Source organism: Neofelis nebulosa, chromosome 11 (assembly GCF_028018385.1).
Source record: "Neofelis nebulosa isolate mNeoNeb1 chromosome 11, mNeoNeb1.pri, whole genome shotgun sequence".
Lineage (NCBI taxonomy): Eukaryota > Metazoa > Chordata > Mammalia > Carnivora > Felidae > Neofelis > Neofelis nebulosa.
Genome location: NC_080792.1, coordinates 40,816,759 through 40,924,407, shown reverse-complemented (window position 1 = coordinate 40,924,407; position 107,649 = coordinate 40,816,759). Strand labels below are relative to the sequence as shown.

Below are 107,649 nucleotides of genomic sequence, written 5' to 3'. Positions count from 1 at the left end.
GTAGATTTGAAAAGTACCTGGACTAATGCTATTTGGTGTCTCTCCTGTCAACACCTGTTTGGTGTTTCTCCTCCCAGGAAATCTGAAGCTAAAATTAGCTTTCCTGCTCTGCTTCCACTGTTCCTGCTAGGGAGGAAAATGTTGTAGTTTGGTAAAGGGAATTAGCTGTTCATTGGACAATTCAGTAAATATTATTCTATGAATTGTCATTTTAAGATGCATAGTGAGACTCACTTCCTCCATAAGGTTTTCTCTAAGTCCATATACATCCAGTCATCCCACTTCCTATCCTCATTATAGTCACTGTTTATGAAAAACAATACTTCGGCAAATACCATTTTTTTTTGTCCTTTTATTTCATCAGACACCCAAGAGTGTAAACTAGTCAAGAGCAAAGTTCAAGACACCAGCATAATAACATCTAACAGTTCCAAGGACAATGGCTTCAGTTTATGATTCACTTAGACTGTAGTGGAGAGCCTTAACAAAGCATGGTAAGGATAATTTTCTTTTCTTTTCTGAAACTAATTGAGGATGCTCTATAATGTTCCAGATTTTCCTTAGCTCCTTTCATGCGGTTGTGATCCCATCCAGATGTATCTGGCCCGTAAACAAAAATATAAACATTTAAACTAGTGAATAATGATGAAATGTTTAGATCCATGTTTCTACCTCACTTTTCTTCAAAGCCATCAGAAAACAAGGTGTTGGGTGGTGGAAGAATGCATCTGCGAGAGTAACCCGTCAGGCTGTGTTAAGGGGGAAAGTTCAAACCCTCTCAGGGGAGCTTATTATTTAATTTTTCCTCCTCAAAGGATCGAAATTGCAGAACGGATATTTACTTGTTTCATAACACATCTCGACATGATCAAAACATTTTGTCAGGGACAAATAGTAAGGTCCATACCTTTAACATTAGGGAATATTTTTTGAGGAAAAATTCCTGGAAAGCCCAATATATTTGATAGAAGCGGCGAGAAATGGTGTCCCCGCTAGGGGGAGACGGGGGGGGGGCAGTGTACAGGTGGGCACCCAGCTGTTTATGTCACAACCACCTGCGGGCGCGACGCGCTGGTTGCTATGGAGGCCGCTCTACCCACCCCGCCCTCTCCCCACTCCTCGGTCAGGTGTTCGCCGCCCCCTGGTGTTCGGCAACCCGCCAGGCTGGCTGCAGGCAGAGCAACGCCACGGGAGGGCTGCTGGAGGGGGCGGTGGGATCCCGGTGCACCATGAGCCTCGGGCCCGGCCCCCTTTCCGGCCGATAAATGCTAAGCACGCTTCTCGCCAGTCCCCTCCCGGCCTCGGCTGCCAAGGCAGCAGCGGCCGGACTAGAAGACCGAGGACGGCGCAGGGCCACTTCTCCACCGACCCGCGCGGGGAAAGCAACTCCAGTCACCGCGCGTCTCCCGGGCTCCTAAGTGAGCGGCTACGCAAGCAGAGTGGAGGGGCGGAGCGGAGCGGGGCGGGGGCGGTGTGGGCGGGGCAGGCAGCCTTGGAACTGGCTAGGTAGCGGCGCGCAGCTAGACGGCTGTGCGGGCGGGGCCAGGGGGTGGGGGTGGGGGGGAAAGGAGTCAGGAGGCGGAGAAGAGGGCGGGGGCGGAACCGCGGCCGCCTCGTGGAGCCAGGTAAGGGAGCGGCCTCGGGCGGGAGGCAGCTGCCTGGGTGCGGCCTTCGTTCTCGCGCGGAGGGGCGGCGTCCCGCGTACTCCGAGCCAGGGTGGAAGCGAAAGTGAAGCCGCTGACCGGTTTCTCCACTGTGGCCTCCAGCCAAGCACCTCGCCTCACCATTCCGCCGGGAGGAGCAGCCCTAAAGGCCGGCCCTCGCCCGGCGCGTGCGGCCGTAGCGTCTTAGCGTTCGGCCCCGCCCGGTCCCGCCCTGCCCCGCCCCCTTCCTGGCGCGAGCCGCTTCCTGACGCGATTCCCCTCCCCCTTCGGGTTCGCGTAGGGAGTCGGGCCCCGGGCCGCCACCGCCAGCTCGGCCGCTGTCGCCGCCGCTGCCGCCATCGCCTTGATTCCCCCATCCCCCGCCATGGCCGATGAGCTCTCTGCGGCCACGTCCTACACCGAAGATGATTTCTACTGCCCTGTCTGTCAGGAGGTGCTCAAAACGCCCGTGAGGACCGCGGCCTGTCAGCACGTGTGAGTAGACGCCTCCTCCCCCACGGGGAGCCGGGTGGTCGTTTAGGCCCGGCATCCAGCCCCGGACCCTCGGCTGCGGCCTGGCAGGAGCGGAGCCCACTGCGACCTGGCCGAGCTCCCCTCGGCGCGGAGGGCCTGTTGCCTCCCGCCCTCCTCCCGAGCTCCGGGCCAGCTTCCTGCGCCGGTCCCGGTGCCCGAGCCCCCGGCCCCCTGGTATCCATCCCTTGCTTTCGCACCCCCGGGGTAGTGGCCAAGCTTGTCTCTGTCGTGTCTTCAGGCCCCGGAGGCCCCCTCTCCTCCAGGCCCGGGAGGAATTGCAGGGAATGTGGAGCCTTTTTGTTTCCTAGCAACCCGAGTGAGGGCTGGGGTGTCGAGTGTCAAAACCGGCCGAAGGTGCCCGCACCAGCGCGCTCGCCTTCCTTGCCCCCACTACCCCCCACTGTATGACCTGCCTTGCTTTAAAGTTTCTCCTTCTTTCGGAACCTTGGTCCATTCTTTCCAGATCCAAGAACGCTTATCTAACTTAACCTTTCAACCCGGCTTCACAGACCACTCTTGAAAATGTTCCCTCTCCTTTAAAATACAGTACATGTTAGAATGATCTAGAACGGGTTTTCTTCTCTCACGTTAGAACTGACAGGATTTCCGGGTATTGAAGTGATAGTTTCCTTTTGTTTTACCCTTCTGCTTATTACTTGGTTACTGTGAAGGTGGAGATAGGAAAGGAAGATTGCTGTTTCGTGGAATGAACTGAAGATAAGGCAGTAACTCCAGGAGTGAGGGAGAACACAAAGGGATTAGATGAGGTGGCATGGTGCTGTTCGATTTGGCATACTTACAGGAAGAACTTCGATCATCCTACAGATAATTTTGGTAGAGTGTCAGTAAGAGTTGGAAGAAGCCCTTCTTGTAAAGATATGTAGCACATCTGACAAACCTGGCTGCTGATCAGAGTCCTTGAGGAACTTTGTAAGTAAACATACCAATACCTAGGCTCCATTCCAAATTCGCAAAAGAATTTCTGGCAGGTGAAGCTTGGAAATCTTTATTTGAAGAAAGACACTCAGATTTGAAAGTTCTGTGTGCTTGCAAATAGCTGAAAAGAATGGGACACATTTATTTATAAATATATTTCTTTTCCCTTCAACCTTTTTTTTTTTTTTAATTTTGAGAGACAGGTTTTGTAATTTCATAAAGAATGGAATGAATTTTGGGTTCTTAATCAGAGATTTTATTACAGTTATTTGATACCCATTTTTCTCACTCTGATCCTCAACCTTGACTGCACTGTCTACCTTACTCCTATTATGCGGTCATTGTGTGAGCCAGGAGTATATGACTTTATAGGAGTTGTGCCAGTTAAGTTTTGTTGTTATGGGACATGAATGACCGTCTGAAATTGCTTTATTTGGTGCAACAAATGCAGATTGTTGGAGAAATATTTTGAGATGTTATGTTAAGGGCACAATGTATGCTTTATTGCCTTTAATCTGTCAGTGTTCATTATTATAATTTGATGCCTTTCCTGTGCTTGTGCTGGCAGTGGGTGGGCAAAAGGGAAGGAAGGAGGTCAAAGAGGAAGTGTTTCTGGACAGAATCCTTACCCTTTGGGTCATTGACCTCATAGAACTCATTGTAATCTGCAGCTCTCCTCAAAATTCCATGCAGTTTGCTCTAGTTCGCTTCCCTTGTGGGACATTTAAAAAAATATTTTTTAATGTTTATTTAGTTTTGACAGAGACAGAGACGGAGCGTGAGTGGGGGGGGGGGGCGGTCAGAGAGAGAGGGAGACACAGAATCTGAAACAGGCTCCAGGCTCTGAGCTGTCAGCACAGAGCCCCACGCGGGGCTCGAACTCAGGAACCGTGAGATCATGACCTGAGCTGAAGTCGGACGCCCAACGGATTGAGACACCCAGGCGCCCCTCCTTGTGGGACATTTTAAATCAGACTAATTTGGCTTGACATCTAGGGTATGGAAAAGAGAGCGGAGATGGTTGTTGAGGATCTTTTTCTAATCATCTCATTGAACTTGGAGATGACTAAATGTTACATTCACTAGACTAAATGTAAAAATGAAATGTAGGGTAGATTTTATTGGTAAGAAGAATGAACATTTACTGCTTTATCACCCCATCTCCTCCCTCCCCGCCCACAGACACACATGCTCTAAGGTTCTGCCTGAACAATGAATTAAAGTAGCTGGTGGTGGGGGGGGGGGGTGTTTTATTTGGAAAGGATGGTAATGGTGGAACAGGGCCTTGATTGACTAGGAGTTTGGTGGGGAAATGCAATTGTTTTAAATAATCTAGTTTACCATGTCATTTGCTCTTTCCTTTTCACAAAAGGCAAACCTATGCCTTTAAAAGTGCTTATTATATTTAGCTACAAAATCAGTTTTTGATTCATTGATAGTAAGAAATGAGTGATAAGAATTTTGGATCACTGTGGATCTGTTAGAAAGTAAAAAATTGTCACTGCCATTTCAATGACAGCAAAGGATTTGCACACTGCCTATTCTAATCAAAGGAGCAGGTTCATTATCATTAGAATAATTGCACCAAAATATAAATTCCTGTATAATCCTCTTTAGTTCCTTCAAACAGGAGATGTTGAATGTTTTCTGTATGTCAGATAGAAAGAATACAAAGTGCTCTTTTCCTGGGGACTGTCAATAGACTAGTGGAGAAGATCTAAGCATGAATATGATCTGGAAGCGATTTAAGAGGAAAATTTTTTGTGAGCATTGAGAGCAGGTGTCAAAATCAGCCTATGACTAAATGAGAGATTTCCTTGATGATGCAGTATTTTAGGTCAGAATTGATTATTCAGGGCTTATTGGGGAATACCCTGATTAGGTTTATGGTATATTCAGAGGCAAGGAGGAGTTCTAGAGAATGACTATTTCCAGACTACAAATTTTGGCTGGAGCCAAAGGATGAGTGTAGTAGAGAGAGAGTTTAGAGGTATTGGCAGGAACTTTCTGTATAAGCCAATTTGAACTTTTTCCTGAAAGCCAAAGAGATCTGTTCAATAATTTTTGGCAGAGGAACAGCATGATCACATTTCATATGATTACTTTAAGTAGCAGGATCCAGCTTTGGTGTGGTGGTGAGACTAGTGAAGAGGTCAATCACTGATGTGTCAGAGAAAAAAAATGGTTAGAACCTGAACCAAGGTAATGATAGTAGGAATGGACAGAAGAGATTCCTGACATTTTAAGGAAACCCATGTAAGATTTCATGATGTCCCATAGTTAAGTGTATGTATGTGGATGTGGAATACATGGAACTAAAGCTATGAGTATGGATGGTAGCCACTGAGGGAGGTCTGTAAGTTGGAAGATAGCAGAGGACCTAGATACAACAAAGTGCTAGAGAATATGTATTTACATCTGGAGTAGAGAAAAGTGCAGCTTGAGAAGGAATGGACAGGATAGGAAGAAAACCAGGATAGAGTGTGACATGGAAACTGAGAAGAAATACAAGGAGACAGTAGTCAGCAGTGTTAGTTGCCTTAGAGTGGTCAGATGTAATATTTTAAAAAGCAAGTAAACATAAATTAAGAATATTAAAGTTGAGCAGGTATTCAGAGTAAGGTTTAAGAAGAAGGTACCGTGCTCGCTTTGGCCGCACATATACTAAAATTAAGAAGGCACAGACTGGCATAGTAGTAAGGTATTGCTTTTGGTGTTTTCATTTGTAGTCTTCAAAGGCTCTTTGAACCAAACCTCTCTTCTTTCCTGTTTTGAACGGTCAAGGGAATAACGTTTGTGCATGGTTAGAAAGTAAGCTTCATTGTGGTGAAAATTACATATAATACGTTGATGCCTTGCCATACTCTTGAAGTTGGAAATCTAATGTTTGTTTTTGTGCATCTCTGTAAGGAGGCATCTCTAAAACTGAGATAAGGGGAGCTTAGATGGCTCAGTTGGTTAAGCATTTGACTTTGGCTCAGGTCATGATCTTGCAGTTTGTGGGTTTGAGCCATGCATCAGAGAGGCTCTCTCTCAAAATAAATAAACTTATAAAAAATGATAATATAGGGGCACCTGGTGGTTTAGTGGGTTAAGTGTCTGACTCTTGATTTTGGCTCAGGTCACTGTCTCATGGTTCGTGGGCTCCAGTCCGCGCTGGGCTCTGTGCTGACAGTGAGGAGCCTGCTTGGGATTCTCTCTCCCACTCCCTGCCGCTCCCCTGCTCTCTTTCCCTCAAAATAAACTTTTAAAAAATGAGTTAATGTAAATCAGCTTTTACTTCTCATTAAACACATACTTGTATGATTCCTTATTGACCTGCTTTGTATTGTCCAGTTCCTGAATTTTTAGTTTATATTTCTCATAATTTTAACAACTTTATTTTGTTTGAGCAGTCATACTCTAAATATATACTTTAAACTTTTCTTCTTTCCTACAGATTTATTATAATTCTGAAAGGTAGACTTGTATAGGTTTTTGCTGACTTAATGAATGCTGCTGTAAACCATCTTTTTTCTTTATTTTTTTAAAGATTTTATTTTTAGGTAATCTCTCTACCCAGCATGGGGCTTGAATTTACAACCCCCAAGATCAATAGTCACATGCTCTACCAACTGTATTTATAAAATGACATAATTAGAAAACAACTATGCTATTTAATTATGTAACAGAAGGTTGACTTAATTTAAAGTCCTGAAGACTAACTTAAAATGTCTGATGTTTTTTTTTAGTTAAAGTTGTTATGGGGAATGATTTTGACTATAGACTAGGAAGATACAGGGTACTAGATTTTTAAATAAGATGTGGTATATATATGCATAGATACTAGAATGTGTGTGTATATGTATGTATATATATATATATATGTATATGAAAAGTACACATACATACATGGAATACTACTCAGTATTTATGTATATATGTATATGAAAAGTACACACACATACACACATACATGGAATACTACTCAGCCATAAAAAAGGATGAGATCTTGCCATTTGCTACAACATGGATGGATCTAGAGGGTATTATGCTAAGTGAAATAAGTCAGAGAAAGACAAATACCATATGATTTTACTTAACATGTACAATCTAAAAAATGAAACAAATGAACAAATAAATGATGAACAAATACAAAACAACTCATAAATACAGAGAATAAACTCCTTGTTGCCAGAGGGGAAGGGTTAGGGGATGGGCTAAAAAGCGAAGAGGGATTTAAGAGGAATAAACTTCCGGTTACAATATAAGTCATGAGGATGAAAAGTACAGCATAGGGAAGTCAATAATATTGTAATAACATCCCATGGTGACTGATGGTGACTCTTCTTACTGAGGTAGGCATTGACTAATGTATAGAATTGTCCAGTCATGATATTGTACACCTTAAATTAATATAGCGTTGTACGTCAGCTATACTTCAGTAGTAAAAATAAAAAATCCATTCTCAAGAATACCGAAAACTTACTTTGACAATTGCAGCTTTATTTCTTTTGAAAATTAAAATAGTTTTATTTTTCTGTTTATAAAAGTGACATAATTTATAGTGCAAAAAGATACAAGGAATGAAGTGAAACTCACAGTGCCATCACCCTGATTGTAGTTGAGAACAGTATGCTGTATCTGTTGCAAAGGGTGGCTGGCTAACTGATGGCTTTAACTGATTTATGTATCTTTATCTTTCTATCATCTATCTATTAATAGTTGATTGACTAAATAGGATTTAGTGATTTAGTAATTTAGATTTGCATCTTTTTCCCTCCCCCTTCTACTTTGTTTTGAAACCAGTTCTATTTAGCAAATTCAAATAGTCCAGCCAAAGGGAGATGAGGAATAAGCAAACAAGTTCTATTAACTTATTTAGTTAGTTTATTTATTTATTTTGAGAGAGAGAGAGAGAGAGAGAGAGAGAGAGAAAGAAAAGAACAGATAGTCCCAAGCAGCCTCCTCACTGTCAATGCTGAGCTGGATGCGGGGCTGGAACTCACAGACCCCAAGATCGTGACCTGAGCTGAAGTTAGACGCTTAACTGACTGAGCCACCCGGGTGCCCCAAGAATAAGGAAGTTTTGTATCTAAGGAAGCTTGTTGCTTGGTGGTACAGAAGAAGGAACAGTAGAATTGGATATAAAAGACTTGAATAACTTTGTACTTAAAACATTTTTGGAATCAGCTGATTTGACTAATGTCCTCACTGTAAGCTCTGTTTTAAAGGCAGCTACCTAAGTCTCCTTTTACTTACTGAAGCCTACTATACACATTCAGTATTGAGTAAAGGAACGAATGGGCTCCAGGCTCTGAGCTGTCAGCACAGATCCCAATATGGGGCTTGAACTCACAAACGGTCCTATCAGACCTGAGCCAAAGTCAGACGCCCAATGGATTGAGCCACCCAGGCACCCCTAATTCACAATTCTAAAGGTACGAAAGGAAATATGTCTTCCCAAATCACTATTACCTTATACATTCTTTCAGAGATATGTATATAAACAAGGTTACAAATATTATTTTTTGTTGTTCACAGAGCATTCTATATGCAATCTTTTGTGTCGTACTATTTTCATGTTACTATTTTGAGGATCTTTCTTTTCTTCTCTTCTCTTCTCTTCTCTTCTCTTCTCTTCTCTTCTCTTCTCTTCTCTTCTGAGAGAGAGAGAGAGAGAGAGAGAGAGAGCGCGCACATGAGCAGGGAGGAAGGGCACAGAGGATCCGAAGTAGGCTCTGCCCTGATAGCAGCAAGCCCCATGTAGGGCTCGAACTCACAAACCATAAGATTGTGACCTGTGCTAAAGTCGGACTGAGCCACCCAGGCACCCCTGGAGATCATTTTATATCAGTACATGTGTACATATTATGGTTGTAGAGTTTTCTTCATTTATTCAACCAACATTAAGTATCCATTATGTGCTAGTAGTATTATAGATACTAGGTCTGTAATATGCAACAAACCAGATAAAAATCCCTGACCTCATGGAACATATTTAGTGTTCTAGTATTCCATTGTTTGATGTATCATTATTTAACCAATTTCATATTGATGAACATTTAGGTTGTTTCTAATCTTTTACTGTTTTAAATAATGCTGCAGTGATTAAATTTGTATAAATGCCATTTCACATGTGAAAGTTTTTTCTGTAAGATCAATTCTCACAAATGAAATTGCTGGGTCAAAGTGTAAATACAAGGGAATTTGTCAGCTCAGTGACTCACGGAAGATGGCCACTCTAGAGTCTTTTGCATAGCAAATGTTTTATAATTTTTATGAAGTCCACTATATCATTTTTTTCTATTTAGAATGTGCTTTTAACATCAAATCTGTGTAGCTCTGTATTGTGAATATTTTCTCCTCTTTTTTTCCCTAAGAGTTTTGTAGTTTACTATTTTACATTTACTTCTGTATATTAGTTTCCTAGGGCTGCTGTAACACATTCCACAACCTTGGTGGCTTATAATAACATTTATTTTCACGTAGTTTTGGAGGCTAGAAGTCTGAAACCAATTTCTGTGGACCACAATCAAGGTGCTGGCTAAGGCCTGAGGCCCTTCAGAGACACTGCTCCAGTCTCTGCTCATCTGAACTCTGTATGTATGTCTGTGCCAGATCTCTCTTTGCCTCTCTTACAGAGATGCTTGTAATGGCATTTAGGACCCACCTGGATAAGCCCAGCTAATTTCCCCATCCCCAAATCCTTAACTTTAATCAGGTCTGTTGTAATATAAGGTAATATTCACTTGTTCTGGGCATTAGAAAGTGAATATATCCTTAAAAGTTTCTTTTTTCTTAATGTTTTATTTATTTTTAAGAGAGAAACAGAGAGAGAGACAGATTGTGAGTGGGTGAGGGGCAGAGAAGGAGACACAGAATCCGAAGCAGGCTCCAGGCCTGTCAGCACAGAGCCTCTGAGCTATCAGCACAGAGCCTAACACGGGGTCAAACCCACGAGCTGTGAGATCATGACCTGAGCCGAAGTTGGACGTTTAGCCGACTGAGCCACCCAGGCACCTCTAAAGTGAATATATCTTTATATGGCAATTTCCCAGTTTACTACAATCCAGGATCTGTTTTAATTTTTGTATAAGGTGGCAGACTTAGATTGGGGTTCATTTCTGTGCCTATGGATGTCCAGTTGCTCTAACATCATTGACTTGTTGCACCTTTGTTAAAACACTTTTGCTTTTTTTTTTTTTTTTAAATTTTAAATAAACTCTATGCCACCCACACACACATGGGCCTTGTACTCACAACCCCGAGATCAAGAGACACATGGTCTGCCTACTGAGCCAGCCAGGAGCCCCAGTCAGTTTTGCTTTTTAAGATCTATTTTTGCCAGTCTTTAAGAAGTTTCAGTATTTATTTAATAAAACTCTGTTTTGCCTTTATTACTTTATAATGTGCATTTCTACTAAAAATCTTTATTTATGTCTGTATTTTGAATAAAGTTCTAAGTTAATTTTAAACCTGATTACTTTGTTTAGTTTTTTATATGAATATTTTTCACTGTTTTTGACACTATCAGTAATCTTTAGTAATGTTCTTACTATTTGGAGAGTTTATATTGTACAGTTGCTATGTGTTGTAATTTTGGAGGTTAATCGAAGATTTTCTAACCAAACATTTTGTCATCCAAAGTGATTTTTATTTCTTGCTTTTCTGTATTTTATGCCTTTAAATCTTGTATTTGTAGCCATGTCCATATTTTTGAAAGTAGTAATTACTGTATTTGTTTCTACTTTTTAGTAAAACTTCATTCAGCATTGAAACATGTTTTATACTTTATAAAAATAGAATCATGCAGTTGTACTCTCTTGCATCTGGCTTCTTGAGCTGAACATTATGTTCATCCATATTCATTCTTATTACAGTATCCTATAGTTTTAATTTTGTGAATATGCTATAATTTGTTTATTCATTCTTCTGTTGATGGACATTTGTGTAATTTTCAGCTTTTGGTTATTACCAGTAGTGTGGCTATGAACTTTCTAGGAAATTTCTTCAGATCGTATTTGCAGTTCTGTTGCGGATAAACTTTGGAATGGAATTACTAGTGGGTACCGTCAGTTTTCCAAATGGTTGTATTCTATCAGTTTACACTCTTACAGATTGAATGGGAGTTTAGGTTGGCTCACATCTTCCCCAACACTTGGTATCTTTCATCTTCTCCTAAAATTTTAGTTATTCTGTTATGTATATAATGTTATCACATTTTTTTTTTTTTAATGTTTTTTTTTTTTTAATTTTTTTTATTTTTGGGACAGAGAGAGACAGAGCATGAACGGGGGAGGGGCAGAGAGAGAGGGAGACACAGAATCGGAAACAGGCTCCAGGCTCCGAGCCATCAGCCCAGAGCCTGACGCGGGGCTCGAACTCATGGACCGCGAGATCGTGACCTGGCTGAAGTCGGACGCTTAACCGACTGCGCCACCCAGGCGCCCCTGTTATCACATTTTTATTATTTTAGTTATTTAGTTAATAAGTGGGCTTTGAAATTTTATTTTATCCCCTCCCTCTAAATATAGCATTTTTGCATCTTGGTTAAAATCTTGTAATGTTCTGTGTTTATATTTTATTTATAATTGTTAAATTAGCATATTGACTAATTTACCTTTAATTGTTAACTGTTCTACTTGATTTCTTTCACTCAAGCATCATCATTCAATGATGATACATGATTATCTCTTGTAATGAATTTTGCTGGTATGAACTTTGACAGTTTTCAATTCTTTATTTAGAAAGTTAGCTTAATAGTTTGGTGACAGTTTTGCTTTCATCTTTTTATTATTTCTCTTTGGTAGCTTATTAGACTTGGCTTCTCTAATATTACTTATCAATCTCTTCTTTTTCTCTCTTTTTCTCTGAACACTCCTTTAAATGTTTATATTTCTCTAGATTGTTTCTTTAGTGCTCTTTTGCACTTTATCTGCTCTCCATATTTTTCTCCCTAATTTCCAGATCCTTATTTCCAGGTCTTTACTGGATATCATGCATTGAGATTTTTGTAGGCACTTTGTACCTTTCCTCTGTCAAACCAACTCTTACAATATTTTTTAACTTGGTTAATATAGTCACCTTTTACTCAAGTCTTCTGGTTATAAATACTTATTTTTCTCATTCTCCCACAAGTTATTCTCAAAAAATTCTGTTGATTTTATTTGTTAACATAGGAAGCTCCCTGATAACTGTGTCTTTAAAATAGAAATCCCATTTCTCCTATTCCTGCCTTAGTGCAGACCTTATCATGGTCTAGACTATGGCTCCAGTTAGTCTTGTTTTTTTGTTTTGTTTTGTTTTTTGTTTTTTTAGTCTTGCTTTTTTGGTTTGTTTCTGATTCATCCCCCCTTCTTTTTTTTCTCTTTTATGGTCCCTTTGATTAAAGAGTGCAAACACTGAAACAAAGAATTTAAGTTAAAAGTTTATTAAAAATTTACAAAATATATAGACGATTAAATTTTAGTTTTTAAACAATTGAACTTACAAATGATGGTTTTGTAACTTTGTAGTTTTTATGCTTTCTGAAACTACTAAAGCTTGAAACAGCACTCAGGCTTTTGGGATGCCCTTTCTTTAAAAATGATTTTGGTAAGTATTGACAAATTGTTACCCAGAAATGTAGAGCACTCATTTCCTTTTATCTTCTAACACTGGTTATTATTTCTAAAACTAGTTTTTAGTTTGACGGCTGAAAGATGGTATCTTGGTCGTGTTTACTTTGCATTTTTTGACTCCAGGTTATAATGAATATTTTTAATAATTTATGGTCTTAATTGGTAATCATATCAAATGCTATGTTAGTGACATTAGCTACTATTTATGGAGTACTTTCATAACTGTCAAAAATACTGTGATAAGCATTTTATTGTATTATCTATTTTAATCCTCTGAATAACTGTATCAACTGTAGATACTTTTCATTTTGTGGGTGAGGGAGAAAAGTGACTTGTTCAATGCTGCGTAGTTAGGAAACTTATTTCCTATGATCTGTTACACTAGTCGCTCTCAACTTTAGTTAGATGAGGAAGATTGAATATTTGTACTTATAGGGGATTGGATTAAATGTATATGGACTTTGGACCCCATATATGATGGCTATGATTTATCTAGTTTTTTTAAAAGCAAAATGATCAGGTCGGGTATTTGGCTAGGTTAGGAGAGGAGAAATAAAAATTTTAGTGAGTTTGGTTCTAATTAGAATGTTGAGAGATGGTTAGAGCTGGATGGGTCCTTAAATATTTCTCAAACTAAGTTTCATTGCTCACTACTGTGGGAAGTTTTCCTATTTCCTGACAACACAAGTTTGGGTAATACGTTTTCCCAAGCAGAGAAACTTTAACTTTGTTTATCCTAGAATTTCCCAAATTTGTGCACTGTTTTCTGGTAGACCTATTCATATTCATGTCTTATGGAATATCTTGAAATACATCAACTTGAGATAAAAGTTGATGTAGTCTATTCTTTCATTTTATTAGGGGAGGAAATGGAAATCCATTGTGGCCAAACATGTTGCTTGAGATCACACTGCTAGTAAATGACACAGTTAGGATAAGCCAGTCATTCCTTTGTACCATGCTTCCTTTAATAATTAATATAATGTTAATACTTATTTTTCATATATTATGTTAAAAAGTTTAAAGCATAATTGAGTGTAGTTTCTTTTATATTTCCATCTAGTTCAGTTGTTAGCCTTATACTCTGAGAAATACATGTACAGTTTTTAAAATTCTGCAGTTTATGTACATATGAATAACCTAACTCATTTAGCATGAATATATATCCATAACCACTTGCTTGTGTTTAATCATAGAAATGGGAAGAGTCTTTTTTCTGTAGTTAACATGTCACAAATGTTTGGTTTAGTTTCTGTAGAAAATGTTTCCTGACTGCAATGAGAGAAAGCGGAATACATTGTCCCCTCTGTCGTGGAAATGTGACTAGAAGAGAGAGAGCATGTCCTGAACGGGCCTTAGACCTTGAAAATATCATGAGGAAGTTTTCTGGTAGCTGCAGATGCTGTGCAAAACAGGTAGAGTAACTGTGACATAGCTCTTTGAAAATGAAGGTTCTACTCTACTTCGAAAATGAAATTCCTGTTTGAGTTTTCTTGGTAGGTGCTGGTTTGAAGAGAAAGAAGTTACTTAAATTAGGTAGAAAGGTGAAAAAACCACCTGATTATAGATTTTACTAGATTATAAATGTATTGAGAACAGAGACTGAGAGATACAATCTGTGAATTTGTCATAATTTTTAGCATGGCATCTTTCTCAAATTAATTGCTTAATGATTATCTACTAAGTAAACTAAATGAACAAACTGGCATTTAACTCATTTAAACCCCATTCTGGTACAAATTGTGATGGTAGCATCGTTATTGCAATTTTGTACACAGAAATGGGCCAAATAGAGGAAGTCTCTGGTTGCCCACTTTACTTGTGTATTTATGTGTGTAAGAAATTACAAAATATTTTGCAAAGACTAATTAATTTTTAAGGAACAGGTGAGAACATCAGGTGTTGGCAAATAACTGGCATGAATTCCCCAGTCTGGATTTTATTCTATCACTTGGAGAGGGAGTGAAATAGGGGTGGTTAGGCTTTGAGTATATCCATGTGTCTATGGATTTATTGCAGCCACTTTTTCAAACAGCTAATAAAGTCAGTGAGCAAAACCAGTTGCTATTTCATGCATTCACACAAGTCAGATCTGCTTTTCCATCTCTTTGAGGGAGGTGTTAACTGACAGGGCAATGAAGCGAAGCCGGAAAATACACTTGAGAGATTCTGGCTCTACTCCTCAGTGAGAAACTGAAAAATGTTCCAAGTGTTAACCTGGGAACCCAATTTTTTTTTTAAAGCACTTTCTAACTCTGCCAAGTTGCAGTGAATAAAGATATGCCCAATACTTTCAGGCAGTGTATTACTGCTTTTAATGTATTTTTTTGGTCTATTATTAGTAGTAGAGTTTCAAATGTAAATTTATTTGCTAACATTTTTTGCAGTAAGTTCACATCTGCATCTAACAAACTTATTACTTATTTTCAGCTTCTACTTAAGAATTAAATCATTGACTAAAAAAATCTTGTTTAAATGGAATACTAAGTTGGTAATGTTATATTTTGGTTTTTGGCTATTGATAATATCTCAAATGTATGACTTCTATTTAAAATTAAAAGTCACATTACATTTTGATCAATAATTTACAGATTAAATTCTATCGCATGAGACATCATTACAAATCTTGTAAGAAGTATCAAGATGAATATGGTGTTTCCTCTGTCATTCCAAACTTTCAGATCTCTCAAGATTCAGTAGGGAACAGGTAAGCAATATGTATTCTTAAAAAGAGAATTTTTATAGTTAAAATGGGATTGTTTGGGGTAACTGTGTGATGAGGTGTTTTTTGTTTTGGGGGGTGTGTGTGTTTAAATTCCCAAGTAACAGAAATATATTTGTCTTCAAGCTTAACTTCTCTAAGCTTGCAACGGGGAGAGTGACTTCATGTCTAAGATTGCATCGGGGAGAGTGACTTCATGGTATATTTAAGCTTATGTTATTCAAAAATAATTCTTAAAAAAAAAAATCTACATTTCTTTGAATAAAAAACAAACATGAGGGTTGAAGGCTGTTTTCTTTTGCAATTGAAATTACTTGAAAACTAAAAATCCCTTTCAACTAAAATCTTTTTTATTTGCAATTGAGCAATAGAGTTGTTGGAAATTTTAATTTTCATAGTAAAATGTCATATAAAAGTGAAACTTGGTACTATTAAATTCTTAGCCCTGTTTTAGTTCCCCTCTTTTTTTAAAGTAGATTTTGTTTTTATGTTTTATTGTCTCTGATGTGTGTATATTAAACATTTTTATGAAATGTATTTTACACAGAATAATGGCTGAAATGTACATGTGTGATTTTAATAGCATTAAGACAAATATCCAGTTACTCCTAACACAAATTAAAAAATAGAACATTCTTCAGAGTCTTAGAATCTTCTTGGGACCCCATGTCCTTTTGAACTGCATATTCCCCGACGTAACCACTCTCCTCTTTTTTAGGTTATTTATTCCCTTGCTTTTCTTTATAATATTACCATCTATGCATATCCTTGTGTAAGGAAAGGCAGTATTGGCAGTAGTCTAGAAAGGCTCCCAGGAGACAATGTGTTAAGCAGTCTCTCTCAAGATTTTATTTGAGTAGCATTTTATTTGAGTAGCATTTCATTTCATGTGTTGCTAATTTTCAGTGATTAACTACTCTTAAGCACTCATACTGTATGTAGCCTTCTCTACTCCTTATTTGAAACTGTTCTAGTGTTTAGTAATTTTCTGATTGCCCGTCGACAATTTTTTTAATTTTTTTTTTTAAGTTTACTTATTTATTTTGAGAGAGAGCAAGCGGAGGAGGGGCAGAGAAAGAGAGGGTGAGAGAGAATACCAAGCAGACTCCACACCTCCCCACTGTCAGTGCAGACAGAGCCTGACATGGGACTCAATCCCATGAACTGTGAGATCATGACCTGAGCCCAAATCGGGAGTCAGATGCTTAAAAGACTAAGCCACCCAGGCGGCACCCCCCCACACCCGTTTTTTAAGTAGGCTCTGTGCCCAATGTGGGCCTTGAACTCTTGACCCTGAGATCAAGAGTCACATGCTCAAAGCTCCACTGACTGAGCCAGCCAGGCGCCCTTGCAAGATTCTTTTTAGAGTCTCATTTTACTTGACTTAGTGTCATTAGATGAGATGGGTCACTCCTATTTTACAATTTTTTAAAAAAAATCTCAGGTTCCTTCATCCCTGTGCTTTCTTTGTTATTGTACCTCCGCTATATTGAAATTACTCAACAGTTTGTTATTAACCTAATAGATTATTCTTAAGTGTGAGGTGGTTTGTCTTGTTTAACATTGTCTCTCCAGTGCTTAGCAAAGTTCCTAGTATGTATGATTTTTGCAGTCACTGCTTGTTAAAGAACCAAAGTTTCTTCTCAGGAGTCTTGCCTTCTTCTGTCTTACTTCTCAGATCCAGTTTGATTCCTGATAGCAGTGTTCCTCTTCTGTGCCTTTCTTCTAAAAGTAGTGTCACTTCCCTAGCTCAAGCCCTCATCATCTCTCACTTGAACTATTGCAATAGTCTTTTTGTGGGTGATCCTCCTCGAATGTGTTTTACATTGCTAAATTGTTATTTCAGAAGTGCAATTCTGATCTCTTTCTCCCTGTCCTTAAACCTGCCTCCTTGTACCTTGTCAGTAACTTAACCATGCATGACCTGATAGCATTGTTTCTCATCCTGGGTTCCCAGGGCCACCAAGGACTCTGTGAACTACCTAAACTACCAAATGTTTTGTGTATGTGCATTGTTCTGGAGAAAGGATGTTGAGATTCTCAAGAAGTTCCATGATCTAAAATCCAACAACTGGTTTATAAGACAGAATTCTTTATTCTAAAGCCCTTTTTGATCTGGCACTTGCCTTGCCCTTTTTGGCCTTTCTCTTTCTTGGTTACCCATCATTGCATCATATGCTTTAGCCATGTTGAATTATTCATACCATATCCTTGTCATCCTTGAGAAGCAGTATAAGTTAGTGATTTAAAAAAAATGAACCCTTGGAGAGACTGCCTGGGCCCCAGGCTCTGTCACTTAGTAATTGTATGATTTTGGCAGGAAACTATACTTCAGTTTTCTCATCTGTTTTAAAAAAGTGGATGGTAATGATACTATTAGTACCTCATTGGGTTGGAAGCCAATAAATAGGTCAATAAAAGCAAAGCATATTGAATAGTAGTACCTTGTTTGGTAAATGTTAGTTTTTAAATATCACCCTCATTATTCCCTCATCTACATAGTTTTACCAGTAGTAGTCCCTTTTCCCACCACTCCAACTCACACTTTGCCAGTCAATGGACTTTTTCTTCTCTTTGAAGATTTAGACCAAGTGTTAGATCTGTAGAATCTTTCTGACCTCTAGAATTTCTTCCTTTCTTTGTTCTCCAACTAGACCCTCTAACACTTTATTTATTTGTTTATTCTGTCTTTTTAAAATCTAGAATGGGCTTCTTGGTATTATTCATTTTTATATCCTGTGCAAATTCTAATTGCAATGCAAAAATTGGGTTTGTGTATGGATTGTTAGTAAGGAAAGTGGTGATGGAAGGAAAATAAGGTTTTTTTTGTTTTGGGTTTTTTTTTTGTTTTTAATGGCAGGGAATAGAAGATATGATGCCAGGATATAGTAAAGGTCTTGGGAGGAAAGAAACAGTATGTTCAAATTAGGTAGTCTGAGGATAATTTAGTAAAGGGACTGTTTTCAAAGAGTAGGGTGTTGGGTGAGCAGCTAAATCACAAGGAGTGGTGAGTGATGTACTCTGGGTCAGGGGAGGGGAGGAAGTAAATACCAGAACTTGGAGACAGAAAACTATAAAGCTATATGGAGAGGACAGTTAGTGAGGGATGCAGCCAGCTGAGGCAGTTTTGCTGGGAAGGAGTCTGGGAAATAAGTGTCCTAGCTCTCCTGTTTTACCTTCCCAGTTGCCTGCTGGGCTGAACCCAACTGGGAAGCAGAGAGGGGAGCCTGTTGATACAGGTTAGTCTCTCAGTACACAAAGCATGGTGCACAATGGAGAGAAGATCTGGAGGGGCAAAAGATACCCAGTATATAAGGATTTCAGTTGGTAGCCAAATATATTGTAATATCCTATACACTATATTTCTCAGCTTCCAAGTAGCTAGGACAAAGAAGAAAACATCCATTAAGTTATTGACATTATCAATGATATTGTAAACAAAGTAGTTTCTAATAAGAAACACAGCTATTTCTGATACTAAAAAAGTGATACTGAAATGATTTTGCCCATAGCATCCTCAAAAGAAGAAACTATGCAGTTAAATACCATCTTTCCTGTGGCAAATACAAAACACGTTACATAGGACTCTAATTTAAAGACCTTCATTGTAGCATATGATAATGCCTTATTGCAGTGTATTAAAACTTTCCTTCCAGGGGCTTTTCTCTGAATTTCTGATATTCTGGCTTAATCTAGGGGTGGTGGTCGAATGGACAGGATCTATATATTCATGCAGTTCTCCATGAAGATTATTTGCTAGCTGCTAAGTTTTTAATAAACATCTCAGTTTGGAGAATTTAAGGTCTTACTCTCTGTCAAGTAAGTACTCTCTGTCTGGAGAGAGGATACATTTTATATTGCTGATAAAGAGCAGAGCCATGTAATTAATAGCTGAGGATTTGGTGGCATTTTATGAAAATTCATTGCCTTTTTTTTTTTTTTTTTTTTTTAAGTTTATTTGAGAGAGAGAAAATGCACCTGTGGGAGAGAGCAGGGAGGGACACAGAAAGAGAGAGAGAATCCCAAGCAGGCTCTGAGCTCAGCACAGAGCTCAATGCAGGGCTCCATCTCACAAACCATGACATCATTACCTGAGCCAAAATCAAGAGTCGGATGCGTGGGGTGCCTGGGTGACTCACTTGGTTAAGCATCCTACTCTTGATTTTGGCTCAGGCCATGATCTCATGGTTTGTGAGTTTGAGCCCTACGTCTGGCTCTGTGCTGATAGCTTGGAACCTGCTTGGAATTCTCTCTCTCCCTCTCTCTCTCTGCCCTTCCCCCACGTGTGTGTGTGTGTGTGTGTGTGTGTGTGTGCGTGCGTGCATGTGCACGCTCTCTCTCTCTCTCTCTCACTCAAAATAAATAAGTAAACATTAAAAAAAAAAAAGAGTCAGACATTTAACCGACTGGGCCACCAGGCACCCTGAAAATTCATTACTTTATTAATAAAGACCTCTCCATGGCAAAGTCAAGGGACTCCCTAAGAGTAGAGCACATATGTTTTCTCAGGGTACAGTTCACAGTATTCCTTCATAAGTACAAATGGATGATTTAAACTCTGACTTCATGACTGTGGAAATTCTTTTTTTTTTTTAATTTTAATATTTTTTTTGCATTTATTCATTTTTCAAAAGACAAAGTGCAAGTGGGGGAGGGGCAGAGAGAGAGGGAGACATAGAATCCGATGCAAGCTCCAGGCTCTGAACTGACAGCACAGAGCCCGACGTGGGGCTCGAACTCATAGACAGTGAGATCATGACCTGAGCTGAAGTCGGACGCTTAACTGACTGAGCCACCCAGGTGCCCCTTGACTGTGGAAATTCTTAAAGTGGTGTTTGCATGTACCTATCTCAGTAGTAACGAAATTTCAAAATAAATCCATAGATCATTTTATTAATTCAACATAGATTTATTATACTTTCTGAACTACTGGGCACACTCTACATGTTATAGAATGTACAGGGATGAGCAAAACAGACACAGTCCCCTTTTCTGTGTATGTAGTAGTATAACTTCCAGTTGAGTAATCCGAAATAAACTAGCCCACTAGTTTCAGTCAAATCATTCAGGGTAGAACTATGTACTATGGAGTAATAAATATTGGAGGATGTTTAACAAAATTATTGCATTAGTATGGGGTAGTTCATCATAATAACTATATAGCACTGCTAGTTAAGGCCATTTGTAGCTCACAACAATAAAATTCTCATTTTAGTGTATAAGACTGCATGCTTTCTGTTTTCTTTAGCCTCTAGAAGTGAGGATGAGGAGGAGTGGGAAGGAAGATGAATGTAATCATTAAGATACCAGACACATTTTATCTTCCTTGGAAATTGTTTGGTCTGTTTGTAGGCTTTTCCTACTAATTTTGACTCCTTGTAAACATTAATAAGTAGGTATCAGTGGATTCATACAGTTTAGTCCAAATATAGCTCTTCACAAAGACTGTATTAAAGTTGAAGGCAATCTTACATTGTCATCTTTTCTCCAAGATGTTGAACATTTTTAGTGGCTAAATCTTTATTAAAGAATCTGGTACAAGTATTATATAAAATGGGTTTTCATTATTCATAAGCCTTCTTTATATAATATGGATGATAATCCTTTATTATATGCATTACAAATATTTATATATATATATATATATTTTTTTTTTACTCAGAACTAAATATTTTTTTGCCATTTTGTAAAACACATAAAACATAGAACTTGAGGTTTTTCTTTATATTTTTAAAAGACTAGAGGGGCGCCTGGGTGGCGCAGTCGGTTAAGCGTCCGACTTCAGCCAGGTCACGATCTCGCGGTCCGTGAGTTCGAGCCCCGCGTCAGGCTCTGGGCTGATGGCTCGGAGCCTGGAGCCTGTTTCCGATTCTGTGTCTCCCTCTCTCTCTGCCCCTCCCCCGTTCATGCTCTGTCTCTCTCTGTCCCAAAAATAAATAAAAAAACGTTGAAAAAAAATTTTTTTAAAAAATAAAAGACTAGAAATGGGATACTGTAGTATTTTGAAAACTTTGCTTTAAGGACTATCACAGTTTAATTCAGCATTAAATGGCATAGTTATACATAATTTTAATTCTTTTTTTTCCTTTTTAAAAAAAGTTTTATTTAAGTAATCTCTACTCCCAACATGGGGCTCAAACTCACAACCCTGAGATCAATAATTGCACGCTCTTCTTACTGAACCAGTCAGGCACCCCCTTACCTTTTTTTAAAATTTGGAAAACAAACTTAATATGAGCTAGCTAGCTATCCTCTTAACTGATTTTTAAGTGTATAAAATAGTATTGTTATCTGTAGGCACAGTGTTGTACCCCAAATCTCTAGAACCTGCCTTGCGTAACTTATGTTTTATACATGTTGATTAGTAACTCCCTATTTCATCCTCTTGTAGCCTCTGGCAACCACCATTCTATTCTTTGCTTTTATGAGTTTGGCTAGTCTACTTAACTTCATGTAACTGAAATCATGCAACTGAAATTGTACTGTGACTGGCCTTATTTAACTTAGCATAACATGAGGTTCATTCATGTTGTCATCTGCAGGATTCATTCATTTGCAGGATTTCCTTTTAAGGGTGAATAATCCATTGTATGTATATACCACATTTTCTTTATCCATTCACATCTTTGTTTCTTTACGCATTCACAAGATTGTTTCTGCCTTTTGGCTATTATGAATAGCACTACAGTGAACATGGGAATGCTAATATTTCTTTACTGTCCTGATTTCAGTTGTTTTGGATAAAGACCCACAGGTGAGATTGCTGAATCATATGGTAGTTTTGCTTGTTTTTTTTTGTGGGGGAACCTCCGTACTGTTTTCTATAGTGGCTGCACCATTTTTGCATTCCCACCTACAATATACAGTTTCTCCACACTCTCACTAACACTTGTCTTTTGTTCTTTTGATAATGGCTATCATAACAGGTATGAAGTGATAGCTCATTGTGGTTTTGATTTGCATTTCCCTGATGATTAGTGACCTTGAGCATCTTTCCATATACCTGTTGGCCATTTGTAGATTATCTTTGGAGAATTATTTATTCAAGTTTTTAGCCCATTTTGTAATTGGGTTGGTAGTGTCTGCTGTTGAGTTGTAGGAGTTTCTTATATATTTTGTAAATTCACTGTTTATCAGGTACATGGTTTACAGATATTTTCTTCCATTCTGTAGGTCATGTTTTCACTTCTCGTTTCCTTTGCTGTGCAGAAGCTTTTTAATTTGAGACAGTCCTGCTTGTCTGTTTTTGCTTTTGTTTCCTGATTGCAAATGCGTTTTTCAGTTTTTGGCTAGTCTTGTTATGGTGTCTTTTGACATACTACAATATATATTATATTTCTGTATGTATATATAGAAATATAATTATTTTCTTTATGATTTTTGCTTTTTGTGTCATGCTTGAGAAATCTTTTCCTACATCAGGTTATAAGATATTTTTTTCTTTAACATTTTAAAGTTATGCTTTTCACATTTATTTTGGATGTATAATGTGACAGGAAAACTTTTCCCCACGTGATTAGTCATTTGTCCCAGTACCATTCATTGGGTCCATTTTTTTCTCACTGATTTACAATGCCATTTCAGTCCTACACATCTCTATTCTGTTCTATTGGTCTATTTGTTTATTGTCTAGTATCAGGCTATCTTAATTACTATGACTTTAACAGTGAGTCTTAATGTCAGGTAAGGAAAGTTTCCCACCTTGTTTTACTTACAAAACACTCTCTGCTGTTACTGATCCTTTGCTATTCCATATGAATTTTAGGATCAGACTTTTGAGTCTCCTGAAAATCTCTGTATAGATTTTGATCAGAGGCGATATAGAGGTTGAATTTACTGAAAATACATTAATTTGGAGAGATTGACATCATATGGTACTGATTTTTCCCACCTCTCTCTCCCATTTTTAAAAAAATATGCTGGAAGAGGGGCGCCTGAGTGGCTCAGTTGGTTGTGCGTCCGACTTTGGCTCAGGTCATGATGTCACAGTTCTTGGGTTCGAGCCCTGGGTTGGGCTTTGAGCCCATAGCTCTAAGCCTGGAGCCTGCTGCACATTGTGTCTCTCTTTCTGCACCTCCCCGCATTGTGTATGCGCTCTCTCAAAAATAAATAAACATTTAAAAAATATGCTAAAAGAAATCCGTTTAGAGCATGTGTAAATATGTTTTATTGTATCTTTTCTGAAAAGTGTATAGTTTTTGTTAATATACAAATGGAGTTTTTTCCTGTTTCATAATCTAAGTGGTTATTCCTAGTGATGAGGATTAGTACAGATTTATACATTAAGCTTGTATTTTGCAACTGTTGATTTATTAGTTCTAAGAGTTCCAAATAATGGTAGATTTTTTTAGATTTATTAAATGGAAAATTATTTTGTTTTTTATACAGTTTTGTCTCTTAGTGCTTCATGTCATAATTTATTGCATTAACTAAGATCTCTATCTGATATTAAATAGGAGGCACCTTTTTCTTGTTCTTCATTTTAAGTGGGAATGCATCTAGAATTTTCTATTATGTTTACAGTGTTTTTTTTTTTTAACCTAACATAGTTATTCTTTATCTGTGTCACGATGCTATCACTCTCAACTTAAGATTTCCTCCTTAAATGGTTCTATTCAAATCAGAATCTTTAATGGAATTAAAAAAAAAAATATATATATATATATATATATACATCTGGCTCCATTCCCAGATATTGTGATATCTAGAGTCTAGGCATTTGTATTTATTTTTTAATGTTTATTTATTTTGAGAGAGAGAGAGAGAGTGCAAGCAGGGGAAAGGACAGAGAGAGTATGAGGGGAAAGAGGGAGAGAGAGAGGAATCCCAAGTAGGCTCCAGGCTGCCAGGGCCGAGGCCTGCGTGGGGTTCCAACCCACGAACCATGAAATCATGAACTGAGCTGAAATCAGGAGTTGGATGCTTAACTGATTGAGCCACCCAGGTTCCCCTAGGCGTTTGTACTTTTAAAAGCTTTGTGAATGATCAGAGGGTTTTTTTGTTTTTGTTTTTGTTTACATTATAGAGATTGAATTTTATTGGATGATATTTTTCTGCATCAAATGAAATTATCTTTTTTAATTTTAATTGTTAATATGCTGTCAGTGATAGATTTTCTGTTATTGAACCCATTGATGCATTTCTGGAGTAAATGAGTAGGCTACCAGTAATAGACATGATACAAATGACTAGAAAGGGCTGGAATGATGAGAGTTGTAATGGAAAACAGAACTATATGGGCAATGGAAGAGAGAGAAAGCATTTTAAAAGAGCATTAAATTTGATATTAAAATGTTTTAAATCACTTTTATGATTTCATATCTCATCAGTGAAAAAAATCAGGCATGTATTCCTACTGTGTGTATGTTTATTTAAAAACTACGCATGTATTTTTACAGTACTGATACTTTATGTTATAAAGCATGCAAAATTTAAGTGAGATAAAGACGAAATTGTTACTTTAAAATAAGTTTTGCTTTATTTAATGGTATAAAATATTTTATTGTTAAAGTTTTATTAATACTTTCACTAAAACCAGTGTTGTTGACTGTACTTCCTAAAATTTTTTTTAATCTTAAACACTGTGACATAATCAGAGATTTGGAACTATGTTCACTTTATGTTGATACTTGATTTTGATGACTGTCATAGCTGAAAAATATACCTACCATACAAAAAAGATACAGATCTGAATGGAAGGAGTATGTCATAGGTTGAGATTACTAAAATTTTCATTTTCACTCACTAAATGTCAAAAGAGCTTTTGTTGAAATTTTCATCTTCCTTAATGATGTTATAGTTGTTATTACAAAGCAATCAGAAGTTGTAACAATGCTTTTATTTTTTTTTAAGTTTATTTATTTATTTCGAAAGAAATAGAGACAATACGAGTAGGGGAGGGGAAGAGAGAGGAGAGAAAGAGGATCCCAAGCAGGCTCTGTGCTGCCAGCACAGAACCCGAGACAGGGCTTGAACTCACAAAACTGTGAGATCGTGACCTGAGCTGAAACCAAGAGTTGGACACTTAACTGACTGAGCCACCCAGGCGCCCCTGTTAAACTGTTTTTAAAGGGCACCTTCAAAACCCAGTGATTGTGTTGATTTGGAAGATATTTTTAATGTTCTTATTTTATTTTTTAATTTTATGTGAGAGAGAGCCCAAGTTGGGGAGGGACAGAGAGAGGAGGGAAACAGAGGATCTGAAGTGGGCTCTGTGCTGACAGGCTGACAGCAGTGAGCCCCATGTGGAGTTTGAACTCATGAACCGTGAAATCATGATCTGAGCTGAAGTCAGATGCACATCTGACTGAGCCACGCAGGAGCCCCTTTATTTGGAAGATTTTGTTTACTTTTTAATTTTTAAATTTTTAAAAAAGTAAACTCAGTGCCCACTGTGGGGCTTGAACTCATAACCCTGAGATCAAGATGTATGCTGTACTGACTGAGCCAGCTAGGTGCCCTTATTTGGAAGATTTTTAAAGCAATTAGAAAAATCTGTTACAAAGTTTAAAAATATTGATATGGTATTTTTTAAAATAAGTGATACATACTGTTTTTGGTGACAAAATCATAACATCTCTTTAATAAATGCAGTCTCTGACTGAGTTATTTTAAAAAGGTGTTTAGTCTCCATCCACATTGTTAAAATACCACCTTTACCTGAAGAGACAGAGGAGATCTGCTGGAAAGGTGCAGAAAATAGTGGTTTAATAGTCTCTTTGGGTGTAGAAACTGGGAAGCTTGCTTGCTCGCTCAGCATAAGATCTGTGTGGAGAGCTAACATGGTTATCTTCATAGAAGGAGCTGTCGTTGGAAGGGTGCCTACAGTATATACACAACTTTCTTGTATATAGCTTTATTATGAAAAACAAATTTTAAAAAATCAAAAAGAAAATAACATCTGTTATTGAGATGGTATAGTAGTACTGCTTGTTTCTTATTTCTGTTTTTGTAAAAATATGAATAACCAGTTTTCTAAGTTTAACAACTCTCTTAACTCTGGTGTTGAGATATAAGAGAAAATCTCTGTAGGGTACAGTTTTCTTGCCCACTTCTTGTTTCATTTCTGTTTTAATGTTTCTGCTATTGAAAGGCCTTGTTTCTATAAAATTGACCACACTGATGAAGTTCTGTAATGCCTAAGTGACAGTTCCCATTTAGAATATACCCACTCTTTCCTCTGGATTTCTCTAATGCTGCATATGACATTTGGCTCTGGCACAGGGTCCAAGTGAGGATGTCAAATGGTTCTGTATATTAAATGTTGGAAAGCCTAGTTCCTTTTTGGAAAATAGGAACATAATGATTTTCTTAAATATTTTCAAAAATATTTTCTTACGCCTACTCCACGTTGGAGGCCATAGCTTTAAACCATATCCTAGTTACAAGTCAGAAAGTTCACAAATTCTTGCCTCAGCCCCAGCATTCAGTAACTTAGTAGATTAGGTAGAAGAGTCTCTTACTGTGAAAGCCTGAAGGACCTGGGGAAATATTACCATGCTATGGATTTAAGATAATCCTGAAAAATTCTATATTATTTATTTGCAATTGCATAAATTAATTTTAAAGGACATAAGGACTTAATAAACAGTCGTCTTACTCAAACTTATTTAAAAAGTAAATGATGCCATAATTGTTTCATAGTTCAGGACTATTTGAAGTTCAGGCTTTAAAACAAATTCAGACTAGTCATTTTCATTAGCAATTCAAGTTAATGAATCTGTAATGTGCTTTATTACTTGAAGTATTAACTATTCCCCCTCTATGTTTCTTAAGTAATAGGAGTGAAACATCTACGTCTGATAACACAGAAACTTATCAAGAGAATACAAGGTAAGCTTTTGAAAATTCTGCTACTTTAGTAAATTATATCTATCACTTTATAAAAATAGATTTTTTTAATTAAATTTTCTTAGTGAATTCATCAGACAATGCTAGAAGTTGGGAATTTAGAAATAAATGCTGCAGATGCTTTTACAGATCACATTAAATTAGAATAGCTCTCCTTTTTAGCTCTCCTTTTTCACTGTGGTCAGGTTTCTTCCATGCATAATTTAGGTAGAGTTGTCAATATTGAACTGTCTCTTGTTGAAATTCTGGGGTATTAAACATCATTGATGTGTGATCCTCAAAATGTTTTGAAATGTTGATCATTCTGATGATTGATGCTTTTGTTTTTCACTTTTCTTATGAATTTTGTATGTTTGATTGCTAGAGACTGGGATAAGCTAAAGATATGATCTTGATGGGAGTCTTTTAAAAGTTTTGAGTTCTTAGATAACGGGGGTGTCCAAACTGGGACACCACAGGATATGTACAACTTTCAGGGGAGTTACAGTGACATCTGTTGGCCTTACACAAACGATTACATTTAAGTTGTTTGGACCTAACTGTTTCATAAGTGGGACAGCTACATTTGTTTTGTTTTAGGCCTTGAGGCACCATGAAAAAAATGTACTGAGACATTTTAAGGGTTAAGGGTACGTAAACTGAGATTGTTTGGGAACATCTGTTGTAGATGATTTATTGAAGATAGTTTTTTCAAAATTTTAAATAGTCTAATAAGTATAACTTTTTTAAAAAGAAACTTACAGTAATTGGTCAGAATAGGAAAGCATCATTTTTATGTTACAATTTCAAATTAAGTACAATTCATTTAAAATTGTTTTATAGCTCTTCTGGGCATCCTACCTTTAAGTGTCCCTTGTGTCAAGAATCAAATTTTACCAGGCAGCGTTTACTGGATCACTGTAACAGTAATCACTTATTTCAGATAGTTCCTGTGGTAAGTACCTATGTTTAAGATGTTCTTCTGCATTTTTAAATACACTGTTTCATTTATTTCATTTCATGTGTACAAGGGAAAGGAGTTGATTTAAATTTGGATGGGGCATTATCATTAAGGTAGGTTTAGGTCAACAAAAAATTGATGACTGTGAAGCAAAACGAGATATTTAAAATTCCAGTAACTCACTTATAAAAAGGGAGATGCTTATTGTAAGGGTAATGTAGGAGAATAGCCCGGAGGAGAGTGAAATAATGAAAGGTGAGCTGGGGATTCATTTGAGGAGTGGCAGAACCAAACTTTATTGGGGCTTCTCGGTTTCTTAGTCTAGAGAATGCAAACGACTGGGTCTGATCTGGTGGATCTGCTGCAGGTGAAAACGCTTATAAATAAGTATAAAGTCAGTAGGTATTTTTAATTGTATCCTTGCAGAATCTAGTGTATGAATGCATAAAGTAAGGAAGGAAAAGAATTGTACTTTCTTTTTGATGCATACATATCTTTTTGATGCCATTTTGAGGCTGTGTAAGAAAGGGGTGAGACCTTTTTGATGAATGAGGGAGACAGAGTGGAGTGCGGGATTCCAAGATTGTGGTAATGGTCCTACAAGTCCTCTTTTGGAACATGAGTTACATAGGTAAGTGATTTCACCTGTGGATGGAACAGGAGAAACTGAACTGGAAGAGATACTTCCTTTTCAGCTGTACATTTTGATACATAAATATTTTCTTCAGAAATAAGAGTAGAAGGAAAATTTTATAAATTAAGGATTATAGATATTTCTAAGCAGTTTTAGTGGATGTACTAGAAAAAAGCGTGAAAGAATACACCTCAGTAACTGTTGAGGCCGCCCTTAAACTCTCACATAGCACTAAGGGAGATACCACCTACTTTGCTCATTAGGAGAGGGTCAGTTACTGTTAAATAAACATACAATTGCCAAAGATATCTCCAGGAAAAATCTCACATTTAAGAGATTTCATTTGTTTTATATCACACTAGCAGATTTTTGTTTCTGCATTGTATTTAACACAGCACAGACTTTGGCTAGAGTCCAATTACCAAAAGTTTCTTCTTATTTCATTTCAGTACATTCACTTTTTAGTATGTCCTCATTAAAACCTTAAGGATACAATTTAAAGTTTACTTCATTTTCATTTTACTTATAAAAAAGTCATAATAATTATAGTTCTTTGTGGCTCAAATGAGATTACGTACTTGTTAATGATAGCAACTATGATTGGTATTATTAATTAGCAATTAAGATTGTGTTGTTTCTATTCAAACAGTTGTGTAATCAGAGTTTAAAGTAATAGAATGTATAAGATCTTTTTATTGTGTTGAATTATATTACTATAATTTATCTGAGGTAATTTGGTCCAGAAGTGATCTTTTCCTAAAATTTGGATCTTAGAAATGGTTTTCATGTAAATGTTTTCGGTAACATAAGCCTATGTTATTTTAATACTTTCAATAATTTGTATGTTTGGTTATTTTCATTATTTTTTATTTAAAACATTCTGTTTCTTATAGACGTGTCCTATTTGTGTGTCTCTTCCTTGGGGAGATCCTAGCCAGATTACTAGAAATTTCGTTAGTCATCTAAATCAGAGACATCAGTTTGATTATGGAGAATTTGTGGTAAGTGAAATTCTTTAAGCTTAAGAAAATACTGCTTAGTGCTCGCTTCGGCAGCACATATACTAAAGAAAATACTGCTTAAATATTCAAGTTAAATTAACTTTTTCAATCTAGACTTGAGTTTTGAGACCAGCTGTTGTATCATACTGGATGGTTATAGAGCAGGTTCTGTTGTTTTTGTAATCTAGGTGAACTTTGGTTTGTGGGAGTGATAAAAGGTGAATTTACTATTCACATCCTATACTAGAGAGATAATATAAGAAGAGCAGACTCCCAGATTGTCCAGATGATGACTTATATGAAAACTGTCTAGATTTAAGGGATAACTGTACCTGCTTAGAGAAGTAAAAATGGTTCAACAGATGGAGAGTGTATTTCTCAACTTATACTAAGTTGCTTATTATAATAGATTTCTTGTATCCACATGAGGTACAGTCTTTTTTAAAAGTGAGGGAGCTTAATTATTAAGTGGAGCCAGGTTGAGTAGATTCTGGTCTTAGTTGATGGCTTTTAACAGGGTGCACAAGGGAAGTTACATAATGTAAAAATGCATCCCTAAAGCAAAACATGTGGTTACTTTCTACCTTCTAAATGTGTCATAATTTTTTTAAAAAATTAGATGATTTGTTGTATTGTGAAATTACATTTTATTCAACTTCAGTGAATTAAAACCTTACCTAATTCAATATTGATCCTGACAAAGAATGGCTGATACTTGTTTTCCAGTTTAGGAAATAAGCACAGGTATGTGCAGTTCTGACAATGGAATGAACAGAATTTACACTTTGCTCTCCAATGTTGCAGTTATATCATTCTTGATAAATGTTTCTTTATTTTGTGGAATTTGCATATTTAGTCATATTGTTTTAAAATAACTCAAATGTATGTAAAATTCAGATGTACTTATAATTTTAGCATTTTAATAAAATAATTATAGATTCTTAAATTCTCATTTTAAATAAATGTTTACTGTGGAGAACTATGATTTGAAAAAACAAAAATCTATCTTGTGAACCACTTTTGATCTAATTGTCAGATTGGGGTTTTTTTTGCCACAGAAGAGTATGTAATTTTAATTATTAGGACTGTCAAGTGGAAGCCTATTAAAGCAAACCGATAGGACATAATTGATAGTAAGCAGAATTGTTTAAGTGAAAGTAGCGATATAACTAAGATTGAGCAATAGTTTTTAGCTTTGTGTTATTATTAAGAAGCTGCTATTCGGGGTGCCTGGGTGGCTCAGTCAGTTAAACATCTGACTGAATTCAGCTCAGGTCATGATCTCACGGTTTGTGGGTTCATGCCTCGTGTCAGGCTCTGTGCTGACAGTGCAGAGCCTGCTTGGGATTCTCTCTGGCTCTCGCTCTCTATCTCTCTCTCTGCCCCTCCCGGACTCACACTTTGTCTCTCTCTCAAAATAAATAAACTTAAAACAAACAAACAAACAAAAAAAAACTGCCATTCAGTGCTCTTAATTCAGTAAATGCTCATTTTCTTTAAAATGAATTTATTTTTAGACATTTGGCATTCTTTTCTAGAGATGACAGAATTTATCACTTATGATTGTGGGTTACCTTTAACTGTACTTTTAATTAATGGCCTTATCATAAGGTCATTATAACTTTGAAATTTCATTCTCTGCTGATCCTATGTATTTACCAATTATTCTTAAATAATTACAACTGAAATTAATTACTTATTAAAGTTCAGGTATTTAAATCTTATATTTTAAAGGAGAGTATATATTATAGTATAAACATAAACCATTTCAAGTATGTGTAATGTATTGGGCAAAGTATTGAGTAGTGAGTATGTTTTTCCTTTTGACATGTTAATGTCATTGTTTTTAGAATCTTCAGCTAGATGAGGAAACCCAATATCAAACTGCTGTTGAGGAATCTTTTCAAGTAAACATCTGAAGGCTGTAGACATCTCTGCATCTTTGTGCCTGCAAGTGCCATCTTTAAGGGGAAAACTACATGAAGTCACCGTTTCAATAACTTGATGTGTGTATTAATAAAAGTAATTCAGTCTTTTGATTTAGTTTTTCAATTAAAAAATAAACGTGAACCATCTAAACAGTGAAAGTTAGGACATATTCTTTAAAAATATTGAAAGGATTATATTTCATTAATGGAAAAAAGGGATTCCCTGTTGTACTTAACTTTTTTATATTATACATTGACTTTTTCCTTATGTTGCTTTTGGAATTTGGTGCAGTTCTCCCATTGATGTTCTTGTACACAGGTAACACCCAGTAGCACATCCTGAAAGATGTGATTGATATAAACCTACCAAATCTGAGCCAGTTATCAGAGTTGCAGAATGGAGACTTGAAGTGCTAAATGAAACAATCCAAAGGAAACTTTTTTAATACAGATTCTAGCTGAAGAATTCAACTATAAGAAAATTGTATTTATATAATGTTTAGTATTTTTGAAGACTAGTGAGATTTCTTTAATAATTATAACTCTTTAAAAAGTGAAAGTTCATTGTAAAGATATTTCCTTTTTGCTCTAGAAGGAAATATTAAGAGAAAAATTTCTTTGGTGGGCAGTTGGTCATTTCAAATCCTGTTTGGCTGACTAATTTGTAAACCTAAAGTATATTAAGCTGAAGTACAGCTCTTTGGCCTCAGAGTTTTCAATTGCCAGTATTTCTCTTTAGCTAAGATGAAACTTTCATGAGAAACTTTCAGTTGGTGATACCATATTCTACGTCTATGAGGTTTGGCTTCATCTCAGTTTAGAAATTCATTCAAAGCTAAAGATGTATATGTATATATGCATACGCTTTTGTATGTATATATACACACATATGCATGCAGTTTGTCAGGTTATCTACAGAATTTCTATTAAGGTTTTTTAAATATACAAGCAATATGGGATTGACGTATTTATCTGATTTGATTAAAATTTTGTATATCACCCAACTTTTAAAAGGTAACAGTCAAATGCTAAGTGGTCTAGTTGGCTACTATTACACCTTAAAATTGAATTTACACACGTACATAATTACCTTGTTTATATGGTGCTCATTTGTTATTCTCAAAGATAATGCATGACTATGAAGTAATGAGATGGATGCTACCAGCTATTCTGTTTCACTACTTTTTAGTCAAAACTGGGTTTGTTCTTCATATTTATTAATGAGAATCATAAAATAACTTGTACTAGAAGGCCTAAATCACAGAATGAAAGATAAAGAGTGTTATTAGTTGACATTCCATACTAACATGCATTGTTTATGCTCTCTTTAAAATAACTAAAAGAACATAAAAGAAAATCTCAGAAGTAGTTTGCTGCTAATATATACATATATTGTATGAAAGGGTATATTTTGGTTTTGTTAAAACCCTTGTTGACTTTTCTACAGTGAACATTTTTTTTAAACTTGATTTAATAAAAATGTTAATTTTGGAAGTGGAGTTTTGTAAAAACCTTTTTCAGTCAAACAGTAATGACTATGGGTAGTAATAACAATCACCAAAAAAAGCCATACATCTTAATAACATATGCCTTTGTTCTGTCATTCGAAAGAGTGATGTTTACTATGTGCTTGAACATTTTCTCTGCAGTTACAAGAGTGTAATTGGAAGAATAGCTGTTTAATGAACTCTTTTAAAAAGATTTTTGACCATAGGTTTTTCCAGTTTAAAGCAATAACTTTAGTACTTTCTTTCAAAGTTAATACTTCCAGTATATCAAGTTAAACCGTTCTGAGATTTGAGAACTTCTTTAAAGGAAAATTGTAATAGAGATCACCTTGATGAAATTGTGTTTTGAAGTTTGTGGATTAGTTAAAATATCAATAATAGTCTTGTGTGTCTTTCCTATAAGCATTTTCAGAAGGAAAATATTGACTGCTATTATCTGGGAACTCCTCAGTATGGAAATGTTTGTTTGAAATCTCACCTTTTGTCAGTGGATTAGAAATAGGGACAGGCTTTACAGATTTACAGCTAAAATTCAAGGAGGGAAACTCTATTGATACTCTGATACCTTAAATTTCACAATACCACTTATATTTCCCTCAGCAAATTACAGTTTATGTTGTTAAACAGAGTCTTATTTGAGATGTATTACTTTATTTTTCAATTAAAAGTGGTTTTCTCCTACTTGTGTGTCTAATTAAAATTTTGTCTAGAGGCAAACATGATAACATTTAATTCTCATAACTCACCCTAGAAGACATGTAGGAGATAACCCACCATTTTGCACTTTAAAAAGTGGCTAGGAGAAGGCTATGCTGATGCAGTATGTTGGATTTAACTTGATAACCCCATTTTATTTCAAATGGTAAGTCAATTTAGAAGGCTATTCTGTCAAGTGTTTATGCAGCAAGATTTCCAAGCCCTGTTAGCAACCAGGCAGAAAGCTAGTTAACTGGTTAATAAACACTTTTATATGGAGAAATTACCCTTAAGTAAGATATCAGGGCTGTAAGAACATATTGCCAAGTACAATGTCAGGTATCTTTTGGGCTGCTGTTACAAGTATCAGTTATCTTCATTGAATCATAACTTTTATAGAAATCCAATAGGGCTGCTACTCAAAGAATAAACCCTTTGAGGAGGTGATGACATTTTAGCCTTTGTAGAAGGTGTGACTCAGAAAACATGTAAATACATGTAGTATAAAACTCATAATAGAAATATGAATAAAGTACTCATTCCATGATACCACTTAGTGTCACTATAATTTTCTATTATGCAATACAATTTTGAAAAAAGGTGTGGAATGGAGAGGAGTTAAGCAATTAGAATACAGGAGCCTCAAGAAAATGGGTATTACCACCTGATTCCCTCCTAATCCAACATCAGTTGTCCAATCCTGGGGCTGAGAGAAGGGACAGTCAACGCACTCACATCCCTGAAATTAAAAAAAAATACTGCATTATGTACGTTAACTTACAAACTTGCATTAAACTATACAGTTTCCTGTATTAATAGGAACCCTTGAGAGTACAATGGTGAGGGATCTACCATTACAGAATTCAAGATGATCAGCGAAAGGGAGTGAATGTGGAGGAGACCTAATCAGATGAGTTACAGCCACTCTGTGCAAGGGAAGAAGAAACACCTGAAACGTGAATGAAGACATTTCCTGTCAAATGCAAAACAACGCATGATCATGTGCACAAAGTGAACAATTGCCTGTTGTAATTGGAGCTTAGATCAAGAGAAAACATGACTAGAATCCCAGAAATCCCCTAATTTCTACTTGCAGTCACAACTGGCCACCACCACTAACTTCTAATACCACAGATTCTGCCTGCTTTTATGCTTTATAGGAAAGGACACACAGTAAAAATCTGACTACTTTTGCTCAACATTTTTTTGAGATTTTTATATGTAGGTTTTAATTTAGTCAAAAGCAGCCTACAGTAACTTGTCTTTTGTCCAGAACAAAAAAGCTAAAAAGTAGCTTCTCAAGCTACTTTTTAATATGTGTGAATGTTAGATGCATTGCAAGTGGTTCTTTCATGTATGCTGGCACTTGTAGGTGCCAGATCTAGGTAAAAGCTGAAAACTGGCTGGCCTTCCCCGCATGATAGCTGCGGAAAGACAGGTGGACAGGGTAACCGATGACCTTCCACAGCTTTTGCCTGACCTTTCTCATAAGCTATGTGTGGGATGTTCTTTTTTCCAAGGCATTTTGTAGGCAGTGGATTTTAATAAGTGTAGGGACTATTTTCTCTGGGAATTGAGTCTAATGCTACCAACAGAAACTAAAAGGGGAGTTACTGTGAATACACAAGAAGAGATACTGAAAGTGTTTAAAACAACCAAGACTAGTTTCTCAGGTTAGCCTGGTTTTGATGATTCTGCAGGCTGATCCATGGTTTTGGACAAATTACTTAGCCTCTCACATTTGTGGGTCTGAGGATTGAGTGAGTTTATACACAAAATTCTTGGAACACAGCCTGTTATCTTACTGTTATGTGTATTCAGTACACCTCTACCAATTATGTTTATATCTGTCAGGTTCTCTCAAATCCTACTAGGAAAGTCTGGCATAATGTTTCTTTCCTTTTAGCATACAGGTTCTAAAAGGTTAGTAGTCTTTGTTATCTGCAACTTTTGCAGGAACATCTGAGACCTTGTGTTTGTCTCCAAGAAGTACAAATACTCCAGGTAATGAGGACTTCTAAGTAAAAATATCTTTGGGGTGCCTGGGTGGCTCAGTTGGTTGGGCACCTGACTCTTGATCTCAGCTCAGGTCAGATCTCAGGGTCGTGAGTTCTGGTCCTGTGTTGGGTTTCACGCTGGACAGAAGCCTACTTTAAAAGGGGGGGTGGAGGGGGGGGCACGTGAGTGGCTCAGTCGGTGAAGCGTCCCACTCTCTGTTTTGGCTCAGGTCATGATCTGGTTTCGTGTGTTTGAGCCCCACATCAGGCTCTTAGCTGACAGTTCAGAGCCTGCTTGGGATTCTCTCTTTCCCTCTCTCTCCACCCCTCCCCCACTCATGCTGTCTCTGTCTCTCAAATAAAACTTAAAAATATATATTTTTTAAAGTATAATCCTTATAAAGAATAATCAGCTCATAATCCTACTGAGCAATCAGATATATGTCCAGGATTTCTTTATTGATGAGAAACTTAACCCCCTACACTCCTCCCCGGTTTTATTGAGATATAGTTGATGTACAGCACTGTGTAAGTTTAAGGTATACAGCAAAATGACCTACATTGTGAAATGATTACCACAGTAAGTTTAGTTAACCTCCGTCATCTCCTGTAGATACAAAAAACAGGGTTTTTTTCCCCTCTTGTGATGAGAATGCTTGTGATTTACTCTCCCCACTTTCAAAGATACCATACTACAGTGTTAACTATAATCCTCATGTGCATTATCACCCACTTTATTTTTAACTGCCTGGTTCTTAGCCAGCAATTAACTTGAAGAAACCACTGTCTAGGAGAAAACTTACTTTGAAACATTAACAGATCACTTGAATAACTTATATAAGTTTGGGTTATTCAGTAGTATTGAGAATATTACTTCATCTAACTTTGTTTTCCTGTTTCTAGATACAATTGATATAATACACTTTTGAAGCTTTTTTTTTTTTTTTATGTTTATAAAGTGATTTTAGGTTCATTAGACCAACAATTCTCAACCTTTTTGGTCACAGGACCCCATTACACTCAAATTATTGGTGTAAAAAAATTCTGCCATAATTATGATCCTAAATATAAGAAAACAGTTTTCTTATATTTAGAACAAAATATTCATAGAAAATGTTTTTGTAGAACTGACACACTTCCTACCTGTTATCTATTCCTCCACCTAAGCAAGAGGTTTCCTAACACAAATTTATGTATTTATTAATTTATTCCTTTAAAAAAAAAAAAAAGCTTCCAACAAACATCCTACTAAGGTAACATCCTTAGGCAACTTGGTATGCAGTTTCTTTTAAAAACTTTGTACTTAAAGTCTTGATTATCAATCCACACATGCTTCCACTCTCTACCTGTTTGTTGTGGGGGACTTCATTTCTGTCTCCTAGCTGGAGCTTTTTGAAATTTAGATACCTCAAGAAGGTGCTTTAGGGATTCTGCAGAAAAACAAGTATTGTATACCAGATTAGGGAGATATAAGTTCCCAAGAACTTCCTTTCTTCCTCCCTCCGTCCCTTCTTTCCTTCCTTCCTTCCTTCCTTCCTTCCTTCCTTCCTTCCTTCCTTCCTTCCTTCCTTCCTTCCTCCCTCCCTCCCTCCCTCCCTCCCTCCCTTTTGGAACTTAAGCTATGTCTTTAGTTGGCAACCTGCAGAACTCCAGCAGTTTATGGGGAAGACTAAGCTGAACAGAGATGATGATTTAGCAAAAAGAAAATAGGAATTAAGTCTGTGAAGGTAGTGCTGCGGGGCTGAGTGGAAGAGCACTTTTCTGAGCTACTGAGATTTTCCAGAATGTTTTCAGGCTATGGCATATCACATCCAAGCAATCTCCACAAGACAACTTCATGATTCTATATTTTAGTCTGATCAAAGGTAACAGGATCACCACCTGTGATTATGTGTTTTTGAGATATAATTGACATAACATTAGTTTCAGGTGTAGTCATGAAATATTTGTATATATTGTGAAATGATCACCACAATGAGTCTAGTTAACATCCGTCACCACACACGGTTGCGTTTTTTTCTTATGATGAGAACTTGTAAGATGAATTCTTTTAACAAAGTTCAAACATACAATACAATATTAACTATAGTCACCATACTGTACATTACATCCCCATGAATTACCCATTTTATTTTTAGCATTTATTTATTTTGAGAGAGAGTGGGGGAGGGGCAGAGGGGGAGAGAGAGAGAATCCCAAGTAGTCTCCACACTGTCAGTGCAGAGCCCAACATGAGGCTCAATCCCATGAACCGTGAGGTCTTGACCTGAGCTGAAATCAGGAGTCAGACGCCTCGCCGACTGGGCCACCCAGGCGCGCCCCGACTTACTCATTTTATAACTGGAAGTTTGTACTGTTTGACCACCCTCATCTGTTTTGCCCATCTCCCCCTCTTCTGGCAAACACCAGTCTGTTCTCAATTTATAAGTTTGGTTTTTGGTTCGTTTGATTGTTTATGTTTATTTTGAGAAAGAAATGGGGAGAGAGGAAAAGAGAGAATCCAAGCAGGCTCCACACTGTCAGCACAGAGCCTGACCCAGCACTGGAACTCACGAACCATGAGACCATGACTTGAGGCAAAATCAAGAGTTGGATGCTTAACCAACTGAGCCACCCAGGCACCCCTGGCTTTTGTTTAGATTCCACCTAGAAGTGAGATTCTGTAGCATTTGTCTCTCTCTGACCTATTTCACTTAGCATAATGCCCTCAAGTTCCATCCCTGTTACAAATGGCAAGATTTTCTTCTTTTTTGTGGCTGAATAATTCCTCTGTGTGTGTGTGTGTGTGTGTGTGTGTGTGTGTGTAAACACTTAAGTTGTCCCATGTCTTGGCTACTATAATAACGTTGCAATGACATGGGAGCGCAGATATATCTTTGAGATCCTGATTTTATTTTCTTTGGATATATACCCAGAAGTGGAGTTGCTGGGTCATATGGCAGTTCTATTTTAATTTTTTGAGGAAACTCCATACTGTTTTTCACAGTGGCTGCTCTGATTTACATTCCCACCAACAGTGCACAAGAGTTCCCTTTTCTGCACATCTCACCAACACCTACCTGTCTAATTTTTTAAAAATCTTTTAAGTTTATTTTTTTATGTTGAGAGAGAGAGAGAGCATGAGTAAGGTAGGAGCAGAGAGAGAGAGAGAGAGAGAGAGAGAGAGAGAGAGAATTGCAAGTAGGCTCCACACTGTCATCTCAGAGCCCGATGCGGGGCTCAAACTCACGAACTGTGAGACCATGACCTGAGCCAAGATCAAGAATTAGATGCTTCACTGATTGAGCCATCCAGGCACCCCTTTTTAATTTTTTTTAATTGAAGTATAGTTGACTACAATATTAGTTTCAGGTGTACAACATCAGGAGTTGATAATTACATACATTATGAAATGCTCATCATGATAGGTCACAATATACTTGTTACTTTTTTTATATATATATAATACTCATTCTAACACATATGAGGTGATGTTTCATTGTGGCTTTGATTTGCCTGATGATTAGAGAGCATCTTTTCACCTACCCATTGGCTACTTTCTTGTCTTTGGAAAAACATCTATTCAGATCTGCTTATTTTTTAATTGGATTTTTTTTTTTTTTTTTGCTATTGAGTTCTATGAGTTCCTCATATCTTTTGGATGTTAAATTTTTATCAGATACATGGTTTGTAAATATTTTCTCCCAGTAGGTTGCCTTTTCATTTTATTAATAGTTTCCTTTGCTGTATGGGAGTTTTGTTTTAATCCCACTTACTTTTTTGCTTTTGTTACCTTTGCATTTGGTATCAAATAAAAGAAATTATCACCAAGACAAATATCAAGGAACTTTCCATTTATGGTTTCTTGCAGGAAATTTATGGTTTCAGGTCTTATGTTCAAGTGCTTTAAATTTTGAGTTAATATTTGTGTATGGTGTAAGATAGTGGTCCGGTTTCCCCAACACCATTTATGTATTTTTTATTTTTATTTTTTTAGTGTTTATTTTTTGAGAGAGAGAGACAGAATGTGAGTGGGAGAGGGGCAGAGAGAGGGAGACACAGAATTTGAAGCAAGCTCCAGGCTCTGAGCTTGGTCAGCACAGAGCCTGATGTGAGGCTGGAACTCATGAACCATGAAATCATGACCTGAGACGAAGTCAGACACTCCACCGACTGAGCCACCCAGGCGCCCCTCCCCAACACCATTTATCGAAGAGCCTGTCCTTTCCCCACGATATATTCTTGGCTCCTTCGTTGTAAATTAACTGACCACGTATGTGGGTTTGTTTCTGGGCTTTCTATTCTGTTCCATTGTTCTATGTCTCTGTTTCCATGCCAATACTATATTATTTTGATTACTATTGTTTTGTGATATAGTTTGAAATTGGAGTGTGATGCCTCCAGCTTTGTTCTTTCTTAAGATTGTTTTGGCTGTTCAGGTTCTTTTGTGATTCCATGTAGATTTTAGGATTGTTTCTATTTCTGTGGAAAATGCCATTGGAATTTCAATAAGGATAGCATTGAGTATGTAGGTGCCTCTGCTTTTGAATTCATAAAATAAGAAACTCTTGCAATATCAGGAAGATTTTGACTTCATCTCAAGTTAAACTTCATCGTTTTCTTCAGTCATTCCTCATGACCTGGTTTTAGTGTCACTTACCTTTTTGGTCTTCACTAGCTGATCCCAGTTCAGTTTTTTTAATGCTCTGAATTATTGGCTCCATGACTGGGATATAGTGCTTTAAATTTTTTCTTTTTTCTTTTCTTTTTAAGTTTATTTATTTATTTTGAGAGAAAGAGAGAGGGAGAGCATGAGCTGGGGAGGGGAACAAGGAGAGGGAGAGAAAGAATCCCAAGCAGGCTCCACACTCAGCAAGGAGCCTGATGTGGGGCTTGATCCCATGACCTTGGAATCATGACCTGAGCAGAAACCAAGAGTTGGCCGCCCAACTGACTGAGCCACCTAGGTGCCCCTTAAGTTTTTTTCTGACCAATGCAGAACGATTTGGTACTGTTGTATGATTATATTAGAAACCATATTTTAATCAGAATTGCTCAATGTATCAACAATAGCCAAATTGGAAAGAACCCAAATGTCCATCAACTGATGAAGATGTGGTATATATGTATACATATAGTAGTATTCCATTATATATATATTTATATATATATACATTCTTTTTCATCACCAAGCATTCCATTTTATATATTTTATTTTATTCATATATTCATTTTATATGGAATACCATATAATGGAATTCTTTTTCATTGCCTAGTATTCCATTTTATATATTTTATTTTATTCATATATATATATAATGGAATACTACTTGGCGATGAAAAAGAATGAAATCTTGCCATTTGCAACAGCATGGATGGAACTGGAGGGTGTTATGCTAGGCAAAATAAGTCAGAGAAAGACAGATATCATATGATTTCACTCATGTGGAATTTGAGAAACTTAACAGCTGATCATAGGGGAAGGATAGGAAAAATAAGATAAAAACAGAGGGGAGGGGCGCCTGGGTAACTCAGTTGGTTAAGTGTTCGACTTCGGCTCGGGTCATGATCTTGCAGTCCGTGGGTTGGGGCACCGTGTCCAGCTCTGTGCTGACAGCTCAGAACTTGGAATCTGCTTGGGATTCTGTGTCTCCCCCTCTCTCTGCCCCTCCCTGTTCTCTTTCTCTCTCTCTCTCTCAAAAATAATAAAACCAGAGTGGGGGGTGAACCATAAGATCTCTCTCTCTCTCTCTCCTCAAAAATAAATGAATGTCAAAAAAAAAACAAAAACAAAAACAAAAACCAGAGAGTGGGGCAAACCATAAAAGACTCTTAAATACAGAGAACAAACTGAGGGTTGATGGGGGTGGGGAAAATGGGTGATGAGCATTAAGGAGGGCAATTGTTGGGATGAGAACTGGGTGTTATATGTAAGTGATGAATCTCTGGAATCTACTCCTGAAGCCAAGACTACACTGTATATTAGCCAACTTAAGAATAAATTAAAGAATGGGGCGCCTGGGTGGCGCAGTCGGTTAAGCGTCCGACTTCAGCCAGGTCACGATCTCGCGGTCCGTGAGTTCGAGCCCCGCGTCAGGCTCTGGGCTGATGGCTCAGAGCCTGGAGCCTGTTTCCGATTCTGTGTCTCCTTCTCTCTCTGCCCCTTCCCCGTTCATGCTCTGTCTCTCTCTGTCCCAAAAATAAATAAAAAACGTTGAAAAAAAAAATTTAAAAAAAAAAAAAAAAAAAAAGAATAAATTAAAGAAAACCAAATTGCTCAGGTATACAAACATTGATAGCAATTTATATCAGTTATAACCTCTAAAATGTTTTTCATAATTTAGGACTTTCCATTTATGACTAGTGAATTTTCTTTTTCAGTTTTGGCTCCTTGTTGCTGCATACATGTTTTGAATTTTAATTTTGGCATTCAACATATTAGCTATCACTCCAAGATGTATTTGCAAATTGGATAAATGAGGCCTTGACCTTGTTGCACAGGACGAAACCAGCCCAGGAGCAAACCATTAAAGACGGCTTTAGTCAGGTTTCTTTTTTTTTTTTTATTTTTTTATTTAAAAAAAAATTTTTTTTAACGTTTATTTATTTTTGAGACAGAGAGAGACAGAGCATGAACGGGGGAGGGGCAGAGAGAGAGGGAGACACAGAATCGGAAGCAGGCTCCAGGCTCTGAGCCCAGAGCCCGATGCGGGGCTCGAACTCACGGACCGCGAGGCGGTGACCTGAGCTGAAGTCGAATGCCCAACCGACTGAGCCACCCAGGCGCCCCTTTAGTCAGGTTTCATCCATTAATAATAGAGTATGGTTATCAAACCACTTATGAATACATTTAAATCGTCTAGTCTCCAGCTCTTGCACATTGTTCACAAGCCTAACAGTTCTCAATCTACTGGTCCAGTAAATGTGTTCAAAAAAGAAATGTATTCAGTTCAATTTGACTTAGTGACTATACAGTGGGTCCTTTATTTTACTATTTTCTAATTGCTTACAAGCCAGCTACTCTAGAATTTTGTCAAGCAACATAATTCTCACTGGTAATTTCCAGAGAACTCTGCCTCTGTCTTTGGAAAGTTGGTTCTATTAAGAATACTTAAAGGTGTCTGCATGTGGGATGTTGTATGCTCTTCATTAGTGATAGGTGTATGATTTCAATAGAGCTGGAGGTTTTTATTTCTTCTGTTTGTTATATTCTTGAATATTAGGGAGGGGGCGCCTGGGTGGCTCAGTCGGTTGAGCGCCAACTTCGCTCAGGTCACGATCTCGCGGTCCATGAGTTCGAGCCCCGCATCGGGCCCCTGTGCTGACAGCTCAGAGCCCGGAGCCTGTTTCAATTCTGTTCTCCCTCTCTCTGACCCTCCCCCATTCATGCTCTGTCTCTCTCTGTCTCAAAAATAAATAAACGTTAAAAAAAAATTAAAAAAAAAAAAAGAATATTAGGGAGGACATTCTGGTTCTGAAGAAGTATTTCTTGCACAAAATTCAGCAGTTTGATCCAGATAGGGTTTCTTAGGTACTGAGTGGTTGGTGCTTATTGAGGGCCTATGATATCATGAGTACAACACTTTTCAGTGCAAGCATGTCTAAACAGAAGTGAAGTTCAATGTCAGGCTTATTCCTTTCAGATTTCTGATAAATGACCCTGCAGCTTATTATGTGATGTAGCCAAATATGATGTTAAGGAGGTAAGTTGGTCTGAGGTTAATGAAAGCTAGAATACAGGAAAGGTTATATTTATTTCATAACAGTTTGAGTTGGGTTTAAGACATCACATTATTTAATCCAGGGATGGAAATGTACACATGAAATCAAGGCCTGTCCCTTTGTTATTCTAAACCTGGGACTTACTGGGGGCACCTGGCTGCCTCAGTTGTTGGAGCACGTGACCTTTGATCTCTGGGTCGTGAGTTCAAACCCCACGCTGGGCATGGGGCGCCTAGGTGGCTCAGTCGGTTAAGTGTCTGGCAGGTCATGATCTCACGGTTTGTGAGTTTGAGCCCCTAGGTTCTCTGCTGTCAGCACAGAGCTCCCTTTGGATCTCCTGCCTCTCTCTCTCTCTGCTCCTCCCCGACTCACACTCTCTCTCTCAAAAATAAAATAAAAACATTAAAATAAAATTTAAGCCCCATGGGTTGAGCATAGAGATCACTTAAAAACAAGAAAATAAAAGAAACCTGGGACTTACAGGCTTGTCTCTTGTCTTGCCCTTATCATTGCTCAAGGATTATTTGTGGTAGTTCCTTGATAACATCACAAATTTAAAAGTGATTATTGTCATGATCATCATAGATTGATATTCAACCCACCTTGGGAACATGACAGGGCTGGGCCCTTGGCGTTGTCTATCTTGGGTTATCTGTGGACCCAGGTCCAAAAATCAAAATCTTGAGGTGAAGCCAGAGGTTAGTTCATGTATGACCAGTTCAAAAGCACTGAGCCAAGAGGGAAGAGATGAACTGCAGTGCTGTGGTTCGGCGATGGATATGTTAGTCCCGGAAGCAGACCCAGAGCAAGAAAAGAAGGAATGAGGTCTGAGCACGCGGTGCTGTGGGGTTGGCTCAGGTGAACCTTAGCAGAAGTGGATTCTCAGAGCACGGGCATCCCTTTCATTGTTTTCATGCCACCTGATGATTGGATATGAAGCTTTCACATGGGAGGCTCTCAGCCAACAGCTGTCCTTGTCACCATTGTCATGGGGTTGTCCCTCTTATACTGAGACTCAGTTATCTGGAACTAGAGATATGAATACACATGAAATATTATTTACTTGTATTCATGTATCTTGAGCTTCAATTTCTCTAGTAACTAAGTGTATATTAAGTATTATTTTCCTTAGTAGAAAAGATGGAAGTCAGGGTTTATATCCCGAGAATCTTAATTCTGAAAAGTCCCTTATTTCCTAGATGGCGGTCTCGGAGCTAGTTAGTACTTGTTTTATTTTACTGTGTTGAATTACTGCTTTCTCTTGGCCTATGTGACACTCAACTCTCCTTGGTTTTCCTTAGATTCCCCTCCTACTCTTTCTCTGCTGGCTCACCGTCTTCGACCAGGCACTTACTTACATGCTAGAGTTCTGGAAGGCTCAGTCCGATCCCCTCCTCTTTTCTCGCTGCATTCTTTGTCCCTAATCAGAGATCTCATCTTTGCACATCAGTAATCATATTTGTGCCGGTTTCAGGTACCATCTTTATGTTAACCGATCTCAAATTTTCCTCTGTGCCTCTCCTCTGAGCACCGGCCCTGTATGTCTATTTGCTTAGCATCTCTGATTGTCTTGCAGGCACCTTAAGTTCACGATAGCTATCTTCTCCTCACACCGAGGTTTCCGTGTTCCAGAACCCAGAATCATAGTACCTTCTAGCACTTGCCTAAGCCGAAAAAGCCTGGGAGTCATCCTTGGAACTTGTCTTTTCCTTACGTCACATATCCAATTCATTATCAAATGCTGTTATTTTATCTCCTAAATAGTTCTTTGCTTTTCTTCCTGTCTACTCTCCTCCCACTACCCAAAGACATCATCCCTACTTGTGGACCGCGATCAGTCTTCCTGAATCTGCTTTTGCTCCCCTTAGTATACATATCCCCCAGGTGGTCATCATTTGCTGGTTAAAATCATCCAGTGTTCTCATGAGAAAAAGAAAAAAAGTTCTTAGCGTGGCTGCAGACTTCCCCGGTTTGCTTCTTCTTTAACCTTCCCAGCCTCATCTAACATCACCCTCCTTACTAGAGAGCAGGGTGGGAGAGCCACAGATTCCCATCCCCTGAAGTTGCCAATGCATCCCCAACACAATCTTCACACATGCTGTTTCCTCAACATAGGACACCTCCCCCCTCATGCCCTTCCCCGGCTAGCTACCTACGATCTAATCATCTGAAAGCTCACTTCTCACCTTATTTGTTCACGGGCGTCCTGACGTCCCTATGCTCTCAGAGCACTCACGTCCCACCTCCCCGACAGCTGTTTTCTGTGCTTCCCAATTAAACTAAGTACTAACACTTGAGTCCTTGGATCAGCGTCTACTTCTTATGAACCTCAAACCAAGATATGCAATAAATCTCACAGTGTGTCTCAGAGTGTGGTGCCTGGCCTCGCGGTCTCAACATTATCTGGAAATCTGTTAGAAAATCAAATTCTTTTTTGGAATACAACTTTTTTTAAGTTTATTTATTTATTTTGAGAGAGAGAGAGAGAGATAGCGTGAGTAGGGGAGGGACAGAGAGAGAGAATCCCAAGCAAGCTCCACGCCGTCAACACAGAACCCAACGCAGGGTGCTTGAACCCACGAACCATGAGATCGTGAGCTGAGCTGAAACCAAGAGCCAGATGCTTAACCAACTGAGCCACCCAGGCTCCCTAGAAAAGCAAAGTTTTAACCCAGACTTCTGATACAGTAGCTCTGAAGTTGGGGTTAGCAATCTGTGTTTTAACAAAGCCTTGAGGTGATTCCCATGCACCTTGAAGTATAGAACCACTGGAGTAAGTGATACTTTGTGTCCCAAACAGAAAACCCATCTCTTTCCCCCTTGTTCCAAATATATCTCTAAAAAGTTAAAAAACAAAAACAAAAACGGGGGGGGGGGGGTGCCTGGGTGGCTCAGTCAGTTAAACATCTGACTCCTGATTGTAGCTCAGATCGTGATCTCATGGTTTCAGAGTTCAAGCCTGGCATTGGGCTCCGTGCACTGACCCTGCGGAGTCTGCTTGGGATTCTCTCTCTCTCCCTCTCTCTCTGTCCCTCCCCCACTAGCACTCTTTCTGTCTCTCTCAAAATAAATAAATAACTTTAAAAAAATAAAAATAAAAAGTTAAAAAATATAATATTCAGAATTTTTAAAATAATCTTAGCTATTTGGGGGCACTAACCATCTTGAAAGGATTCTTAAGAGTTTTAGACCATCACTGCTTTTTATTCTTCTATACATTCCATATACAAGACTGATCCCATTAAAAAAAATTGATGTTATTCAGACATGCTGGTACTTTGATTTCTTTAACTATTTCCCACTTTCCTTTCTTACTGAGATCGGTTTATGATAACATTATTAAAATTTCCTTTCTAATACCTTTTTTTTTTTTTTTTTAATGTCTTTGGTCTGGGGATCATGCTACCTTTACCTGAACTCTTGAAATCGGATTCTGTCCCCCACTAATTCATGAGTAATTTTCCTTTAAAGATTTTTTTCCCCAATCTATTAACACATTCCATTCAAAGTTCTTTTCAGTTGTACCTTGATAATTTGACAATCTGTCTTTTTTTAGGAGATATTTATTCCCAACAATGTTACATATTTTCACTGTCTTCCAATATTGAATCTCTAACTGAATCTCTGTTCATATCTTGTGCTTCTGTAATGAAGCCAGACACTTGCGAGTTTAGCTTCTCTGGTCCAAATATTAGTGAAGTTTTGAACACAGGAAGATTAATTTCATCAACTTTCTTCCACTATAAAAATGGTGGCAGACCGTTTTCTTGTCCATAGGAATGCAAGAACATAAGGAGAAATATTTGATAATCTTAGAATTTGGGTGTTATTTTTGAAAACTATAAATTGTGTGTACTGTTTTGTTCTTTTGTTCTTTGGTATTTACCAATTTCTGCACACTATAAAAATAATAAATTCCTTAGCATGGAAATCAATGCAATTTTCCACTAGTCTCCATTACACAATCTACAATCTGGTTTAAGTTAACTGTTTGAAATTCTCCCCAAATACTCTTCACTTAGTCTCTTTTCTTTTTTCTTTATAGTACCTCTCCTTTAAGTTTTTTTTTTTTTTTTTTACATTTATTTATTTTTGAGAGACAGAGAGAGAGAGCGCGAGTGAAGGAGGGGCAGAGACAGAAGGAGACACGGAATCTGAAGCAGGCTCCAAGCTCTGAGCAAGCTGTCAGCACAGAGCCCGAGGCGGGGCTTGAACCCATAAACCATGAGATCATGACCTGAGCCGAAGTTGGATGCTCAACCGACTGAGCCACCCAAGTGCCCCTATAGTATCTCTCCTTTAAATTCTTTTCCCATACCTCATTTCGAAATTTGATTCATTCATAGCTCAACAATATAAATTAAATGACTAACCTAGATATGTTCTAGTGCTTATGATGTATCAATGAAAAAAACAAAAATCTCTGCTTTCATGAAGCTTATATTCTGCTTGATCTTTAGGCAGAATTTATTACTCAATAGCAATTTATTTATACCTCTAATGGAACATTACAATTAATTTGTATTAAGTCTCTTTCCCAACTAGACCAGTTGTTTTCAACACTGCCTGCTCACTAGGACCACCTGGGACCTTTGGAAAAACAATCATACTCAGATTCCATCTCCAGAGGTTTTTATGTATTTGGTTTGGCGGGGGTGGGGTGGGGTGGGGGGGGTGGGGAGGGATGCCCACATGATTCTAATATACAGCCGGGGGTTGAGAACTAACCACTGCACCAGAATAGACTATGAAGTTTTTGAGGGTATGATAATGTTGCTCATTTGGTATTGCCCAACCTAACACACAGTGGGCAATCAACACGTGTTTGTTGAACTGTTTTGTGGCAGTAAGGAGAAATGGCACCGCTCTCCCTTCACTGAGGGACTACGATGTTGAGATAATACTCTCTAAGGGGACTTGAAGGAATTGGATTCATTTTAGGTAATGATTACGATGCATAATCAATAAAAATTAACAGGCAATATCCAGCTCTTCCTGTAAGTGGCCTGAGGTCATCTCTGGAAATGGTTTGCTACTCACTTGACCAGAAGACCCTGCAAAATGATTCAAATCAAGAGATTCAAGTCTTTGTATTCACCTTGAGAACACACATGAAGCTGTCCAGGCCATCAAGGGTATGCATATCTGAAAAGCCACCAAGTATCCAAAGGATGTCACTTTACAGAAGCACTGTGTGCCATTCCATCACTACAACAGTAGAGTTGGTACATGTGCCCAGGCAAACAGTGGGGCTGGACACAGGGTCGGTGGCCCAAAAAGAGTGCAGAATTTTTACTGCAGGTGCTTAAAAATGCAGAGAGTAATGCTGAACTTAAGGGTTTAGATGTAGATTCTGTGGTCATTGAGCACATCCAGGTGACAAAGCCCCTAAGATGAGACGTAGAACTTACAGGGCTGGCTCCTGGTCAGATTAACCCTACATGAGCTCTCTGTGCCACAGTGAGATGATGCTTGCTGAAGAAGAGCAGATTGTTCCTAAACCAGAAGAAGAAGTTGCACAAAAGAAAAAGATATCCCAGTGGCACAAGGGTGGTTCAGTCAGTTAAATGTTCGACTCAATTTCAGCTCAGGTCATGATCTCACAGTTTGTGGGTTTGAGCCCAGCATTGGGCTCTGCAGTGATGTGGAAACTGCTTGGGATTCTCTCTTCCTCTCTCTCTGCCCCATACCCCACTCGTGCTTGCTCTCTCTCTCTCTCTCTCTCGCAGAATAAACTTAAAAAAATTTTTTTTGAAAACCTGTTATAAAAAAAAAAAAAAAGATACCCAGAAGAAACTGCCCGTCCCCAACTCGTGCACACACACTCTCTCAAAATAAATAAATAAACATCAAAATAAAATAAAGATTACATGGCAACTGGGGATAGAGGAGAACTCTATGTGTAGACTCCAAAAAAACTGTGCAACCCTTCCATGATTTTAAGCTTTGGGGACAGTTATTATCCTGAAGGATATAAAGTGTTGTGATACATTTTCATGATTCTGTGACAGGAAAACTGGCAGCTCTGGGGGAAGGAAGCACGCATTTCTACTTTTTATCTGTCACGTAAGTAACGTCTTGTTCCTAAATACCAGGTGGAGTTAGCTGTAGCGACGAACATGCAGAAGGTAAGCGGAATGGCGCCTAATTAAGGGTGTAGGCAAGCGGCACACAGAACAGGCCGGCTAAAGCACATCCACTTAATAGCCACAAGGTGGCAGCCTAGAACTAGGACATGACGGCTGAAAGGTTCGAAGACCGAACACCTTGAACACTCTCCAGAGCGGAGAATGGAGAGCAGGTCTATTGAGGCAATCCAAAAGGAAAAGAGAGAAAGAGATTGTAGTACTTACAGCATTCATCTTTAGAATTTTGTGTCCCCTAGAATAAAAGCCAGCCAGACACACACATACACCCAGACACGGCAAAGTCTCATCGAATGCACGCTTAACTTGCCTCGCTCTCTGAGATTCTTTATTTATTTTATTATTATTATTATTTTTTTAAGTTTACATCCAAGTTAGCTAGCATATAGTGTAACAATGATTTCAGGAGTAGATTCCTTAATGCCCCTTACTCATTTAGCCCATCTCGCCTCCCGCACCCCCTCCAGTAACCCTCTGTTTGTTCTCCATATTTAAGAGTCTCTTATCCCCCTCCCTGTTTTATATTATTTTTGCTTCTCTTCCCTTGTGTTCATATGTTCTGTGTCTTAAAGTCCTCATATGAGTGATAACTTGCCTCACTCTCAAGAAGCCCTACATGAGTTTGAGATGTTTCATGCATGAGTTGGCTGTTTCCTCACGTGTTTTCCCAGGTGGACATCACTTCCTTTGTACCATTTAGGGTATGATTTTTTTTTTTTAATATATGAAATTTATTGTCAGATTGGTTTCCATACAACACCCAGTGCTCATCCCAAAAGGTGCCCTCCTCAGTACCCATCACCCACCCTGCCCTCCCTCCCACCCCCCATCAACCCTCAGTTTGTTCTCAGTTTTTAACAGTCTCTTATGCTTTGGCTCTCTCCCACTCTAACCTCTTTTTTTTTTTTTTTTCCCTTCCCCTCCCCCATGGGTTTCTGTTAAGTTTCTCAGGATCCACATAAGAGTGAAACCATATGGTATCTGTCTTTCTCTGTATGGCTTATTTCACTTAGCATCACACTCTCCAGTTCCATCCACGTTGCTACAAAGGGCCATATTTCATTCTTTCTCATTGCCACGTAGTATTCCATTGTGTATATAAACCACAAATTCTTTATCCATTCTAGGGTATGATTTTTCAAGACTATTTAAGGACTTCCTGAGAGAAGTTGTGCTTTTATTTGATTTTCACCTAACATATTTATTTTCTTTTCTTTTTTTTTTTTTTAGTTTGAGAGAGAGAGGGAGCATGAGAGGGGGAGAGGGGCAGAGAGAGAGGGAGGGAGAGAGACAGATTGAGAATCTTAAGCAGGGTCTAGATCCCACAACCCTGGGATCGTGACCTGAGCCAAAATCGAGTCGGATGCTCAACTGACTGAGCCACCCAAGCACCCCTAATGTATTTACTTTTGAGCTTAACCCTCTTATAATATGTTACTCTACTCTGCTTATGAAAATATACTTTTACAAATGTGTATGTAGATTATACATATATGTATCTTATGTGTTATAAATATATCTAACATATAATGATAAATTGGGAAACCAATGTTTTCCATCATTCCTTGCATGCAGTAGGTGCTCAATGTATGTTTACTGAACTGAAGGGGAACAGATATAAAGTGTCTAGGAAAAGGAAGGTACAGACTTAGCAGCAGAGCAAAAATTCAACACAATGTAGAAGTCATCGAATGTCATAGAGCAGAGGCCACGGTACAGAGGGTCATACACTACTCAACATAGTGTAGACAGGTAAACAAGCAACAGGGGAAAAAGAGAATTCCCACTTCTCTGCCTCTTCTCAGAGCAAAACTACCACATCCAGGAGGCCGTGAGACTCAGGGTCTCTTCCTCTGGTTGGATTCAAACTGTCACCATGTCTACATGTCTTTCTAGTGATTTGAACACCAGTTCTTCTTTTTTTTTTTTTTTTAATTTTTTTTTTAACGTTTATTTATTTTTGAGACAGAGAGAGACAGAGCATGAATGGGGGAGGGGCAGATAGAGAGACACAGAATCTGAAACAGGCTCCAGGCTCTGAGCGGTCAGCACAGAGCCCGACGCGGGGCTCGAACTCACGGACCGTGAGAACATGACCTGAGCTGAAGTCGGACGCTTAACCGACTGAGCCACCCAGGCGCCCCAAACACCAGTTCTTCTAAGATGAATATGAAACTTCAGGAAAAATAAGAATACCATGAAGCTGATTACCGGAAGGCAAAGTTTTGAGGGTAAGCATGCAGTTTGAACTCATATGTCCAGTACTGTGCACAGAGTAAGTGCTTAATAAAGACTGATTACAAACCCAACCCCTCCAAAAAGAAGTTCAGGAGATAAGCACTGAACCACATGAATGTAGGGAATTACTGGAGGACTGAAAAGGAAATGTTATTTATGGTAAACCATTTATATACTCCTTCAAACATAGCTTTTGTTAAGTATCCAACAAATCACAATTACATTTGAGCAAAGTCACCTTTCCCCAGACACACACTAGGCTAAAAGCAATGTCTATAGAGAGGGTAAAGGTTACCATATCACCCTGCCTTCAAGGAACTTATAACTTAGTGGCAGAGGATGATGTGTCCATAAAAAAAAAAAAAATTCAATGATGTATGGCAAAAATAAATGCTGTAGAATCCCAGAGGAGGGAGAGGTCATTTTTTTTTTTTTTTTTTTTTTTTGACGTTGAAGCATTCACAGAGGAGACTGACATTGACCTGCACTTTGGAACATGACTCAGACATAGATAATACCAGGAGGGGGAACATGGTTGGAGCAGAGGGCCAGGGAACAGGCTGGGGAAGGTGTACTTAGGAGGGTGAGGAGATGAGAGTCACAGAACAGAAGTTCGTGGAGGGTGTGGCACGAGATAAGACAGAGATACATATGGGGCAGAGCTGAGGCTTCCTGGGGGCCAAGCTCACGAAGTCTGTTCTTTATCCTAGAGGCACTGAAGATCTTTGAAGAGGGTAGTGACCGGTGGAGGCTGAACTCTTGAAAGATTATGCGGTGTATGTTGATTTGGGAATGATGAGAGATTTAGATGGTATTTTATTTTGTTTTTTAAAAATTATCCAAACACCATAAAATACAATCTGTAGCTGCCATGTGTATGTAAATGTTTTATAGTCAATAGATTTATTACACAATTATAACTAAGTCACAAAATAAATAGGAGAATCACATGTTATTTTAAATACAGTATTTTAAAATTCAGATGTTACTGGGGAGTGGATGATGAATGAGAGGAACAATGGCTATGACTTCATTTGGAAGTCACATTCCCAACCCTACCTGGAGGGCTGAGACCAGAATCTTAGTTTTGAAAGGTGTTTTCTGTGGCCAGCAGGGCAGTGGGTCGCTATACACTATGGGGTGTCAAAGGGCCAGCTAACCTGAATCAAAAGTTCTCTTGTCCAAGATCTCCAGCCAACTGCAGCACAAACCATTTTTTTTTAATGTTTATTTTTAAGAGAGAGAGAGAGAGAGAGAGAGAGAGAGCACGAGCACAATTGGGGGAGGGGCAGAGACAGAGAGGGAGACACAGAATCTGAAACAGGTTCCAGGCTCTGAGCCGTCAGCACACAGCCCAACAAGAGCCTTGAACTCAGGAACAGCGAGATCATGACCTGAAGTCTGACACTTAACCGACTGAGCCACCCAGGTGCCCCAGCAGAACAAACCTTTTGTAACGACAAACGGTATCCACATTTTCACTTATGTAATGGAAAAATACATCTGCTATAGTCTGGCAGTTCATCAAAAGATTAAATACAGAGTTACGTTATGAACACAACAATTCCACTCCTAGTATATGCCCGAAAGAAATGAAAAATATAGCCACATTAAGAATGTTCATAGCAACATTATTCATAGTAGACAAAAATTGGACACAACCCAAATGTCTATCAAATGACGAATGGATAAATAATAAAATGTGGCATATTCATATAAATGAAATATTGTTTAACAATAAAGAACTGAAATACTGATACATTCTACAATAGGGATGGATCTTGAAAATGTTATGTTAATTGAAAGAAGCCAGACACAAAAGACCACATATTGTAACATTCCATTGATATGAAACGTCCAGAATAGGCAAATCCACAAATCAACAGAAACAGAAAGGAGATCAGTATCTCCAAGGGTCGAGTGGGTCATGTGGAAAAGGAGAGTAACAACTAAAAGGTACAGGGTTTCTTTTGGGGGTAATAAAATGTTGTAAAATTGATTGTGGTGTCAGTTACACAACTCTGTGAATATACTAAAAGCCACTGAATTCTACACTTCAAAAAGGTGAATTATATGGCATGTGAATTTTATGTCAGTAAGACTGTAACCCAAAAAAGGCAACAGACACATGAAAAGGCGCTCAACATCACTCATCATGGGGGAAATACGAATCAAAACCACAATGAGATACAGCCTCACCCCTATCAGAATGGCTAAAATAAAAAACACAAGAAGCAACAAGTGTTGGTGAGGATGTAAAGAAAAAGGAACACTTGTGCATTGTAGGTGGGAATGCAAACTGGGGCAGCCACTGTAGAAGACAGTATAGAGGCTTCTCAAAAAATTAAAAAATAGAATTACCATATGATCCAGTAATTCCACCACGAGGTATTTACCCAAAGAATCCGAAAACATTAACTTGAAAAGATATGTGCACCCCGATGTTTATTGCAACAGTATTTACAGTATCCAAGATATGGAAGCAACCCAAGCGTCTATTGGTAGATGAATGGATAAAGAGGTGGTAGATAGATACAATGAAGTACCACTTAGCCATAAAAATAAGTGAGTTCTTGCCATTTGCAACAACATGGATGGATCTAGAGAGTATAATGCTAAATGACATAAATCAGAGAAATAAAATGCCATATGGATCCACTCATATGTGGAATTTAAGAAACAAAACAAAGAAATAAGAGACAAACCAAAAAAACAGACTCTTAACTATAGAGAACAAGCAGATGGTGACCAGAGGGGAGGTGGGTGGGGAAATGGGTGAAATAGGTGAAGGAGATTAAGAGTCCATTTACTGTGATGGGCACTAAGTGATGTATAAAATTATTGAACCACTATATTGTCTACCTAAAATGAATATAACACTGTATGTTAATTATACTGGAATTAAAAAAAAAAAAAAAAAAAAAAGACTGACCAAAAGAAAAATGCCTGCTGCAGTACCATGGTACTGGAAAGGATTTCTTTCTTTCTTTTTTTTTTTTTTAATTTTTTTAATGTTTATTTATTTTTTGAGAGAGACAGAAACAGAATGCGAGTGGGTTAGGGGCAGAGAGAGAGGGAGACACAGAATCCGAAGCAGGCTCCAGGCTCCGAGTCATCAGCACAGAGCCCGACACAGGGCTCGAACCCACGAACTGTGAGATCATGACCTGAGCCGAAGTCGGATGCTCAACCGACTGAGCCACCCAGGCGCCCCTAGGATTTCAAGATATCATCTAACATGGTTTAATCAATTAGATGTAGTTCATCTAATATAATGGCAACCAATTCATTGAGCACTGATAACACGCTGGGTGTTTGGATGTGATATTGTGAAAGCCCTAAGGAATGGCACTTGGCTCAAACTGGATCAGAGAGAGTTCCCTGGAGGACATGGTGCCAAAGCTGAGAGTTGAAGGGTAATCAGTCATCGGCATGGTGGTACTCAACAGTTTTGGGGGGGTAGTTTTGGGGAGCGCTGTGCAGGGAAGCCATATATGCTTAGTATAATTGGTGAATAAAGTACCAGATTAAAAGGGGCAGGAGACGCAGCTAAAGATGTAAACATAGCATGAAAGGCCTTGAGTGCCATGCTGTATAGACTGGACCATGGAAGCGTTTACTCCAGAAAGTGACACAGTGTTTGCATTTCGGACAGATCATTCTGTACATGGGGAAGAAAGAGTCACAGGAGGCCTTATTGACCGAGAGGATCAGTTAGGAGGCCAAAGTCCAGAAGAAAGACATGCTTGAGAGAGTGAAAGGGTACACAGTTGGAGGGATGATAGAGGAGAGACAGGAGGAGAGAAAGGATTTCCAAGATGTTGAGGAAGGAGTATGAGGAAGAAGAAGAAATTCAGAAATCTAGCACTGTGGTTGATGTGCCCAGGTGGAAGGAGCCCTTAACTGCGACAAGCTTGCGGAAGGTGGAGTTGCCCAGAGAAGACCAAAGTGAATTGAGTTCTAGACCTGTTGATTTTGAGAGATGTCCACATCTTGGATCTTGGATCTGAAGCTTAAGGATAAGAGGTCAGTGAAAGCACAAGAACAGATTAAATCACCCAAACTGATGTGTGATAATATTGAATAGCTGTTCACATTCATTATCCACTTTCTGGGAGTTCATATGCATTAACTTATTTGATTCTTCCCACAAACATTTTCAATTGACACTTTTACCCTATTTATGGAAATATGAGAGATTAGGAATAATAATTTCTATAACCTCCCCCCAAACCTACCTGTCTGCTTCACGTATGTGGTCGGTTGGCTTCAAGTATTTGGTCTACGGTGGATGAAGGTCACTCTGCTCGGAGAGCAATCCCTCCGCTTAAATACTAGATCTCATCCTTGCTCACTTTGGACACTGTTTCAACAGCTGTCCCCTCTCTCCATCCATCACAAAAATTTCCCTCTCCACTGGATCATTCTTGCCAGCCTACAAACACAATGATTTTTCCCAGTTCAAAGAAAAGCAGATCAAAACTCTCTCTTGATCCCCATTCTGCTTTCTTGCTCATGTCTCCTTTTTCTTCTTCCTTTTACACCTCAAGAGAGTTGCCTCTATGCATTGTCCCTAACTTCTCTATTTCCTTCTTATTTGAACTCAGTTCATATAACTTTTTTTTTTTTTTTCAACGTTTTTTATTTATTTTTGGGACAGAGAGAGACAGAGCATGAACGGGGGAGGGGCAGAGAGAGAGGGAGACACAGAATCGGAAACAGGCTCCAGGCTCTGAGCCATCAGCCCAGAGCCTGACGCGGGGCTCGAACTCACGGACTGGACCGCGAGATCGTGACCTGGCTGAAGTCGGACGCTTAACCGACTGCGCCACCCAGGCGCCCCTAAGTTCATATAACTTTTATTGCCAAAATTGTCCTTAGCAAGTGGCCAAAGACCTCTGTTTCGCTAAATCCAAGGATCAGCTCTCAGTTCTCCTTTAATGTGACGCATCTGCAGCATCTGACTCAGTTGATTGCTCCCTCTCTCTTTTTGTTACTTGCTTTGGAGGCTACCACAGTCCGTTGGATCTTCTCCTACCTCTCTGGTCACTCCTTGTTAGCGTCTTTTGCTTATTCCTCCTCATATCCCTGAGCATTTAGTGGGTTTAGTGGGTAGGGTCCCTGCACGCAGTCCTTCCAGTTCTTCGCTCTTCTACTTTACGTCTTGTTGGTCTCATCCAGCCTCATGGTGTTAAATACTCTCTGTATGTTGTTAATCTCAGAATTATATCTTTAGCCTATGCCTGTTCCCTAAATTCTGTATTCACAGATCCAACTGTCATCTTCGATTTGATGTCTAGAGGAAAACTCAAACTCAACTTGTCCAGACTAAACTCTTGATCTCCCTCTTCCCATCCAAACTTGATTGTCTTTCATTTCTTGCAATTTCAGTTAATTGCAACCTCTAATATTCTGGTTGCTCAGCCCAAGAACTTGGATTCATCCTTGATTCTTCCAGCTCTCCCATACCACACATCCCAGTCCAAATTCTGTTGACTTGACCTTCAAAAGACATCCAGAGTCCCACCTCTTTGCTCCATCCCCATTGCTGCTCCCCTGGTCTAAGCTGTCATCTGCTTCTCTGTTGATTTTTGCAATAACCCTTTAATAATTCTCATTTGCTGATGTTTCAAGCTATTCCCAGTATAGCAGCCAGAATGGTCTTGCTAAGACTGATTTGATCTTGTTATTTCCTTGCTCAAAATCATCCATTGAAGGCTTATCCCACACAGAGTAGAAGCCGAGGTCTTGGCGAAGTCTTACAAGCCCTCCCCTCTCTCTCTACACACACACACACACACACACACACACACACACACACACAGTTGCCTTCTTGACCCTTCCTCTTTCTACTCTCTCCCTCATTCACTCCAGCCAACTGTCATCCCTGCTGTTCTTTGAACGTATCAGGTGTGCCTTCAACTCAGGGTCTTCCATTCGCTACCCCTCTGCCTGGAACTCTCTTCCCATAACAATCCCCAAAGCTCACTCCCTCACTTCTTTCAGATTGTTATGCAAATGTCAGCTTCTTGGTAAACCTTGCCCTGAAAATCCTATTGAAAATTGCCACCAACACTCTTTGTTCTCTTTCCTAACCGTGGTGGGTTTGCATTACCAGTTTAGCTTATACTATTATTATTATTATTATTATTTAGCCAGACCGGTTTCCCAGAGTGCCTTCCCTACAGAGTTGTCAGGCTGCATGAGATGTGGAAGGCGGCGGTGAAGGAATGGCCATACTGGTTTCGCACGTAGAGGACGGGTACAGTGTGCAGAGTGCTGGTGCAGCCAGCTGTGGTGTCGCTTACCTGTGGGCTCACCTGGCTGGCACCAGGCTGTGGCTGGCCCCACAACTCTTACAGCTCTCTCTCGCTGGAGCCTCCTTTAGTGTCTCAGACTCCTGGGTCAAGGGTGTGTGTAGCTCCCTGATGAAGGGTGCTGGCTTCTCGCATAGGACTTTGCCACATCACTGAAGACAGAGGCTTGGAGGCAAAGAGAGATAGTTGATCATTCTAGTCCATCCTCTGGGTTTCATCTTCTTCCCTTACTTCACATCCGCCTTTCCTTGCTGGCTACCCGCCCTGCTGACTTCAGGCACCAGCGCCAGGCACAGAAGAAACAGTGCCATAGAGACCCATTTCCACAAGTGCATGCAAAGACTAAATGCATGTGTGCACGTGTGTGTGTGTGTGTGTTTAATTTTTTTTAATGTTTACTTATTTTTGAGAGACAGAGACACGGAGTGCGAGTTGGGGAGGGACAGAGAGATAGAGAAAGACACAAAATCTGAAGAGGCTCCAGGCTCCGAGCTGTCAGCACAGAGCCCGATGCGGGGCTCGAACTCACAAGCCGTGAGATCATGACCCGAGCCGAAGTCAGACACTCAACCGACTGAGCCACCCAGGCGCCCCTGCCCACTGTGACCATTTTAAGCTACTGATGTGATATCGGTAAATGGGGACTGGGGAAGAGATGCTAGCAATTAGCTCTCTCGGGCCAGTCCTAAGCAGCTCCTGTCCACCACTTGCTACTCTGACTGTGCCTCGTCTAATAGACCCATTGACATTTTTTCCATAGCTCTCATCACCTTCTACCATGCTACATATTTTAGTGATCTGTCTCCCAGCTTGGAATGTAAACGCTATCAAGGTAGGGGTTTTTGCTTGTTTTTGTTCACTGCTGTATCTCTGGCTCTCAGAACAGGCGTCGCACTCACTAGCTGTTCCATATGTATTTACTGGAGGGGGTGAGGGAATGAATGAAGGAATGCAGCGTGGGAGGGAGGAATGGGGCACTTAGGAAAGTTATAAGGGATTTTCTCTGAGAAGCTCCCCTACCCCCCAGTATCTCCTTGCTCTGGAAGTTAGATTCCCAAAGCTCTGCTCTTTGGCCATCTTCTGTTGCAGTCACGCGATATAATCAGTGTGTTTTCAGCCAGCGAGACCTTCTGGCAGAAGGTCTCTTCGAAGACACGGCTGTTGTTCAAAATCTGTGCCCCTGGTGCTCAGGCTAGTACTTAGCACCTGTAGGTGCATTTGATGAAAAATTAAATTACAAGGAGATTTAAGACATTTTAGACATCCCAGCGATTTATCTCAGGCTTTCCTCAGAGGTATTCTGTCTTAGCATTTTCCGTGGAATCTTAACAGAAATTGGACTGTTACAATACTAGTTTTGTCCTTCAGTTCTCTAACATGTGGGCCTGTTTGGGGGATCGGAAATAAATATTAAGTGGTACTGTATAATGAGACGAGTCACCTTTGGGATTAACGGAAAGTTGATTTGCAGCCCACATTTTCAGTCCAGAAATACCGCTGTCAGGATAACCGATAACTGGACCAGGCTACTTTTGTTTACTGATTTTCCTAGAAGGTGTTGTTTTATAGGATCTCGACTTTTGAAAGTTTGACTTCCTATCCATCATTCATTAAATTCTGCCCCGCTGGCTTCAGAAAAAATGTCATCTGGCCAGAGAGTCGTCCTTTGGCCACCTCATGTGAATAGTGCCCCTCGGTCACTCTAGCCCTCCTTCCCTTCAGTTATACCGTTCTTGAGGGCATGTACCACTTCCTGACAGGGATTTCCGTGGTGACGTATCTGACGGTTGTCTTGTCTCCCATGAGTACATAAGTGCCGTGAGGGCAGGACCTGATCTGTTTCGTTCATTGCTTTATCCCCAGTGCTGCCAATAATACTGGTGTAAAATAGGGGCGGGAAACCTGTGGACTGGATGGTTACAAGCTTTCTGGAGCAGTAGGTGGATCTGAAACTGATAAAGATGAGAACAGGAGAGCTGATACTAGGACTGTGTGGCAGCCTCCTCTTCTTTTTTTCTAAGTTTATTCATTTATTTTTGACAGAGAGAGAGAGAGAGAGCGCACACGCAGGAGAGGGGCAGAGAAAGAGAGAGAGAGACACAGACTCCAAAGCAGGCTCCAGGCTCTGAGCTGTCCACACAGAGCCCGATGTGAGGCTCGAACCTGGGAACCCCGAGATCATAACCTAAGCCGAGTCTGACGCCCAACAGACTGAGCCACCCAGGTGCCCCCTTCTCTTTTTCTACATAGATGGACAGATGGCTCTCCCATGGCTCCCCTAACCCTTCCCTTCTCACTCTTTCCAGGTCTGCCCCCTTTCCACCATTACTCAAGCCTTGCTGCTAACGTGCTTTAGTCTCTCTTTGCTTAACAACCTTTGTTAGAACCTGCTGCTCCCTTAAGTCACTCCCTACCTTTCTCCTTTTTCTCACCATCCAAATTCTCTAACATGCGGAATGTCCTGATAACTTCCATCTTTTTTCCATGTATTCCTCCTTTAAACTTTTGCAATGTGTCTCCCATTCCCAAATATTTCTGGAATCTTCTCCTTGTGCAACTATATCCAAAATGGTTTTTCTTAACCTTTTGAATCTATCCTCTAAATAGCAGAGTAAACGATCTGAAATGAAAACTTGATCATCACAATTTCCCACTTGAAACCTTCCCAGGCTTTCCATCCGTTTGAAGATCAAGTTCAAGCCTGTTTTTCATGCCACACTGCCCCTGTCCCCCCACCCCCCAGCTCTGATGTGGTTGGTTCCTACCACTCTCCTCTGCTCAGCTCACCATTACTCTGTTGGGCATTTAGCTTTCCATCTGGACCCACTGTTTTATCCTTGCTTGAACTGTAATTCCTTTGCTCTGGCTGCCTTCTGTCTAAAATATCAGAGCTCCCTCCCCATCCCCAACTAGCTAATTGCAAATGATGTTTTTTAGAAGAACATTTATTTATTTAGTTTTAAGAGAGAGAGAGACAATGAGTGGGCAGGGACAGAGAGAGAGGGAGGACAGAATCCCAAGCAGGCTCCATACTGTCAATGCAGAGCCCAATGTCAGGCTCAATTTCATGAATTGTGAGATCATGACCTGAGCCAAAATCAAGAGTCAGAGGCTTAACCGACTGAGCCACCCAGGTGCCCCAACTGATGCTTCAATAATTTAAAAACATGTTTTTTTAGTCAGTAGAGCATGTGACTCTTGATCTCGGGGTTGTGGGTTTGAGCCTTACATTGGATGTAGAGATTACTTAAACACAAAACCTCTAAAAAAAATAAAGATAAAAATTTTTTTGAGCAACTATGGATCAAGTTGTCTTAATATCATCTATTGAATCATCTGTCCACTGATTTTAAATGTCGCATCTAGCATATTCTTAAACTTGCGTATGGTTTGGGGATTTATATTGTTTTATTAATATGTTCCTATTTTTATTATTGTAAATTTCAAATGACTTTTCATGTCTAACATCATCAGGTGAAAGCAAGCTTCTCTACTTTCTTCCCGCATAGCCTCTGACACCCATCCCCTTCTCTCAATTCATTTTCAAAATTTTCTTGACTGTTTTCAGATACTCATTTTCCCAGGTGAGCTCCAGAATCATTTTTCAATTTTTCCCTCTTCAAAAAATGGGATTTAGATTGAAATTGTACTATAATTATAAGCCATTTTAGAAAGTATTGTTTTGTTATTACTGTAAAGTCAGGAAGAGGAAAGCAGAGGGGCCAACAATTGTTCGCTATAATTCTCTTAGTCCTCACCCAACATTAATTTGTTCTATACTTTATTTTTTGATATGGTGCGATTGTTTTTTTTAATGTTTATTTATTTATTTATTTATTTATTTATTTAGAGAGCATGTGCAGACAAGCTGGAGAAGGGAAGGGAGGGCGAGAGACAGAGAGAGAAAGAGAGAGAACCCCAGTTTCTGAGCTCTAGCATAGAGCCCAATGCGGGGCTCAATCTCAGGAACTGAACCATGAAATCATGACCTGAGCCAAAATCAAGAGTCCCAGGCACCCCTGCAATTGTTGAGAAATGGTTTCTTGTCAAGCAAAATGATCTAAGATTCAGGAATTGGCTAAAGAGATTATGGGGTTATCTTCTAACAGAGCTCTGGGGACTGTCAAGAGAACACTCTCTGATTTTGTAGGGGTGCATACCTTTGATTGTCTCCTATTGACGAAGGCAAAATGGAAGTGGTAGAAAATGGTGGTCATGCAAATGACTCTTGGCAATAGAAGTGCAAACACTCTTGTCCAGTAGAGATACAATTGGCTTCTGCCCTTTAGAAGGATAACTTCAATATTATACATCATTTTCCTATATAATATCCATCAGTTTTGCAAATATTATTAGCATACTTATTCCAGCATTTCTGATTGCCTCTATAAATGACTGTTCTTCAAATTCTTCTTGAAAGTGGTTCTTGAATCTTACTGGTTCTTTAGTACTTAACTGAATACAATCTCGGACATGTGTACATTTATATTTACATAAGAGTCATAATTTTACTTTTCTGAAAATTACACTTAAGCAGTATTGTGCCTTAACAGACTATGTGGGAAATGTAATTAAGGCAGAATTCTTTTGCCTATAATCTTTGGAGGAATTAATCTATATATGTCATATATGATTATAAAGCAATTCAATGATACAGAAGCCAGCAATCTTAAATATCTTAAACCCAGGCAAGATCATAATGTCCAACCCCTTACCTTAAATTAAAAATAATACTAATGGTAAAGACAACTTTTCAGACAAAACAGCAGATATCACAGATATCACAACTTTTCAGACATGAGCAGATATCACAGATACAAAGGAAGAAGCATTTAGGAGGCTCATTCAAAAATTTACTCTCAGTAGGGGTATCTTCTAGAAAATGAACGTTTAAAAAATATTTTATTATTTATTTATTTATTTTGAGAGAGAAAGAGCATGAGCGGGGAAGGGGCAGAGAGAGAGGGAGACAGAGGATCTGAAGCAGGTTCCGTGCTGACAACAGAGAGCCGGACACGGGGCTTGACCTCATGAACCGTGAGATCATGACCTGAGCTGAAGTTGAAAGCTTAACCGACTGAGCCACCCAGGCGCCCCTAGGAAAAAAGAACATTTTATAATTACTGTAAGACCAAATACATAAAGAAAAAAAAGTTTGGTATTGGGGTGCCTGGGTGGCTCAGTCGGCTAAGCATCCGACTTTGGCTCAGGTCATGAGCTCACAGTTCGTGGGTTTGAGCCCCGTGTCAGGCTCTGTGCTAACAGCTCAAAACCTGGAGCCTGCTTCGGATTCTGTGTCTCCCTCTCTCTCTGACCCACCCCAGTCACACACACACACACACACACACTCTCTCTCTCTCTCTCTCTCTCTGTCTTTCAAAAATAAACATTAAAAAAAACAACAACACAACATTGGTATAAGGCACCTGATATTCCATCGGGTGGGTAGAGAACTAGATTCTGGGGACAAATCTTAGTCCCACTAACCTTCATCAGCAGATGGCCTGTGCATTTTATCAGCAGTGCTAACTTCACCCCAGGAGAAAGTTCTTCCCAAGTCCAGGTTTGGGACCTTTTTTTTTTTTTGTTTACACTATTCTTACAGTTAAGCATAAGAAAGTACACCAAAGTTCTGAGTTTACTTGATTTCTCTAATGCTTTCAAATAAATACAGCAAATGTTCTGTATTTGTCAATTGTTTTTCTTCTTTTTTTTTGGCTTCAAGCAAATACTTAGTCCAGCTGACTCTAAGGTCCACAATTAAGCAAAAAAGGCCCTTTTCTTGCTCCCATGTTTTGGTTCCTTTCTTCAGAGCTAACTCTTATGGACGGCTTCTTGTGTATCTCTTACATATGGGCAGGGCACAGACAAGCAGACCTATCTGAGATCTCTAGTATCTTTCTCCTTTTCAGCTCTGGAGATGGCCCCTTCAACCGTACCACCAACCACAGGTGAATGCTCAATGACATCCAGATGGAAGAAGGACAGCAAGGACAATTTCTCCTCCACGTAACTTGTCACTACTCAAGGTGACAAAGGTGGGCTTGTCCAGTGCTTTTTCAGGAAACCAGACAGAGCATTTCTGATGAAAAGAGGAAAAGCCAAGAGACATGACCTGGGAGAATTCCGACCGGTGGAGGTCCAGGCCTGCCTGTTAGAGGGTCAGAGAGCTGGGCAGAGGAGAACCCAGCTAACCTCCTAGTGCTATTTGCAAAACCCCAAAGGAGTGAGGCCCTGTGTTTGATTCCAGGCATCTCCACCAAAACAAAAAAGGCTGGAATTCTTTGATCTTTCTGAGAAGCTGAAGTGCCCAGGGCCAGGGAGTGAGGTGGACTTTGAGGGGTAAGGAAGAGTGGGGGAGGATTGGGAAGCCTTGGGAGGGTGTATGGGGCAAGGGATGGAGACGGTAGGAGTCTTCCAAGGGCCAAACTCTGGGGCTGTGCTCCTTTTGAGGGTCCAAGAGGACAGGTTTACAATTTCAGGCCAGTGCGGTTTTGAGACCTTTGAAGGCCTGGGTCCATTTGATTCTTTGGAGCACCCCCTCACCCCCTGACATTTCTTTCCTACTTTTTCTTTAATGTTTATTTTTCAGAAAGAGGGAGGAGAGAGGAAGAGAGAGAGAGGGAAAGCACAAGTGGGAGAGGGGCAGAGTGAGAGGGAGACAGAGAATCTGAAGCAGGGTCTATGCTGTCAGAGCAAAGCCCCACGGGGGGCTCGGACGCACAAACCATGAGGTCATGACCTGAGCCAGAGTCAGTTGCTCAACCGACTAAGCTACCCAGGCACCCCTCAAACATAGTAAAATGTACTAAATGTACTGACATTACACATAGTCCCACCCCGCTCACAAAACATTATGTGTATTTATATAATTCTACTTTTGAAAATATTTGGCTGTAACTTTAATTTTTTATTGTTTTTCTTCATAATCATGTTTATTTGAGATTTCTTGCAAAGTGAGAAAATCTGATCTGTAAATTTTTCAAATGCAAAAATATTTGTGAATATTAAATGTAATGACAGATGCATTTGACATATGAAATTTGGTACATTTAATTAGACATTTATTAATTGCACATCTGTAGCTTTATTTTTAGTTTAGAGCAAAAAATTTTCCCCCTAGCTCTGTCTTAAGTGTTTTTGTAGACAGCATTGTTCAAGCTCATTGGCCCTAGGCCCCGTTTCTATGGTGCCTAATGGATAAAACAGCTTGCTTACAGTCCTTGGGCTTGATGGTTTGAGCTGCTTCCTGGAAATGTCAGGAAAAAACTGCCTATCCCTTCATGAGAATTCAGTGTGATGTCCATCCAGGGAAGATGAGGCACAATGGAAAGAAGCAGCTCTCTCACCGTAACATTGTTTTTCATTCTTACTAGGTTTTAAGTTCTAATTCCAATGTAAGTAACATACAGTGTTATATTCATTTCAGGTATACAATATAGTGATTCGAAATTCCATACATCACCCAGTGCTCATCACAAATGCACTCCTTAGTCTCCATCAGCTATTTTACCCATCCCCCACCACCTCCCCTCGGGCGACCATCAGTTTTTACTCTACAGTTAAGTCAGTTTCTTGGTTTGTCTCTCTTTTTTCTCCTTTGTTCATTTGTTTTGTTTCTCAACTTCCAGATATGAGTGAAATCGTATGGTATTTGTCTTTCTCTAACTGATTTATTTAGCTTAGCATTATACTTTCTAGATCCATCCATGCTGTTGTCACCCTAACATTTTTGGGCCATGGACACCTTTTGTTAGTCTGGTGAAGCTCCTGAGAAGCTCCCTTCTCAGGATAATGTTTTATTGATTTATTTATTTGTGCTTATTTATTTATTTTGAGAAAGAGAGAGAGAGCACGCATGATCAGGGGAGAGGGAGACAGAGAAATAGAGAGAGAATCCCAAGCGGGCTCTGCAGCGGATGGAGCCTGACTCAAGGCTCAATCTCATGAACCGTGAGATCATGACCTGAGCCGAAATCAAGAATCAGATGCTCAACCGACTGAGCCACCCACGTGGCCCCAGAATAATGTTTTAAATGCATAAAATAAAATACGTAAGATTACCAAAAACCCTACAATTATATTGAAATCTAGTTAACAAAAAGAATGTTTGTGATACAGTAACAAACATGTTTGTTAATGTAGTAAATGACTAGACCTAGCTATGAGCTCCATGACTGCCATAATTCAAAGCAGCAATGAGCATACACAACATTTTGAGATATTAACACTTACTCTGACCTGATATGAAAATATTTGTTATTTTTATTGGTGACAGTCACAAGTATTGATACCTATTAAGGTTTGTGCTTATTTTGCAATGGAAGGAAATCCTACATTTTAATTAAAAGTCAATGAAATTGAGATGTAATTATTTTACATAATTATTTTCTCCATCAAATTCACAGAACTCCTGAATTCTATTGATAAATGTGGATCTCAAGTTAAGATCAATGGTGGCTGAGAGATGTCCCACCATCATGAATTATTATATGGGAGGATTATAGACACCAAACGACTCTCGACCTTACCAGATTCTGGGGCTGAGTCTCTGCTTCTCTTAGCCCCCAGAACCACTGTCCCCAACTCTCCTGTTGTAGTATTAGTCAGACCTTTGGATATTTGAGATGTTTGAAGTGATTTCTAATCTCTAGTTCAAGGCTAGAGGTAGGACTCTGAACTGTACTCTATTCTTTGAGCAAATGATTCCCCAGAGAGCTCTCCTTAGGTATCCCACCTTAGAAGTTTTTAATTTCCTAAAATTTATTTCACCTTTAGCTCTAAAGTTCACATTTCATACCAAACCACCACCAACAGCCTACCTTCCCATCCATCCATCCATCCATCTAAACATTTAATCATACAGGGGCGCCTGGGTGGCGCAGTCGGTTAAGCGTCCGACTTCAGCCAGGTCACGATCTCGCGGTCCGTGAGTTCGAGCCCCGCGTCAGGCTCTGGGCTGATGGCTCGGAGCCTGGAGCCTGTTTCCGATTCTGTGTCTCCCTCTCTCTCTGCCCCTCCCCCGTTCATGCTCTGTCTCTCTCTGTCCCAAAAATAAATTAAAAACTTTGAAAAAAAAATTTAAACATTTAATCATACATTTAATAATGATACCATGCTGTAAAGATATGAATGTGTAACTTATCTCCCTTGCTCATAACCTCATACCAGGAAATATCTACATTAGTGCAAAGGATCATCTATGATAGATCCATTCTCTAGGATTATCAAAGCAAATCAAGTCACATCACTATGCAGGACTAGTTTTTAGGGCCAATTTGTGAAATAAGCAGGTTACTCCTGGCTCTCGGTCCTCAGTTCTGAAATGTCTAATGGTTGGCAGTAAAATCCCCCAACATATGTGTAAGCTGACACTCCTTTCCATGACTGCTCATTACCTCTCTTTCTCCTCTCTCTTCTCTTAGATGAAGATGGAACCCGCAGCCTGTCCTTCCTGTCTGTTTTGTCCGAAAACGGCAATGACCTCATCTGCAGTGTTTGTGAGGTTTTGTTCTTTCATGTTCTAGGCTGAGGCATAACCCTACAGCACGCTCATCTGGAGAGCCAACTCCATGGAAACACTGACAAGTAGCTTCAATTGTGACACTTGAATGATGACTCTTGAAGCCAATGTTGTTCTTTCCCTTTTATTCTTACCCTAATTGCAATGAATCACATGTCACCTACTCCATGCACACCTTGCTCTTCAGGCCATACAGAGCAAAGGCAACAGCTGGAGGGCCCAGAACCCACAGCAGCACCTGTCAAAGCATAAATCCCTGGTCACAGAGCGGCTGAGCATTATTTATCTATATCCAAAGATTCCATGATGGATGTGTGAGGAATCAGATGCTGCTGCTTCTCACCATTATGGCAGGGATCTGAAAATCCAGAGCTATGACTGTCTTCCCTATCCAAGGGCATAGTCTTTAGTTCAGAATGATGGGGTTCCCCACCTTCCGGTTAGCTTATCAGGTACCTTGGTGACCAGTAAACTTGCCAAAAACCAGGCTGTCACCTTCTCCCCTGGACTGGCCCAAGAGTCCATCTTCCCTTTTCAGTTGGCTTCCTATCCATGTATAGACTACGAGCAAGTACTTCACTGTTGGACCTTGGTCCTTGGTACCTACCTTTCTTTGTAACAATGATCAGGTTGAGTCTTTACAGATGACTTTAATGCCAGGTTGATTTAAACACCCCTATAAACTTTTCAAGAGCAGGGATCATGCCACTTGTTTCTTATCTCCACATAGCACAGGGCCTGGTTGTGGCTTTCTATAAATACTTTGGAATAAATATGTTAATTAAAGTATACTTTGGTTTTCTCCAATAATTTCACTTGTTCATGAATTCCCCTACGTACACATCTCTGGTCCGTATTCTAGTGTTGTCTATATTCTAGGCACTAACTTTATATACATAATTTTTAATATGCTGAACATACTCTTTTTTTTTGAGGAACAGATTTATTTTCTTAATTTAAATTTTAGTTAGTTAACATATGGTGCAGTATTGGTTTCAGGAGTAAAATTCAGTGATTCATCACTTATATACAACACCTAGAGCTCATCACAACAAGTGCCCTCCTTAGTACCCATCACACTTCTAATCCATCTCCCACCCCCCTCCCTCTATCAAACCATAGTTCTCTATCATTAAGAGTTTTTTGTGGTTTGTTTCTCTCTCTTCTCTCCATCCCCCCTGAACCCACTTCCCACGTGTGTATCTGTTTTGTTTCTTAAAGTCCATATATGAATGAAATTATATGGTGTTTGTCTTTCTCCGATTGACTTATTTTGCTTAGCATAATACATTTTAGCTCCAACCACATCATGGCAAATGGCCAGATTTCATTCTTTTTGATGGCTGAGTAATATTCCATTGTGTGTGTGTGTGTGTATATATATATGTGTGTGTGTGTGTGTGTGTGTGTGTGTGTGTATACAGACCCAGAGAGTTTAACTTTCTCATGCTCAGGTAGCTATTAAATTGATGAACTTCTATTTTTTAAAGTTTATTTATGTTTTTAGTGATCTCTAAGCCCAATGTGGGGCTCAAACTCATTACCCCAAGATCAAGAGTCGCATGCTCTTGTGACTGAGCCAGCCAGCTGCCTTTAAATTGATGAACCTCTTATCTAAGGGCCCAAACCCTTGTCTTTCTGAGTCTTGTTCTACCTTCCTATCATTATAAAGCAATAGTTCTCCAAGTGTGGTCCACAGACTCCTGAAATGTCCCAGAGACCCTTGTAGGGATCCGCAAGCCAAAACTATCTTCATAATAATACTGACATTTTGGCTTTTTTTAAAAACTTAAGTTTATTTATTTTTGAGAGAGAGAGCCAGAGAATGCATGCTCACAAGCGGGGGAAGGGCAGAGAGAGAGGAGACAGAGAATCCCAAGCAGGCTCCTTGTTGCCAGCACAGAGCCCGATTTGGGGCTCGAACTCATGAACTGTGAGATTATGACCAGAATTGAAACCAAAGTTGGATTCTCAACCCACTGAGCTACCCAGGCCCCCGGGGTTGTTGTTGTTGTTGTTTTTTATTGCTGTTGTTGCCTTTTTAATGTGTTGACAATTGCACCTTGATGCAAAAGCAGTGGCAGTAGTAGCCATTGTATTTTTTTTGTCTTTTAAGCAGGCTCCCTGCCGAGCACAGAGTGCAACAGAGGGCTTGAATTCAACACCCTGAGATCAAGACCTGAGCTGAGACCAAGAGTCAGATGCTTAACTGACTGAACCACCCAGGCATCCCTAGTAACTGTTGAATTCTTCAGCACCATGCCCTTGCAGTAAAAACAACCACAGTCTCACTTGAAAATGTCCTGATGAAGCTATAAAAATTAATTTTATTAAATCTAGGCCCTTGAGTGCACATCTTTTTAATATTCTGTGTCATAAAATGGGAAGTACACACAGAGCACTTGTGCTGCATTCCAAAATATGATCTTTGTTTTGGGCAAAGCATTTGTGTGATTGCTTGAGATGTGAGCTGCTCCAGCTGCTTTTTTCATAGAACACCGTATTTGCTTATAGAACAAGCAGTAGGCAGACTGTGATTATTAGGTATTTCGCAGAAATGTTCTTGAAAACGAATGGAGTGGGCTTAACCTATCCAGGAGACCAACTGACAGTATTTATTACCAATGCTAAAACTTGGCCTTTCAAGAGATAGAATTTTTGGAACACCTGTGTCCAGAAATTCGTCACTGCAAATTTAATGGTTTCCCAAATCTTTATCACCTTTTCCGATGAGATTGGTGGTGTCGACCAAGAGATTTATCTGATAAGGGATACGAAATGTGTCAACATTGGGAAGGTCTAGATTTTCTGAAGGACAAGTGGTGTTACAAATCATGCATAGGGAGGGGCGCCTGGGTGGCTCAGTCGTTGAGCAGCCGACTTCGGCTCAAGTCATGATTTCGCAGTCTGTGAGTTTGAACCCCGCGTCGGGCTGTGTGGCTGGCAGCTCGGAGCCTGGAGCCTGCTTCGGATTCTGTGACTCCCTCTCTCTGTCCCTCCCCCGCTCACGCTCTGTCTCTCTCAAAAATAATAAACATTTAAAAAAATTAAAAAAAACAAATTATGCATAGGGAAAGCATCCATTTGAAATGCAAGATTAGACCAATGGATTTTAATATAACAAAGTATGAAAAGTTCATCGTTGTGAATGAAGAAACTGTGGCGTGTGAAATTTGGGTGTAGTATTTAAGAAGAACAGCCACAGTCATCTAAAAAGGCTGTTAAAATACTCCTCCTCTTTTCTTTTTTCTTTCCTTCTTTTTTTTTCTTTTTTTGGTAGCCATGAGAGGATTTTTTGTTTCTTTTAACGTTTATTTTGAGAGAGAGACACAGAGTGCAAGCGGGGGAGGGGCAGAGAGAGAGGGAGACACAGGATCCGAAGCAGACTCCAGGCTCTGAGCTGTCAGCACAGAGCCCGACGCGGGGCTCGAACTCACAGACTGGGAGATCATGACCTGAGCCGAAGTTGGACACTCAACGTACTGGGCCACCAGGCGCCCCTGCTCCTCTTTTCAACTACATTTCTGTCTGAGGCTGAATTATCTTCATATGCTTGAATTGTGACAACGTATCACAGCAGATCTGAGAATTCAACTGTCTTCTAGTAAGCCAGACATTAAGAGATTTGCCAAGATGTAAAGCAGTGCCACTCTTCCCATTATTTTTTGAATATGTGCTCACTTTTCATTAAAATATATATTTTAAAGTTTATTTTTGACAGAGAGAGAGAGCATGCGCGAGCGAGTGGGGGAGGGGCAGAGAGAGAGGGAGAGAGAGAGAATCCCAAGCAGGCTCCACCCTGTCAGCGCAGAGTCCGATCTCACGAACTGTGAGATCATGACCTGAGCTGAAATCAAGAGTTGGATGCTCAACCGACAGGGCCACCCAGGCGCCCTTAAAATATATTACTTATATTAACATATAATAGGTTTAAAATTTATTTAAAATTACTTTTAATCAATTAATAATATTTCAAAATTTTTTCAGTGTGAATTTCTTAGAAGGTCAATATTGATAGATAAAATAATAAAATTTCTTTGTGAGTTCTCAGTCATTTTTCACAATGAAAAGGGGTTTCAAGGCAAAAAATTTGAGGACTGCTGTGGAGTAAGGCACATGTGACAGGAGGGGACAGGAGGCAAACACTTCCAGCAGAATGCCCGAGACGTTTTCCATTCATGGGAGACTGTGGTGAGATCAATCGTACATTCCATCTTTCCTTTCTCAGTCATTTTTGTGGTTAAAGCAGCCTAGGCTGAATGTTACTGCGGGTTAAAAGCTGGAGCCCAAAAAAAGAAGGAAGAAAGAAGACTGTCTTTCTCTCAATTTTTTTTTTTTTTTGCTTCTGTCCAGCAAATCTGCTCCCACCTGCAGCAAATGCTTAACGTCCATTAAATTTTTTTTTAATGTTTATTTAATTTTGAGAGAGAGATACACAGAGAGAGAGATAGCATGAGCAGGGGAGGGGCAAAGAGAGAGGGAGACACAGAATCTGAAGCAGGCTCCAGGCTCTGAGCTGTGAGTGTGGAACCGAACCGTGAGATCATGACCTGAGCCGAAGTCAGACGCTCAACCAACTGAACCACCCAGGCACCCCAATGGACACCCATTTTAGACCTGTTCTGGCTTGGGGTGAATTTTTAATGGCACCATGCCTGCTGAGCTACAGTAGGGTTGCCAAACTTTTCGGGCCACCTGGTGATCCTCTTGTGATGGTGGGAGGAACCTGCTATCTCATCATCCTGCTGCAATTCTCCCCCCACTGTTTCTTTGTGGGCTAGCTCCCAGCATCAAAAAGCTCCCTGTGTAAAGCCAGTCCAGAGGGGTGCCTGGCTGGCTCAGTCAGGAGAGCATGTAAGTCTTGATCTCAGTGCTATGAGTTCAAGCCCCATGTTGGGTATAACAGTTACTTACAAAACAAAACAAAGCAAAACAAAACAGTCCAGGAATTTGAAGTAGGATCATACTGTGTAAAAATAGAATTGTTCCTCACCACCTCAGCCAACTGGGTTTGAAATCTGAAGAGCAACTCTCGGTCCCTCGGTATTTTCCCAGTGTTACCGATGTGACCATGTTGTCATTGATGTTCACCATGAAACACAATAGATAGCATCTTTGTCTTCAGCCAGGGGTGTGGCTGGCAGTCCAGCCAATTGTGTTGAGTTGGCCATAATAGCCACCTTTAGTGTAACCAATAGTTAGCCCATAAACAGGTGACTGTGAAGAGTCTGTCAAATAAAAGAAGAGAACAAAAAAGAGAACTGATGGTTCATTTTATGTGACAACTTGGCTAGTCCATGGTATCCAGATATCTGGTCAAATACTAGTCTAAACGTCACTGTGAAGACACTTTCCAGATGATACTAACATTTAAATCAGTAGACTTTGAGCAAAGCCAATTTCCTTTCTTTGTGTGGGTGGGCCTCATCTAATCAGTTGAAGGCCTTAAGAGACAAAAGACCAAGATTGCCAGAAGAAGAGAGAATTCTGCTAGCAGACTGCTTTTGGAATCAAGCTGCAACATTGCTTTTTCTCTGGGTCTCCAGTCTACCAGCCCACCCTGCAGACTTTGGATTTGCCAGCTTCCACAGTTATGTGAGCCAATTCCTTAAGTAAATTTCTCTATCTATATACAGATCCTATTGGTTCTGCTTCTCTGGAGAACCTTGACTAATACAGTAATATAGCACACTTTTGAAAAATCGAGTAAGAGATGGGAGTTCGGGGAGGGGCTTAGAAGAATGCGATTTATTGTGCTCAATCGCAGGGGGTGCAGATGTCTTATGAGCTCTTTTGCCCTTTACTTGGCTGGGGCCATAATGAATCTGTATTCTTCTTGCTGCCCGGGGACTTCTTTAGTCACCACACCTCCATTTTCTTCCTTTTTCCCTAGTTCCATTTAATTTAATTTAAATTCAATTACATGCACCTCCCTAATAAGTTTATAGAAGTGTTGATAAGATTTCATAAAGAGCCACCATTGGGGAACACATGACGTAACTTACAAAAACTTTTTGTTGTTGTTTTTGGAAGAAGAACTGGGTGAAGGAAGTGGGCGTTCTAAGAGGAAAGATATGAAGTCTCGTGGATCTTGTGTTGCAACCTCTGTACTATTTCCTGTTAGAAAGCTTTTCATTCTTGAGATCTGCCATCCTTAGGTCTAGAATGTTCTCGTATTCCATGGGGGGGTTTTGAGAATCACATTCCTGAGAGAAATGCGCTTTCCTGATAGTTCCAGGAGCTCTCAGAACAATCCATATGGCTGGAATCTTGAGCACGGTCCGCGATAGTCCCCGGGAGAAATGAAGACCAGAGGAGGACCAGCAGCCAGAGGCAGACACGCTCTCCAGGAGACAAGTGAGCGGGGCTGGAGCTATGTTAGACCAGCCAAGGGTAGCCTCTGCATTAGAGCCTCAGTGACCATCCCAGGAAGAATGAAATGTAAAATCTATCCATTAATTGCAGTCAAAACACATTTCTGGAGTTGGATTTCAGCCACGCCCCCATGACTGTCCATGAGATTCCTAGTGGGGCTGTCCATGTGCTGTGTTAGGTAGGGTTCACAGCAGACTACAACCGTCCTCGGAACTGTTGCTTCCTACCTCCCTGATTGCAACTTCCTAACTTGGAATGTGAGCCGTCTGCCCTAACGCATGGCTTGCAGTCAGGGGTCTCAGTTGCACGTGGCTCACAAAAGCAGATGTGCATAATAAATACCTTTATTTTTCAGTAACTGTAAGTATTGTTTGAGTCCCCATCCACATAAATGGGAGAAATTTAACTGCTGCCGATTAAGGATTCCCATCTTTTACTCTGAGGCTCATGCCTAAGCTTGACAGCCCAAGGCCCCATCTCATCGCAGTGGCATTCCCCCTCAGGCATGCTCTGAAACATCTGTCTTTCGTCTGGTCGTTGGTTGTCCTTCTATGCAACCCTCTATGGAGACACTCGGATTCCTATCCACATGGCCTCGCAGGTGTGGGGCTTTCCCTGATACTTGTGTGCCACTCTGGTCTCTTAGGAGTTATTCTCCTTCCTTCCAAGACATGCTTTCTTTTGCAGAGTGTTTTTGTCTCCTTGTAGCTCTAGCCAGGAAACAGGCCCATTTGATTGGGGATCCCAGAAACCATCCGCAGAATCTCTGGGAACAAGTGAGGAGTTGGGTTTGTAACTTTCCCTCTGAACACTTACCCTCCCCTCAGAGGTTGGGAATGACTGGCTCAAACTCACAAAGAGCATCCTCTCAAGTCCCTTGTCTCTACCATGCATCTTTTGACATCCTTCCTATGAGCGCAGAGTGGGGAGGGAATTGCTGAGGGAAAAAGTCGTGTTGCAAAAATATTATATCGCATCACGGTTGAGAGTGGAACCGTGGGAACACAGAGAGTAGGTTGTCTCTAAAGAAAAGTTAGCCCAAGAAAACAAGGAAAAAGGGAAAGAACTGAGAGATGGATTGGAACACTAGTTTATCAGAAAACCGGTGACCATTCCTAGCTTTGGACCCTCCCCCTTAGGTTTGCTTGATGGGAATTTTCACGAGTGAGGTGTGTTGCTATTTTGCTACTTTATATATAATGATCAAAATATGCCAGATTTCTAACACATAAATGGATTTTTAAACTCAATAAATTTTCTAATACATGAATGAATGATAAAAAAAAAAAGCCATGGACATAACTGGATATATGAAAGCAGCACAGGGTTAGATGAGCAGAAGGAGCTTCACAAACGTTACTATTTGGAAGATTAAAAGTTAATTTCAGGAATTCACAAAAGGAAAACATAAAAATAAATAAATAAAAAATCAATAAAAATTAATGTGCTATTTTCTTTTGCTCAAGTGGTCGTCAACAATTCTGAGGACAAATATGTATAAATTAGAGAACTTATTTCATTAACAGGTCTCAGCCAGGCACTTAACTACTGAATGTTGACTCAGGGGGAAAAAAAAAAAAGCCAACAAACAAGGCTGCAGAGCTGTGTTCAGGATACTGGACTTTAACTCTCTGACTGTAGATAATACTACTACAGCGAGCTGACCTGCAAGATGGATCTTTGAGATCAGAGGCTATAAATTATGACGTTTGCCTTTTAAGAAGTAAATGCTACTCTGACTTTCTTAGTTTGCACATTTCAACTGGAAGCCACAACATGGATTCATGGTATCTGCCTTGGTTTCTGTTCTTTGCCATTCTCTTCCTGGTTCCTGGCTTGGTAAGGAAACTGTGTTTGGAAAACAGTGAGAAAAATTGGGGGCCTATTGCCTGTTTGTTCATGTTTTTGCTGTTTAGGAATTTCAAGATGTTGATGAAATGAGCGGGGCGAGCTGGGGCAGGCAGGGTCACGGGGTGAGGAGCAGCCCCGTCAGAGACAGAGTCAGGGACATGGACATAAAGTTATATATTTCTTTCAGTTTCATTATTGTGTAACAAGTTTTCTCCTGATAAGGTGGAAAATGTGCAATTTGAAAAGCATTCCATTTTTTACTGCCGAGTGAAATGCATATTACTGTTGCGGTGCCGTAAGACATGAATGGTGGATGTCACAGCAAAGCCATCGCTTACAGTTTTGTAGCATGGGGTTTCTCGTCTGCCTCTTTGTCAGGTTAGACCAATCTTTCTACAGTGACAGGTAGTTTGTACCGTAGACCAACCCAAAGTTTTAAACCTAGGGGGTTACAGCAATAGCACTGCTAGGAATTTACCCAAGGGATACAGGAGTACTGACGCATAGGGGCACTTGTACCCCAATGTTTATAGCAGCACTCTCAACAATAGCCAAATTATGGAAAGAGCCTAAATGTCCATCGACTGATGAACGGATAAAGAAATTGTGGTTTATATACACAATGGAGTACTACAGGGCAATGAGAAAGAACGAAATATGGCCCTTTGTAGCAACGTGGATGGAACTGGAGAGTGTGATGCTAAGTGAAATAGGCCATAGAGAGAAAGACAGATACCATATGTTTTCACTCTTATGTGGATCCTGAGAAACGTAACAGAAACCCATGGGGGAGGGGAAGGAAAAAAAAAAAAAGAGGTTAGAGTGGGAGAGAGCCAAAGCATAAGAGACTGTTAAAAACTGAGAACAAACTGAGGGTTGATGGGGGGTGGGAGGGAGGGTAGGGTGGGTGATGGGTATTGAGGAGGGCACCTTTTGGGATGAGCACTGGGTGTTGTATGGAAACCAATTTGACAGTAAATTTCATATATTAAAAAAATAAAAAAATTAAAAAATTAAAAAAAAAAACAAAAAAACAAAAAAACCTAGGGGGTTAAAAACCAAAATGCCTAGGGGGAATTTTAGTTGTGATTTTAAAATAAGTTATTATATTGAGCTGATATTCTATGAACAGGACTTACAACATTGAGAACAAGAGATGCCATTTAAGACACATTATAACTGTAGTTATGAACAAATACTTGATAATTAAAAAAAATTTTTTTAATGTTTATTTATTTTTAAGAGAGAGAGCATGAGCAGGGAAGGGGCAGAGGGAGAGGGAGACACAGAATCTGAAGCAGAGCTGTTAGCACAGAGCCCGATGCAGGGCTTGAACTCACAAACCATGAGATCATGACCTGAGCTGAAGTCAGACCCTTAACTGACTGAGCCACCCAGGCACCTCTTGATGACTTTTATCATTAGGGACATTAGCATTCCTCTGTGAGTGTGCCTACGTGTGGCTAATGTGTGAGACAAACAGGCACTTCTTCATATCAAGAGGAGTAACTATCCAACCAGTTCATTCCTACTGCTTGCCAAACGGTCCATATGATTCTGGTATTTAGATATGTAAGCTGTATTAACCTATTTTACAGATAGTCTGAGTTTCTGGAAGGTGAACTGACTTGCTGTGAATTGGTGGAACCAGGCATAAAACCCAGACCTGCTGCCTGTCAGTCCCATGAGCTTTCTCACTAGACTCTAGACTTCCCTAAGAAATTTCTCAGGTTTAAGGGGTGCCTGGGTGGCTCAGTCGGTTAAGCATCTGACTTCAGCTCAGGTCATGATCTCACAGTTCGTGGGTTCGAGTCTTGTGTCAGCCTCTGTGCTGACAGCTCAAAGCCTGGAGCCTGCTTCAGATTCTGTGTCTCCCTCTTTCTCTCTGCTCCTCCCCTGCTTGTGCTCTCTTTCTCTCTCAAAAATCAATAAACATTTAAAAAAATTAAAAAAAGAAATTTCTCAGGTTTACTTCATTTTTTCCATTGGGCATATAGTCTAGGTTTTTCATTTGGTCACTTGTAGAGAACCTATTTTCAGAAGTGGTTTTTTTTTTAATGTTTATTTTTGAGAGAGAGAGAGAGAGAGAGAGAGAGCAAGAGCGGGGGAGGGACAGAGAGAGAAGGAGACACAGAATCCAAAGCAGGCTCCAGGCTCTGAGCTGTCAGCCCAGAGCCCAATGCGGGGCTCGAACCCACAAACTGTGAGATCATGACCTGAGCCAAAATCAGACGCTTAACCGACTGAGCCACCCAGGCGCTCCTTAGTGTGTGTATGTTTTTTTTAACGTTTATTATATTTTTGAGAGAGAGAGTGCACACACCTGAGCAGGGAAGGGACAGAGTGACAGAGAGAGTCCCAAGCAGGCTCCACGCTGTCAGTGCAGTGCCTCATGTGGAGCTTGAACTCACAAACCATACGATCATGACCTGAGCTGAAATCAAGAGTTGCACACTTAACTGACTAAGCCATCCAGACGCCCCTTAAGGTTTTTTTTTAATTGCAAAGTATATCCATTGATTTTTTTTTTCTTAACATTTCTCAAGCAGCGTCTTGAGAAAAACGTGAAAGTAAACCATGATTAATGAGGTCTTCAATAAAATTTCTTTATAAGGGGTTGTTATAAATTACAATAATATTTCAACAATGAGGATAAATTATTAGGTTTTTCAAACATTGCTCCATGAATCCTTCAGAGAATCATGTTTAAAGTGAATATTTAGGGGCGCCTGGGTGGCGCAGTCGGTTAAGCGTCCGACTTCAGCCAGGTCACGATCTCGCGGTCCGTGAGTTCGAGCCCCGCGTCAGGCTCTGGGCTGATGGCTCGGAGCCTGGAGCCTGTTTCCAATTCTGTGTCTCCCTCTCTCTCTGCCCCTCCCCCGTTCATGCTCTGTCTCTCTCTGTCCCAAAAATAAATTAAAAAAACGTTGAAAAAAAAATTAAAAAAAAAAAAAAATAAAGTGAATATTTATCTGAGGGCTGGAGTCTTACATGCTGCCTTCTTTTCAATCTGTGAAGTTAGTTCCTTGTTTCTTTCACCTTCAAATCTATACAACAGCCAATTTTATTTTTTACATGAGATAAGAAGACCCTTTCATCCAAAAATTATTTTAGACTCCAAATTAGCTGTCTTAGATATAAGCCAGAAATTATTAATATATTAATATTAAAGAACTCCCCTCCCTCTACAAATTACTAGATATAAATTGGAACCAAGAAGATCTTTTATGTCATGGGTGTCATAATAATGCCTTTTTTTTTTTTTTTTTTATGTGTTTGTTTCTCAGCCAACTCCAGAAAACTTTGGTGAGTCTATTTTGAGTTTTGTTCTAAGTTATAGTAACAGAAAGTCGTGTGGATGATAGAACAACAGGACAGAATAACTTAGGACACATTTAATGCTAGGCACAATGCATAATTACGTATGCATAATTATATAATTGCATTGAACTTTAGTCAAACACTGGCTTCTTTTGATTTATTGAGAACTGTTTTATTGTTCCTGTTCCAGGGTTCCACATACCCAGCAGAAAAACAGATGGTGATATAGGAAAATCCAAACACAATGACTCACATGAGACATCCCATAAATGCTTGCTATTACTACTTTTGCTATTTTGCATCAAATCAGGTGGACCCGATGTCCATCCTATTCTGTCGTACCCTTAGAGATTTGGCCCTATTATTTACTCCTTTGCAACTTACAAGAGTAATTCAAATTTAAATTAGGACTTTTGCTTGAGAGTTCCAAGATATGTTACTAGCAAAGGGATATATACAAATGGGTAGATTGGGCTGGTTTGACCAGATTTAAACATTTGCTTCTCATTTAATCTAGTCATCTAGTCTAGTCTTTCAAATTCAGTTTAATATTATACAGAGTGACCAATTTCTTATTCCTGAAGTCATTTGACATTCAAGGGACATGGATAGGACAAAAGCATATATGCAAAAGCCCCATAGCCCCAAGCCTGGCTCATGACAGGTTCTCAATCAGTCAATCAATCAATCAATCAATGTATGTTGAATCAGAACCTAGTAGTCATTTACCTGATACAAAGAACTTTCCTTACTTTTAATTTGGTAATTGATAAAGATTGTCTTCTTTCAAAACATAATGCTCAATGTGTTTTTCTCTTTCCTTTAGTTAAAGATGTCGATGGTGGAATTGATCAAGATATATTTGATATCAATGAAGGTTTGTAGATTTTCTTTTTTACATATTTTAGTAAGTAGAGGGTTTGAATCCAATTTGCTAACGTGAATTTTTATCTTCCCTCTTAGATTTGGGGCTGGATCTATTTGAGGGAGACATCAGACTTGATGGGGTGAGTGGAAACAAAGCAAGGAAGAATCTTCTATTAATTACTGCAAATTAGGGGCGCCTGGGTGGCGCAGTCGGTTAAACGTCCGACTTCAGCCAGGTCACGATCTCGCGGTCCGTGAGTTCGAGCCCCGCGTCAGGCTCTGGGCTGATGGCTCGGAGCCTGGAGCCTGTTTCCAATTCTGTGTCTCCCTCTCTCTCTCTGCCCCTCCCCCGTTCATGCTCTGTCTCTCTCTGTCCCAAAAATAAAAATAAAAAAACGTTGAAAAAAAAAATTAATTACTGCAAATTAAAGTACAGAGTATATGAGAATGATTGGACAACATGGGCTTTGTTAAGCCCAACTGTCTCTAGAGATACAGTATCATAGAGACAGATGTACTCAATAAATACATTATACCCTGAGGGACTTGCATAATAATGCCTTCATTATCCATTACTCAGATTTCTGTGTGGTTAAAGCCATCGTCACTCACTATGTATGCCTTGATCTTATTGGTCTGATGAATTTTCATTATTGGGACAATATGATGCTTTCATTTTTATTTTCATTTGTTTAATTTTATGTATTTATTTTGAGAGAGAGCACAAGGGAACAGAGGAGGGGCAGAGGGAGAGGAAGAGAGAGAATCCCAAGCAGGTTCCACGCTGTCAGCACAGAGCCCCGCACAGGGCTCAAACTCATGAACTGTGAAATCATGACTTGAGCCAAAACCAAGAGGCAGGTGCTTAACCAACTGAGCCACCCAGGTGCCCTGATGTTTTCATTTTTAAATAAAACCTCCCTGATTAATCTTGTTGAGGCCAACTTAAACTGAATTTTTAAACATATCAATGAATCAGACTTTTTACTGTAAAAGATAGATTTTGTGACTTCTATCCTGACAGCTAAAGATAGTGTTGCCAAGTAAAGATCTTGCCAAATCTATGTGTGAAGAGTATATGACACATGGATGAGCATAGATTACTTACAGGTAGTTCCGCTGGGAACTTCAACTCAAGAAGCAGAGCTGCAGTGTCTCAGGTTTAGTCTTGGGCTTGTTCTATCTGTACACTTTCCCTTTGGATCTCACCTTGTCCAAGGGCTTTAAACGTCATGTCTCTGCTGATGACTCCAAAGGTGTGACTCTTATCCATTCCTTCTCCTGCACTCCAGACTTGTCTATCCAGGTGCCAACTGGTCAGTTCCATTTCCTCATTTATGAGGTGCCTCACATGTAAGGCATTCTCAACTGGACACCAGTTTCACGCAAACTGCTCCTCCTTGACCTTCGCTCTTGGCAAAGTCATCACCCTACTCCTCTGAATAAGTAAAAAATCCAGGAGTAACCTTTGCTTCTGCTCTTTCTCTCACCCCTCCATCAGATCCATCAGTAAGTTCTGTCATTTCCAATGCAACACATGCCCCAAATAACCCACTTTAATTTGTCTCTCTATTTCAAATATTGCTCCCCTATAATTTTTTTCTCCCTGTCCCTGTCCCCACCCCCCTCCCAGCAAAGTAGTCTTTTATTTATTTATTTTTTAAGTTTGTTTATCTTGAGAGAGAGAGCGAGAACACAAGTGGGAAGGGGCAAAGAGGGAGAGAGAGAGAGAGAGAGAGAGAGAGAGAGAGAGGATCCCAAGCAGGCTTCGCACTGTCAATGCAGAGCACAATGTGGGGTTTGATCTCACAAACCATGAGATCATGACCTGAGCCGAAACCGAGAGTCATATGCTTAACCGACTGAACCACCCACGAGCCCCACAAAGTGGTCTTTTAAACCAGCAATGATATCATTTCACTTCCGGGCTTGAAACTCTTCAACAGCTTCCTACTGCATGTAGAATAATAGCCAAACTTACCCGCAGCCTTCAAGAACTTGCATAATTTAACTCCTGCCCACTGTCCTCCCATCTCCTCTCCTTCTGTCTTACTGCGTCTCTTTTCTGTCTTAACTCTTTAGGCTACTGGCCTCAAAACAGACTCAGAACATACCGAGTGTATTCGCCCCTCAGAACTAGCAGCCTTCTTCCACTACCTTTAAATTTATCCTACTTAAACCTACTTATTTTCTTACATTTTAAATTTCATTTATTTCTAGATTAACTATTCATTGTTCCCTAGGTTTTTGCCTGATTCATTTAATTAACCCTTCACATTTATTTTTGACAGGCACAAGATAGAAATTCCATCATCGGAGAAAAATACAGATGGCCTCATACCATCCCATATGTTCTAGAAGATAGCTTGGGTTAGTATATACCTTGGAGAATCCATAACTGATGTATATTCCTGACAGAATATAATCACAGTATTTTCACAAGTAGGCTCTTACGGGCTCTCAGGATCTGTTTATTTGCTGCTTTATGTGGCTATGGACAAATATTTACTTATAAAAATAAGAAAAATGAACAATGAAAAGAACCACAGTGATTTTGTCTGAAATATTTGCTGAATTTTGACCAAGAAAGGGATTAACGCAACCAACATTTATGGAGAGCCTACTTTGTGTTGGCTGCTGGGGACACAAAGATCAGGAAGGTAGTCTTTATTTGAAAGCAGCGGTTTCCTCTATGGTCAGGTTTTACGTATGAGTTGAAAACAAAAACAACCAGGGGCTCCTGGGTGGCTCGGCCAGCTGAGTGTCCGATTGCAGCTCAGGTCACAATCTTACAGCTTGTAGGTTACAGCCTCTCATCGGGCTTGCTGCTGTTGGTGCAGAGCCCGCTTCGGATCCTCTGCCCCTTCACCCACAACACTCCCTCGCTGGCTCTCTCTCAAAAATGAACAAACATTATATTAAAAAAACCCAAAATAAGCAGACATAAAACAACCAAACAAAACTTTAGGGACTGGCATTGGTTTGCCAAAATTTTATTTTGCCAAGCGAGGAACTTACCCAACAATAAGAACCCACTATCTTTATCATCATCTTTTCATAACATAAATAATATTTTAACACTAAAAAAGTCAGAAGAACCCAATCCAAAACAAAAGACAGTATAGAAGAAATTTAATTGCAAAGGAAAACTCTAAATGTGGTCCTCATTTTATTTATGGTTTCAGTTGCCAGAATCATTTTAGGAACTGTTGTTTGGGAAACTCTTCTTTTCTTTTCTTTTTTTTTTAAGTTTATTTATTTATTTGGGGAGGGAGGGAGAGAGAGAGAAAGAGAGAGAGAGGGAGAGCGAGCGCACAAGCAGGGAGGGGCAGAGAGAGAGAATCCCAAGCAGGCTCTGAGCTGTCGGCTCAGAGCCCAATGTGGGGCTCAGTCTCACAACCGTGAGATCATGACCTAAGCCAAAATCAAGAGTCAGATGCTTAGCCAACTGAGCCACTGAGGTGCCCCTGGAAAGTTTTCTTAAAGTTCATACATTTCAGTGGAGATTCAGATCGGCCAAAAGTTAATTATAATAGAACGGGATACATATTTTGCTTAATGACATGTTGAAAAGCTGTGGGAGCACATTGGAGGGGCATGTGACTCAGCCTAGACGTAAAGGCATCAGGGGGCAGGTGACACTACGTAGCAGGGCTACCAGGACATTTATGCAAGTTGTACATGGTACATAGGCACCTGGGAAGGGGGAAGGGGGACTGAAATCAGGTTTGCATTTCATTCATCAAGAGGCATTTGTTTCTTTGCACGAAGTGCTATTTACTACCTGCCACATCAAGGCTTGCAGCATCTGCCCAGACGAAGTGCTCCTTTGTAATAATTTGCGGAAAGGCGTCATGCGGGCCAGCACGGCTTCTGATGGCAAGGGAAGGGTGCTCCAGGCAGATGGACCATTATGCGCAAGGGCATGGGGAAAGGGTAAACCCTTAACTGGAATTTCGATTGGAAATGGGGCGTTAGTGAGGTTGAACAGGTAGGCAGAATCTAGTTTGGAAAGACTTGAGTGTTTCCCACATTAAAGAACTTGGTGTGCATACTGATGGTGACACGGAACCTCCAGAAATTTTAATGTGGGTGTGAGATTGTGATCAAGCTAGTTGCCGTAGCGAAGATGTATCATTAGTGGGGGGGGGGGGGGGGGGGAAGGAAAAGAGATCAAATAAGGAGTCTATAGAAGAAATTCAGGGAAGGATTGAGAGTTTCTGAACCAAGTCTCTCTCAGCGAAGATAGACAAGAATGGACAATTCTAAGACAGCCTTAGGAGGCAATTGTTAGATTTAGTGATTGACTGCAAGAAAAGGGATCGAGGTAAAGAGATGCTGGTGCCCAGGATTCAGTCTTAGGCAACTGAGTGCATGGTAGTGCTTGTAACAAGAAGAGGGAATATGTCTGAAAGAGGGTGAGATACAGAAGTGTGGTGGAAATTGGCATGCAGAGTTCGAAATGTATCAGGCCCACTGTGGTGGAGAGATCATATGAAGTGTTGGTGTACAGCCTAATCATTCAGGATAGAGAGAGATTTGGGTGTTCTTAGGCTGTGGGAGGTGGTTGAAGCCACTGGTGCGATGAGCCCCTTGCACGGTGCCCTGCATATAACACGTACTCCTTAGATAGATGGAGCGTATTGAGTGGCCCAAGAAGATTGTATTGAGTGAGAAGATGGCCAAGATTGGAATTCAGCTGGGAGAACAACTTTCTGGGATTGATATAGACGGAGGATCTGTTAGAAGTGACTGAGAAGGGAGGACTGGCCAGAAACATAGATGAAAAACCAAGAGGAGGTAGAAAAAGCCAAGGCCAGAGGTGGGATTAGAAACTATAATGTGGAAGGGAAAGATAGTCACTGACTTTAGGAATGGGGGGGGGGGGGAATCTGAATGCCTTTAAATATTTATAATGTTTTTTGGTCTTAATATTTTGATTAAAAATATAAAAATTCTTTTATTTTCAAATTATTTATAAAAATTAGAAAAATTGTTCTCCTAAGGTGTTCTATGAAATACCAGTGAGCTTTAAATTTCATTGTATCTCTTGGCTACTTTTGCCCTGAATTTTAACCAAAGCTATTGTAACTTTATGAGCTTTATGTACCTGTTTTTACACATTATAAAACAACATAGTGAATGCCTTGAGGCCCAGAGCTATTTTTCATCTTGCAAATCTGAGGATTAGCATAGTCTCTGACATTTTATAGGCAGTTAATAAATATTTTTAAAACTAAATTGATAAACTGGGGTGACTAGCTCAGTTGGTAGAACGTGTGACTCTTTTTTTTTTTTTAATGTTTATTTACTTTTGAGAGAGACAGAGTGTGAGTGGGAGAAGGGCAGAGAGAGAGGGAGGGAGACACAGAATCTGAAACAGGCTTCAGGCTCTGAGCTGTCAGCACAGAGCCTGATGCAGGGCTCAAACTCTGGAATGGTGAGATCATGATCTAGGCTGAAATCAGTCGCTTAACCAACTGAGCCACCCAGCTTCCTTGAGCATGTGACTCTTGATCCGAAGGATGTGAGTCTGAGCCCCACGGTGGGCATAGAGTTTACTAAAAAAAAATAAAAATATGAAAATAAATTGATAAACATATACGAATCAAACATGTCAGGTAAAAAATTCAGTCCAGATCTTACCATCCAAACTGTGTACATTTTTATATGGGTATAACTATAGTGTTTTAAAATTTTTTAGAGGCACTGGGTGACTCAGTTAAGCGTCTGACTTCAGCTCAGGCCACGGTCTCATGGTTTGTGGGTTTGAGCCCTGTATCAGGCTCCGCACTGACTATGCAGAATGGGATTCTCTCTCTCTCTCCCTCTCTTTCTGCCCCTCCAACTTCTCTCTCAAAATAAATAAACTTAAAAAATTTTTAAGTTGTTTTGTTTCATTTTTTATTCTATTTCTTTCTTTCTTTCTTTCTTTATTTAAGAGTAAACTCTGTGCCCAACTTGGGGCGTGAACTCATGACCCAGAGATCAAGTCACATGCTCCACCAACTGAACCAGCCAGGAGCCCCCGTTTTAAATTTTTTAATCTGCTTTTTTCAATTGATATTACAGCATTATTTTGTGCTAGTTTTATAATATGATTAAACCCCAAATTTTTAGGTCATTTTTTTAATTCCATGATTTTGATTTTTTCTTATTTGGAAAATACTTTACCCCTGTTTAATATTGTAGCATTGAACTTACTCTCTATGCTTAAAGTGAGAAGAGGATTTCCTCATATTTCTGAAATTTATACCATCTTGAAATGACTCTGACTGAGGAAATCACTAAGCAAAGCCACCCTTACAGGTAGCAAAAGTAAATACTTATGAAGGGTTAGTAAATACCTATGAAGGATTTACTGGAAGTGACTTCGGGCTCTCCAGAAATCGCTCTTAACCAACATATTCAATTCTGCTTTAGTCTTTTTGCTTACATTCCGGGTGTTACCTGGCTGTTAGATGCAGCTTTTCTGGAAGGGGTGACTCTTGAGGCAGCCATGGATAGCTTCCTGTGAATAAGTGATCATTCCTTGCCTGGGTGTCAGACTTGACGTGTGTGGGGCAGGTAGAGAGCAGACAGGGTAAAAGGAGGGGGGATGGAAATGAAAATCAAGGTGCTAGAAACCTGAAAGGGCTAAAGAGAAAAATAATCCTGAGCAGCTGCTTGCTTAATTCCTAGGCTTATCTAGGACCTGCTTTAGCCTTCAGAGCCTGGGGATTTAAATAACATGATCCCAGGGTGGGGGGGGGGGGCGCTCCTGCATCTATGAGTCAAAGATAATTAGCCTTTGGTAATGAAGGCACACAGTAAATGAAGAGCTTATCTTGGTAGAGGGCTATATCCCTTTCACAAAACTTTCACATATGTTTCCTTATTTGACTCTCAATTCAATGAAGGGTAAAAACTATTCTCGTGGGGCGCCTGGGTGGCTCAGTCGGTTAAGCATCCGACTTCGGCTCAGGTCATGATCTAACGGTCTGTGAGTTTGAGCCCCGTGTTGGTCTCTGTGCTGACAGCTCAGAGCCTGGAGCCTGCTTCGGATTCTGTGTCTGCCTCTCTCTGCCCCTTCCCGACTCCGCTCTGTCACTCTCTGTCTCTCAAAGATAAAAAAAAAAATTAAAAAAAAAAAGCTATCCTCATTAAACTTTGATAAAAGGCCTAAACCTGCATGCTCCTTTTACAGTCTGTCCTTAAGACAGGCTTGTGGTGGTGGGTATCATCATGTCTTATTGTAAGGAAGTGTTAGATTTGAGATAAGAATGCAAACATGATATTTATAGTACAGAAAATCCAGAAACACTTTAAATATCTGACAATAGGAAGTTACTTGTATATGTTACAGCCATATAAGGTAGCCATTAAAATGATAAAAAGAACACTTGATAAAGCTTTTAATGATATACTATTTAGTGAAACACATAGTTTATAAAATATGTAGACTGATTTGTATTTTCTAAAAAATATGTGTATATTGTGAGTATATAACCTACAAGCAAGAAGCTTGATGAGAGTGGCTGATTATTTCTGAAGGGATAAGATTTTATAATTTCCTTCTTTTTGTTTATCTGCATTTTCTAACTTACTTGCAATGAACATGTTTTATTTGTGTGGTATTATAAAAGGTGGAATTTTGGGTGCCTCATATAAATTCATATGGATTTTAGGGCCCCCTATGTGAGTCTTGTTCTTGATCCTCACCGAAACAGAGGACCTTCCTACTAATTGTTTTCAAAAGTGCAATGGTCATGTAAGAAGGGAGGAAGGAAATGAACATTCGATAAATGCTCATTTTACTTGGAACTGCCTCTCTGCTTTCTCCTATCCTCACATTATCTCCTGAAAAGTTGATTTTATTTTATTAAAAAAAATTTTTTTTAATGTTTATTTTATTTTATTTTTTATTTTTGAGACAGAGAGAGAGAGAGCATGAACAGGGGAGGGTCAGAGAAAGAGGGAGACACAGAATCTGAAATAGGCTCCAGGCTCTGAGCTGTCAGCACAGAGCCCGACGCGGGGCTCGAACTCATGAACCGCAAGGTCATGACCTGATACGAAATCAGTTGCTTAACCGACACCCCTTATTTTATTTTTAAGTTTATTTATTTATTTTGAGAGAGACAGAGACAGCGTGAGTCGGGGAGGGGCAGAGAGAGAGAGAGAGAGAGAGAGAGAATCCCAAGCAGGCTGCACACTGCCAGCTGCCATCACAGAGCCCAATGTGGGGCTTGAATTCACTAACCTCAAGATCATGACCTGAGCTGAAACCAACAGTCCAACACCTAACTGGCTGAGTCTGATGCTTAACTTTGCGCCTGCAAAGTTGATTTTATTTCCCCACTTAGCTGATAATTTTAGAAAACTCTGAAGGTGAATTGAATTGGCAAAGGTTACGCATCAAAAGTGATGAGGATGGGAAAGAACTTAGGCGTCTCTGGCTCAGAGTCCAAGTGCTTTCCACTTGGCCACACTGTCTCCCACTTCCCAGGAACCACCATCTTTCCCAGAAACCCCTTCCTCAGGGGTTGCCCTCCAAGCTTCTTTTCCTGAATGTCTTTGTTGCTTTCATGCCTCTGCCTTTTTTGAAACAATGGTTAACTCTAATTTGGGTCCTGAACTCACTTGAGAATCTTATGAACAGTTTCCCCAGGAAATGCACTTTGCAGATATAGGTATAGACAGCCACAGATGAGATATAAATACATAGGTGATATATAGATGATATAGAAACAGAATAGATACAGATGATAGAAGTACAGATATGGATGCTGCACCTACCATTCCGGAATATTCCTGGACTCCCATCTCAAGGTCCTCAAATTACAAGCTCTGCTGTGAGGCTTTAAATACATACTGTAGCTTCTCAGATGAAGCATGTGACAGTGATGGTTCACTCTGGCTGCCTGTGATCCAAGGTATTTGTGCTCTGAGGTAAGGGTATGGTTTTTGTTGTTGTTCGGTAACGCACCTCTAGTGGTTCCAAAGAAACAAATATGGGGCAAAATCAAGGACCTGAAGAAGAACCAAATACTTGCATATGATACATACTTAATTGGGACTGAATACTAAATTTGGTAAAAATAAAACACTAAACATTCAGGAAGGGACTAACTCATGATAAACAATGTAATGCATAGCCCATTTCCATGGTGAATTGTTCAACGGAGATAATGTTAATAAGTGTATTTTTTGTTGGTTTTCTTCCTTCAGAAATGAATGCTAAGGGAGTTATCCTTAACGCATTCGAACGCTATCGCCTAAAAACATGCATTGACTTCAAGCCTTGGACTGGAGAAGCTAACTATATATCAGTGTTCAAGGGCAGTGGGTAAGGTGGAAAGTTTGTCTTCTAAGGGCTCAAATGTCAACCATTGCAGGTATGGCCTGTCACAACAATTGCCCTAGTCCCTGACCTTGAGGGTGGGTGGGGGCTTTCTTAGCTGTTTGCTGGAGCGTAAAAGACAAACTACATCTAGTTTCTCTAGCCATAAAAATAATATTTTCACACGTGCAACCAGACTACCCACATTAAGACAAGGAGGGTGGGATTGCATGCCATCCAGCCCATAACTTAAGGAACTTCAACCATTCGTAGTTTACATAGTTTTTATTTCCCTCTTTCAGTAAAACGCGTGTACACACGTGTATTTCAATTTATTTTCTTTTTCTTTCTCTTTCTCTTTTTTTAAAGGCTTTGGATATTTTTTATTTGATTGTGTAATTCAAAACATGTAGCACTAAATTGTGCCAGGCATTATTTTAAGAGTTTTATAAGTATTAACTAATTTGGTCTTCAGAGCTAACCTGCAACATCGGTTCTGGTTTTCTCTCCCATTTTACAGATGAAGAAATGGGCTCAGCTAGAGGAATGGCTAAGTCCTGAGTCCATGCTCTTTTTTTTTTTTTTTTAATATAATTTATTGTCAAGTTAGCTAACATGCGTTGTATATAGTGTGATCTTGGTTTTGGGGGTAGATTTCCCGTATTTCAATTTATTTTAACCTAAATACACTTACTGCTTGAGTTACACTGAGTATTATTTGCCTGGGGCTTGGCAATTCCATGTGGTTGCTACACCTACAAAACTTTATGAGTGGTCATCAACATACCAAGGACCATGTGAAAAACTTGGACATTTCTAGAAAAAATCAGGACTCGGTTGATCGGGAGATGCCTTGCTCCCGTGTAATATTTGGTGGCAGGACCACTTCTCCAAAAATCATGTGATCTGTAAGGTTATGAGAGGGAGGCAGTGTCCTGATAAAAGAGTGAAGGATGTAGGTGGGTTAAATGAGAGGACCGGGCACTGGGGATTGTGCCCCGAGGCCTCGGCCTGCATGGTGAGAACACCCTCTCTCTCTGCCCCGTGAACTCTCCTGTAAGCTGCTGGTCTTCAGTGGGCAACATGCATGTTGGGAAGCAAGAACTCTCCATCGGGGAGAACTGTGACAGAATAGCGACAGTTCAACATGAGTTCCTCCACGCCCTGGGGTTCTGGCATGAGCAGTCTCGTTCCGATCGGGATGACTACGTCATGATAATGTGGGACAGGATTCTGTCAGGTACATTTCTTTTGTTTTCTTACATTTTGGGCCACAAACTGAATTTCTAAGCATGTGCTATCTCCTGCCGACTGTTAGTAATGGGAAAACTGAAGTGATGCTTTACTTCACGTGCATGAGTTCACGTGCCTGAAGGTTGTTGGGGCACTGATACCCCAGACCCCTGGTGCATTGGAGCTGGACGGGATCTAAGAAACTGGTGTTTCCCAAAACACATTTTTAGGGAGTGCTGTCCCACAAAATGCTCCCAGATGTGTGCGGAAAGAGATCCGCAGTCCAATTAGTTTGGGAAATCCTAGGTTAAAATACATTAAACTTGAGTTACTGATACCGCTTTACTGTTCAGAGTCTCCATTAGAGTAACACATATTGTAAATCTCCAAATAAGAAGCATTTCCCGAACTGACTTGATCATCGCCTTTTTTTTTTTTTTTTTTGAGTATTTGTGTTTGTTGTTCTATGGAGCCCATACTGGGAAACACTGCAGCAATTGATGAGCCGGAACTTTTTGGGACTTTCTAGTCCAAGTCAGAAATGTCTTAATAACATTGTACAACTGAAGCTCATGTTTTCCACAAGGACGCTTAGTGTCCCCATCTGTCCTGCCTGCAGAGGGTATGGTGGAGGGAGTGGTATTGCTGTCCTATGAGGCATTGTGGGGGTTGCTCGGTACTGAGACCCCTGAACATCACAGCTCAGTGATATTGCTGTCTGGTGATCTCAACTGAGGTAAGGCACAGCAGTGGACTACAAGATTTCTGGAGCAAGACAAGTGCTTAGCTTCAATCCATCATCTCACTCTTTAAGATTCCCTGGGTCTTTGACAGAAACTTCTGTCCAGATTTGATAACAGATCTATAAGCTTTGGAGATCAGTTCCACCTCACTGTTTCCCCTAAATCATCCCATTTCAAGTTGCAACCAGACGCTCATCAGTGTGATGCTAAACAACCAGGTATCTTCTCTGAATGTATTCGTTTTAAAAACTTGCACACGTGTTCCAGTAACCGTGAAATCCCTGAGTACGTCAGTTCTTTCTAAGGACTCCTGCCTGTATTATCATTCCGAGGTCCCTTCCCACCACACTTCCCAACGTCCTCTTACCTCCACCTCCATCTGCTTTGGGTGCCCCACCCTCCCATGAGCACCTGCCAATGATCTTGACTGTGTTGATAACACCTTTTAGAATCTACCTTTCTAATAGAAGTTCTTAGAACCTTACACTAAATGCTAATGTCCAATCTTGGGCAGTGATGGAAGCCTAGAGTAAGGTAAGCTATAATTTTGTGAACATCGAGTAATTAAAGATCTTTTTAAATTTAACATTTAGGCAGAGAGCACAATTTTAACACCTACGATGACCAAGAATCAGACTCCTTGAATGTTCCCTATGATTACACGTCAGTAATGCACTACAGTAAGACGGCTTTCCAAAATGGAACAGAACCAACAATTGTAACACGAATCTCAGACTTCATGGATGTGATCGGCCAGCGAATGGATTTCAGCGACTATGATCTCTTAAAGTTGAATCGACTGTATAATTGCTGTATGTGGCAGGTTCTTTGAAATGTTTTCTGTGTCTCTCTGCCATGGAGGGGAAAATGACGTGTCATGCCATTTTGTCCGGCATTGCTGGCTTTTCTGCAATTATGGTTTGATAATTGATAATTATAGTTTTTATAGTTGAAGTTTGATATTAAAAAAAAATAACAAATGTATAAACACCCAAATCCCAATCCATACCTGGGAAGCAATATTTTTCTTCTTAGAAGTTCTGGCCTTTAGCTCTACAAACAAATTGGGTCCTATAGTAACATGCCCCATGTCGATTTTTAAAGAAGGAGCCATCATATCAATGGGATTTTATAATCTGGGTTGCTGTTTAATAATCTGGGTAATGAGAAGAGTGTAGACTCATGTTCCAGAATCAGCGAGGTGTTCCCTTTAACGCCATCCTGGCATTCCCAGTACTTCCATGACAGTTTTTATTACCTAGATTATCATGTTGTAGGAGTGTCAATAACTGTGTGTGTGTGTGTGTGTGTGTGTGTGTGTGTGGTTTGTTTGTTTGTTTGTTTGTTTTTGCTTTTGTAGCCTCTTCCTTGAGCTTTCTGGACTCGTGCAACTTTGAACTGGAAAACGTGTGCGGTATGATTCAAAGTTCAGGTGATAGTGCTGACTGGCAACGGACTTCCCAGGTCCCCAGGGGCCCAGAGAGCGATCACTCCAACATGGGCCAGTGCAAAGGTAACAGGAGTGAGATACTTCTAGATTTTACACTTGGTGGCTCCAGTCTTTTCCTTGGCCATGAAAGACTGGGATTTTGTCTCTAATTTCTATCTGAACTATTAATGATAACCCATTCAGTTGCTAAGGAAACAGTTCTGTGCCTTGTAAGGACATGGTTCATTTCTTTGCTTTTACTCTCTGACTTGTCTTTCTGTGAGTCAGAATTGAGCTCTGTGAAGCCTCTCTACCTATACGTGCCCACAGCAGGAGGGGACAGTATCTCTCGGAAAGACTCTTATCTACAGGGCAGTGGGGTGGTTTTCTCAAAGCTTGCCAGATACAAGACACTTTGCAGTCAACGGCACAATGTTGTGAATTAATCATTTTCAGAATTCCAGCTGGTTGTGATTATATGCTCCTGTTACAAGAATCCTTAAAATGAAGAGTCAAAGTACAATTGATTTAATTTTTTTCAGATGAGTATCCTTTTCCATAATAATTTTGTTTTAAATTAAATGGTCATTTATTTGGCTACAAGTACTCAATTTTTATTTATTTGCTCACTTCTGGCAATAAAGATGTAAAACTAGACTTCAAAACTTAGGGTCATTGCATGAGAGCTCAGCCAGTCTAGGCAGTGGTTGAGGTCCCTAACAGCAAAAAGTGTTTTTCTTTTTCTTTCTTGGAGGATGGTGGGGTGCAGTGGGGGGGACGGCGGAGAAGACAGATGTTAAGGGTACAAACTTGCAATCAGTAATAATAAGCCCTGGAAATCTAATGCACAGTGTCGTGACTATAGACATGAATATTATATGCTAATCATTATTAACAACTGGAACTTAATTATTCTTACAACAAAAAAGGGATAATAATTATGTGACATGTTAGGGGTTGTTAATTATTGCTATAGTAGCAGTCATCTTATAATATATAAATGTGTCAAATTAACATCTTGTACACCTTAAATTTGCACCATGCTATATGTCAAATATATATATCAATAAAAATACAATTGTCTTTTAAAATTCAGATTAGGGGGCACTTGGGTGGCTCAGTTGGTTAAGTGTCTGACTCTTGATTTCAGCTCAGGTTGTGATCTCACCATTTGTGGGATCAAGCCCTGCATTGGGCTCTACTCTGACAGCATGAGCCTGCTTGGGATTCTCTCTCCCTCTCTCTCTGTCCCTCCCACACTCATGCTCACACTCTTTCTGTCTCTCTCTCAAAATAAATGAACACTAAAAATAAAATAAAATGCAGGGGCACCTGGGTGGTACAGTCAGTTAAGCGTCTGACTTCAGCTTGGGTCATGATCTCACAGTTTGTGGGTTCGAGCCCCACATCAGGCTCTGTGCTGACCGCTTGCTCAGAGCCTGGAGCCTGCTTCAGATACTGTGTCTCCTTCTCGCTCTCTGCCCCTCACCCCCTTGAGCTCTGTCTCTCCCTGTCTCTCAAAAAATAAATAAAAATGTTAAAAAATCAAATCAAATCAAATCAAATGCAGATTTGGATAGTGGGTAGTGGTCCTCCATAGGCCAGAGGAAGGAGAAAAGAAAGGAGGGAGGGAGAAGGAGAGAGAGAGAGAGAGAGAGAGAGAGAGACTAGACCAAGGAGGTGACGCTTTTTTTCTGATTTTGAAAGCTATAGTATGGAAAAGGTGGCCTAATGTCTCTTTTCGAAACTGCCTGCTCCTGGAGCTGCATTTAAATGCCCAATATAGTGTTTTACACACAGCGGGTACTGAGGGGAACTACTGTGCCCACAAGACGTGCATTCCTATATCTAGTATCTGTTTTCTCTCAATTCTGCTTTTGTTTTCATAACAGGTTCTGGTTTCTTCATGCATTTCAACAGTAGCTCTGTAAGTGTGGGGGCCACAGCAGTACTGGAAAGTAGAACATTCTACCCTAAAAGAGGATTTCAGTGCTTGCAGTTTTATTTATATAACAGTGGAAGTGAAAACGACCAACTGAACATCTACATCAGGGAGTATTCTGCAGACCACGTGAATGGTACTCTAACGCTTGTGGAAGAAATAAAAGGTACAATATTGACATTCTTATTGTCTGAGTCCAGATAAGGCCATCTTAATTCTTTAAGTCTCTGGCACTGAGGAGGTCAGTTCTTGGCTAGTAATACAAATATAACGAAAACTAGCCAAAATGGGAAGAATTACTGAATGTAAACGAATTGTGGGATGGACGAGGAAGGAACTGGCCTCGGGCAGGACTGGACCTGTCCCTGAACATGGTTGGAGACCTCTCATGTTATGGCAGATGGGCCCGGTCCACAAAACTGGTGCTTTGGGTATTTTACTTCCCAGCTTACAGTTAATCAAATGTGCCATTAGCCTGGAAAAGGGACACTTCCTCTAATTTCTAGCTTGAAAAAAAAAAAAAACAAACCCAGTGAAGAATTCTAATTGTTATGATTTGGGTTAAGTGCAACTTCTAGAGTAATTCCTGAGCGAAGAGAAAGCAACACTCATTCCAATCATGTGGCAGAGAGATGGGTCATGTTGACCAACTTTAAAAGCAGATGGTTAAGAAATTTCAGGAAGGGAGGGGCCGTGGGCTGCCAACTCTATCACTGTCTCTCCACATATTGACCACTTTGTTTGAATGAATTGAGTAAAACCTATTATAAAATCGATCTACATTATGCTATGTGTCATACCATTTTCCTCCCATTTAACAATGGGAAACAATCTGCAACACAGATGATACTTTCTTTTGTGAACACCTACAATAAGGTCTTAATATCATTTTATATAAACATATACATATGTGTGTATATCACATGCTGTACATATATAACGTAATTATATATACTGTACAATTCCATATATAATACCACATATATATACACATTATATATAGTATATATTTAATCCTTTCCATTAACAATCTGTGGGTGGGTGTTATCACTAACGATCAATAGCACAAAGGGTACTTAAGAAACTTGCTTATGAGAAAGAATTTAACAGAATTTAAATGAACAGTACTGATAGTAATGAAGTGGAATCTCTCGTGAAAGATTTTTGTTCAATCCAGAGTCTATCCATGGACAATAGCATTTTCTGTAATTTGGATATTTCTGTCTTATTTTCACATAATTGTGCTTCACATTAAGTGCCAGTACGTTTAAGTTTGAAGTCATTGTGTGAACTACCAGTTCGACATGAATTCCTGAGCTATTTTCCCTACTTGGGGGCTTCTGAAATTTTTTAAATGTATCGCTCCTTATTTGGGCATGTGATGTAAGAAAATAAGACAAGATAACATAGCCTGTGCTGCTAGCTAAAGGTAGGGGATGATAGCGAAGGGGGAAGTATGCACCGGGGAGAAGGCTGATGCTATCAAATACTAGATAAATATTTATAATGTTGAGTCACTGGTAAATGATCTAAGGACTCAATTGTGGGTGTGGGCTTTCTAGGGTTGGGTGGATTTCTGTGTAATACTGCCAAAACACTGACAGAAAGTTGGGCATGTGAAGGAAGTATTTCAGTCAAACTATAGATACGTTAAATAAGGCTTTGGTTCAGTATCCCAGGAATCCTGGGCACAGTGTAGATATCAGTTTTAACTAACATATAATGAGAGACAACTCCTATTTAGGGCATGGAATACTCATAAGTTAGATGTTGGTGTTTGCTTACCCTTCGCTGGACACAGGTGACTACCGGAGAAACAAGCAGATAAACATCCAGATATTCCAGGGAGCAGTTTGACCCCACAGAAATGCCTTGAAGTGAATGGGCTTGGGCTGGAGAAGTGAGAAAAACACACTGCAGACCTGTAGGAACCAATAGCTCTAGGATGATAATCTGTCCTGCGAAGGTTAAAACTCTAATGTTGATTTGCGCATGATTCGTAGTCCTTTGTCTTCTTTGAAATAATAATGTCTCTTTTGCAGATATACCCATTGGAAGCTGGCAACTTTACCATGTGACACTGAAAGTGACCAACAAATTTAGAGTGGTGTTTGGAGGGGTCAGAGGCACTGGTGCATCATTGGGTGGCCTGTCTCTTGATGACATCAATCTTTCAGAAACACAGTGCCCTCATCATATCTGGCATATAAAGAATTTCACACAGATTATTGGCAGCTCGAATGAAACCATATATAGCCCTCCATTTTATTCTTCTAAAGGTTATGCCTTCCAGATTCAGTTGAATCTGAATCATTCGACTAACGCAGGAATATATTTCCACTTGATCTCTGGAGCCAATGATGATCAATTACAATGGCCATGTCCTTGGCAACAAGCCACGATGACACTCTTGGATCAAAATCCTGACATTCGACAGCGTATGTCCAACCAGCGGAGTATAACTACAGACCCATTTATGACCACCGGTTCGTGACTTATTTCTTTTACTGCTAATACACGGTCATTTGTCTAGGAGGGATGGACAATTTGGGAATGAGAGACTGCACAGTCAGGTACTTAGGGATTTCTGAGCCCCAGATTTTAGGAACACAAGACATTGAAGGGAAGGGCTTCAGCAGGTGTGGACAGAGTACCCTAGGCAGGCCATTGTGAAGAATGTCAAGAGGCACTGTCTCTGAAAAATAGAGAAGACACTGACTATTCCTGGCAATTGATCATACCTGAATTCCAGTTGTCCAAGGAGTGTTGGTCTTGCAGTCTGGCATGCCTCGGTTAAAATCCAAGGTTTGCTTCTCATTAGCTATGTGATGTTGATTAAATAGTCTTTTGGAGCCTCAGTTTCCTCAGCAGTAAAACTGGGGCAGTAATAGTAACCACCCCTCGCCACTGGGACTGTCAGACAAAATTCAGCTCTTGTAGAAGGGGATGGTTTCTGATGAGAGGAAAGACGTTGAGCTCCTGGAGTGTTGGGAAGGCTGTGAGAATGGATCATAATTTCTTACTAAAGAATTCTGGAGGGTTCGCCAATGGTGACATCATTCCCCATCTTTTCAGTCTCAAAAAGGAACAGCTCCCAGAAGGCAATGATCACATTTCTAATTTTAATAATCCTTTGCCTTCTGGAAGCCTAATAAAAAATGAAATTATGGCAAGGTGACTATTATTGCCAAATCTGAATTCTATATATGAAAAAAAAAATGGACCTGTGTGACATAGGAAAAAGGAAAACCATTAATTCGTTAGGAAAAAAAAAATATTCACAAAGAGGATTGCAGGAACTTGATGCTCAGATTTCTTCACTTTTTTTTCCCCCAAAGCATTTTTGCCTGAATGACATTGAAAATGGCTCAAAGTTTGTTGGGTCATCACCTTTCCCCAGAAGCAGTGCTTCTCACTGTCTTCTAGAAGGACTTTGCTGTTAGGTGAATAATTCAGTTAATGAGATGAATTGTGCTATGTTAATATTCAAAACTCTCTCGGGACACCTGGCTGGCTCAGTCGGTAGAGCATGTGACTCTTAATCTCGTGGTCATGAGTTTGAACCCCACATTGTAGAGATTACTTAAAAAATACAATAAAAAAAACCTCTCTCAGAAACGTATTGATTCAACTTCGTTAAAAGGACCACCTATGACTCGAGGCAACTGAGAAATGATTTTAATGGGGAGGGAGTTTCTATACTGGTCAGGAAGTATACGTGTGATACCGCATCTAGGAAACTTTTGGTATCTCTCCACTCAGATTCCAGAATGTGCTCCTCCTTACTAGCAATCTCATTTTCTTTAGGACAGTATAAATGAACAAGCTTCAGTGACTTGCCAGAGAATACATCACAGGTCAATAGCATCATTTAATTATTTTGAGCTCTATCCTAATTGCGTTTCACATTGCCCGTTCTTTCCTACCACAAAAAGCTATGATGATGCTAAACACAATCCATTAATATAAATTGCTTTTTCAGATAATGGAAACTATTTTTGGGACAGGCCATCCAAAGTGGGATTAGTGGCTTTTTTCCCTAATGGAACGGAGTTTAGAAGAGGTATGGGCTTTGGAACCGCTGCCTTTATAACCTACAAGAGGCTGAAAAGCAGAGATTTTATAAAAGGAGATGATGTTTATATCCTACTGACCGTGGAAGGTATGTCAGCAAAAATAGTTTTATACAAGCTATTTTTGTTGTTGTCGTCGTGGCCATTGATTATTGACTGCGTTCTTCTGGGTCCCATTTTTAGGTATAGGAGTAAATGGGCATGAGTGGGAGTTTTTCTTTCTGGCATAAATTATTAACAATAGGAAAGTAATTTAAATAAAAACAGTGACCATTCCAGGATAGAATTTAATTACCACTACATGGAGCAATGGAAAATTAGGACAGAAATTTTCTCTAGAAACAAGTTAAAATATAGCTACTATACCCTAAATTATACTCTAAGATTCCAGAAATAGAAATATCACACAAGCACATGAAATGAAACTGGAAATGAACTGTCTCTATTGTGTCTTTAAAATATATATTCATACATATATACATATATATGAGCACACAAATGTATATTTTATGTATCATATATAAGCATACACATATATATTTTGTCAGTAATAGCATTAATCTATTGTCTTTTAAATTTCTTACCCACGGCAGCTAGTAAATACATTTTTCAGGAATACTGGTGGTTTCCGTGTTTCATGTAGCACAATTTAAAGTCATTTACTATTAAAGACCCTCTTACAGCTCTGTAAATCAGAATCTTGTTTGTGATGAAAGGTGGTGCAATTAAAATCCATGAAATCTTTTTTTAGTTTATTTAAGAGAGAGAGCGTGCGAGCATAAGCAGGGAGAGGGGCACGAGAGAGGGAAAGAGAGAATTCCAAGCTGGCTCCACACTCAGCATGGAGCCCAATGCAGGGCTTTATCTCACGACTGCGAGATTCATGACCTGAGCTGGTACCAAGAGTTGGATAGTAGAGGCACCTGGGTGGTTCTGTCAGTTGAGCATCTGACTCTTGATTTTGGCTCAGGTCATGATCTCACAGTTGTGAGAATGTGGAGACTCTTGGGATTCTCTCTCTCTCTCCCTCTCTCTGCCCCACCCCTGCCCACATGAGTACTCTTTAAATAAATAAATAAATAAACAAACATAAAAAAAAAAAAAAAAAGAAGAGTTGGATGCTTAACTGACTGAGCCACTCAGCTGCCCCAAAACCCATGAAATTTTTATGTCAGTGTCAATTAGAGTAAATCTAGATGATACTTCTTGGAAAAAATTATTCAAGGATAACTTTGTTGCAGGGTGTCTAGCTGGCTCAGTTGGTAGAGCATACAACGCTCGATCTTGGAGTTGTAAGTTCAAGCCCCATGTTGGATATAGAGGTTACTTAAAAATAAAATCTTTTAGGGGCACCTCTGGGTGGCTGAGTTGGTTGAGCTTCCAACTTTGGCTCAGGTCATGATCTCACGGTTTGTGAGTTCGAGCCCTGTATCAGGCTTACTGCTGTGGGCACAGAGCCCACTTCAGATCCTCTGTCCTCCTCTCTTTCTGTCCCTCTGCCACTTACACTCTCTCAAAAATAAATTAACATTAAAAAAATAAAATCTTTGGGGTGCCTGGGTGGCTCAGTCGGTTGGGCATCCAACTTCAGGTCAGGTCATGATCTCACGGTTCATGAGTTCGAGCCCTGCGTCAGGCTCTGTGCTAACAGGTCGGAGCCTGGAACCTGCTTTGGATTCTGTGTCTCCCTCTGCCCCTCCCCCACTAGCACTCTGTCTCTCAAAAAAATGAATAAATGTTAAAAAATAAATAAATAAAGTCATTAAAAATTTTTAAAAAAAGAACAACTTTGTTGAGGGACAAACAACTGCTACTTTTATGTAGCAGAGAAAAAGTCACATATTCATCACCTCGGTTCAACACTGTTTGGATGAGAAGCAATAGAAAACACTACAAGCATCAGAGCCCTGATTGTTAGGGGGGCCTGGTAGCTTGTGTCAGATATCCACCAACTTGCTCTCCCTGAGCAAGAATCCTGTGACCTTGGGCAAGCCCATCAGTCACCTTGCATTTCTGTGCTTTGTCTTCATGTCTGTCCCTTGAGGGTGGATTATAAGAGCTTAGACCCTTTCTAGCTCAAGCAAACCCAAGCTCAGGTAAGCATGTGGTTCAGTTGATGACCCCAAAGGCTGGTCCAGTTCCTGTCTGTATCTAAATTTCTACCTATTAATTATTTTACTGGCTGGGAAACCTAAGCATCTATTTTGAAACTTAAGGATCAAATCCTTGTTAAAGTCAAACTGATGTCCGTCCATGCTCTCCCTCTGCCCTCCTTAGACATATCCCACCTTAATTCTACACAAATTCCACCAATCCCAACCTCTAACATCAATGACCTCTGCACAAACTTCAAATGTGAGAACGACGGCATCTGCGTTGTCCGAAATGGCAAGGCCGAGTGCAGGTAAGGGGTCATGTGGACAAGATCTCCCCATTCTCCTGTTAGAAATGTTATCATTTACACAATATAGGATTAGATACTGATATTTTCTGTGAGCGAAATCAGTTGATTCTCATCTCAAAGCCATTCATGGGATATTTATTTTTTGGTCTCCATTTGGGACTTTGGATAGCCACAAGAAGAATAAAATTATTCATGAAGAAATAGTACATTGTATTGTAATTGCCTGAAAAAGTCCTCATGTGTTATAGACCTTATTAAGTCCTCACAACAGTCTTGGGTGGTAAAGTGTGACTGTCACTATTTTTTAGATGGAGATTGTTCTCAGAAATTCTGGGATGAGTTTGGCCAAGAGGTACAGGGGGGAGGTTAAGGGACTGAAACACTGAGAACCAAATTTTCTCCGTTACCTACACCACCTTCCTTTCCTACCTCAGAGCCACTATTTTGAGTACCAGATGAGCAGTGATTCCATGTCCTTACCACTGGCCTTGCCTGGCCCTCTGGAGCTAGTCTATCCATTCCCCTCCAGTTGAGTTCCATATGCCAATGACCCGAATGTTGAGCCGCACCCTTAATGGCGAAGATTTTCAGACTGAAATATCAACTCATAACTCTGGGTCACGTTCCGACGTGCAGGTGTCTGTCAGGGGAAGACTGGTGGTTCCTGGGCGAAAGGTGCGAGAGGAGAGGCTCCACCCAGGATACCATTGTCATCGCTGCATCTTCTACCGTTGCTGTGTTTGCCCTGATGCTGATAGTCACCCTCGTCAGTGTCTATTGTACCAGGAAGAGATATCATAGGAGGACAACTTCAAATACAACAGACATGACTCTGGAAAATGTAAGTTGAGCCTGGTATTTGGTTATTCAAAACCTACTGATGAAATCATATGCAGAAGAATTAGGACTTTCTTACATACTTTAAAAAAAAAAATCTCTTTATTCCCTATGTTGGATAACGGCTTTGAAACTATACATTCCTGTTACCTTTGCTATAAGTCAACGGTTCTTGGAGTCCATGAAGGCTTTGGGGGAGGAGTTTATATCCTCCTGGACTTGTATCTAAAATTGTGTCTGGTTGTACATTTTTTCTGGGATGAGGATCTGTGACCCTTCTGAGAGGCAAAACTGATTTTGCCATAAGTTCCAACCTTCCTGTTAGAGGTGACAGGTGATAAGTGTTTTTGTTCTAAAGGTATTTCAGGGGTGATTGAGCTCAGGTTTGTTGGAAGGGAGTGCTGGCATGTTTGATGCTTTTCCATTAAAAAAACGTTCCAGTTCATTCTGGCTTCATGTGCAGTAACTAACCTTGAGGCCAGATGTTTTAAAAATTTTTTTTAATGTTTATTCATTTTTGAGATAGAGAGAGCATGAGCAGGTGAGTGGCAGAGAGAGAAAGGGAGACACAGAATCTGAAGCAGGCTCCAGGCTCTGAGCTGTCAGCACAGAGCCCAATGTGGGGCTTGAACCCATGAACCGTGAGATCATGACCTGAGCCGAAGTCAGATGCTTAACCGACTGAGCCACCGAAGTGAGTCCAGATTTTCAAGTAGAGGGTTTAAAGTCTTGCCTCAGAAGGTCTCTAAAATGTCAATAGCCTCTTGAAGGTCTCAGATTGGATTCCCCGGGAGACAGTGCTCCCGGCAACACAGAGTAAAGGAGTAACAGAGTGAGAGAAGCGGGACAGGGCAGAGGGTGAGATTGCACTGTGGTGACCTTGCACTTGAGGCCTCGGCCCTGCTACGAGGGTCTCTGGAGCTGGGATAGTGTCCTGAATTTAGGCAAGGAGGCCAGGCTGTTGTACTCTCCCTCATCAACAGCCATTGGATGGGGGTTGCCCCATAACCAGAAAAATGGTTATTGAAGACATACTGTTTTAAGACTATGACTTTTTGAATGGAAAAACTGGTATTGAGACACTAAATTTGCAAAGTTAGGTAAAAGATGGACAATGATAAGGAACAGAAAGCATACAGTTTTATTCTATACATGGCTGTCACATTTCCTCAACGTCAGGAAGTGTTTAAAGCTAATAGTAAAGCAATGGCCCGATTATTTCACAAGCTTATTAGAAAAGTACTTAAAATGTATACAGGTGTTTTGCTGTGTTTGCTTTTCAGACATGTATTTCCAGCTTACTTTATGACTCAAAATAGAAGGGACAGATTGGCCAATGACCTAGTAGGCCAACGTGGTGGAAGCTGTACCTGCAGGCATGGTACACTGGGCCAGTAGGGATGCACGTGAAAATTAGAGTCGTGGTTAGAAAAGAGAGGACAGTAGCTGGTGGATAGGACCACCATGTTATTCTTTTGGAAACTGGAAAATATAAATGCCATTATAAGGGCGGATTTATGAAGCAAAAACTGGAAGGAGTTAAAGAAAATGATAAAGAGAAGAGAAAGAAAGAAGGAAGTTAAATCAAGAAAGGGGAAAATTATCAGAGTAATTGGGTCATGGTAGGGCCATTAAGTAAACACACACACACACACACACACACACACACACACACACAAACACACACACCCCTGACCACCGTATTCCCAAGAGCAAGAAACCAAATGATATTTTCCTCAGTCTAGGCATTTCTACAGTGAATTCACTGATAACAGAACCTCCAGATCTAGTTTAGGTCTCCAAACAGAATGCCCTTCTTTCTGAGGCTGCACTGTGTGCTCCTTTTAATGTTTTAGTATCTGAATTATATGAGCAGGCCAGACCAGTGCATCTGCCTGGAGACTAGGCTGGGGCAGTCCACCAGCTGGGCGGATGCCAGGAGCCAGTTGATGGCACTTCATTTAAAAATTAGACTTGTGATTCATTTAAATGGCAGTCTTTAAATTTAAAAATTAAATCATCAATTGCTCTTTCCCTTTTTAGCAGCATGCATTTTGAAGATTAACTCAACAATATGGCCAGCAAATGAAATTACAAAGGATTCTTCATCATGGATTTCACCTAGAATATATTACAACTGTCTTGTTCTTCTGTAAATGGATCTTCTCTGTAAATAGCTGGACATACTATAAATCACTATTTTGTTAAAAGTCTAACTGGTGACATGTTTGTGTTTTTGTTTTTCAAAGAGGGGAATTAACTCAGGCTCCTCTGGAAGTATAATAATATCCACAAAAAGGAGCACAACAAACAGAGATAGCTTTCCAAATTCCTGATCATTCCCGGGGGGAGGGGGGGCAAGTGTAGTGGCCTCATGAGTGATTGCCTAGGAACCCACTGGAAACACCCGATGGGAATGATCTTCCATGTGCAACTTCAACATTTCTGTGTCGTCCTGTCCCAGGATAGGGAGGGGTGGTAGGGCAGCTCCCTTTCCCTCTTGCCAAAGCTCACCACTCTCTTGTTTTCTTACATTGGCCCTTCAGTATGTGAGCTGGGTTTAGAATTTGTTTGAACATGCAACTGTGATCAACAAGAAAACTTTTGACTCCTAGAACAGTGGGCTCTCCAAGTTCTGGATCTCAAGAGCTTCTATATTCTTCTTCTCCTTTTTAGAAAAAAATTTTTTAATGTTTTATTATTTATTTTTGAGAAAGAGAGGGACAGAGTGTGAGGATGGGGCAGAGAGAGAAGGAGACATAAAATCCAAAGCAGGCTCCAAGCTCTGAGTTGTCAGCACAAAGCCTGACTAGGGGTTCAAACTCACGAACGATGAGATCATGACCTGAGCCTAAATCAGGAGTTAAATGATTAACCGACTGAGCCACCCAGGAGCCCTCTTCTGCTTTTTGATGTTTATTTATTTATTTTGACAGGGAGGGAAGGGCAGAGAGAGGGAGAGAGATAATCCAAGCAGGCTCTGTGCTGTCAGTGAAGAGCCCGAAGTGGGGCTGGAAGTCATGAACCTCGAGATCATGACCTGAGCTGAAATCAAGAGTTGGATGCTTAACTGAGCCATCCAGGCGTCCCAGGAGCCTTTACATTCTTAAAAGTTTTTGAGAGCCCCAAAGAGCTTCTGTTTGTGAGCATCACATTCATTAGTACTTCCTCTATTAGAAATCCAAGTCAGAAAAACTTAAAACTAGGTATTTGTTAATCATTAAGAAATAATAAGCCTAATGTTTACATGTTAGCATATAATATTTTTATGAAAAATAACTCTATTTTTCAAAACAAGAAAATTTAGCAAAAGAAGGGATAGTGTTTTATACTTTTTTGCAAATCTCTAATGTCTGGATTAATAGAAAACAGCTAAATTTTCACATTATGTGTCTGCATTCAGTCTATTGTGATATATTATTTTCACTGAAGGATATAAAGCAAGTCTAACCTCACACAGATATGTAGTTGAAAAGGGAGGTGTATTTAAATATCTTTTCAGGTAATTGTGCATATTCTTTGTGAATACTTTATTAAAACTTGACAAATGGTAATTTCTTAAAGGTTAGTTGTAACTGGCACCTGAAATGGCATGAATGAACTTTCGTACTCGGTTCAGTATCATCCACCAGTCTGTCGTGTATATTAAATGGATTGTTCATCTATGCATGACTTTGTACTACTGTGTATTGATCATTTAGAAAATACCTTACTGGTTCACTAAGTTATGCAGCACATACAATCTTTGGCACATTTCATTGTATGATATCAAAACATAACGTTAGTTAATATCACTAATGATCGTATTTAAAAAGTCGTTAATCCTCGGGAAGCTGACACTCGTGGTGGCAAAGGCAAATCTCCCAAGATTCAGATTGTTGCTCGAAAGCTTAAATCTTACCACTGACAATAAATACTGTCTTCCTTGTAGTGACAGGCTCACTTCAGTCAATTGTTTTAATTCAAATTTTACTTTGAAATAATTGTAGATTCACATGCCGTTGTTAAAAAAAAAAAAAAAATAGGGAGAGATCCCTGTACCCATCTCACAGTTTCCCTCAATGGGAACATCTTGCAATACTTACCAGGATATTGACATTGATACAGTCAAAATACAGAACATCTTCATTGCCACAGGAATCCCTCAAGTTGCCTTCAAATAGCCACTCCATCTCCTGATTGTCCCTACCTGCTGCTTAACCCCTGGTAACCATTGATCTGTTCTCTGTTTCTGCAATTTTGTCATTTAAAAAAATGTTATACTAACAGAACCATACAGTATAGAACCTTTGGGCATTGCTTTTTTTTTTTTTTTTTTTTAAACTCAGCATAATTCTCTGTACCTTCATCTAGGTTGTATGTTCAAGAGTTTGTTCCTTTTTATCACCAAGTAGTGTTCATGGTGTGGACTCAGCACAATGTAACCATTTACTTGTTGAAGGACTTCTAGGTTGTTGCCAGTTTGGGGCTATTACAAATAAAGCTGCTATAAACATTCATGCACAGGGTTGTTGTTGTCTTATTAATGCCTATTTGTTTATTTTGAGGGGGTGTGTGGGAATAAGCTTAGGAATTCCTGAGCCTGTGCTGATGGGTTAACAAGGCGTAAAGAATTACAAAGCCATGGGAGGCTCACATCCAAGTTTGGATAAACAAGATGAGGTAAACAGGTATAGAGAAGGCAGGGCAAAGGCCCCAATACAAAGGTGTATGGGGTAAACAAGATTAGGTATTCCAACGCCTCCCAATGTAACATTTATTCACATTTTGAGAGACAGAGCGTGAGCTGGGGAGGAGCAGGGAGAGAGGAAGACACAGAATCCGAAGCAAGCTCCGTGCTCCAAACTGACAGCACAGAGCCCGATGCGGGGTTCCATGTGGGGCTCAAACTCAGAAACCATGAGATCGTGACCTGAGCCGAAGATCGTGACCTGATGCTTAACTGACTGAGCCACCCAGGCCCCCAGAAATGGCCCCCAATTTAGTACTATACCAGAAAGCTGCTTTCACGGGAAGGAGGGACCAAATTAGGTAAGCAGGTAAACAGCGCTATAGACCGCTGTGGGTAGAAGTTGCCCAGAGCGGAGCTAATTAGCAGAAGAAAGTTGCCTTGTTGACCCTGAGGTAGCAAGCCTTATCTGTCCTATCCCCTAGGCTAGCTAAGATAAACAGACACAGCGCCTCAGGTCTGCTGTTAACCGTCTGCCTGGCGCCAGGATTTTGTTTTATATTGACCTAAACCCCTAACACTGTATATCTTGAAAACCCCCTTTCCCTCACGCCCGTGAGTTAATGTTCACAGATTTATTGTCTCTTTGTGCACGTCCATCACCATG

General features: G+C 39.8%; 2 protein-coding genes and 2 long non-coding RNA genes across 10 annotated transcripts; 3 read left to right on the top strand and 1 right to left on the bottom strand.

Moving 5' to 3' along the window:
* Positions 1–472: 472 nt before the first annotated feature.
* On the top strand, positions 473–33,979 carry RNF138 (ring finger protein 138). Of its 6 annotated transcripts, none has more exons than XM_058692413.1 (8): positions 473–494; positions 1,945–2,138; positions 13,965–14,130; positions 15,307–15,422; positions 27,219–27,269; positions 28,110–28,221; positions 29,755–29,862; positions 31,713–33,979. In XM_058692413.1, exons 1-8 carry the CDS (start codon positions 492–494, stop codon positions 31,779–31,781), a joined length of 819 nt encoding a protein of 272 aa, XP_058548396.1. In that variant the 5' UTR covers positions 473–491; the 3' UTR covers positions 31,782–33,979. The 6 variants fall into 6 exon arrangements, with proteins under 6 accessions (XP_058548396.1, XP_058548401.1, XP_058548397.1 ...); XM_058692414.1 differs by lacking the exon at positions 473–494 and adding an exon at positions 1,119–1,418 and having other exon boundaries at positions 27,213–27,269; XM_058692415.1 differs by lacking the exon at positions 473–494 and adding an exon at positions 1,504–1,625 and having other exon boundaries at positions 27,213–27,269.
* Positions 33,980–44,473: 10,494 nt separating this feature from the next.
* On the bottom strand, positions 44,474–67,987 carry LOC131490224 (uncharacterized). Its single transcript, XR_009250993.1, has 3 exons — positions 67,792–67,987; positions 58,385–58,558; positions 44,474–44,721 (listed from the first exon to the last, which is right to left on the bottom strand). It is a non-coding gene; the product is annotated as an uncharacterized LOC131490224 (long non-coding RNA).
* A 5,220-nt stretch (positions 67,988–73,207) lies between these two features.
* Positions 73,208–74,649, top strand: LOC131490221 (uncharacterized). The gene is made up of 2 exons (XR_009250992.1): positions 73,208–73,511; positions 74,155–74,649. It is a non-coding gene; the product is annotated as an uncharacterized LOC131490221 (long non-coding RNA).
* A 1,274-nt stretch (positions 74,650–75,923) lies between these two features.
* Positions 75,924–104,529, top strand: MEP1B (meprin A subunit beta). 2 transcript variants are annotated; one of them, XM_058692412.1, is made up of 15 exons: positions 75,924–76,130; positions 79,430–79,448; positions 80,290–80,340; positions 80,427–80,470; positions 82,622–82,700; positions 89,541–89,658; positions 90,714–90,892; positions 92,222–92,440; positions 92,989–93,141; positions 94,950–95,165; positions 97,042–97,485; positions 98,982–99,161; positions 101,350–101,476; positions 102,113–102,317; positions 104,360–104,529. In XM_058692412.1, exons 1-15 carry the CDS (start codon positions 76,068–76,070, stop codon positions 104,369–104,371), a joined length of 2,109 nt encoding a protein of 702 aa, XP_058548395.1. In that variant the 5' UTR covers positions 75,924–76,067; the 3' UTR covers positions 104,372–104,529. The 2 variants fall into 2 exon arrangements, with proteins under 2 accessions (XP_058548395.1, XP_058548394.1); XM_058692411.1 differs by having other exon boundaries at positions 75,927–76,130; positions 104,357–104,529.
* The last annotated feature ends 3,120 nt before the right edge of the window (positions 104,530–107,649 follow it).

Coding starts and splice junctions, on each gene's coding strand:
- RNF138 (XM_058692413.1), top strand. Junction 15,423..27,218: donor CAAGATTCAGTAGGGAACAG/GTAAGCAATATG, acceptor CTTAAGTAATAG/GAGTGAAACATCTACGTCTG. Junction 27,270..28,109: donor ACTTATCAAGAGAATACAAG/GTAAGCTTTTGA, acceptor ATTGTTTTATAG/CTCTTCTGGGCATCCTACCT.
- MEP1B (XM_058692411.1), top strand. CDS start 76,068: ATGGATTCATGGTATCTGCCTTGGTTTCTGTTCTTTGCCATTCTCTTC. Junction 93,142..94,949: donor CAACATGGGCCAGTGCAAAG/GTAACAGGAGTG, acceptor TTTTCATAACAG/GTTCTGGTTTCTTCATGCAT. Junction 101,477..102,112: donor AATGGCAAGGCCGAGTGCAG/GTAAGGGGTCAT, acceptor TCCGACGTGCAG/GTGTCTGTCAGGGGAAGACT.